The sequence below is a fragment of the Zonotrichia leucophrys genome, unplaced genomic scaffold (genome assembly GCF_028769735.1).
Source record: "Zonotrichia leucophrys gambelii isolate GWCS_2022_RI unplaced genomic scaffold, RI_Zleu_2.0 Scaffold_62_284954, whole genome shotgun sequence".
NCBI lineage: Eukaryota > Metazoa > Chordata > Aves > Passeriformes > Passerellidae > Zonotrichia > Zonotrichia leucophrys.
The window spans coordinates 14,629-158,807 of NW_026992267.1; the positions used below are offsets into that span (position 1 = coordinate 14,629).

Genomic DNA, 144,179 nt, shown 5'->3' on the forward strand with positions numbered 1-144,179 from the left:
AAGGTGCCTGGCGAGACTTGGGGTTGATCACTCGGATTCTGGAGCCAAAATTACAGAGGGTCCAAAGCCAACTACCCTCCAACAGAGAAGGAAATCCTGGCAGCCTTTAAAGAAGTTCAAGCCACCTCAGAGGTGATTGGCACAGAAGCACAACTTCTCCTGGCACCCTGACTACCAGTGCTGGGGTGGATGTTTATAGGAAAGGTTCCCTCTACCCACCACGCCACTGACGCCACATGGAGTAAGTGGATTGCCTTTATCACACAGCGTGCCCGTATTGGAAACCGAATTGCCCACCCTGGGATCTTGGAAGTAATTATAAATTGGCCCAAATGTAAAAATTTTGGTCTGACTGACGGAAGAACAGGAGCAGGTGACCCGTGCCGAGGAAGCTCCACTGTACAATCAATTGCCACAAGAAGGAACACACTATGTTCTCTTCACCAATGGTTCCTGTCGCATTGTAGTTGTTACAAATGGATGTGGGGGTTTAGATAAGCCCTTGCCTTTTGCCCAGGCCTCCAGCAGCAGGCAGTCACTTTATTAAGGTGGCCAGCACCTCAAAACCCACTCTCATTTGCAAGTTCTTCAATAATGTCTGATTTGGTCTAATATAGAATGAATTATTTATTTAATAGACAGAAAACTAACAGACATAAGACTTTAATACTACACAGGAATTTTACTGGAGACTTCAGTATTGTTCGTGCTTAAATAAAACATACTTAAGGACAGCCGGGCCCAGGAAATAAAGACACTGCTTTTTGGAAGCTTAGAGCTGTGCATGAAGGATAAAGAATACCCCTGGACGATCAAGATAATGCCAGCACCCTAGCCCATCTAATGTGTGTCTGAAACTCTCCCAGCACTGTGTGGCATCATAGCTAAGTAACTAGCAAGACTGACTCCAGGGACATTTGAGTCAAGACACAAGCAGCGAGAATATTGCAAAAATATAGTTGCTTTACAAAATTTTACTATGATTTTTAATGGGTAGTATGTGTGTATGTTAGTGATTTGTCAAATTGTGTTGTATCTGAATGTTTGAAAGGTATAAGACCCCTGTGTAAAACCATATTTGGAGTGCTCAAATTTTTCTGGGACACCTCATGTACAGGAAGAAATATTTATCCTTGTAATTCTATACTTTGTGTCCTGTCTTAGTCAGCACGGGCCAGTTGCAAATTTTTGTGATGAGGGCATTTAGGCTCCCATCCCTCCCCACAGGCACAGCAGAGCACTGAAGCCCCCACACCAGCCTCTCACCCTGGCCGTCAGCATGGGTGGGCAGGGAAGGTCTGCCTACAAACTGCAGGCTCTACAGACCTTCACGGCTGCCTCTCCCACAAAATGGAGCATCGAATCCCTCCCCTTTCCAATTCAGCAGTAAACCTGTGACGGTGGTCACAGGGGTTTTCAGGATGAGAGAGAGATGAGAATGTTGACTCCATGATCAGAAGGCTTGATTTATTATTTTATGATACATATACTACATTATAACTATACTAAAAGGAATAGAAAGAAAAGTTCTCAGAAAGCTAGTTAAGAATAGAATACAAAGAATGATCACAAAGGAGCTCTCAGACTCTGAGATAGCTCCGTCTTGATTGGCCATTAACTATAAACATCTAAGAGGGGCCAATCACAGGTGGACCTATTGCATTCCACAGCAGCAGATAATAATTGTTTACATTTGTTGCTGAAACTTCTCAGCTCCAGCAGGAAAAATCCTAAGAAAGGATTTTTCACAAGAGATGTCTGCAACAAAACCGATCTATTTCTGAAGAGGAAACTATAAAAACGAGAGCAAGCTCCCGGTCTAGAGTGATTTCAGCTATTATTACAAGAAAAAGAAAGGCCTAAAGCAAGGGGGGTGGCAGGCCGAGCAGGAGCGTTCCCGTCGAGGGTGCTGCAGCGCCGGCGCTGGGTCTTGTTTTCAGCAGCGATGTAGCAATGTCCCCGATGTCCCAGATGGAGCGGCACAACTTCAGTGGGTCAAAGGCCCCCTTTTTATCCTGTTTTTGTCCCTTTGGATTGGTTTCTTTTTGGATCCTTCATTTGCATTGTGCTGGTTTAGGGCAAATTTGTTAAAGAATCTGCAAAGGAGGGCCCCTCCAGAAAGCAAAACCCACACGGCCCCTCCCCCCAACCAGTTCGGGAAAAAATTCCTCGGAGAGAGGTGGAAAGAACCTGTTTATTTGACTGGACCCGCACCCCCCAGCACACAAAATGAACAATACCCGATGACACCGCTTTGAGAAAGATGGCAAAATCAGAAAGTCTCTTTCGGGGGTGGTTGCTCTGTTCTCAGTCCCTCCGGCGCTGGGCCAGCCGCTGCAGCCGAACCTTCGGTGTTCCCGGGTCCCAGTCCAGAGCAGGTTCGAGATGGTCACAGGAACAGGAGAGGAGAAACAGTCCAGGAAGCAATGTGGACTGTTTAGCTAGAACTAGCTAATAAGCAGAGGCAGAAAGCAGAGCAGAAGCAAGAGCAGAAAAAGAGAGCAAGCAAAAGCAGCAAGCTGAAGTTGGAAGTGAAAAAAACAGTCCTATGTACCGCTTGTCTCTGTCCTGATAAGAGAAACCCAAACAAAACTTCCACTCTTCAGAGCCGGTCTTAAAGGCACAGAACAGATGAATGGGGATATACAAGCATCATAACGTCACCCCAGGACATTCCACCCCTTATCCCCATATCATTCTTACCCCACAATCAGATCTCCCTGAGGTACACATCGTGCTGTTCCATCTCTTTGCATTATCCACCACGTGCAACCTGGTCCCTGAGCAAAGACAACCCCATGAATGGGTTTGTCTGTACTCGAGGCAGAATTGATCCACACAGTCTTCCCTAACAAACCTCTGATATGTACCACTGGGACTTTGTCCCCTTCTATTACATTCAGGGACTCAGACTGGGCAGGACCTGCTCGGTTGGTGGAACCTCGGGTGTTAACTAACCAGGTGGCTTTTGCCAGATGCTGCTCCCAATTCTTGAAAGATCCCCCACCCAAAGCATTCAACTGGGTTTTTAGTAGTCCATTGTACCTCTCCACTTTTCCTGCAGCTGGTGCATGGTAGGGAATATGGTACACCCACTCAATGCCATGTTCCCTAGCCCAGGTGTTGATAAGGCTGTTCTTGAAATGAGTCCCATGGTCTGACTCGATCCTCTCAGGGGTGCCATGTCTCCACAGAACTTGCTTTTCCAGGCCCAGGATGGTGTTCCGGGCTGTAGCATGAGACACAGGGTAGGTTTCCAACCATCCAGTGGTGGCCTCCACCATGGTCAGCACGTAGCGCTTGCCCTGGCGTGTCTGGGGCAGTGTGATGTAGTCAATCTGCCAGGCCTCCCCATACTTGTACTTGGACCACCGCCCACCGTACCAGAGGGGCTTTACTCGCTTGGCCTGCTTGATGGCAGCACACGTCTCACAGTCATGGATAACCTGAGAGATACTGTCCATGCTTAGATCCACCCCTCGGTCTCGTGCCCACTTATAGGTGGCATCTCTGCCCTGGTGGCCTGAGGCATCATGGGCCCATCGAGCTAGGAATAACTCTCCCTTATATTCCCAATCTAGGTCTATTTTGGACACCCCTATCTTTGAAGCTTGGTCTGCCTGCTCATTGTTTTGGTGCTCCTCATTGGCCCTACTCTTGGGTACATGGGCATCTACATGGCGGACTTTCACAGGTAGCCTCCCTACCCTGGTAGCAATGTTTTTCCACTCACCAGCAGCCCAAATTGGTTTCCCTCTACGCTGCCAGTTAGCCTTTTTCCACCTCTCCAGCCATCCCCACAGAGCATTGGCTACCATCCATGAATCAGTGTAGAGGTAGAGCTTTGGCCACTTCTCTCTCTCAGCAATGTCTAGGGCCAGTTGAACAGCTTTGAGTTCAGCAAATTGGCTTGATCCACCTTCTCCTTCGGTAGCTTGTGCAACCTGTCGTGTGGGGCTCCATACGGCTGCTTTCCACTTCCGGTTCATCCCTACCATGCGACAGGAACCATCAGTGAAAAGAGCGTAGCGTGTTTCCTCTGGGGGCAGTTGGTTATAGGGAGGAGCCTCTTCAGCACGTGTCACTGGTTTTTGTTCCTCTTCATCTGTGACACCAAAATTCTCACCTTCGGGCCAATTCGTAATGACCTCCAAAATCCCAGGGCGATTCAGTTTACCTATACGGGCGCGCTGAGTGATGAGAGCAATCCACTTGCTCCATGTAGCACTGGTGGCATGGTGAGTGGAAGGAACCTTGCCTTTGAACATCCACCCCAGCACCGGTAGTCGGGGTGCCAGGAGGAGTTGTGCTTCAGTGCCTATTACCTCCGAAGCAGCCTGGACTCCTTCATAGGCAGCCAGGATTTCTTTCTCTGTTGGAGTATAGTTGGCTTCAGACCCTCTGTAGCTTCGACTCCAAAATCCCAGTGGTCGACCCCGGGTCTCCTCAGGTACCTTCTGCCAAAGGCTCCAGGACAAGCCATGGTTCCCGGCTGCAGAGTAGAGCACATTCTTCACCTCTGGTCCTGTCCTGACTGGGCCAAGGGCTACTGCATGAGCAATCTCCTGCTTGATCTGGACAAAGGCCTGTTGCTGCTCAGGGCCCCACTGGAAATTGTTCTTCTTGCGGGTGACCAGGTAGAGAGGGCTCACGATCTGAGTGTACTCAGGAATATGCATCCTCCAAAAACCTATTGCACCCAAGAAAGCTTGTGTCTCTTTCTTATTGGTGGGTGGAGACATTGCTGTGATCTTGTTGATGACATCTGTAGGAATCTGACGCCGTCCATCTTGCCACTTCACTCCCAGGAATTGAATCTCACAAGCTGGTCCCTTTACTTTGCTCTTTTTAATGGCGAAACCAGCTCCCAGGAGGATCTGGATGATTTCCTTCCCTTTCTCGAACACTTCCGCAGCTGTGTTCCCCCACACAATGATGTCATCAATATAATATACTGCAGATGTTCTGGAGCCTCACCCTTTTCCAGTGCAGTCTGGATCAGTCCATGGCAGATGGTGGGGCTGTGCTTCCACCCCTGGGGCAGTCGGTTCCAGGTGTACTGCACTCCCCTCCATGTGAAGGTAAACTGAGGCCTGCATTCTGCTGCCAGAGGAATGGAGAAAAATGCATTGGCTATGTCTATAGTGGCATACCACCTTGCTGCCTTGGACTCAAGCTCATACTGGAGCTCTAATATGTCTGGCACGGCAGCATTCAGTGGTGGAGTCACTTCATTCAATGCACGATAGTCCACAGTCAATCTCCATTCTCCTTCAGATTTTCGCACAGGCCAAATGGGGCTGTTGAAGGGTGAGTGGGTCTTGCTGACCACCCCTTGGCTCTCCAGCTCTCGGATCATCTTATGGATGGGGATCACAGCATCTCGAGTGGTCCTATACTGCCGTCGATGCACTATGGAAGTGGCAATTGGCACTCGTTGCTCTTCCACCTTCAGGAGTCATACTGCAGATGGGTTTTCTGACAGTCCAGGCAAGCTGTTCAACTGCTTGACACCCTCTGTGTCTGCAGCAGCTATTCCAAATGCCCATCTGAGTCCTTTTGGGTCTTTGAAATACCCACTTCGAAGGTAGTCTATGCCCAAAATACATGGGGCCTCTGGGCCAGTCACAATAGGATGCTTCTTCCACTCATTTCCCGTTAGGCTCACATCAGCTTCCACCAAAGTGAAATCCTGGGATCCCCCTGTCACACCAGCAATAGAAACAGACTCTGTCCCCACATGTCTTGATGGGATTAACGTGCACTGCGCACCAGTATCGACCAAAGCTTTATACTCTTGTGGTTCCGATGGGCCAGGCCAACGAATCCACACAGACCAGAAAACACGATTTTCCCTGGCCTCTACCTGGCTAGAGGCAGGGCCCCTCTAAGCCTGGTTATCATTCTTTCCCTGGGTGTATGTTTTGGATGTTCCTTCGAGGGGATCAGACATGTCATCATCATCATACCTGGCCGTTCGGCTATGGGCAACTGGAGCTGCTTTCCTCCTGGTGGCTTCCTTCAGTTCACGCACCCGTCGTGCCAGAACAGCGGTAGGTTTCCTATCCCACCTTCTCATGTTTTCCCCACAATCACGCAGGTAAAACCACAGCTCAGCTCGTGGGGTGTATCTTCTCTCACCATCTGGGAAACGTCTGCCTTGGATACCGGAACCTCGGATCTGTACTGCTGAATTTTGGAGAAGGTCTTCTTTAATCTCCTCTCTAAGCTTCTTATGGTTCTCCTCTATCTTATCCTCTGAGTTCTGCAGACGTGTTTCTACCGCTGCGATTCTGGCATGTGTCGGGCCATGTACAGCATCTGCATATGCTCGGAGCTTCCTTGCCATGTCAAGCACAGTCTCACCCCTCTCATCCCTCTTCATGATGGCTAAGGCAGAGGCATATTCTTGTGGCCCGAGTCGTACGAGTTTTCGCCACATCAGAGACGTGCATGGTACTAAGTCTGGGTTCCTAGTTGTTACATCATCTGAGAAGATAATCTCAGCCACGGCCATTTCTCTCAGGCGTTGGATCCCTTGCTCTATTGTCTTCCACTGAGTCTGCTGCATATAGAGATCATCTGCACACAGGTATCTTTCTGCTACACTTCTTAGGACCCGTTCCCAGAGGCTGTGAGAGTTAGCCCCCCTCATCATTCCTTGGTCTGTGACAGGATCCTGTGACAGGGATCCCAAATGCCGGGCTTCAGTGCCATCCAAAACGGTAGCCTCGCCTGCAGCATCCCAGAGACGGACCAGCCAACTAATTATGGATTCATCAGACCTTCAAGTGTAATCCTTCTGTAGGCCACGAAGGTCCTTCAGGGAGAAGGACTCATTATTGGCATCTGATCTTGCATCTGCTGCTTTGACTCCTGACTTTACGTCAGGAGGCACTGAGGTTCCTTCTCCTTCATCATCATCATCATCATCATCCACTGGTCGATTGGTCTTGTCTGTGCATTTCCCACTTCTAGTGCTGGTAGCAACAGCCATGGGTTTAGCTGCTGGCTTCGAGCCTGGAGTGTTAGCTGCAGCCTGAGTCACCGGGACAGTTGCTGATTTATCTCCCTGCCCCCCTGCCTCTGTCTGCTGCCCGACACTATCTAGCAGTGTGCGATAAGCATATGCCAGGGCCCAGCTCACTGCAATGACCTTCCTCTCCTTAGGCTCATCCTGGTACTTCTCTTTCAGATATTTGCCCACCTCAGCTGGGTTCTGAATTTGTTCATGGGGAAAATCCCAGACTATAGGGTCAGAGAATTCCTTCAGGATTTGGCCCATATCCTCCCATTTCCCACACCACTTAGGATTTTCCACACCAGGGTTCACTCCTGAGTCAGGGGTCTCATCAGCCCGTCTAGAAATCTCAGCCCTCATTCTAGAGAAGCAGCAGGCTGTATAGAGGAAGGTTACCAGATTGAAAATGTTTTGCGGAGAAAAGAAGAAACTTCACAACTTGTAAAAGTTGTAAAGCCCGGTATGCTTTATTACGACGCGCGCCGGACGCAAGACTCCCAAAAAGGGCATGCGTGCCCCTGAAGATTTCAGACTTCCTTTTATCTCCCTTTCAAATGCATATGCATACAGTTTCACAATAAGTTCATACATATTCATCTTGCATGACACTTAGCACTAATTCTTCTTTATCGGAGGAATTCTTAGGTCGGGGGCAGATTGACCTCGTGGTTTTTCTGTTTTTCTTTCTCTGTCTCCTTGCTGTCTCTGGAACGCGGCCTCTCCTTCAGCTTTAGCTCCACAGACCCTTCACCTCTCCTAGACACTTCACCTAGTTCAGGATGGATACTCTGTCTCATTCCCCCCTTTCCTAGGAAATAAGTAAATTCTTTTACTTAAGGAAAATTTCTACGACAATAAGTGTCTTTTAGCGCTTTACCATGTACATTCGACAAAGAGGTTAGTACAGCTATTCGTTGTAGCATCTTACAGTTCTAAATTAACAATATAATAGACAATCTTAAGCTTATCTCAACTAATATTAGTAAAACTACAATGGGGTGACACAACTTATTAAGGACTCCATTCGCAGTTGGTGACCATCCAAAGATCACATCTCACTAGTGATTATCCGTATTTTATTCTTTGTAGAACTCTGGTTATTTCTTTTGTATCATGTTGGACAGTAATTAAGGTTTTCTTTCTACTTTCTTGGATTTCTTTCAAGACTTCTAATAGGTCTTGGTGCTTAATTAATTGTTTTACCATAGTAAGGTTCGCCCCCATAGGGGTAGGTGGTAGTCTGTGATACATTGTGTAATTGGCTGTAATCAGCTGGTGGGATGTTACTGGTACTAAATAAGAAAAATCACACCCAATAATCTTAACAAAATTACAAATACAAATACAGAGATTAGAATGGTTTCTACTAGACAGAATAACATCATTGCTATCAATTTGTACAGCAGCATAAGCAGTTCTCAAACATACACTCTTTTCTAGTATATACGAGCACAGTTTTCTGGTCAGTGACTGGATGAATTTCAAAGTGACAAATACTCTGTTCAGTGTCTAAACACAACCTGGGCATTAGCAGTATTGCTTTCACAAATGAATCCCATTTGTTCTCTAGTAATGCAGGATTCTAAGTTTACTATCTGCCACTTTTCATTCATCTTTTCGTGCCTACACTCTATGTTCTGAAGGATAGAGTATTGTTTCTTCATGGTTTAATCTTAGGGCAATGATGGGATGGATAACATAAACAGTGGCATTACATATGGTAAGCACAAAGGCAGTGGCCACATTAGAAATAGGATCATAGGTGAAATTCACTATAGTCTACCAGGATTAAAACTTCCTTTTAAAATCAATTGCATTATCTCATTCAATTTTCTGAATTCCAGCTGGAAAATTACTTTCACTCTTTTCTTGTATGATCAGAGCTGCTGTTGCTTGTATCTATAACTGTGCTTGTATACAACTGAAAGCTAAAGACACATTATCTTGAACTATACTAAGTGCTTCTACTATCAATTTGTGGTCTTGGTCTCCGGCCTGTTCATACTTCTTTACTTTGGCAGTACTTTTGAAATCTGTCACTGGTTAGTTCCTAATGCCAGTAGAGATTATATAAAGGCTGCTTCAATTTTGTTAGGCTACCTGCTGCAGCAGCTAGTTTATTCATCAGTATTTCTGAATCAATTCTATTTAAAACTCCTAATCTTGTCTCTAATATGCCAGTTAGATGTTTGTTATGGGGAACAGGAACTGCTTTCTGTCCATGATCATCCCTCCCTGCCAGAGGGATGTGCTGGGCTCATACTTTGATTTCTTCTCTTCAGATTCCTTGAAGTGTTTACAGCTCTTGTTCTTCTTATTCTTATTGCTCACATACTTGATTCTCATGGATTACTACAGTAGATATGTTTAATATAAACCTTCTTTATCTCAAAAGGTTTTCCTATGGATCTAGTATACTGATTAAATGCCAGGGACCAAGGCCATTCAGCATTGCTTTGGGTAGAGGTACTCTCTAGTTCTAAAACTTCAGTTATAATTCCATACAAAACAATTCTGTACACTAAAGTATGAGCTACTCCTGACCGCAATATACTCATTTTGCCCAAGTAAGTTTTAGTCTCAGTTCATTGTCTCCTGGTGTCACTCCTGAAGGGGCTTCTGGGCCTTCTTCACCCGAGAGTGATGGATCCAGCATTCTGCTCCTTGATTTTGATTGCAGTGAAGGTGGTGAGAGGTACTTGCAGTGGTCTCTCCCACTGTGGTTCCGAAGTCTTCTCTGTAAGAGACTTAATATATACATCAACTCCAGGCTATCCAATTCCCTGCTCCGAGTTCCAGCCACAAGTTTCTCAATTACTCTGAGCTGTTTGCTTAATGCCACCACGTAAGTGGACATTCTGGACATTCCCCTTGTATTCTATGGTCTTCTATAAGGCATTCCAAAGGATTCAGCATTCCTTTAGCTCAAAAGGTTTAGTTTGAATTTGCAATAGTGCTAGTGAAAGAGCTTCTTGCCCCAGTCTTATGATTTGCTGCTTAATTAAATGATTCATTCTCTCCCCCTGGCCGCTTGATTGGGGGCGGTATGGGGTGTGAAGTTCTTAATCTATGCCCAGATGGCTACTAATCTGCTGCACTATTTTGGAAATGAAAGGTGATTCTTTATCTGAGGATATTGTGGCTGGAACTCTGAAGCATGGTAATATCTCTTGTAAAAATGATCTGGTCACCTCTTGAGCTTTGACAGTTCTGGTGGGGAATGTTTCTGGCCACCCTGAAAATGTATCTATTAATACCAGTAAATACTGATACCCCCCTTTTTTTGGGAGTTCTGAAAAGTTGATTTGCCACTGCTGTACAGGCTCATGGCCTCTCTCAGTCTGACTAAGTTTTGGCCCGGGGGTATTTTGAGGTTAGTCTGGAGGCAAGGATCACATTATCAGCTCACCTGAGTGATAGTGGCATATAGATTCCTGACAATGATACAACAGTCTTTTCAATCAGATGTGTGTTCTAGAAAACCTGTGGGAATTACTACTTCAAAGTAAACACTTCATTCCAGTGCACTCTGTATCACTCGCAGCTTTGGTCATTTTGAGAAAGGAGCCACACTCTATAAAAGGCTTTATGTAATTAGGCCCTAGTGTGTTTTCTAGTGCCCTTCCTTCACTAGTAACCACGAAAATGGGAAGGGATTACTAGCTCTCTTTCTATGGTAGCCCACCCCTTGCAGTTGTATGTCTCTTTTGATTAGTATTATTGTATTATGGCTTACCTTCGAGGAAAATCTGTACTTCACCCTTTGCTGCTTTCTTTGCCTCTCCATCTGCCAGCTCATTTCTTTCTTCTAATTTTAAGCTCACTCTCTGGTGTGCCTTAATATGCTTTTTCAGGTAGCTGAACTGCTTCCAGCAGCTGGATTGTCTCTTCTTTCCCTGTGAGGTCTGCAGTCCCCTCTCCTTCCAGATGGCTCCATGTGCATGCACAACTCTGAATGCCTTTTGCTGTTTCTAAGGCATGGGTCTATGCATTTATCTCAGCATCTTGTGCAGAGGTACCTGTTGGTAAGGGTCCACACTCTATTACCTCTCTGCAGTTAGTCACTGTGAACTTTGCAATGTCGCTTTCTTGTCAGTGAACCAGGTCTCTGCATCGTCCGGAGGAGTGTCCTTTAAGTCTGGGCGGCTGGAGTAGGTAGCTTCAGTGGTCTCTAGGTAATCATGGTGTACTGCTTCTCTTTGATTCTACTGAGAAAAGAAGCTGGGTTGACAATATTAGTCACCACTATCTCTCTATCATCTTGCTCTACCATGATGGCCTGGTATTTCAGAAACCTCTCTGGTGAAAAGCCAGTGGCTACCCTTTACTTCTAGTACTGCAGATACTGTGTGGGACACTAGCACAGTCATTTTTGTCCCAGGATAAACTTGTGTGCCTCTTGAATGTTCAGCACAACTGCTGCTAAAGCTCTGAGGCAACTTGGCCATCTTTTGGCTGTTGCATCTAGTTGCTTAGAGAGGTAAGCAACTGCCCTCTGGTATGGACTCAAGTCTTGAGCCAATATTCTCAGAGCAATTCCTTGCATGGAAAAATAGAAAGAATGCTTTACTTACATCTGGAAGTTTCAAAGCTTGAGCCGACATGAGGGGACTCTCTAGCTGGCGAAAGGCCTGTGTGGTGTCTCTTGTCCACTGGAGATCTCAGTTCCCATTGGCAATAAGAGCATAGAGGGGTCTGGAGATTACCTTCTGTTTCACTACCTGTGCCTTTTTCTTTGAGACTCTGCGTCCTTGGAGTCCTAGGAAATTCAAAAGGCTTACCTTCCAGGCTTCTCTCGCTTCTCTCGTCTGAGTGGCTACTAGAAGATCATCTATGTACTGCAACAGCCTCCTTTCCTCTTGTGGAGCTTCCTGGGACTCTGGGTCTTTGCAAGCTGTTCTCCACTCGGAGTGGAGAATTTTGAAGCTTCCAGGCACATGGACTATGTGAGCTTGTGTTTGAATGCAAAAATGTTCTGGCTGGCTTCGTGGATAGGGAGGCAAAAGAAGGCATCTCTTAGGCCTAAAACAGTGAACCAGGTTAGCTCAGGTGTTAAACAAGGTTAGTAAGGTCTATGGATTTACTACCACAGGGTACAAATTCTGTGTTATCTTATTGACAGCCTTTAATCCAGTACTACTAGTTATTGGACTGATTCTTTCTTTACCTTCCTTTTGAGGGTACTACTCAGTTCTCACTGGTTGTGTTCTTTCGTTAAGCTTGATGGGGGAGCATCCCATGGGGGAGCATCTTTCACTCTCCCTGGTGCAGCAGAGGCCCATACCCTTGAAAACACTTATTTACTTATTCTAATATCTCCTTACTAATGTCTTTCTTAATTTCAGTGTCTGTTAATATTAAGCCTAACATCTTTATATTATTTGCCTCTAGAGTAAGCTTTCTCATTTGAGAATGTTTAGCAAATTGAGCGAATTGTACAAAAGCTTTTAGGTACACATAGTACACATGTTACTTTAAAGGTTTGCAAAAGTATGCCTTCTCAGACTGGCCAGTTGTTCATTCTTCACACTACAACATAAACATTCTCCACAGGTACTGAAGCTTTATTTAAAACTGAACACATAACCCTTGTGCTGACAAAAATTCTTCCCTTTTTGGAAGGTTACCTTTACCCCTCTTCCCTTACCTTGGGAGGAAGCCTTTACAAATCATATGTACTCATTTTGCGAACTGTGATCGCTTCGCATTTCAGCGTGATAATCCTTGCCTGATTTCATACGTTGCTATCTTATGCTGCATGCTGAACAACATGTTTGATTTGCTTTCTCTTTGCCTTGTTTTCCTTTTCAGGGGCCAAGACCAGAGAGCGGTCTGATCTCACAGTCTCTTTGTCATTCTGGGTGATTTCTTAAAACAAAAGACATTTCAGCATACAAAAACTATCCCATTTATCTTCCTATTATAAAACAGTACTAACAACAATGAAGCACTATAAATCGTTTTATCTTCTGAGCTGCTCTTACTGGCAACCTCCTCTCAGCGAGCCCCTCCCAAAAGGGGCTAATTTAGGAACCTGCTTGCTCTGGTCAGTTCTCATTATTTATTTCTCTTTGCCCTATCTCGCTTCCATTTGAACCTTTTTACAGACCTTCACAGTAGTTTCTCAGTTTTCCTCCTATACACACAGCTCCAGGTGGCAGGTATCAGATGTGATTCCCACACACAAGCTCTAAGACCTTAGGTTCTGAATCCGCTTGACCAGAAACCTTTAATTTACACTCGGGGCGTGTACCCTGACACTTATTGGAACAGCAAAACAGCAATACCAGTGTTTCTCATAAACACCGCACTGCAATAATACCTGCACATCCAGCTTTTGCCCACAGGCCATTCCCGTGTTCCCTGGGGAGACAGGGCAGCCGGAGCTGTCCCTGTGCCCAGGGCACAGCCACTGTCACCTCACACAGCGTGCCAGCCTCTTGATGAACCAAAGGCTCCCCGCAATTGCTCACAAAGGCAGGCTATTCTGTTTGTTACAGAGAACTTTAAATCCCTACAGCAGATTGTTTCCAGTAAAGACTTACTGCAGTACCAACTGAAGTCTCATAAATCTCATAAGTCTCATTAACTAATTCATCTCATTCACCTCTTCTATATAAACTCTGTTTTACAAAATATCAGTCTTTTCTAGTTCTCTTCTTGCACAATCTAATTAAGCACTGTGTCTACTTACACTTGTTTTGCTGCTTTGCAAAAAGGCTGTGCTAGTCACAGCCAAACTCTGATATACCTGCAGACACAGACACACGCACTCCCCCCCCTCCCCCTTATCTCAAATTCACTAGAGCCATGGCTTGAATTACTATGAGGGGGAGAATTCTTGGAATTCCTTTAACCCACTTTATCGAAGTTAAACATAAATCACCGTACTATAGTTCTCCTATGTAAAATGCTACTCTTGTTGCAACAAAATCTTAAAATCTCCACAAACACCACTATACAATCTGAGAATCAAATTACCACAATGCAGCGGAAGAAAATCACCACACAAAATCACCGGGAAAGGGCATATTTCTCAAAGTGCTCACTTTTCTCAACACAGCATACCATAATTTGGTATTTACTTACATCAATTTTTCCTGGACACAATCAAAACAACAGCACACAGTCTAGAGATCAAGTCCAAACATCCAAGGCAAGGGAACTCCCTGAGCTCATACCCACGGTTAAAATGTACCAAATCTACACAAATCACTACATTCAAACACGATAAATACCATCACTGACATTCCTCCACTCGCTTCTCTGCAGGGCACTTCTCTCCCTGCCCCAGCAGCTTGCTGCAGCCGGTGCCTCTGGCTTCACTCGGCTGCTTCAAACACGGGGAGTACTGACCCATCCCCGCACTGTAGGGCACTGTAGATTTACTCTCTTTTATACGCTATACACATATCACCTGCACGATCACAAACACAGTGCACTGGCCACACACATTAACCATACAGCAACACAGTGTCCGGACATCACACACACACACAAACAAAACACACGGGCTCACCAGTTCTGCTCCATCAGAACTATGAATCTTCAATACACACATACACGGGTTCACCTGGCTTACCCCCAAAGCCGCTAGCGGTCTGCTCTATCAGAACGACGAACCCGGCCTCTAATACAGCTGCTCTATCAGCTGAACCCCGTCTCTAATACAGCTGCTCTATCAGCTGAACCCATGAACCCAGACGTCTCTGGGTGGTTTACTCCCTTTCTCTCCTTCCTCCCCCCCCTGGGGCCCCATACATACCGTATTCTCCTCCGCAGGCCAGCGGGTCGTTGTCTGTCCTCGCAGGTGGCAAGTTGAGACAAGCGGAGCCCCACCAGGAAAAAATCCTGGGGCGCGCCATGGAGGTCCGTCTATCCCCCCTGCCCCCGCGGGGACAGAGAACTCCTACCTGGCTCGCCAAAATGTTTTGCAGAGAAAAGAAGAAACTTCACAACTTGTAAAAGTTGTAAAGCCCGGTATGCTTTATTACGACGCGCGCCGGACGCAAGACTCCCCAAAAGGGCATGCGTGCCCCTGAAGATTTCAGACCTCCTTTTATCCCCCTTCCAAATGCATATGCATACAGTTTCACAATAAGTTCATACATATTCATCTTGCATGACACTTAGCACTAGTTCTTCTTTATCGGAGGAATTCCTAGGTCGGGGGCAGATTGACCTCGTGGTTTTTCTGTTTTTCTTTCTCTGTCTCCTTGCTGTCTCTGGAACGTGGCCTCTCCTTCAGCTTTAGCTCCACAGACCCTTCACCTCTCCTAGACACTTCACCTAGTTCAGGATGGATACTCTGTCTCAAATACCAGGAAGATGGTTTCTTCAGCGTTGAGAGGAAACTGAACATCCTTCACTAGTGATACATCTGATTCATAGGAGAAGGAGGAAAGCAGAGGCTGAAAAACCTCATTCCCTCCTGCTCCTCCTGCGACAAACTGGATGCATAACCATAGCCATGAACCATTCATATCTGGAGCAGACCCCAGCATGTTTATAAACTTCTTGCACATTATTGCCACCAAACCCAGCAGGATAGCTATTCTGGTCACAGCCCCTCTGATGTAAAAACTACGTATTAGGGGCAATACTAAAGCTATTTCTGGATAGGAAAATAAGCCTAGGGACCAGAGAGGTATTAAAATCTCAAAAAACCCTAGGGACCAGAAATGCATGCAAACCTTCACCCCAACAGACATTATGAATCCAAAAAGCATGGCTATTAGCTGATTTAAACGAACACAGAGTAATAGCAGCCAAAATGCAGTCAAAACAGGGTTTTTCCACTCTCTCTCTCACCTCACGTTTGGGCGCCAAAGATTTGTACTGGTTTAGGGCAAATTTTTTAAAGAATCTGCAAAGGAGGGCCCCTCCAGAAAGCAAAACCCACACGGCCCCTCCCCCCAACCAATTCGGGAAAAAATTCCTCGGAGAGAGAGGTGGAAAGAACCTGTTTATTTGACAAACACAGCACCCCCCAGCACACAAAATGAACAATACCCGATGACACCGCTTTGAGAAAGATGGCAAAATCAGAAAGTCTCTTTCGGGGGTGGTTGCTCTGTTCTCAGTCCCTCCAGCGCTGGGCCAGCCGCTGCAGCCGAACCTTCGGTGTTCCCGGGTCCCAGTCCAGAGCAGGTTCGAGATGGTCACAGGAACAGGAGAGGAGAAACAGTCCAGGAAACAATGTGGACTGTTTAGCTAGAACTAGCTAATAAGCAGAGGCAGAAAGCAGAGCAGAAGCAAGAGCAGAAAAAGAGAGCAAGCAAAAGCAGCAAGCTGAAGTTGGAAGTGAAGAAAACAGTCCTATGTACCGCTTGTCTCTGTCCTGATAAGAGAAACCCAAACAAAACTTCCACTCTTAAGAGCCGGTCTTAAAGGCACAGAACAGATGAATGGGAATATACAAGCATCATAACGTCACTCCAGGAATATTTAAGGCACTTGATTGGCCCATTACAGTTCCGTCCAGTCTGGCTCATTTCGCTTGGGGGGTGGTGCACTTTACTTAGGTGTATTATGGTACGTTGAGTACCGTATGTCTTATAACTACCCTTTTAACCCCTTTTACAATATAATAACCAAACTAACAGTACATGCGTAACGATCTATTAACTATTTTACAACAGTTTCTAAACTATTTTTAACAGGAAACACACATTTTTCTTTCTCCAGACAGGGCAGGTTTTGCATCCCGCTGCAAGGGATGGGTTTATTGCCCGGAACTGCTGATCAGATCCACACATGGTCAGCTGTGAGGGATTTCCTCCTACAGCCCTGCGGGTTTTTGCTACTCTCCATGGAAGCGCCCCTCTCCAGGTACCGTACGCCCTCGCTGTTCCCTCACCACTCTGACATTCCTCCCCGCCGGTGCACGCTCCGCTCTAGCACTGCCTTGCCTTTTGTTTTATTCTAGAGAAAGGAAAAGAAAACACGGGCTGGGGAAAAACAACTCCCCGTACCTGATCCCCACATACCACAGCTAATCAAAACCTACCTCCTTTCCGCCGCGTTCTGCCAGCCCGCACGCGCTTTAGTGGAGGGCGGTGCGAGGGGCCAGCACCGCCCCCCCCCCAGAGGACAACTACCGCATCACCACCGTCCGCCAGCACCGCCCCATTCTTAAGCGTAGATTGAGCGATGGCGTAGTCCCACCTCCCGCCCTGCTCCGAGTGGCTGGCGGCGCTCAGGCGGGTTTCTCATTGGGCTCAGCGGTGGTTGGGATGTGCTTGGTTGGTTCCTCTGTTTCGGAGTGTAGGGTTGGCGGTAGACGTTCGTCGCTGTGGGGACTGGTCGTTCGTGGAGGAGCTGGATGGAGTGGGGGAGACGGCGGGCGCTTCCGTGTGAAAGTGGCTTAGGTGGGAGAGAGCCGGTGGCATCCTGGGGAGGTAGCCCGCACCCTTGGGTCCTTCCCCGCCTGTTGTGGGCGGCGCGGCGGTGCCACTGCTGCTGCCTCTGCACGCAGGCGGTGGAGGCTGTCCTGTTCCAGCGGTCGTGTGAGGAGCGATTCTGAGGGAACTGGGAAGAGGCTTTTGGGGATTCTAGGGTGGTTTGGGAGGCGGGTGATTGTTTGACTAGAGATAGAAAATAGAGGGGCTATCTGAAGCGAGGCACGGGGTAATCCGGGGCGGGGCGGGGGATAGGGAGGGTTGGGGTGAGAGGCAAATATAGCGTCGTCTTGAAGGAGGAGGTTTGGAGGCGGGGGGTTTTGGGCAGGCCGAGGGTGTTTGTGATGGAAGGGCAAGTTCGGGGTTTCGGTGGTGTCTGATACTAAATCACACGACTGTGGCAAGGACGTGTTTTGTTTTCCCATCAGGCTCTGAAATTGCTCCCTCGCCAGTAGGATGGAGGTAGCACGGGGACGGGTGTGTTTGTGAGCATGGGGCTCCTCAGAGGACCTGAGGGGGTGGGGCTCGTGGTTTTTTACTTAGGCTGTGTTTAAAAGCAGAAGTTGATACAAGTGAATGGTTTGTCATGTTGTGAGGGGAAAGTGTTTTCCTGCAAATGGTATGCATAGCTCACTGCTAGGACCTGGCCTCCTGATCGATATCTTCCTTTAAGAGATACTGTGCAATCCAGGAAGTCCCATGAACGGCAGCTGGATGTTGGTGCACCACAGTCAGTGGTTTGAGTATAGCTGTAGAAAAATGTAATTGCACATACTTGTTTGAGAAGTAGAAGGTAAAAACATCCAGAATTTTTTCTTTTTCAGAGTTATCAAGTGAAGCCTCTGCTTTGTCAGGACCTTGTTCAGCATCTCCATGTTTTCCCATCTGTCTGATCTGAGAAAAAGTTGGGGCTGTGTGTTTCCAATAAGCTTTTGTATGTGACTCTGAAAAGGGCAGGTGTGTATCCTTCAAGAAATAGAGGTACAGATAAATGGATCTAAAGACAGCAGTGTTCATCGCAGCTCGTGATGGCAAGCTGTGTCTCCTTTCCAAGTTACTGGCAAGCAAAACAAGAGAAGAGGTGGCCTTACTAATGTCAGAAAAAACCAACGGTGCCACACCACTTTTGATAGCAGCTCGTTATGGGCACATTGACATTGTGGAATACTTGTTGGATTATTGCTCTGCTTCTATAGAGATTGGTGGTTCGGTTAATTTTGATGGTGAGATCATTGAAGGCGCTCCACCATTATGGGCAGCATCAGCTGCTGGACACTTGAAGGTGGTTCAGTGTCTGTTGGATCATGGTGCATCTGTCAACAACACAACTCTAACAAATTCAACTCCGCTTAGAGCAGCCTGTTTTGATGGTCACTTGGAAATAGTAAAATACCTTGTGGAGCACAAAGCAGACTTGGAAGTATCAAACCGTCATGGGCATACATGCTTGATGATCTCATGTTACAAAGGCCACAAAGAAATTGCTCAGTATTTACTTGAAAAAGGAGCTGATGTTAACAGAAAAAGTGTTAAAGGTAAATTTGTTTTATTTTTTTTGTAGTAAATAGGAGTGAAGTTACTCATATTCTTAAAGAGGATGACATCCAAAAATATTCCTCGAGTCTCACAATGTGAATGTATTTTCCAGTAAGAGATTAAGTGTATTTAGCTGTTTTTACAATTTTTTAGCATACTCATTTAATAGTGGCTATAAAATGTAATTCTAAGTTGATACACTTTAACCTAAAGACTCTGCGTTTATGCAGGTGCAGAGTTAATTGACTTTTGCTGAGAACTATTTCTAGCAGGTTTGTACAGTAATAATAATGTGAGCATATATTGTGTAAAATTTAGGATGTTTTTCATACTGTTTCTTAACAAACCAAATATGCTGTATGTCAAATTTACCTGTGCCACTAAGACTAGAAGAGGGAAAGATGCATAAAGGAGAATAATTATTTTCTACATTGGAAATGAATAATTACTTTGCTCTTTACTCCTCCTCTCCCTCAAACTCCTGAATCCTTTTGGACCTTTTTTCAGTGTTAGTAGACAAAAACGTGGTTTAGGATTAAGGAGATGAAGCTTCCTGTGACTGATTGCAACAGAATGACTTACAGTGGTGCACAGATCACAAAGAATATCTTTGCATTGGTATACAATTATCCTGACACATTGTTCAAAGTGAAGACTTACGTCCTTTTTGCCGTGATTATATTTATGTGGACCTCTTATTCTAATTGCTGGCTTTTGTTACATCTCAAACTTATATGTGACTATGGTATTGGCCTAAAAAGCATGTTGCTTACTGCAGGTTATGGTTAACTTTTTTAGCTCATTGAGCCAGGATTGTGTCTCAGCAGCTTCTTTTTTAACAAATATGTTTATTAATAATATATCTCCTAATAAAATGTTCTGTAGTATATTACTTCAGTTGCCCTCTTCTGGCTAATTACAATTTTAACAGTATCATATACTTCAAGTATATTTTGACAGAAATACCTGTAGGTCCTTGGTTACCGCACAATATTTTAAAATATTAAATACCAAATATTAGAGTAATTGCTTTGAAAAGCTCTTCCATTAACTATGCCTTTTTTCTGCAAGTCATGGAGTTATGTGGGTTTTATATAAAGAAAGCTAAACAAAAAATTTGTCATAGAGGTGGGCAGAGCAAAACAAATTTTCCTTTGGAAGGATTTAAGGCTGCCTATAAATCACGGACTTGTGGTGGGATAAAAATGTCATGTTTTTAGACTGGGCTCTTGGAATAATGAGCTAAATATAAAATGCTGTTATGGGAGATTACTAGAGGTTCTCTTCCAGGTATTTTTGAAACTAGGTGTGGCGGAGTAGTAGAGAGAAGACTCTCGGTCGGGTGCAAGAAGTATGACATTGATTATGTGGCTGATTATGATTAAATTTATTGCTAATACAGTATCTAAATATTGCCAATGCAGTATAAGCAGGTGTAAAGGGTTAAAATCTCAGCAGGTTCGGCTAGAAACATACAGGTTTACAGTCTTTGGCCTTGCAGAATGCACAATAATAAAGCATCTATGGAGCTACTTTAGGATTTTATATACAGATGTGACCAGATCTTAGTGCTTTTACTTACCCATCCAAAAGTGAGTGTTTCCCATCTTTTGGGCTGAATGTACCTTGCAGCTGTCCCTGCCGGGGAGGGGGGAGGGATCCACCCGGAAGCTGCCTGCAATCGCGGGAGACCAGTTGGTCCGTTCTCCAGCAGCATTTTAAACTCTTTTGCAGCCCGATGTGTGCCAAAGTCAGTCACAATCATCACAGCTCCCCCATCTCTGGAATGCATTAATTGTGCAAGCATTCAGACAGTTCCTCCTGCAATTCACACCTGGTGTTCTTAGGACAAATCGCACTGCCAATCAGAGACGGTAGGGGGAGGGTGTGGGGGTGCGGAGAATGCCCAAGAAGACCCAATCATCTTTCGTCGTTGCAGCAGGGAAAGTGAGCAGGTAAAATTACTCGAACTATCCCTTAGGCTTTTCCAGTAGGTTTTCTTATTGTAAGATAGGACTTTATTCACATTTAATAACCAGGGACAATTCTAGAGCTGAGAAAAATGTGAAAATATGTTTTCAAGTGTTGACACTTCTAAGGAAAACTTCAAATACTTGGAGATGACAAGATAGGTAAGTCACAGAGGTCTAAAAGCCAGGATGACAATTGAGACAGGGAGATAAAAGAGTAGTTTAAAAGCATGCAATTAACTCCTGCTTCTACAATACAGGCATAATCCACCTGTGGTTTGGACTACTAATATTCAGAATGCAGATGTTTTGGAAGTAAAGTTGTGAAAGTGCAAAAGTACAGAGATATAAAGAAAATCACTTAACGGCATAACCTGTTAAGAAAGCATTCCTTTATTCAGTACTGGAACGTGCTGGAGGTGTCCTTTTCCATAAACACACCTGCTTGGGCATTGCTCCCTCGGGGTTTTATACATTTTAATAGTCAAAGAATTCCCCAAGCCACGCTCAAAGTCTGTCCCCCTTGGTACGTAATAGGTACGTAATTAAAAATTCCTTGGATTTTTGGTCCTTTATGTTTTCGTGGAGCAAGATTGTCATCTACTGTCTCTTGGTCAGAACTGCATTCTTTATTTTGGGGTGTTTTATATGATTCCAGCGTCTTCCTCATCATGTCCTCTGCTTGAACTTCCATGCTTGTGCATGCGCTGTCCATCTGTACTGACTTGTTTACCTCTTATCTTGGTAACGTGAGACTCGTGCAATTAGCCTCAGCAAGGCAAAACTTATGAGTCTTTCATCTTGACAGGTTTCTACTTATTTAGTGTTCTGAAGGTCTTAGGACACTGTAATCAAGCCACAGCTGGGGAGGTTTGCTCATCTTCTCAGTCCCTTGTTTTCAACGTTCTACTATGAGCTAATAGTCTAAATAGCAATTAAAACAAAGATATGAATTGCAGTTATATGGTAAAACTAAGCTATAGATTGAAAGTTACAAAGTTTAAGCAAAATCAAGGAAGTAAAACTAAATTATAAAATGAAAGTTACAATGTTTAGGCAAACTACAAAAACAAGTAAAAACAAGCTACCAAACTAGGCAAAAATACAAAATTCTTTGTTTAACTCCTTTCAAAAGCTAGGATATATGATTTCTGAGTCTGATTCAGGTAGGATAGCACACTGAGGTAAAATATAGGTTTAGGACCATCTAACAGTACATGATGGTGAAGGAGGAGGTGAGTTGTGGCATAAGGACTTCACAATTAAAAATTGTAAAGCAGGTATGTTTTATTCCAGCTGGGACACACGGGGGATATTTCCACCAAAGACGTGCGTACCTGGCTAAGACAGGTTTCGGGTTTAAATACACATTGATCCTCCAAGCTCACACTTCCCTGCCTGCCTATTGCAGGTAAACCAGGACTCCTGAACAACTGACCAATATGATCAAGCAGAAGCCGTTCATTGTTTGCATTACACACACTTTTATAGATTCTACAAACTGCTAAGATCACACTTCTTGATTGGTGCCTTTGTCTTGTTCTCTCGTTCTCTGCCTCCATTTCTCGGTGTCTGTGATTGATTACCGTGCAGGTGTCCTACAGTACTCTGTTATCTAGTTCTTGCGATCCTGGTATGCCATTTCTCAGCTTCTTCGTTCTTATTTTAGCACAGCTGATGTCTTAGTAACCTTGATGAATTCCACAGTGCCCTGAGAAAATTCTGATAAGAACAGTTACAAGCAGTATGGCTGGTGCACACTGAGGCCTAAGTTGTTCAGATACATTGCTACAATTCCCCCTTCTTCTTCTTGCACCAGCCAGACCCTCTTTACTGTATTCTCTACTAAGCAGGTCACCAACTTAATTATGCATGGAATAACACAAAGCAATAAAATAATGACTACTAATACTAACAAAGTTCCCTTTACCATATCTTTCAACCATCTGGTTATTCCCCATTCCTTAAACCGTTCATCCAAACCCCAGTCATTCACAGTCAATTTCTTCATGTTATCTTGTAGTTGTTTCAGTTTCATGTGAATGGATGCAGAATGGTCAGAGAGGTTCATACAACACATTCCTTCAAACTCCTCACAGATTAAAAAGATAGCTGATGGAAGCTTTTTTACAGTCACATTTGCACCAGCACTGCCAGGATAAGTCCAATTGTGGGAGTATTTGGTCACATTCTTATACCATGGAGAATTGGGATTAAGAATGACGCTATTATTTTTGGGACGTGGGACTAGGACATTGCTCATATTAGTAGATTTTGAGTTTAAAAAGTAGTTAAAAAACAAGTAATAATTTCCAGGTACCGAGCCTAGCAAGTCTAGTTCTTGAGTCTCTTGTCCACTTTCACTCAGTAACTGTGTTGTCATACCTGCTTGGAAGCCCTCGCCATTTGGCTTAATCCCCAGCCTTTTGCACACGTCCAATTTTGTACCACCACTGGTTATGTTACACCATCAATCCTCTGTGTTCGGCCTACTGGCTTCCCGGTATGGTTTTCCTCCAGCTCCTACCCATTTTGCAAACTTAGCAAAGTCACTTATGGGGATACCAATTTAAAAATGTATGGAAAGGATCTCCTGGCATGGTTAAGGATAAAAAAAAGGAAACTACCCCGGTAGCATTGGCCCAAGTAAGCTACATATTCTGTCAATGCCATCCTGGTGGGTTAATTTAGAGAAGCAGCCAGCACTCCGACCCCCACAGCCAACCAGTGTGAAAAGATCAGCCCCAGCAAGGAGGCAAAACCACAAGCTCCTCCACCAAATGAGCCGGAGTCTGAAAAACAAGATGGAAGCCAAAAGAGCACCGACAAACCCAATCCAAAGCTGAGAAGAAGCACAGCACCCCACAACAAGGATAGACAACAACACTCCACGAAGAAAAAGGCCAGAGAGTTCATCCACCATCCAGAACAAGGACCCCTAGAAAACACCAAGAAGCCCAAACAACCCTGCCTCCCACACAGCCTGCATGGCCACAACCCACGGGCACCAGGATGCATGAAAAGGAAACAAGCCCAGCGCTTCTTGAGGTTTATGGGGAATTAACTTTTATTCCTGTTACTTGGAATAACACCACCCAGGTATTGAACTTTTGGGTGTGCCGAGGTCTGCACTCTTCACAACTTGGGAAACTTCCTCCTCTAAACTCACAGCTATCTAATCCATGCTCCACATATTCTAATCTCACCCAAGGATAGCAGAAGTGTCCACAGTTCTGAGGGCAATGGATTTTTTCAGGTGGCGCTGATTGATTAGTTCACTACAATTACCTACTAACCATAGATGATTCATAACATGAACTGCTTTCAGCACTCTGTTCTGTGGGCTCAGCCCATCTGTTGGAGAAGATGAAACAGGAAAGCCTTAAAAATATGATTGCCTGGCAAAAGATTTTGAGAATATGGAAACTATAAGCGAGATTGAAATGAAAGCAAGCTTTGAGATACCAAGCCTTAGTTACTGAACAACTGGAAAACAATGGTATGGCTGGCTGAAGGTAATCTCCTTTTGATTAAACAATACCCTCTGCTTGCAGAGAGGTCCAAGAGTCAGAGCAGACCCTACTAGCTTGGCAGAAGGAGTCCAAAGAGTAGTTTTTAGGGTTTAAAATGTAACACAGTATGGTAATGTAATGATTCTTATAGGCTGTATGTAAATGCTATAGGATTTGTATCTTGTACTAGATTGGTTAGTGAAAATTAGAATATTCAGCACAGAGGAAGATTTATTGTATTGTAACGGGAACTTTGTCCTGTTTTACTCTTCTTCCGTCCTCTCTTTCTCTCTTATTCTTTGCTCTCTCTCTCTCTCTCTCTCTCTCTCTCTCTTTCGGGCTCCTCTTTGGAGCCTGCTCTGAGCTGCGGCTGGCAGCTCCAAGCAGGGCCCCTGCACCCACGCCCTTTGCAATAAACCGCAAGTTCCAAGACGTGGCTTCAGAGCTCTCTCGTCTCTGTCCATCCCAACCGTCCTACCCACCATCGCTCCTACACCCATCCTCCCTCATTTCTTGTTTATCAAGCAATCCTTTCAGTACCTGCTGTGTCCCTTCACCTCAAGGATTTCACTGAGCCATTTGCTTTTGCCCTGCCAAGTAAGGCCTGCTTTAAAAGTTTTATCGACAGGCATCAGTAAAAACCATGAGGCCTTCTACAGGTTGCTTTAATAGCCAAGGCAGTTCTTCCACCCGTTGATGCAAATAAAAAGGCTTATGAGGGGGAAAATGAGTGCTAATATGACCTGGAAAGTTCAACAATGCCCATTGCAAGGTGTCTTACATAGCTTTGATGATCTTTTCTGGTATAGGCCAAATTTCTTCTGGTACACTGCCCAAGCAAGTAGAGAATGGATTTTCTGGAGTAGCAGTAGATAAACACAAAGTATCTAAACCTAAAACATTAACTAAAGTCACCCAAACATTTGTTCTAGGTAGGCTAACCAGTAAAGTTGCACTACTAAGAGCAAATGAGGCCAAAAAGCAGAAGTATAACATTCGATCAAACCCCGTATTTCCCTTAAGCTATCAGCTAACAAAAATTCTACAACCCTACTGATTCTCACACTTATAAAGGCCACAATTTTCTGTGGTTGAAGCACAAGACGTCAGGTGCAAGTCGGAATCTCCATGCAATTCACATCCGTGTGTTCTCCTCTCTGCTTATGGAGTGGTCAGCATTTTCTTGCATTTGATAGGGTCTCATGCTCTTTGTGGAAATTTACCCAGACTCCATACTTGCAGAAACACAAGCAAACTCACACCCCCGCAGGGACTGGAGGATTTTCTTAAAATCTTAGAAGTGAAAAATGGGCTCTAATACAAGAAACAAAATATTGATTAGTTCTGCTTTGCAAAATTATATAGAGATAGATAAGATAACGACATAAGTTGTCACCACTAACACCCTTTGATTATTAGCATGAGGAAACACTAGAGCAAAACAATGCATGTAATGAAGAAGAAACTGACAGCAATTATGAATTAATCAGACAATACACCTAATCAATAACACATGTGAAATTATATAATTAATAAGCATTATAACACTGAACCATTATCCCAGAGTCTGCAGCAGCTGATAAATCTCAAATCAATGGAGAATTGGAAAATCATGTCTGGATAACGATTCCCCAAGCTCACTTTTAAGTAGGTTCAGCTATCATATTAGCAAGGTCAAATTGTCAAGTCAAAGCGACTTAAATCTAGTTTTGATGCAGAAAACACCTGGGTTTGTTGTTAAACATCCCATCCAAGTAGAATTAGGGCCTGGCCACAGCCCAAACTCTAATTGGTGGTTGTCTTTTAACACATTTTAAAACAAGGCTCTTAAGAATAACAGTCAGTCATGAGTAAAGACATTAATTGAATCCCTCTGCAGTTTCCTTCAGGATAAAGATGCTTCAAACACAGCAAACCTCTTCTTCAAAGATCTGAAAGTGGTCACAGACAGGATTGTGAGCCTGGCTCTAGACACCGAGAGTGGGAAGGTGGAGGAAATGCAGATGCATGAGAGACTGATTACCCAGTATGAAACCCAGAAAAAAAAAATTAATGTTGCAGCTGGACTCTATAAAGTGCTTTTGTCGTAACTGAGGAAAGCTACAAGACTAGCACTCTGGAGGAGGCTTTCAATTAAGCTCAAATATCTTTTCTTAGAACTCTGAAAAATACTTAAAATTATGAGACAACATTAGATCAAACCATAAGGTTAGTGTAGGGACCAGCCAGAGAGTTAACCTGGTCTAAGAGATGCATTAACAGCTAGAGAACAACAATAACAAAAAAGGTAGGATCCTGAAACGACACGTGTCTTATAGGTGATCGCGAAAAGAGATGGCAAAGCTGGCTGGTTGATGGAAGCTGGCTGTAAATACTATAACAATACCTTGTAAATAATTCTTATAAAAAAAATCAGTGAATTCACATTATGCAATCAGTATAACAGCAGCAAATGTTTGAAGAAGTTAAGACAACATTTTTTAAACATTCATGTAATATTAATAACAGTTACTATTTATCAAAATCACCTATAAAAGACGAAAACAGCAGAGACTGTAATGAAGAATAGAAATTTCAATGAAATTGATGATGTAACAAACTGCATCTTCTTCCACTCAAACAGGTGTTTGTTAGCATCTCATCTCAGCTGTTTCAATTAGAGCTGTCTTATCTCGCTAGAAAAATAACTACATATCTTACAATTTAGACAAATAACTTTTAACAAAACCTAGGATAAGTTATATTAAACAACACTTAAACTTGGAATGAATGAATTCTGATAGCAAGAAATAATAAACTTAATTTTAACAGAATATCAAAGTGGCAAGATGTAACTTAAGAGTACTTAGACTTAAATGTAGTGAAACTTAACTTTGCTTGATCTTATCAACACTCAACTTATTGAAAGTTATTATCTATAAACATTAAAGTTCCCTAAGTGTTCTGTCTTTGGAGAAATTTCAGATGGTTGTCATTGGAAAATACTTTTCCCAGTAGAAGATTTCCATCTATGTCATATTTAGAACAGCACTGTTTTGCATGGTGTTTTCCCTTTTTGCATCTAAGACATTGATTAGGTTACTTTATATTTTTTGTGGGCTCTGAGCAATATTTGCCAGTCTTCTTCATCTCTGAAGCATGTTTTGATGGCTTCTGTTTGCACTGTGGCAATGGTTTGCGTGAGGTGGTCTATGGATGAAATTAATGACTCAGATATCCCTTGTACTGTTTTTGTATATGTGCCCTCTGGGTTTCCTGCTGGTTGGGTTTGCAGAATTGCTTTTTCTGAATGAGCACTTGATTTAAAATTCGAAAAGTCTCTGGTATCTGGAGGACATAAAATGGTTTCTTTAGATATGGTTGAGCTGCATTCTATAGATTTGTTTCTTCTGTCGGTGCTCCTGTAGAGAACTTTTTGTCGTCCCTTTTTCTTGCAATAATAGAAGCGGCCAGAGGTGGTGCTGTAGTTGGAAGTCGGTAGTCTCGATGGTTATAAAATGGTGTCTACCGCACTGCGCATGCTCGGCACAGGGGGCCGCCCTCTTGTACGTCACTTTTCTGTAGGGGGCCGCCATTTTTTTGTACGGCAACTCCCTATAAGGCGCCGCCATTTTGTCCCAATGGAGCATGCCTGTCATATATGGTCAAATTGTCAAGCCAAAATTACTTGAATACATCTGCTTCACATGCCCAATAGTGATATAAGAGATCTTGGCACAGCCTTTCGGGTTTTGGGACTGGGACACCCGGTTTTTTGCCCGAATTTTCTGCTAAAAGTTCAGGGAGGCTGCTGCCTTTTTCAGGACTCTTATTCCCGACGCTGTTATATTCACGCATAAAGTCGAGGGAGTCATCCTCTATTGGAATAAGAGTCCCAATATAACCAGCCTGGGTCAGTGTGACCCTTGCTGCTGAGCCAAAGGCGGCTTCTGTGGTGCTTTACCCCAGAGATACCTTGGCTGCTGGAGATTGCAGCGGGGCACTGGTGCAAGTCCAGGCTTGTCAGGAACTCCGTTTACCTCAGGAGAGAGAGCTTCTGGCGATGGTGAAGAGAAGAAGGAGAGGATTCTGCTGGAGGGTTGCCAGATGTTTATTCCATGGTTACAGAGGTCTGAACCGGGGCAACTGCTGCCAACAGAATGGAGGCCGCATGGTCTCATTAACCTTTTAAGCTCCAGGACAGGGGAAGGGGAGGGGACAGGTGAGCTACCAACCAGGTGAAAGGGGCAGGGTCTCAAGGGACTAGGGACACCTATCCAATGTCCCCCAGGCCTGAGGGACCAACCACATGATGCCTTGCTGGTATGTTAGCCTGATTGACAGGGCACACTCAGCAAGGGGCGAGGGGGAAGGGAGAAGGCATAGGCACACCTGGGAAGGGACCCGGAAGTTTAAAACAGGACATTGCAACACACCGCAACAATCCTCCCCTCTCAGGGATCCCTCCCTCTCCTCCGGTGTAATATTACAAGCGGCCAAAGGCGGTGTTAGCTAGGTAGTCGGGGTCAAAGATGGCACCTGCTGTTACGCAGGAGAAATTCCAGAGATAGCTTTGCTAGCTTTGCTGTTTAACGAAATCTCATTAATTACAGGGCACATTGAAAACAAAGCAGCTGCAGCCTTATCTTTCTTAGTAAGAATATAAAAAAAGCCGAATATGAACAGAGTCCCAGAGTTCAGAGAAGTTCTTTGTCATGGTTTGAGCCTGGCACAGAGCCAGTGCCCCCCATGAAAATGCCTCACCCTGGTGTCTGCTGTGAGATGTGACCAGGAATAAGCAAAACAGGCTCTAACTTAAACATAAAGACCACTTTATTACTTAAACTACAGGAAAATAGGGAGAGACTATAAGGAAAAAAAAAAAAAAGAATTGAAAACCTTACAAAAAAACCATTTTTCTCCTCCCCCACCACCTGACTTTCCCAATCCAATACATTCTCCCAAAACAACTGCCCAGCCCGGCACGACACTTTAGTATACTCAAACATCAGTTCATGAAGAGGAAAGGAGTCCTTCTCGTTCCATAGGCTTCTCCTGGAAACACACTGAAACCTCGTGTGCTTCTCTGTTACTTCGGCACCGCCCGGAAGAAAAAAAAAGTCCTTCTGCCGCTTGTAACATCGTCCTTCCATGCCCAGTGCTCTCACCACTGACGGCATGGACCAGAGCTGCTTTTAGGGTTGTCTTTCAAGGATGCCTTGTCTCACTCCAAAAAGGCACAGTCTCTGCTTTTGGGACCTCTGTCCCCCCATATTTTTCCAACCCCCTGGGGCCGGGGGGTCCTCACGAAGAACCTTCCTGGTTTTGAGGCACTGCCTCCCCCTAAATGCAGTCTGTGTCACAGGAACAACTGAGTCCATAGCCACGAGAAAAGTCCAGCCAAAAGGCCACTCCAAATCATCTCTCCCCATCCAATCATCTCCACATTCTCCGGGCCAGGTCCTTATCTTATCTCATCTCTTATCTCCCTTCTTATTCAGATTCGAGGAGGATTAGCATTTTTGCAAGGCCCCAATCATGCAAGAAAGGGTTAAAAGTTTTCAGTCTCTGTCTGTCCTGGGACGAGATGATACTCCCACACGTGCTGCTGCTGCGGCCGGCCGGGCTGCGCCCTTCCCCCTTCTCCTCCTGGCTGGCTGCCATCACATTCGGTGCCGCCGGCTCTCTCTCTCTCCTGGGGGAAGGGGGGGGGGGGGGGGGGGGGGGCTGCCCGAGGGCTGACTCTCTGGGACCTTCCACCCTTCCATCCTCGAAGCCCCCTCAACCCCCACCTCTGTCCAGGCCCCAGGCCTACCGCATGGCGGCCCCTCCCCCGCCCAGCAGCAGCGGGCTGGGCGGGGGAAGAGATCTGACCTCTTCGCCCGACGATGTCCAAAAGAGGAAGTGCCAGGGCAGTGCCTTGCTTTTAACCCCTGTGTATTCTCGGAGGTGTGTCCAAACCCCACTGGCTACACCAGGTGTCAGTATGAAACCCAAAACCTTCATTGGTTTGACCACAGCTTCCCAGAATTCCCACTCCTTCCTGGTCAAACCATGACATTCTTAAATGCCCGGAGTAGTAAATCTTCAAATCGAGAATTTAATCTTATCAGAGTCTTTAGCTTAGTATAAACACCCCTTTGTTCTGACACATCTCAAGCCGTGCCCGAGCTAGCCGGGCTGCGGAGCCAGCGCGGGCTGCCTCTCGCTCCCGCCGCACTCTCTCCTTCTCAAAGTGGCACAAGCTTTTGCATTTGTATATCTGCGATTTGCATTCGACAACCCGCCACGGTGGCTGGGCGGCAGTGAGTCAGAGGGCGAAGGGGGTAGCGGGGGAGAGATTCGCCCTCCCATCGCTGTTGTTAACTCTTCAGGGGATACCACGGGACACCCCGTGCGTAAACCCGGTGCCGGAGGAAGGAGCGGCAGATCCACCTCCACCCCCTCCGGTTCCAATGCAGACTGCGGACCCAGTGCGGCATGTAGGACCGCATTGTTATTGTCTGAGACTGCCTGTTGGGCCTGCAGCTCCGGCTCCGCGGGTGCAGAAGGGGGTATTAATGGGTCCTCCCCCGTGAAAAACTCTGGGGCATATGCTGGAAACGTCATCGCGGGGTCGTCTGCCTCTAGGGCTGCTGCTGCTCCGGCTGCAGCTGTCCTCTCCACTTGTAATTGTTTTAAAAATGTTATCATTAATTTCTATGTTGTACTCAATCCCTTAGTGTCTTTGAACCCGTCTCTGATTGCATCCCAAAGGGCCATCCCGAGCTTTTCCCACTCAGAGGTATCAAATATGCTTTCAGGGTTAGTAAAAAACCCTTTCTCCTTGTAATAAGCGAATTCACCAAATTTAAGAATTGTATAATTATCTTTATTATTATGCAAGCGAGAGTAAGCAAGGTTCAGCGCTGGGCGGCCAGGAGTCCCCGCTCCTCTTAGGCGCACGCCTTTCCCCCTTTAAAGTTCGCTTTTTACTGTCTCTTTCTTCCGGATTCCTGGATGACGTGGTCCGTCTCCTGCGCTTGCTCCTCTGGTTGCTAGGGGGTCTTTTTCTGCCTTCTGGTGGTCGTGGGATGAAGGCCCCAAGTCTTCCTCTTTGGCCGCTTTCCTTATAAGGCATATCTATAAGTCTAAATTCTACAAGCTAAGCAATTCTCGCAAGGTTAATAATTGTTACCAGATGTGGCGGTATTTAGTTACAGAGGGTCTCATATACCTATGGGGTGGCATTTGCAAACCAAGCAATTCTAGCGAAGTTAGTAATTGTTACCAGATGTAGCTGTATCCAGTTACAGGGGGGGTTTGTAAACAAAGCAATTCTTACGAAGTTAAAGGTTTTACCATATGTGACTGCACATAGGTATACATTATATCCTGCTAAACAAGACCTGTTTAGCTATTGTTTTATAATTTAAATTATCTAGCTATTAATGAACAAACGTATTGCTACTTATTACAATCCCCCATTTCTCTTTTTACCAATTTTGTTCATTAAATCTTTTTAGCTCCTTCCTAGCAAGCGCTAAATGGTCTATTTCATCAATTAAGCTCTGTGCATTAATTATACATGCTAATTTCTTTAGCCTTTTCATCATATTCCAATTCATAACAAATTGAACTGCTGACAAAATAAATCCTAGTATAATCAGAATTAAAAAAACGACAATGGGATGGCACATACTGTTTAGGACACCTGTGGCAGTAGGTGACCATTTGAACAGCGTATCCCACCACCTATGATTGCCATCTTGCTTCACCCTTTCTACTACCTGGTGTATTTTCTCTACGTCATGTTGAACAGTTACTAGGGTCTTCTGTCTGCTTTTCTTGATTTTCTCAAGAATTTTGATCAGGTCCTGATGGAACAATAGTTGTCTCACTAGGGTGAAGTTCATCCCAATCGGGGTGGGCATTAGCTTGTGAATCAGTGTGTAGTTAGATTGTAATAGGTGGTGAGAGGTAACTGTAGCTTCATAAGTGGTGTCACACCCTGTAATCTTAGAGAAGTGACAAGCACAGAAGTTTGAGTGATTCTTTGTATCCACCATAATATTATCTACTAGCACAGAATCACAAAGAGTTCTAAAACGTGCACCCATTGCCTATGTATATAAGAACTGTTTTAGAAGCCTTGTTAGGGCGAATCTCAAAATGGCAAATGTTTTGCTCTGTGTCCAAACAGATATCTTGAGCTATAATTACATTGCCCTCACAGATGAACCCCAATTGTTCTCGTACAATACAAGATTCCAAGTCAACAGTTTGCCATTTGTCATCAAACTGACGGGCCCATCCTCTATGTTCTGTAGGATAGAGGACAGCTCCGTCATGGTTTATTCCTAATGCAATGACAGGAAAAATTAGATGTACAGAGGCATTTTGTATGGTCAAGACAAAGGCAGTGACTGTATTAGAAATAGGGTTGTAAGCAAAATTCACCAGTTTCCACAAGAATTGGAATTCCCTTTCAAATTCAGTGGCATTGTCCCAGATTATTTTCCGAATTTCTGTGGGGAAAGTGCCTTCCTCGCCCTCTCTTATAATTGCAGCAGAGACTGACTGCATCCATAATTGTGCCTGGATACAGCTGAGGGCTAAGGAGACATTATTTTGTGTGGCACCAAGTGCATCAATCACCAATTTGTGATTGTTCACATTTACTCTGTCCCAATTTGGCAAAATGTTTGACAACATCCACTGGTGTGTCCCCAAAGCCAACAGAGATTACCTCAGTGGTTGCTGTAATTTGGACAGATCTCTGGCTGTAGCAGCCATTTTGTTCATTAGTACCTCCGAATCGATGCTGTTCAGAATTCCCAGTCCTGTGCCTAGAACACCAGTCACATCTCTAAGTTTCCTTGTTTTAAAAGAGCTGCGTTTCCTGAGCCAAGTAGTCCAGCCTTCAAAGGATGTTTGCAAAAACGGAGAAAAAGCTGGCTGGATTTCTGAAACATTGGTCTGCATCAGCAGTTCGACCTGTTTGAGAGACCATGCTGGATTGAATAATATTTGTTGCTGACCAGTTTTTCTGATTATATTAGGTCCTATTTTGAAAATTTTTGGCGTAAGTATGACCGGTGGTGTAGGTGAAACGGTGATAATGTGAGGTTTAGTAGTGGTAGATTGTGTTTTAGTATCTATTATGAATTTAAAAGAAAGGCCCTGTGTATCTTTTGCCCAGAGGCAGACTACCTCTGCCATGTGAGTTAATGTGAAGTTTTGCCAGCAGTCTCGTGCTGGGTATTCACAATTTATTTGTTTATCCTCCTGACCCATGGAAACACTGATTGAGATTGAGTTTGTATAGTCTGATCCATTAACCATTCGACATCCAATATTAATTTGTTCTCCCACTACTCCTTGAAGCTGCCAAGTTTTCTGCCTCTTCCATTCGTGTTTGGCGTACAGCAGACCGTCATGCAGAACTAATGTTAGTAAACTTAACCCTATGGTATTTCCCATAGACCCGGTAGATTGCAAAAAGGCCTGAGACCAGTCAGTGATCAGGGTCCGTTTGACTAGGATCTTGTTCCCTTTATAAGGCTGATGGGGGTTTCCCCAGGCAGTCGGGAAGCTCAGGATTATAATGATAAAAATAGCGCGCCAAGCAGGGCAGGGTCCTAGCAACAAATTTTGTTCACCTTTTATAACCATATCTCTTTTACCTGGAGCATTCCTGTGCTCCGTTCCTGTTCCTGTGGCCCGTTGCTCTCCCCCACTACTCCTTACCTCTCTGCCTCGCCTGCCAGCCTGGGTGCATCGGTCTGCAGGGATCATTATCTTCTCAGCAGCAGGGGTAGTCTTCAGGGGGTGCATTATTTGGGCTATCTCCTTAACTCCTGCCCCCACTCCTAAGGGCAGGCTGCCAGGCCTCCAGGCAAAGGATCTCTCTGATTTTATGGCGGACTCTTTGCCGTTCCTAGCGAGCTTTACAGGGCCTGAGTCTCACTGTCTGGTTTTTCCTCCGAGCCTTACGGGCCCGTTTCTTATATATTCAGAAGTAGCGACGTACGGTACTATCCCAATTTCGGGGCTCAACTTGCCACTCTATGGGGACATGAATCTTTTTCCCTTTACACACCTGGTCTAATATCACACTCTGATTTTGGCAGATGAGCCTATATGATTGGTGATGCATTGCCCAGGCCAGGGCCCAATGTCTCCTCTGCTCTATATTTTCAATTAATGCTATTGCTTCCCTATAAGGGATTTCTCTTTGTCCTGGGGCTGTTGCAAATTTCCTTAGGGCCGTGTGAGTGTTTTCCCTCCTCCAATCCCAATCACAAGTATGGCACCAGATACCCCCACCTAATTGTGATTGGAAAACCCACCATTTGAGCCTACATGCCCCGCAAAATATTTTTATCCATGCCCTACAGTTGGGATCACCACATTTAATGCACCCAGGTCTGTTAGACAAGTGGCCGCCTTATCTCAGCGAGGACCTCAGCCACTGATATCAGATCATCCCACGTGTGCCAAATAAGAGGACACTTCAGTTCCTTTTCCACCCTTTGAATATTGTCTCTGACCAGTAGCTGCAGTCGGCGTTTCTCCCTCTCAGTCATTCATATTACCAGTTGATATGCGTTCTTATGTTTTCCGAAGAGTCAATCGTAGATCTCCAGGGTGACTGGTCACCTCCCAAGGGGTGTCTGCAGTGATGGGTCCTTTCACTCGACTGGCATGTGTCCAGCCTTTTTCAGCAGTTCGGACGGCTGTTTCTGTGGTAAACAGAACAACATAGGGACCTTCCCATTGGGGTGTTAGGGAGGTCTCTTTCCAAGTTTTAATTAGGACTCTATCTCCAGGTTTAAGCTTATGCATTGCTATATCCAAAGGGGGTCTTTGTACCAATAGCCCTTTTCGTTTTAATTCCTCCCTTTGTTTCATTAGCTGCTGTATGTAACTCTGAATTTGACTATCTTGGATACAGGGATGGTTTCCTGGTAGCTCTAAGTCGTAAGGCATTCCATAGAGCATTTCAAAGGGAGAGATACCCACATCCGTCCTAGGTTGGGTTCTAATGTTTAGCAGCGCCATGGGTAAACATCTGACCCACAACATTTTAGTTTCCACCATAAGTTTAGTAAGTTGCTTCTTGATTTCTCCATTTGCCCTTTCTACCCTCCCTGAGCTTTGAGGGTGCCAAGGGGTGTGATATTTCCATTTAGTACCTAAGGCCATGGTTACCTCTTTCAGTACTTTATTTGCGAAATGGGGGCCTCTATCAGAGTCAAATATTTCTACTAGTCCATACCTAGGGATTATTTCTTCCAGCAAGGTTTTAATCACCACGTTTGCAGTAGCCCGTGATGTAGGATATGCTTCTACAAAGTGGGTTAGATGATCTATCAGTACCAATAAGTACTTGTACCTCCCTACTTCCAGTAGCTCGGCGAAATCTATTTGTACATGTGAAAAAGGTCGGTGTGCTAATTCCCTTCCTCCTGGAATCCTTTCTCGAGCTTGATGCCTATTAACCCTCTGGCATGTTATACATCCCCTAACTACTTGTTTTGCTATATCGTAAATTCCTATACGCATATACTTAATAGTAAACTGATCTACTAAGGCTTGGGTTCCCCAATGAGTCTGTTCATGCAACTGCTGCACTATCCTCTGAGCCATAGATTTTGGCAGCGCTTCCCTATCGTCTGGCAATTTTCGAATACCCTCATTCTCTTTTATTCCCATTTTGTCTAATTTTTCCTTTTCCTGGGCTGTGAAGCTCAGGACACAAATTCTCTCATCATCTTGCGTTCTCCTTATTCCCTGCTCCTGGAATTTTCTGAGGGCAGCTTTCTTTGCTTCTCTGTCTGCTATGTTGTTTCCTCTGATCAGATGGGAGGGACCCTTTTGATGTCCTTTAACATGTACTATTGCTATTCTCTTTGGGCCTCTTAACGCTTGTAATACCTGAGTAATTAGTTCCTGATGTATTAATTCTTTTCCTCGGGAATTTATTAACCCTCTTTCTTCCCAAATTTTTCCAAAAGTATGTATCACTCCAAAGGCATACTTTGAGTCCGTATAGATGGTCCCAACCTTAGCTTCCAAGAATTTCAGAGCCCGCAATACCGCATAAAGCTCACAGGCCTGGGCTGACCAACTAGGACTCAGAGGGCCGGATTCTATTATTTCTAAATTTTCACCTCCCACAATCACATATCCAGAGATTCGCTTTCCCTCAACAACCCTAGAGGAACCATCCACAAATAACTTTTCTCCCTCTTCCAGCTCTTCTTCTTCGAGATCCGGTCTAATTTTTGTTTGTTCCTCTATGCTGTGTAGGCAATCATGAGTTAAATTCTCCTGTGGATCTCCAAACAAGAATTCAGCAGGGTTTTTCAGGGAGGTGGTTTCAAGTATCAACCGAGGGGATGACAGTAAAATGCCCTCGTATTTCAAAAGTCTGGAGTCTGTTATCCATTTTTCTGCCTTTTGTTGCAATACTGCCCGTATATTATGGGGGGTAAAGACTCTCAGTTCTCCTCCATAGGTAATTTTGAGAGCTTCCTCCACTAAGAGGGCTGTGGCTACTATAATCTGCAAGCATGTTGGCCATCCCCTACTTACTGGGTCCAGTAATTTAGAAATATATGCTACTGGTTTTCGACTGCTAGCCCAGTCCTGAGCCAGTACCCCAAATGCTACTCCCGCCTCAGTATTAACGAACAAATAAAAAGGTCTCCTAACATGAGGGAGGCTTAGCACCGGGGCATTAACCAATTCCTCTTTTAGTTGTTCTAATGATTCATCATCCTTTTCAGTCCATTTAATCAAACCTTCAATAGTTAGTTTTTCATACAAAAATTGTACCTTGACACTAAAGTTTTCAATCCATTGTCTGCAGTATCCTACGAGACCCAATAGCTGTCTGATTTGCCTCTTATTTCTTGGGGTAGGAAGGGAGAGGATTCCCTTAACCCTCTCTGGATCTAGTGTTTTAGTTCCTTTACTGAGTCGGTGTCCCAGGTACCTCACTTCTTTTTCTACGAATTGCAATTTATTTTTGGACACCTTCAGCCCCTGAACGCTCAAAAAGTTTAAAAGCTTAATGCTTTCTTCCCTAACTGATTCCTCACTCTTTCCAGCTATTAACAGATCATCTACATATTGAACAAGGGTTATTCCTGGATTTGGGGTATAGGTTTTCATTATCTGTTCTAATGCATGCCCAAATAAATTCAGGGACTCGGTGTATCCCTGTGGGAGCACGGTCCACCTTAGTTGTTGCTTTCGGTGGGTATCGGGATCATCCCATTCGAATGCAAAATAGTCTCTACATTCTTCCTTCAAGGGGCATGCCCAAAAGGCGTCTTTTTAATCTATAACACTATACCATTGGTCATCAGGTTTCAATTGACTGAGCAATGTATGGGGGTTAGCTACTACAGGGAACCGGGCAATAGTCCTTTTATTTATTTCCCTTAAATCATGTACTAGTAGGTATTTTCCATCTGGTTTTTTTACGGGTAAGATGGGGGTGTTGAAGGGAGACATACAAGGTTCCAAGAGCCCTTGTTGTATTAACCGTTCTATCTCTGGTTTTAGTCCCCTTCGCCCATCATCTGACATGGGATATTGTTTTATCCTCACCGGGATTTCTGGGTTTTGGATGATAACCGTGAAAGGCTCTATATTCAGTATTCCTGCTGTGTCAGGGGTATACCAAACCTCTGGGTTTATCTTCTCCTCGTCAGTGGCCCGTAGGGGGCACAGTCTGGCTTTCAACTGTTTTTCTTCAATATTTATATTTATTCCTAATTCCACCATTAAATCTTTACCTAATAAACTGTAATCGGCTTCAGGAATTAGTAGCAGGGATCCTACCCCTATTTTCTTCTCTGATTCTATTAAGATGTCTTTAATTACAGGAACCTTGAAGGGTTCCCCTTTTGCCCCAATAACCTGTACTGTTGAAGGCGAAATCTTACATCCCGGGGGCAAAGATTGAACTGTTGATCTCTCGGCCCCTGTATCTACAAGGAAGGTTCTGGGGGTTTGCTGGGGACCCACTTTAAGTTTTACCAAGGGCTCTGATGACATTTGAGTCCCCAATAAATAGAGCCTTTGACCCCCCTAATCCTCTTTGAACATTTTCTCATCCCTAAGCCTCTTTCGACATTCCCTCTTCATGTGTCCTTTCCCACCACAGTAGTAGCACACCGTTCCTTCTCTCCCCCCAGCTGGGGGCCCTCCTAAATCCCGGGGACCCCTCCTCATGTCATTTCTTTCCCGTGGCGGAGGGTTGTTTCGCTGTCCCTCCCTGACTGCTGCCACCATCATCCGAACTTGCCTTTTATGTGCCTCTTCCTCCCATCTAACATATACTTTCTGAGCCTCCCTAAGCAATTCATCAAGTCCTCTGTCCTGCCAATCCTCTAACTTTTCTAGTTTCTTTTGAACATCCTTCCACGATTTAGCTACAAACTGTGTTTTCAGGAGTGCTTGCCCCATAGGCGTCTCTGGATCCACCCCTGAGTATAACTGAAAACTCTTCCTTAATCTTTCCAACCATTCAGTGGGGGTCTCATCCTTTCCTTGGCACTCTCTGAATGCCTTGCTTATATTTTGTCCCCGGGGCACAGCCTCTGGTATGCCCTGGATTATGATGGTTCTTAAGTCCTGCATATGACCACGATGGTTGGGGTCCTGATTATTCCAATTGGGATTTTGCAAGGGCCATTTGACATCAGCCGCAGGACCTTGAACATGCTGGGTATCCCAAATCCTCATTCTTGCCCTTCTAATCATCCCTCTCTCCTCTGTTGTAAATAGTATGCCTAGAATGGACTGTATCTCTACCCAAGTATATATATTTGGTCCCAGGAACTGATCTACCCTTTCTGCTACTCCTATAGGGTCTTCTAATAATTTTCCCATCTCTTTCTTAAACTCACGGACATCTCCTGAGTTTAAGGGGACAGTGACAAACCCCATCCCAGCTTGAGATCCCCCTAATGCTATCTCCCTAAGAGGGAACAACCCACTGTTCTCTCCTTCCTCAATTACCGTCCTCATCTGACTCCGAGTACGCCTCCTGTAATCCGGGGAGTCCGTGACCTGCTGTTTATCAGGGGCTGATGCTGGAGGAATGTTTGGAAGGGATACAGGGGGGGCTCGTGGTGGTATATATGGGGGAGGATAAATAGGAATCTCTTCCTCCACTCGGGACTTTTTCTTTCTGTCTTCCTCCCCTTGGCTTCCCTTAAGGGGGAGCAATCTAGTTATTTGCTCATTACTTCCTGCCAACCACAATTTAGCATAAGCACTCTCTTCCAGGTTTTCCGGCTCTTTGGAATTCACATAGATGTTCAGGGCTTGACAGACCCAGTCCTCGGAGGATCCGAAAACGGGCCAGTATATATTTCCTGAGTCCAGTTTCTTACCTCCCCATACTACCACGCAATAATTTATCATTTTTGCTTTATCCTTCCCCTTTCTGGAGGGAAAATCATCCCAATACTTAATCATTAATCCTAACGGACTATCCTTAGGTATTGGGGGTAACCGGGGGCCCTCCCCCATAGGGTCAGAAGGCTTGCTTTCCTTCTGCCCCATCTTCCAAGGCACCTCCACACACACACACACACACACACACACACACCCCCCCCTCGGTCGTGGCTCGCTCCCTCGCGGGCTACGAGAAACGCACTACTAGAGGGTCCCTCTCACGTCGTCTGCAGTTGGATGTCTCATTCACTGTGCCCTGGGATTCCAACCCCAACCGAGCGGTTCACCCGTATACTCACGCGTCCTGCGTCGTCGCTCGGATCTTCGTGCACAAAGTTTACAGAGTTACCGGTGTTTTCCTTGCTTATTCTTGAATTTAGGTTCGTTGGTCCAGAGGGGGGGGGTCGATTGAGAAGACCAGGGCCACCAAAGGGGTGCCCTACCCCCCCCCCCGAATTCTCAGACAAACCCTCTTTCTAGATCTGAGTCACGGCACCAAATTCTAATAAGTGAATTCACCAAATTTAAGAATTGTATAATTATCTTTATTATTATGCAAGCGAGAGTAAGCAAGGTTCAGCGCTGGGCGGCCAGGAGTCCCCGCTCCTCTTAGGCGCACGCCTTTCCCCCTTTAAAGTTCTCTTTTTACTGTCTCTTTCTTCCGGATTCCTGGATGACGTGGTCCGTCTCCTGCGCTTGCTCCTCTGGTTGCTAGGGGGTCTTTTTCTGCCTTCTGGTGGTCGTGGGATGAAGGCCCCAAGTCTTCCTCTTTGGCCGCTTTCCTTATAAGGCATATCTATAAGTCTAAATTCTACAAGCTAAGCAATTCTCGCAAGGTTAATAATTGTTACCAGATGTGGCGGTATTTAGTTACAGAGGGTCTCATATACCTATGGGGTGGCATTTGCAAACCAAGCAATTCTAGCAAAGTTAGTAATTGTTACCAGATGTAGCTGTATCCAGTTACAGGGGGGGTTTGTAAACAAAGCAATTCTTACGAAGTTAAAGGTTTTACCATATGTGACTGCACATAGGTATACATTATATCCTGCTAAACCAGACCTGTTTAGCTATTGTTTTATAATTTAAATTATCTAGCTATTAATGAACAAACGTATTGCTACTTATTACACTCCTGACTCTATTTTAGCAATTTTTCCAAAACTTCAGGGTCATGTTTATCTCTCTCCTAGAGAGAATATGCTGGAAGACTGTTAGAGCAGCCTGCTCTTTCTTTGACAGCGCCTTTCTCATCCTCCAGCCCCCAGTCGCTCACCTGTGCTGGTGTAACTGCTGCAGCTTAAACAAATTCTTTCCGGAGCTGTTTTCCTGGCGCATTCTCCTTGCTCTGTTGGAGTCGTCCTCCGATTCCCCCCGCCCCTGAAGTCCAGCCACGGTGGTCTCTGAACAGGGCCCCTGCCTTTTCACTCAGTAGGATCGCCTTCAGTGTCCAAAGGGTCTAAGAACTCCTCTTTTAGAGTCTAAAATTTCGATCTACTTCATTAACAATGTTCACTATCACATCATGCGTCACCACTATATTGCAGGTAAACCAGGACTCCTGAACAACTGACCAATATGATCAAGCAGAAGCCGTTCATTGTTTACATTACACACACTTTTATAGATTCTACAAACTACTAAGATCACACTTCTTGATTGGTGCCTTTGTTGAAATAAACAGGGCAGGAGACTTTTTCTCCTTTTAATGCCTTTATTAAAAGTGATCAGCTCAGGATTGGGCAGCTCAGACGGGTCTGCAGTGTCCTGTCGTCTCTCCCAGGGCGATGAGGAAAAGGAGGAGGATATGTGCAGCTTTGTCCACTAGGGGCAGAGCTGGGGGTCCGGTCCTTGTGGGAGCCTTTAAAGCGTGGTGACCCCTTCAGATGTTACACCTGCCGCCTCTCTTGGCCCGCTCCCAGTCGTCGGGACGACTCCCGTGCTCAGGGTGAGAGGGACTACGAAGGTGTTCCGCATCTCTGCAGGCTCAGCACTCCATTCCTGACGTCCAGACATCACTCCAATCTCTCAACTCTTAGGTGGCTCGTTGTTTTGGGGTCTTTTTTAGCAAGCTAGTGAGACAGAGTAGAGATCCATTCTGAATTAGGTGAAGTGTCTAGCTCTAGCAACGGTGAAAAGTCTGTGAGGCCAAAGCTGAAGGAAAAACTCTCATGCCGAGACAGCAAGGAGACAGAGAAAGAAAAACAGAAAAGACCACGAGGTCAATTTGCCCCCGACCTAGGAATTCCTTTGATAAAGAAGAACTGGCGATAAATGTCACGCGGAATGAATATGTATGAACCTGTTGTGAAACTGTATGCATATGCATTTGGAAGGGGGATAAAAGGAGGCCTGAGATCTTCAGGGGTACGCATGACTTTTGAGGAGAATTTTCTCCGTATGCGTCCGGCGCCGTAAATAAACATACCGGGCTTTACAACTTTTATAAAGTTGTGAGGTTTCTTCTTTTCCCTGCAAAACATTATGGCGAGCCAGGCAGGAGTTCTCTGTCCCCGTAGGGGCAGGGGGGATAGACGGACCTCCAAGGCGCGCCCTAGGATTTTTTTTCCTGGTGGGGCTCAGCTTGTCTCAACTTGCCACCTGCAAGGACAGACAACAACCAGCTGGCCTGCGGAGGAACATACGGTATGTACTGTGGGGCCCCTGAGAGAGGGAAAGGAGAGAAAGGGAGTAAACCACCCAGAGACGTCTGGGTTCAGCTGATAGAGCAGCTGTATTAGAGACGGGGTTCATCATTCTGATAGAGCGGAACCGCTAGTGGCTCTGGGGGTGAGCCGGGTGAACCCGCGTATATGTGTATTGGGGGTTCATTGTTCTGATAGAGCAGAACTGCTGAGCCCGTGTGTGTTTTGTTTGTGTGTGTGTGTGTGATGTCCGGACACTGTGTTGCTGTATGGTTAATGTGTGCATTGTGTGGTCAGTGCAGTGTTTGTAATCGTGCAAGTGATAAGTGTATGGTGTATAAAAGAGAGTAAATCTACAGTGCCCTACAGTGCGGGGGGGTCAGTACTACCCGTGTTTGAAGCAGCCGAGTGAGGCCAGAGGCGCTGGCTGCAGTAGGCTGCGGGGGCAGGGAGAGAAGTGCCCCGCAGAGAAGCGAGTGGAGGAATGTCAGTGATGGTATTTATCGTGTTTAAATGTAGTGATTTGTGTAGCTTTGGTACATTTTAACCGTGAGTATGAGCTCAGAGAGTTCCTTTGCCTTGGATGTTTGGACTTGATCTCTAGACTGTGTGCTGTTGTTTTGATTGTGTCCAGGAAAAATTGATGTAAGTAAATACCAAATTATGGTATGCTGTGTTGAGAAAAGTGAGCACTTTGAGAAATATGCCCTTTCCTAGTGATTTTGTGTGGTGATTTTCTTCCGCTGCATTGTGGTAGTTTGATTCTCAGATTGTATAGTGGTGTTTGTGGAGATTTTAAGATTTTGTTGCAACAAGAGTAGCATTTTACACAGGAGAACTATAGTACGGTGATTTATGCTTAACTACAATAAAGCGAGTTAAAGGAATTCCAAGAATTCTCCCCCTCACAGCAATTCAAGCCTTGGCTCTAGTGAATTTGAGATTAAGGGGGGGGGGTGCATGTGTCTGTGTCTGCGGGCATATCAGAGTTTCGGCTGTGACTAGCACAGCCTTTTTGCAAAGCAGTAAAACAAGTGTAAGTAGACACAGTGCTTAATTAGATTGCACAAGAAGAGAACTAGAAAAGACTGATATTTTGTAAAACAGTTTATATAGAAGAGATGAATGAGATGAATTAGTTAATGAGACTTATGAGATTTAGGAGACTTCAGTTGGTACTGCAGTAAGTCTGGACTGGAAACAATCTGCTGTAGGGATTTAAAGTTCTCTGTAACAAACAGAATAGCCTGCCTTTGTGGGCAATTTCCGGGAGCCTTTAGTGCATCAAGAGGCTAGCTTGCTGTGTGAGGTGACAGTGGCTGTGCCCTGGGCACAGGGACAGCTCCGGCTGCCCCGTCTCCACAGGGAACACGGGAATGGCCTGTGGGCAAAAGCTGGATGTGCAGGTATTATTGCAGTGCGGTGTTTATGAGAAACACTGGTATTGCTGTTTTGCTGTTCTAATAAGTGTCAGGGCACATGCCCCGAGTGTAAATTAGAGGTTTCTGGTCAAGCGGATTCAGAACCTAAGGTCTTAGAGCTTGTGTGTGGGAATCACATCTGATACCTGCCACCTGGAGCTGTGTGTATAGGAGGAAAACTGAGAAACTACTGTGAAGGTCTGTAAAAAGGTTTGATTGGAAGCGAGATAGAGCAAGGAGAAATAAATAATGAGAACTGACCAGAGCAAACAGGTTCCTAAATTAGCCCCTTTTGGGAGGGGCTCACTGGGAGGAGGTTGCCAGTAAAAGCAGCTCAGAAAAGAAAAAGATTTATAATACTTCATTGCTGTTAGTACTGTTTTATAATAGGAAGATAAATGGGATAGAGTTTTTGTATGCTGATATGTCTTTTTGTTTTAAGAAATCACCCAGAATGGCAAAGAGACTGTGAGATCAGACCGCCCTCTGCTCTTGGCCCTTGAAAAGGAAAACAAGGCAAAGAGAAAGGAAATCAAACATGTTCAGCATACAGCATAAAATAGCAACGTATGAAATCAGGCAAGGATTATCATGCTGAAATGCAAAGCAATCACAGTTCGCAAAATCAGTACATATGATTTGCTAAAGGCTTCCTCCCAAGGTAAGGGAGGGAGGGTAAAGATGACTTCCCCAAAAGGGAAAAATTTTTGTCAGCACAAGGGTCATATATTCAGTTTTAAATAAAGCTTTAGTACCTGTGGAGAATGTTTATGTTGTAGTGTGCGGAATGAACAACTGGCCAGTCTGAGAAGGCATACTTTTGCAAACCTTTAAAGTAACATGTGTACTATGTGTACCTAAAAGCTTTTGTACAATTTGCTCAATTTGCTAAACATTCTCAAATGAGAAAGGTTACTCTGGAGGCAAAAGATATAAAGATGTTAGGCTTAACATTAAAAGACACCGAAATTAAGAAAGTCATTAGTAAGGAGATATTAGAATAAGTAAATAAGTGTTTTCAAGGGTATGGGCCTCTGCTGTACCAGGGAGAGTGAAAGATGCTCCCCCATGGTAATCAAGCTTAATGAAAGAACACAACTAGTGAGAACTGAGTAGTACCCTCAAAAGGAAGATAAGGAAGGAATCAGCCCAATAACTGATAGTACTGGATTAAGGGCTGTCAATAAGATAACACAGAATTTATACCCTGTGGTAGCAAATCCATAGACTTTACCAACTTGTTTAACACCTGAGCTAACCTGGTTCACTGTTTTAGGCCTAAGAGATGCCTTCTTTTGCCTCCCTATCCACGAAGCCAGCCAGAAAATTTTTGCATTCAAACACAAGCTCACATAGTCCATGTGCCTGAAGGCTTCAAAATTCCCCACGCCAGTTAGAGAACAGCTTGCAAAGACCCAGAGTCCAGGGAAGCTCCACAAGAGGAAAGGAGGCTGTTGCAGTACATGGACGAGCTTCTAGTAGCCACTTGGACGAGGGAAGCAAGACAAGCCTGGACGGTAAGCCTTTTGAATTTCCTAGGACTCCAAGGACACAGAGTATCAAAGAAAAAGGCACAGGTAGTGAAACAGAAGGTAATTTACCTGGGGTAAGAAGTGAGTGCTGAGCAGCAGACTTTAAGGCAGGGAAGCCCTATGCCAAACCCTGAAACCCCAGACAACGAAAGAACTCCGAACATTCTTAGGCATGGCAGGGTAGTGCCAGCTGTGGATTTATAATTATGGACTGTTCGCCAGTCCCCTCTATGCTCTTATTGCCAATGGAAACAGAGATCTCTAGTGGACAAGAGACGCCACACAGGCCTTTCACCAGCTAGAGAGTGCCCTCATGTTGGCTCCAGCTTAGAAACTTCCAGATGTAAGTAAAGCATTCTTTCTATTTTTCCACGCAAGGAATTGCCCTGGGAATATTGGCTCAAGACTTGGGTCCATACCAGAGGGTAGTTGCTTACTTCTCCAAGCAACTAGATGCAACAGCCAAGGATGGCCAGGTTGCCTCAGAGCTGTAGCAGCAGTTGTGCTGAATATTCAATAGGCACGCAAGTTTACCCTGGGACAAAAATGACTGTGCTAGTGTCCCACACAGTGTCTACAGTACTGGAAGTAAAGGGTGGCCACTGGCTTTCACCGCAGAGGTTTCTGAAATACCAGGCCATCATGGTAGAGCAAGATGATGTAGAGATAGTGGTGACTAATATTGTCAACCCAGCTTCTTTTCTCAGTAGAATCAAGGAGAAGCAGTACACCATGATTGCCTAGAGACCATTGAAGCTACCTATTCCAGCCGCCCAGACTTAAAAGACACTCCTCCAGACAATGCAGAGACCTGGTTCACTGACGGAGCAGCTACATTGCCAGTAGAAAGCGACATTGCAAAGTACACAGTGACTACCTGCAGAGAAGTAATAAAGTCTAGACCCTTACCAACAGGTACGTCTGCACAAAAAGCTGACATAAATGCATTGACCCATGCCTTACAAACAGCAAAAGGCATTCAGAATTGAGCATGCACATAGAGCCATCTGGAAGGAGAGGGGACTGCTGACCTCACAGGGAAAGAAGAGACAATCCAGCTGCTGGAAGCAGTTCAGCTACCTGAAAAAACATATTAAGGCACATCAGAGAGTGAGCTTAAAATTGGAGGAAAGAAATGAGCCGGCGGATGGAGAGGCAAAAAAAACAGCAAAGGGTGAAGTACAGATTTTCCTCGAAGGTAAGCCATAATACAATACTACTAATCAAAAGAGACGTACAACTGCAAGGGGTGGGCTGCCATTGAAAGAGAGCTAGTATTCCCATCCCATTTTCGTGCTCACTAGTGTAGGAAAGGCACTAGAAAACACACTAGGGCCTAACTACTTAAAAGCCTTTTATAGAGTGTGGCTCCTTTCTCGAAATGACCAAGGCTGCGAGTGATACAGAGTGCACTGAAATGAAGTGTTGACTTTGAAGTAGTAATTTCCACAGGCTTTCTAGAACACACATCTGATTGAAAGAATCGTTGTCAAGAATTTACATGCCACTATCATCAGCTAAGCCGACAATGTGATCCTTGCCTCCAGATTAACCCCAAAATACCCCCTGGCCAAAACTCAGTCAGACTGGGAGAGGCCATGGGCCTGCCCAGCAGTGGCAAATTAACTTTTCAGAACTCCCAAGGAAAGGGGGGTATCAGTATTTACTGGTATTGATAGATACATTTTCAGGGTGGCCAGAAACATTCCCCACCAGAACTGTCAAAGCTCAAGAGGTGACCAGATCATGTTTACAAGAGATAATACCACGCTTCAGAGTTCCAGCCATGATGTCCTCAGATAAAGAATCACATTTCATTTCCAAAATAGTGCAACAGATTAGTAGCCATCTGGGCATAGATTAGGAACTTCACACCCCATACCGCCCCCAATCAAGCGGCCAGGTGGAGAGAATGAATCATTTGATTAAGCAGCAAATCATAAGACTGGGGCAAGAAGTTAATCTACCCTAGCCAGAGCTCTTCCACTAGCACTACTGCAGGTTTGAACTAAACCTTTTGAGCTAAAGGAATGCTGAATCCTTTTGGAATGCCTTATAGAAGACCATATAGAATACAAGGGCAATGTCCAGAATGTCCACCTACATGGTGGCATTAAGCAAACAGCTCAGAGTAATTGAGAAACATGTGGCTGGAACTCGGAGCAGGGAGTTAGATAGCCTGGGGATGATGTATATGTTAAGTCTCTTACAGAGAAGACTTCGGAACCACAGTGGGAGAGACCACTGCAAGTACTTCTCACCACCTTCACTGCAATCAAAATCAAGGAGCAGAATGCCTGGATCCATCACTCTCGGGTGAAGAAAGCCCAGAAGCCCCTTCAGGAGTGACACCAAGAGACAATGAACTGAGACTAAAACTTACTCGGGCAAAATGAGTATATTGCGGTCGGGAGTAGTTCATACTTTAGTTTACAGGATTGTTTTGTATGGAATTATAACTGAAGTTTTAGAACTAGACAGTACCTCTACCCAAAGCAATGCTGAATGGCCTTAGTCCCTGGCATTTAATCAGTATACTGGATCCATGGGAAAACCTTCTGAGATAAAAGATTTTAACATATCTACTGGAGTAATCCATGAGAATCAGGTATGTGAGGAGTAAGAATAGCAAGAACAGGAACTGTGAACACTTCAAGGAATCTGAGGAGAAGAAATGAAAGTAAAGTGCTGGATCATCAATAGGATGGCTTATGAGAGACCAGATGTAATTAGTGTCTGAACCTCCCCTGGTGTATACTGTTATCTTCTGTAGACACTTCAAAGAATCAGAAGAGAAGAAATCAAAGTAGAGTGCCAGGTCATCAATAGGGTGCCAAATCATCAATAAGACAGCTTATGAGAGACCAGATGTAATTAGTCTCTGAACCTCCCCTCGTGTATATGAACACCAAGAAGTCTGTGATAACCTAAGTGAATCAAACTGTCAGTGCAATTTCACCTTGATACAGCCTGTAGAAGTGACCTGCCTTTGAGATCGAGTTGCTATCAGAAAAGAAGTAGAGAGACCCCCCCTCAGAGCTCAGCAGCAAGCTGTAAGATTTTGAGCATCACTTTTGTGCTGAGTGTTTCAAGTAGCAGAAACCTGATCCCAATTTCTTCTGAAGCACTGCAATGAATTTAGGCTCTTCTCTCAGATTTCCCCTTCATTATTTACTTGAGGCTTAGACCTGAAATCTTTCTACCCAAATCCCATTTGTTCCAGCCAGTTTTATTCTCATCTGTTTGACAAATACTCTTATCTTCTGCCCTGAACACAGTCCACAGCTTGAACTTAGCTAGAGGCAAAGTGAGTGAAGTTTTGTAGACCAAGAGAGACATTCCTGCTTGCCACACATCTGAGAAATCAAGTGCTTTAGAAGGAGAAAGAGAAGTTAGATTCCTTGAAGTCTCTACATTTCAGAACAAACATCTGCTTCAAGTATGACCTAAACCTCTGTCAGATACACTTGTGAAGTGTGTCTGAATTTGCAGTGTGAGCCCAGCACATCCCTCTGGCAGGGCGGGATAGTCATAGACAGAAAGCAGTTCCTGTTCCCCATAACAAACATCTAACTGGCATATTAAGGACAAAATTAAGAATTTTAGATAGAATTGATTCAGAAATACTAATAAATAAACTGGCCATTGCAGCAGGTAGCCTAACAAAATTGAAGCAGCCTTTATAGTAATCTCTATTAGCAATAAGAACTAGCCAGTGGCAGATTTCAAAAGTACTGCCAAAGTAAAAAAGTATGAAGAGGCCGGAGACCAAGACCACAAGTTGATAGTGGAAGCACTTAGTACAGTTCAAGATAACGTGTCTTTAGCTTTCAGTTGTATACAAGCACAGTTATAGATGCAAGCAACAGCAGCTCTGATCATGCAAGAAAAGAGTGAAAGTAATTTTCCAGCTGAAATTCAGAAAATTGTGTGAGATAATGCAATTGATATTGAAAAGAAGTTTCAATCCTAGTAGGCTATAGTGAATTTAACCTATGATCCTGTTTCTAATGTAGACACTGCCTTTGTGCTTACCATACGTAATGCCACTGTTTATGTTATCCATCCCATCATTGCCCTAAGATTAAACCATGAAGAAACAATACTCTATCCTTCAGAACATAGAGTGTGGGCACGAAAGATGAATGAAAAGTGGCAGACAGTAAGCTTAGAATCCTGCATTACTAAAGAACAGATAAGATTAATTTGTGAAAGCAATACTATTAATGCTCCAGATGTGTGTTTAGACACTGAACAGAGTATTTGCCACTTTAAAATTCATCCAGTCACTGACCAGAAAACTGTGCTCGTGTATACTAGAAAGAAGTGTATGCTTGAGAACTGCTTGTGCTGCTGTACAAATTGATAGCAATAATGTTATTCTGTCTAGTAGAAATCATTCTAATTTCTGTATTTGTAATTTTGTTAAGATTATCGGGTGTGATTTTTCGTATTCAGTACCAGTCACATCCCACCAGCTGATTAAAGCCAATTACACAATGTATCACAGACTACCACCTACCCCTATTAGGATGAACCTTACATTAGTAAAACAATTAATTAAGCACCAAGACCTATTAGAAATCTTGAAAGAAATCCAAGAAAGTAGAAAGAAAACCTTAATTACTGTCCAACATGATACAAAAGAGATAACCAGAGTTCTACAAAGAATAAAACAAAATATGGATCATCACTGGTGGGATGTGATCTTTGAGTAGTCACCAACTGCAAATAGAATCTTTAATAAGTTGTGCCACCCCATTGTAATTTTGCTAATATTAGTTGAGATAAGCTTAAGATTATCTATTATATTGTTAATTTAGAACTAGAGAATACTACAACAAATAGCTATACTAACCTCTTTATCAAACGTACATCGTGAAGCATTAACAGACACTTATTGTCGTGAAGGTTTTCGTTAAGTAAAAGAATTTACTTATTTCCTAAGAAAGAGAAAAATGAGACAGAGTAGAGATCCATTCTGAATTAAGTGAAGTGTCTAAGAGAAGTAAAAAGTCTGTGAGGCCAGAGCTGAAGGAAAAACTCTCATGCCGGAGACAGCAAGGAGACAGAGAAAGAAAAACAGAAAAGACCACAAGGTCAATCTGCCCCCGACCTAAGAATTCCTTTGATAAAGAAGAACTGGTGATAAATGTTACACGGAATGAATATGTATGAACCTATTGTGAAACTGTATGCATATGCATTTGGAAGGGGGATAAAAGGAGACCTGAGATCTTCAGGGGTACGCATGCCTTTTGAGGTGAATTTTCTCCGTATGCGTCCGGTGCCGTAAATAAACATACCGAGCTTTACAACTTTTATCAAGTTGTGAGGTTTCTTCTTTTCTCCGCAAAACACTTCAAAGGCATACAAAAGGATTATTCACTCTATGCATTACACTTAACAAAATAAGAATAAGGCACAAAAACATTTTTGTCATGCTCAAAAATAATTATGAGTGATTTTTTACAATAAACCAAAAGAATAACATATGCACAAATTTCATCAGTATTAACTGCCCACCAAGCCTGTTCTCCATGCTCAAACAATTGGTATATGTTTTGAACAGGGCTAGGCTCTAATGGAAATTTCTTTGATGTTCATGTTAACATTTTGTACGCAAATTATAAAATAAGCTTCTAGCATAAATTTCTCTAACGTCACTTAAACTTAATAACACTTAAACTTAAAACACCTAATTTTAAAATATTTGAGCTTAACAGAACTTAATATCCCTAAAACTTATCTTTACTTAAACTTAACAGAAATTAAACTCAACATAATTTTAACTTAGTAGAACTTAGTCTAACAGACCTTAACTTTAACAAAACTTAACAGAACTTAACAGATTTTCAAATCAACAGAACTTACATGTAAACTCACTTAAATTTAACAGAACTTAACTTTAACAAAACTCAACCGACTTTAAATTCTACATAACTTAAACTTAAGAACACTAACTTAACAGAAATGAAACTTTAAACACTTAACTTTAACAGTATTTAACCCTTAATGACACTTAATAGATAATTTAACTTTCCACCAACGGAGTTCTCTGGGCTTGTGATGTTTAAAATCTATGTTAATACAGGTGATTTTTAAGGCAGTATAATGGATGCTAAGCCAAATCGGCCGAATTTTGGCCCAACGCATTCACCATGCTGATTTCTCTTTTACTATTAGGAAAACACTCTGATCTTGTTCAAAATATTAGAGCCATCTATAAACCAGCTAGGCTATTAAATGTTAAACAAAGTTGTCAAATATTTACCCAGACTTTAGCAATTACATAATGTTCTTAAAATTTATATCTACATTGGAGGATTTAATTTTCCAGGAGATTTCAGTGAAACTCCTCTCTTTTATAAACTTTCAAACATAATGTCTACAATTAGTAGCTTGCAAAAAAAATTGTAGTGGACATAAACTATACCTTTTAGTCAGCCTTTGGTATACATTGCGCATTTTCCCTCTGCTATAACACAATTACTTTGACAAACAAAACAAATAACACCTATCAAACACTCACACACCTAGTTTGGCCAAACTACATAAAACATACATTCCTTACTATAAAATCTTTTACCCCAAATTATTTGCTTTCATCACTTCAAATTCTTGACGCTGGGAACCTATTTTAAGTCTTACTAAGGGCTCTTGATATTTATTATATGTTCCCAGCAGATAGAGCCCCTGACACCCCTAATCCTCCTGCGAAATTCTCTCATCCCTCTTCCACTTACGGCATTCCCTCTTAAAGTGTCCTTTATTCCCACAATAAAAACAAACACTCTCCTTCCTCTGCTCAATCCTCGGAGTTCCAACTCCTTCCCTTTTCTCTCCTTGTGACATTCGTCCCTTTTCATTATCCCTTCTTGCATACACCTTCTGAGCTTCCCTTAGGAGCTCGTTCAATCCTCTGTCCTCCCAGTTGTCTAGTTTTTCAAGTTTCCTTCTGATATCCTCCCATGATTTAACCACAAAATGCATCTTTAGAAAAGATTGTCCTGCTGGACTATCTGGGTCCAGTCCTGAATACATCTGTATGTTTCGCCTAAGTCTTTTTAACCAGTCTGTAGGTGTTTCATATTTTTTCTGTCTGTTATTGATTACTTTGTAAATATTTTTCTTCTGTTTCTTATTAATTACTTTGTCGATATTTTGTCCCTTAAGGGGAACTGAAATAAACTCAGTCTCGGCTTGAGCACCCACATCGGCATTTCCCTCAGGGGATAGAGGTGTAGCTTTTTTGATTGTACTTGGAGTCAGTGGTCCCCAATAGTCTGGATAACCATCCGAGAAGGGGAGGGGATCTCCCTCCTGACTCCCAGTTTGAACAGGGGGTGCATTTGGTGGGGGAGGAGTATATGATGGTGATATTAAGGGAACCTCCTCCTTCTTCTTATTTTTATAATTTACGCAGTCATCCCTCTCCCTTAGGGGGTACATTTGCTCATTGTTAATTTCTGAAGGACATAATTTTACACTTAATTTGCCTTTAGATACCTCTATTCCTATTCCGAATTCAATCATAAGATCCCGCCCTAAAAGATTACAATTGGCTTCTGGGACCAGTAATAGAGACCCTATTCCCATTTTGGAGGGTGCTTTAATTATTACATCTTTTATTATAGGTACCCCGAAGGGTTCCCCTTTAGATCCCTTCAGCTGCACCATTTCTGTGGAAAGGGTGCATCCTTTGGGGAGGGTTTGAATCGTAGATCGCTCGATCCCCGAGTCCACAAGGAACTCGTGTATCTGTTGCTGGGGACCTATCTTAAGTTTTATCAGGGGCTTCTCTTGTTTTCTTGTCCCCAGCAAATAGAAACCCAGGTCTTGAAATCGTTCCTCATCCTTTTCCCTTTTTCGACGTGTTTGTTCCAGGTGTCCTCCCTTCCTGCAATAATAGCAAACAACCACTAGAGGTCGTTCCATGCTAAATGATTCCCTTAAAGTAACGTAATATATTTCGTCTGGACACCCTGATACCTATAGGGAGTGTTCTCGAAGGGCTTGCTCTTCTCCTGTCCCCCAATAGACCTCCCGGAGTGCCTCCTCTCACACACAGTAGCTCCCTCCGTTCGTGGCCCAGTCCCTCGCGGGTACGTGGGAACCGCACTATAAGAGGTCCGCAATTGCCCCGTGCAGAGGACGTCTCATACACCACACTTCTGGGAACACACTCTCCAACATCCCTACCGGACCGCCCTATGTTCCCCCTTGTTACTCACGTATACGCTCACCTGCGTCTTGGTCCGGACTTCGTGCACAATGATTATGGGGTTGTTGCCGGCTTCGCTTTGCCTATTACCTGAATTTGGGTTCGCCGGTTCGGGGACCCTAGAGAATAGCAACCCTGGGGCCACTTGGGAAGTGGAGCGCCTCCCCAACAAGTTCTCTTCTCCAGGAATTAGCCCGAATCCGAGTCACGGCACCAATTTGTTATAGGTTAGTTGCGGTGGGGAATTAATCACCGACTAATAAGTCCAAATAAAATGAAATCTATTACTTGATACAGCAAGCGATAATAGGCAAAGTCAGGGCCCCGGGCGCGCTGGGCGACAGGAGAGTCTCTGCTCTGCCACTGCCGCACTCTTCTGATATTCCATGGAGTTCTTATACAGTCCCGTTTCCGGGTTGATGTGTAGTACTCTGCGTATTCATCTTTTGTGTTTAGGTGGTCATAGTCCACCCCCCGGAGGTCTGAAGATGAAGATTGGTATTTTCCTTTGTCTGATTCCTGGAATTTTAGGCTCAATCTGCTGAGTTCCTGGAATCCTAGGTTTACTGAGCGGATAGGCTGATACTGTGCTATCAATCATAGCAAACCCCCCCACCCATATTAACAGTTTACTAAACAGATAAACAAATGTTTGTGAAACCTATTGTCTTTGGTTTCACCTTCCTTATCCTTTTAAGTCTGGAAATTTACTTAAGCAAACAACTAGAGGTGGTGCAACAGTCTTACTGGAATAACTTTGTCAGCTCTGATGAACAAACCTAAAGTTTTAACCGATTACAGTAGACTGGTTCCTTAAACATGTGACAAGTGGTAACTGTTGCTGAAGCTGCAAAAAGGGGTAACCGCTGCTGCAGCCACAGAATGATGCAACTCCTGCTACTGCTGCAGCCGCCGAGAGCCCTGCCACAAGACACAGTGCCCACCAGGGCTGCCGCCAGGACCACCACCACCCTGGGGGGAGGGAGCCCCCTGCATCCGGACAACTGCTGCAACCGAGAGAGCCACTGTTTTGGCAGCATAGCTCCTCTTTGGACTAACTAGGTTTCCAGGTACTGTGTAAGCCACTGCGGGGGGGGGCAGGCGCCATGGTTGTCTTTTGTTTTTGCCCGCGAGGCGTTGGTCGGTGATCGCCTTTTAGTATGTTAATCATCCTCTTTTTTAGTGTACTTGTCTATTAATCTTTTTACTGTTACTGTGCAGGACATCAGGACTCCTGGACAACTAACCAATGTGATTAAGCAGAAGCCACTTTACTTTTTACATTATATTCTAGTTATACATTCTAACACTACTGCACACGTCTATCACGCATTCTTTGATTGGTGCCTCTATCTTGTCCACGCGCTCTGCATGCACTTTTCAGGATATGTGATTGGTTACAGTCTAGGTGCTTCACCGCCCTCCTTTATCTAGTTCTTGTGGTCTTGGCATTTTTTTTCTCAGCCTCTTCTTTCTTATTTTAGCACAATTTATGTCTTAGTAACCTTGTCGAATTCTAGAGGGTGCTGATAAGAATAACTAAAAGCGGTTTGGCTGGAGCACACTGTGGCCTAAGCTGCGCAATTACATTGCTACAATTCCCTCTTCTTCTTCTTCTTCTTGAACCTGCCAAACCTTTTATACTATATTTTCTGTCAAGCAAGTCGACAATTTTATTATGCATAGAATAATACAAAGCAGTATAATAATGACTAATAGTAATAATAAAGCTCCCTTTACGATATCTTTCAACCATCCAGTTATTCCCCATCCCTCAAACCACTCATCCAAACCCCAGTAATTCCGAGTCAGTTTCTTCATGTTATCTTGTAGTTGTTTGAGTTTCCTGTGAATGGATGCAGAATGGTCAGAGAGTTTCATACAACACGTTCCTTCAATATCATCACTCCCGCACCCATGTGTTGATAGCAAAAAATCAATAACGGCTCTATTTTGCAGTGTGCCGTGTCAAATACTATCTACATCAGTGAGCATCTGATTTTAAATAGCTGAAGTTATGTTTAATTGTTTGGCTGTCCAGCATTCCCGCTTGTTAGGCGTAGCCAAAGCTTGAGCATCAGCAACACCCGGAGTAAGGAATGAAGCTATTATTCATCCTGAAGCGCCCCAAAACACAATGTGATTTTCACAATCAGGTCCCAAAGTAGTGATTGCTCTTTTAGTTCTCTTGTTATGTCCCGCTCTCCAAATAGTCTGATTCAGCATTTTGCGCATGCTGGGGGCAAACATGGCGTCCTGGTTTAGGGCAAATTTGTTAAAGACTCTGCAAAGGAGGGCCCCTCCAGAAAGCGAAACCCACACGGCCCCTCCCCACCAACCGGTTCGGGACAAAATTCCTCGGAGAGAGAGGTGGAAAGAACCTGTTTATTTGACAGACACAGCACCCCCCAGCACACAAATTGAACAATACCAGATGACACCGCTTTGAGAAAGATGACAAAATCAGAAAGTCTCTTTCGGGGGTCGTTGCTCTGTTCTCAGTCCCTCCGGCGCTGGGGCAACTGCTGCAGCCAAACCTTCGGTGTTCCCGGGTCCCAGTCCGGAGCAGGTTCGAGATGGTCACAGAAACAGGAGAGGAGAAACCGTCCAGGAAGGAATGTGGACTGTTTAGCTAAACTAGCTAAGAAGCAGAGGCAAAAGCAGAGCAGAAGCAGAAGCAAGAGCAGAAAAGCGAGCCAGCAAAGCAGCAAGCTAAGCAAGAAGAGAAAAAACAGCCCGATATACGCTCGTCTCTGTGTCCCTGGTAAGAGAAACCCAAACAAAACTTCCACTCTTCAGAGCCGGTCTTAAAGGCACAGAACAGATGAATGGGGATATACAAGCATCATAACGTCACCCCAGGACATTCCACCCCTTATCCCCATATCATTCTTACCCCACAATCAGATCTCCCTGAGGTACACACCGTGTTGTTCCATCTCTTTGCATTATCCACCACGTGCAACCTGGTCCCTGAGCAAAGACAACCCCACGAATGGGTTTGTCTGTACTCGAGGCAGAATTGATCCACACAGTCTTCCCCAACAAACCTCTGATATGTAGCACTGGGACTTTGTCTCCTTCTATTACATTCAGGGACTCAGACTGGGCAGGACCTGCTCGGTTGGTGGAACCTCGGGTGTTAACTAACCAGGTGGCCTTCGCTAAATGCTGCTCCCAATTTTTGAAAGATCCCCCACCCAAAGCTTTCAACTGGGTTTTTAGTAGTCCATTGTACTTCTCCACTTTTTCAGCAGCTGGTGCATGGTAGGGGATATGGTACACCCACTCAATGCCATGTTCCCTAGCCCAGGTGTTGATAAGGCTGTTCTTGAAATGAGTCCCATGGTCTGACTCGATCCTCTCAGGGGTGCCATGTCTCCACAGAACTTGCTTTTCCAGGCCCAGGATGGTGTTCCAGGCTGTAGCATGAGACACAGGGTAGGTTTCCAACCATCCGGTGGTGGCTTCCACCATGGTCAGCACGTAGCGTTTGCCCTGGCGTGTCTGGGGCAGTGTGATGTAGTCAATCTGCCAGGCCTCCCCATACTTGTACTTGGACCACCGCCCACCGTACCACAGGGGCTTCACTCGCTTGGCCTGCTTGATGGCAGCACATGTCTCACAGTCATGGATAAGCTGAGAAATACAGCCCATGGTTAGATCCACCCCTCGGTCTCGTGCCCATTTATAGGTGGCATCTCTGCCCTGGTGGCCTGAGGCATCATGGGCCCATCAAGCTAGGAATAACTCTCCCTTATGTTCCCAATCTAGGTCTATTTTGGACACTCCTATCTTTGCAGCTTGGTCTACCTGCTCATTGTTTTGGTGCTCCTCATTGACCCTACTCTTGGGTACATGGGCATCTACATGGCGGACCTTCACAGGTAGCCTCCCTACCCTGGTAGCAATGTCTTTCCACTCACCAACAGCCCAAATTGGTTTCCCTCTACATTGCCAGTTAGCCTTTTTCCACCTCTCCAGCCATCCCCACAGAGCATTGGCTACCATCCATGAATCAGTGTAGAGTTAGAGCCTTGGCCACTTCTCTCTCTCAGCAATGTCTAGGGCCAGTTGAACAGCTTTGAGTTCCGCAAGTTGGCTTGATCCACCTTCTCCTTGGGTAGCTTGTGCAGCCTGTCATGTGGGGCTCCATACAGCTGCTTTCCACTTCCAGTTCATCCCTACGATGCTACAGGAACTGTCAGTGAAAAGAGCGTAGCGTGTTTCCTCTGGGGGCAGTTGGTTATAGGGAGGAGCCTCTTCAGCACGTGTCACTGGTTTTTGTTCCTCTTCATCTGTGACACCAAAATTCTCACCTTCAGGCCAATTTGTAATGACCTCCAAAATCCCAGGGCGATTCAGTTTACCTATACGGGCTCGCTGAGTGATGAGAGCAATCCACTTGCTCCATGTAGCACTGGTGGCATGGTGAGTGGAAGGAACCTTGCCTTTGAACATCCACCCCAGCACGGGTAGTTGGGGTGCCAGGAGGAGTTGTGCTTCAGTGCCTATTACCTCCGAAGCAGCCTGGACTCCTTCATAGGCAGCCAGGATTTCTTTCTCTGCTGGAGTATAGTTGGCTTCAGACCGTCTGTAGCTTCGACTCCAAAATCCCAGTGGTCGACCCCGAGTCTCCTCAGGCAGCTTCTGCCAAAGGCTCCAGGACAAGCCATGGTTCCCGGCTGCAGAGTAAAGCACATTCTTCACCTCTGGTCCTGTCCTGACTGGGCCAAGGGCTACTGCATGAGCAATCTCCTGCTTGATCTGGACAAAGGCCTGTTGCTGCTCAGGGCCCCACTGGAAATTGTTCTTCTTGCAGGTGACCAGGTAGAGAGGGCTCACAATCTGACTGTACTCAGGAATATGCATCCTCCAAAAACCTATTGCACCCAAGAAAGCTTGTGTCTCTTTCTTATTGGTGGGTGGAGACATTGCTGTGATCTTGTTGATGACATCTGTAGGAATCTGACGCCGTCCATCTTGCCACTTCACTCCCAGGAATTGAATCTCACAAGCTGGTCCCTTTACTTTGCTCTTTTTAATGGCGAAACCAGCTCCCAGGAGGATCTGGATGATTTCCTTCCCTTTCTTGAACACTTCCGCAGCTGTGTTCCCCCACACAATGATGTCATCAATATAATATACTGCAGATGTTCTGGAGCCTCACCCTTTTCCAGTGCAGTCTGGATCAGTCCATGGTAGATGGTGGGGCTGTGCTTCCACCCCTGGGGCAGTCGGTTCCAGGTGTACTGCACTCCCCTCCACGTGAAGTCAAACTGAGGCCTGCATTCTGCTGCCAGAGGAATGGAGAAAAATGCATTGGCTATGTCTATAGTGGCGTACCACCTTGCTGCCTTGGACTCAAGCTCATACTGGAGCTCTAATATGTCTGGCACGGCAGCACTCAGTGGTGGAGTCACTTCATTCAATGCACGATAGTCCACAGTCAATCTCCATTCTCCTTCAGATTTTCGCACAGGCCAAATGGGGCTGTTGAAGGGTGAGTGGGTCTTGCTGACCACCCCTTGGCTCTCCAGCTCTCGGATCATCTTATGGATGGGGATCACAGCATCTCGAGTGGTCCTATACTGCCGTCGATGCACTATGGAAGTGGCAATTGGCACCTGTTGCTCTTCTCCCTTCAGAAGTCCTACTGCCCATGGGTTTTCTGACAGTCCAGGCAAGCTGTTCAACTGCTTGACACCCTCTGTGTCTGCAGCAGCTATTCCAAATGCCCATCTGAGTCCTTTTGGGTCTTTGAAATACCCACTTCGAAGGTAGTCTATGCCCAAAATACATGGGGCCTCTGGGCCAGTCACAATAGGATGCTTCTTCCACTCATTTCCCGTTAGGCTCACATCAGCTTCCACCAAAGTGAAATCCTGGGATCCCCCTGTCACACCAGCAATAGAAACAGACTCTGTCCCCACATGTCTTGATGGGATTAACCTGCACTGCGCACCAGTATCGACCAAAGCTTTATACTCTTGTGGTTCCGATGGGCCAGGCCAACGAATCCACACAGACCAGAAAACACGATTTTCCCTGGCCTCTACCTGGCTAGAGGCAGGGCCCCTCTAAGCCTGGTTATCATTCTTTCCCTGGGTGTATGTTTTGGATGTTCCTTCGAGGGGATCAGACATGTCATCATCATCATACCTGGCCGTTCTGCTACGGGCAACTGGAGCTGCTTTCCTCCTGGTGGCTTCCTTCAGTTCACGCACCCGTAGTGCCAGAACAGCGGTAGGTTTCCTATCCCACCTTCTCATGTTTTCCCCACAATCATGCAGGTAAAACCACAGCTCAGCTCGTGGGGTGTATCTTCCCTCACCATCTGGGAAACGTCTGCCTTGGATACCGGAACCTCAGATCTGTACTGCTGAAATTTGGAGCAGGTCTTCTTTAATCTCCTCTCTAAGCTTCTTATGGTTCTCCTCTATCTTATCCTCTGAGTTCTGCAGACGTGTTTCTACCTCTGCGATTCTGGCATGTGTCGGGCCATGTTCAGCATCTGCATATGCTCGGAGCTTCCTTGCCATGTCAAGCACAGTCTCACCCCTCTCATCCCTCTTCATGATGGCTTAGGCAGAAGCATATTCATGTGGCCCGAGTCGTACGAGTTTTCGCCACATCACAGACGTGCATGGTACTAAGTCTGGGTTCCTAGTTGTTACATCATCTGAGAAGATAATCTCTGCCAAGGTCAATTCTCTCAGGCATTGGATCCCTTGCTCTATTGTCTTCCATTGCGTTGTCTGCATATAGAGATCATCTGCACACAGGTATCTTTCTGCTACACTTCTTAGGACCCGTTCCCAGAGGCCGTGAGAGTTAGCCCCCTCATCATTCCTTGGTCTATGACAGGATCCTGTGACAGGGATCCCAAATGCCTGGCTTCAGTGCCATCCAAAACTGTAGCCTTGCCTGCAGCATCCCAGAGACGGACCAGCCAACTAATTATGGATTCATCAGACCTTCAAGTGTAATCCTTCCGTAGGCCATGAAGGTCCTTCAGGGAGAAGGACTCAATATTGGCATCTGATCTTGCACCTGCTGCTTTGACGCCTGATTTTACGTCAGGAGGCACTGAGGTTCCTTCTCCTTCATCATCATCATCATCATCATCGTCCACTGGTCGATTGGTCTTGTCTGTGCATTTCCCACTTCTAGTGCTGGTAGCAACAGCCATGGGTTGAGATGCTGGCTTCGAGCCTGGAGTGTTAGCTGCAGCCTGAGTCACCGGGACAGTTGCTGATTTATCTCCCTGCCCCCCTGCCTCTGTCTGCTGCCCGACACTATCTAGCAGTGTGCGATAAGCATATGCCAGGGCCCAGCTCACTGCAATGACCTTCCTCTCCTTAGGCTCATCCTGGTACTTCTCTTTCAGATATTTGCCCACCTCAGCTGGGTTCTGAATTTGTTCATGGGGAAAATCCCAGACTATAGGGTCAGAGAATTCCTTCAGGATTTGGCCCATATCCTCCCATTTCCCACACCACTTAGGATTTTCCACACCAGGGTTTACTCCTGAGTCAGGGGTCTCATCAGCCCGTCTAGAAATCTCAGCCCTCATTCTAGAGAAGCAGCAGGCTGTATAGAGGAAGGTTACCAGATTGAATACCAGGAAGATGGTTTCTTCAGCGTTGAGAGGAAACTGAACATCCTTCACTAGTGATGCAACTGATTCATAGGAGAAGGAGGAAAGCAGAGGCTGAAAAACCTCATTCCCTCCTGCTCCTCCTGCGACAAACTGGATGCATAACCATAGCCATGAACCATTCATACCTGGAGCAGACCCCAGCATGTTTATAAACTTCTTGCACACTATTGCCACCAAGCCCAGCAGGATAGCTATTCTGGTCACAGCCCCTCTGATGTAAAAACTACGTATTAGGGGCAATACTAAAGCTATTTCTGGATAAGAAAATAAACCTAGGGACCAGAGAGGTATTAAAATCTCAAAAAACCCGAGGGTTGAGAAATGCATGCAAACCTTCACCCCAATAGACATTATGAATCCAAAAAGCATGGCTATTAGCTGATTTAAACGAACACAGAGTAATAGCAGCCAAAATGCAGTCAAAACAGGGTTTTTCCACTCTCTCTCTCGAGCCCCACGTTTGGACGCCAAATATTGTGTCCTGGTTTAGGGCAAATTTGTTAAGGAATCTGCAAAGGAGGGCCCCTCCAGAAAGCAAAACCCACACGGCCCCTCCCCACCAACCGGTTCGGGACAAAATTCCTCGGAGAGAGAGGTGGAAAGAACCTGTTTATTTGACAGACACAGCACCCCCCAGCACACAAATTGAACAATACCAGATGACACCGCTTTGAGAAAGATGACAAAATCAGAAAGTCTCTTTCGGGGGTCGTTGCTCTGTTCTCAGTCCCTCCGGCGCTGGGGCAACTGCTGCAGCCAAACCTTCGGTGTTCCCGGGTCCCAGTCCGGAGCAGGTTCGAGATGGTCGCAGAAACAGGAGAGGAGAAACCGTCCAGGAAGGAATGTGGACTGTTTAGCTAAACTAGCTAAGAAGCAGAGGCGAAAGCAGAGCAGAAGCAGAAGCAAGAGCAGAAAAGCGAGCCAGCAAAGCAGCAAGCTAAGCAAGAAGAGAAAAAACAGCATGATGTACGCTCGTCTCTGTGTCCCTGATAAGAGAAACCCAAACAAAACTTCCACTCTTCAGAGCCGGTCTTAAAGGCACAGAACAGATGAATGGGGATACAAGCATCATAATGTCACCCCAGGACACATGGTTAGCTTTCCTGAGTAACAAAGACCACCAAACTAATTACTCGGAATTGCGGGCCATGTCCTTGTCCCACAGATTAAAAAGACACCTGATGGAAGCTTTCTTACAGTCACATTTGCACCAGCACTTCCAGGATTAGTCCAATTGTGGCAATATTTGATCATGTTCTGATGCCATGGAGAATTGGGATTAAGGATGGCACTATTATTTTTGGGTCATGGGACTAGGACATTGCTCATATCAGTTGATTTTGGGTTTAAAAAGTAGGTAAAAAACAAGCAATAATTCCCAGGTACTGATCCTAACAGGTCTAGTTCGTGAGGCTCTAGTCCACTTTCATTCAGTGATTGTGTCATCATACCTGCTTGGAAGCCATCGCCATTTGGCCGAATCCCCAACCTTTTGCACATGTCCAATTTTGTACCACCTCTGGTTGTCTTACACCAGCGATTCTCCACACTTGATCTATTTTCTCCCACATATGGCTTTCCTCCGGCTCCTACCCATTTTGTAAAACCAGTAAAAGTACTTATTGGGATGACGCTGTTGAGTCAGGGATGGAATGAATGGCTCCAGTCATCGGAAGGCGAAATAGAATTTGTTTATTAGGAAGAAGTTGCAACTTTTATAGTCTGACTCGGTAAGCTGATACCTGATTGGTCTCAAAGTGAAAACCTCTCACACTATTGGTGAACTATGAACAGCACACTCTGGAGAACCATATCTATGAATAATGGTTACAGACAGAGAGATAATAATTTTAAAAATTCTTTCCTCTAAATTTCCCACAGCTTCTACACAATTTCCCAGTATTTTCCTGGGAGAACCATGTCTGTCTCTGTTCAGAGGATGTAGCAGCCACAAGGCCTGCAAGGCCTCCCTAGCAGTCAGTTGCCTAAGATAAGAAATGCCTAGTCACGATGACTGGACCAAAGAAGTCCCTCTTCCGCCTTCAGACCCTCGTAATATCTCTGTAAGATGATAGGTCATATTCGCCTCGACCCTTACTATAGGACTGTTTCCCAAAACCCCTATACCCTATATAAACATCCACTTCTGCCCAGTTCTGCCCTTCGCAGAAGCTGCCAATAAAGACACCTCTGTGGAACCTCATACAGCATTCTCCTCTCTCTCCCTGCGTCTGCTGAGACACTTAGCAAGCAAAGAGCGGAAATCACTAAAGAGCTGAATTCACCAAAGAGCTGATCTCACTTAAGAGCTGAGCTGCTTGCTAAGATTGCCTGCGGCTGGGAGCCTGCCTGAGGGACCTGGACAGGTTGTGCTTAGCAAGACTTAGCTATCTGGGCACCTATGTCAGTCGGGGTCAGAGAGACCCCAAAAACCCCCGCCATAATAAGAGGATCTGTAATTACTACAATTGGGATACCAATTAAACGTGCAGAAAGGATCTCCTGGCATGGCTAAGGATAAACAAAAGGAGTCCACTGTCACAGGGCTTGCAAGGGTTGCAGGATGAAGAGAGAGGCAAGAATGTTGAATCCATGTTCAGAAGGCTTGATTTATTATTTTATGATATATATACTACATTATAACTATACTAAAAAGAATAGAAGGAAAGTTCTCAGAAACTAGCTAAGCTAAGAATAGAAAAGGAATGAATAACAAAGGGCTGTGTCTTAGCAGAGAGTGAGACCCAGCTCTGCCGTGAGTGGTCAGTAAATCCAAACATCCACCCAAGACCAATCACGGATCCACCTGTTGCATTCCACAGCAGCAGATAACCATTGTTTATATTTTGTTCCTGAAACTTCTCAGCTTCAGCAGGAAAAATCCTAACGAAAGGATTTTAATGAAAAGATGTCTGTGACAGCCCACCCTAGTAGCATTGGCCCAAGTAAGCCACGTATTCTGTTGATGCCATCCTGGTGGGTTAATTTCTTCTGTACTACAGATGTTGCCACATATTACAAGTAACAGAGGGAGACCCCCAAAACCCCGCACATCTAATTTAAGACTATTTTTCATCCTGATCACTGGTAAAAAACCCTTCCCCTATGAGATCAGGGATAAAATCCAAACTGACAGTGCTTCTTGCTCTTTGCACCCTTCTCCTATTCTGTCTTCTCTGTTTCTTCTCTTCCCACCTCTGCTTTGTTTGTTCCCACTGATCCGGTCTAACTCCCCAAGTCCCAGGGATAAGTATTCCTTTCCCACATTCAATAGCCTTGATCTTATTCTCTCTCTCTTTTTGCTCGGGCTTTTGGCGTTAGTTATGAAACCACCAAATAGCCTGCCCCAATTGCTCCTGAAACTCAAATAAATGCAGCCCTTCTCAACAGGTTTCAGGGGAATTAACCATTGTTCCTGTTGTTTGGGATAACACCACTCAGGTATTGAATTCTTGGGAGTGCCAATATCTGCACTCAATACACCTCTGGAAGCTTCCTCCTCTGTAGTGACACCACCTATCGAATCCACACCCCACACATTCTAATCTCACCCAAGGATAGCAAAAGCGTTCGCAGTTCTGAGGGCAATTGATGTTTTCAGGTAACGCTGGTTGTTGGTTCATTGGTGGTACTAGGGATCAGTGTCCTTCTCAAGCCTGGGGCGAACCCATTTCATTGGTATCCTTCAGGGTCCTTTGCCTGTAATGACACAAGCATAACCCTTACCCCACATTAATAAATCTGCAGGTCCTTCCCATAACCCTGTCATAGGATTTTTAAAACGAATTTTCGGTCGGTGCTGTATCAATTCAGAATCTTGCTGCAAACCTGAGTAATGTGTTAATGCTGGTGGGTTACTGTGAATACCTAGTAACCATAGATGATTCATAACATAAACTGCTTTCAGCACTTTGTCCTGCGGTGTCAGCCCATCGTCCCCTGTTTTTTGTTTATCAAGCAGCCCTTTCAGTACCTGATGTGTCCTTTCAATGATAGCTTGTCCTGCGGAGTTACCTGGAATACCTGTGCTATGCTTGACTCCCCAACGAGCTGAGAAATCTTGGGTCCATTGGGCTATATATCCTGGTCCATTGTCCATCTTGATTTCCTGCGGCAAGTCCATTATGGCAAAGCAGCCTCACAGGCGTCGAATGACAAAACGAGATCCTTTGCTTGTCATAGGAGTGGCCCAAACCATGGCAGAAAAGGTGTCTATGGTTACATGAATGCATTTAAAGTGACCAGTCGGGGTGTAGATAGTTACATCAGTCTGCCATAACTGCAAGGGCCCCAGGCCACGAGGGCTGACCCCAGGAACCAATCTGCCAATCATGCCCTGGCATTGTGGACCAGTTGTGACAATTCCTTGAGCATCCTGTAGTGATATACCAAGTTGTTCGTGTAAAACTTTTGTGCTTTGGTGAAAAAACTCGTGAGCCCTTCTGGCCTGGCCAAACTTATCAATGTTAGGAGAAGCAGAGGCCCAGAGTGGTGCCACCAATTGGTCAGCCTTCTCGTTTCCTAAGGCCAGGCCTCCCGTCAATCCAGAGTGACTCCATATATGGGTAATAAAATAATCCTGCTTGCGAAAATTAAGAAACTGCCACAGTTGCAAAAAGACTTGCCACAGCCACTGGTTCTGAATTTCCTTCAGTAATGCTCGCTCCATGCGCTCAACAACACCTACTAGGTAGAGAGAATCAGAAACAATGTTAACGGGATCATTTGGCCATTTTTTAAGCACCCTGATAGCTGATAGCAGCACGTAACTCAAGAACCTGTAAAGAGTCTCCTGGTCCTTCAAGGATTTCACTGAGCCATTTGCCTTTGTACTGCCAAGTAAGAACTGCTTTAGAAGTCTTTCGACTGGCGTCAGTAAAAACCGTGAGGCCTTCTACAGGTTGCCTTGATAGCCAAGGTAGTTCTTCCACTTGTTGATGCAAAGAAAAAAGCTTATAAGGGGGAAAATGAGTGCTAATGAGACCTGGAAAGATTAACAATGCCCATTGCAAGGTATCTAAATTCTGTAATGACCATTGCAAATAGTCCTTTGTTAATGGGAGAAGAATATTTTGGGGTTCCATTCCTGCAATTTCCAATGTCCACTTCTGTGCCTTGATCACAATTTTTGCTCTAGCCTCCATTTGCGCGGTCAAGGACTTTTTCAAATTAAATGGTAAAAACACCCATTCCAAGATTTGTAGTGGCTGTTTAGCCTGGCCATCCCACTGCATTAGTATAGCCATTGCGTGTTTTTCTTTATTCAGCACAGCCACGGACAATGGCAAAGTAGAGGACCAACGATCTGAAAAGGAATTACCCAATTTTGTGGCAATTTGAGTCAGAGCCTTCTGTTGTTTTTCAGTCAGTTCGTGCAGCACATTGGCCTGATGTCCCCCCTTTAATAATGGCATTAGGGGCTCAAGGTCTTCATTAGATATGCCACAAGAACTATGAATCCACTGTATGTCCCCAATTAATTTTTGAACATCTGATAAAGTCCGAATTTATGGACAAATAGTTAATTTTTGGGGCCGAATTTGGGCTTCGGTGATACACATACCCAAATATTTCCATGGGACCTGTTGTTGGACTTTTTCAAGGGCAATTTGAAGGCCTGCCTCTTGTAATTGTTGCTGTATCTTGCTGTTCTCCTGCTATAAGAATATCATCCATGTAATGATAGATAAGATACTGTGGGTATTGTTTTCTCAGTGGGGCTTGCACCCAGGCAACATACAGTTGGCCCATCATGGGAGAATTTTGCATCCCTTGTAGCAATACAACCTATTGATACCTCTTTGCTGCTTCTGTTTTGCGGAGAAAAGAAGAAAACCCCACAACTTTGTAAAAGTTGTAAAGTTGATATGTTTATTACAGGTCTGGACACATGGGGAGATTGCTCTCCTCAAAAAAGGCATGCGTACCTTTGAGAACTTCAGGGCTCTTTTTATCTCTCTCTCTCAAATACATATGCAGACAGTTTCACAATAGGTTCATACATATTAATTTTTATGGGTTTCATGTGACATTTACCACTAGTTCCTTTTTATCAGAAAAAATTCCGAGGTCAGGTTGACTTGCCCTTACAGCAGTCCCTGCCTCTCTCTACCATCTTCTGTCTCCCCCCCTTTATCTTTGTCCTTCACTGAAGTAACTTCACTTAGCTTAGGCCTTGCAGTCTGGCTAAATAACTATGGTTTCTAAACACAGACTCAACTCAAAAATGTACATTTCACCTAAATTAAAATGGATTTCTATCCTGGAAAATTTTCACTTTGCCTCACTTCTGCCTTGTTAATGGATGGCACTGAGAAGACAAACTTCTCACTGTCATCCTCATGCTGGGGGATTGTGAAAAAGCAATCTTTGACGTTGATAATTAACAGTTGCCAATTGGCAGGTAATGTTGATAGCGAGGGTAGGCGGGGCTGCAGGGGTCCCATATCCTGCATTATGGAATTAATGGCTCAAAGGTCATGTAATAACCTCCATGTTCCTGATTTTTTAGGGATTGTAAAGATGGGTGTGTTCCAGGGGCTCATGGAGGGTATGACATTCCTCCCTTTTTCAATTGCTCATCAACCAATTCATTAGCATGGACAAGCTTTTCCTTAAACAGTGGTCATTTGATCAACCCAGACTGGTGTCTCTGTTAACCATTTTAATTTTAGGATTGGCTGCCCTTCAATGGCCACCGCTAAAAACCCTCATTGGTGAGACAGAAACCCATCTGGCTCAATGCGTCCCATCCCAGCAGCCAGATTGTTGTATTCATCACATCACATAAGGTCTCACCTGAACACAGATGTGCATCTTCATCAACCCACAGTTAAGAATGTTTTACTAATTCGAGTCATTTGCATGCATCCCACCCCCTTAACTGGTGTTCCCAGGGTGTTCAGAGGCCATGTTGCAGGCCATGCAAACAAGGGAACAATGGTGACATCTGAACCCATGTCCAGCAATGTGGCTTTTGTCATGAGAGTTCCTCCATTGGGATGCTGAAAAGTAATAGGTATAACTGGTTTTGCTCCAGATAATGGTAACATAAACATCACCTGAGGGGTTCCCGTTAACCCAAAACCTCCATTCCCCCTCAGCATGACCTCTTGTCTAGGAACCTTGGCCTTAAAAGGAACTAACTGTGCCAATCCTGTGCCTTTTGGAATGTGGATGGGTGGCTTCAACATTTGCACCATTATCCCAATATTGCCAAAATAATCGGCATCAATTAGTCCAGGCCAAACAAAAATGCCTTGCTTTGATGTGGATGATCTCCCTATCAGCAGGGCACTAAGTCTATGCCCTAAGGGTCCGTTCGCTATTGATGGGATTACCTGTGCATCAGTGTTTTCCACGGTTGCTTCTATTGCTGTATCCAAGTCCACTCCTGCAGATCCTGCTGTTGCTGAGTGGAGGATGTCCAGGCAGCTGCCTGGTTGTGGGGGAGCATTTGTGTCATTGCACGTCCCCCCTTCACGCTCTGTTTCCCGGTTTCCCTACGGTGTTCCATCTTTCTTGCATTTCAACTGAAATTCTGGTTCGATGACCAAATTTATCATGTCTATTGCAGTTTCCCGTGAAACCAGTAGATGTCGATGTTGCCTTACTTTTCTTCACAGCTTTAGCTCGGCACTGGGCTTTATAGTGTCCAGGTCTACCACAGCTGAAACATTTCAGGCTAGAGTCGCCTTTTCCTTGCTGTACCAGTGGTTTAAGGGCAACTGCCATCACTTCTGCTAGGTAAGTGACTTTTTCCTCTGGAGTTCCCACCCTAGAACAAGCTTCTATCATGTCCACCAATGTGGCGGTTCGAGGCAAGTTCTGCAAGATCCTCTTACAGGTAGAGTTTGCATTATCCACTGCCAGTTGCATCCCCAGCGTGTCTTTTACATCTGAAGACTATTCCTGGAACTCGATCAATTGCATCTCTAAGGCGATCTAGGAAACTCATAAAAGTCTCTTTTGCCTCTTGCTTAATGGTTGTATAGGATGGTGGTGGAAGTCCCATGTCTGGGACCGCATGGAATGCTTCCCTTGCCAGCTTCTGAGACTGTTGCAAAATTGCTGTATGTAAACGTGCCTGAGTTTGTGGGTCAGCAAAAGGCCCTTTCTCCAACATCGTGTCTGGGGTGGCAAACTGCCTAGGGTCCCCCTGAGGGAGCCTGAGATTTTCAACCACAGCAGCGTCTACCCGCCTTTCCCAGTCCGCTTGTCACAGCAGTCTCTGTGTGGGTTTTAAAAAGGTTTCTGCCAGCTTTTTACAATCAAGCGGGGCCATTAAACTGCTAGTAAAAATGTGGTCCAGCAAGGTCTGCACATATGTATTGAAGTCGGAGGGAGAGATCCACCCTTATTGATCAGCATCAACTCCACTTTATTCATCAATCAGGCACCTTTTATAACAGTGTTAATTCACTTCATGCATATTGCAAAATCTGAGCTCCTGATAGGCTGTAGAGAAAACTTCAGCTCCTCCTTTTGTTTACAATACCTGAAGTTAGTTTACTGAAACCAAGATCAGTGGTCTCACCCTGATATGGAAGGTTCCCAAAACCTTCATATCTATTCCCAGACTGACTGTCTGCTCCCAGTAGCAGCCAAGGACAGAACGGTCTGAGAATCTTGGTGTTTATATAAAAGGTGGCTGAGAACCTTAATTATTTACAGAATCAGGCCTGGGAAAGGCTGCTTTTTTCCTTTAGCTGAATCCTTTCATGGCCTCTTTCTTTAAGCCATGCTTGAACCAGGCTCTCCACACTTCCCCCGTTTCTTTCTTTTTGAGAAAGAATGTTAGTTTGCCAAGTTTTCTCTATCATCCTACCAACCATATTTTGAATACAACCACAAAGACAAGGCAAAATAAGTAAAAGTACTGAAAGCATACCTAATATCCCTATAGCATACATCACAAAGTTTCTTAACCATGGACCCAATCCTAAACCTTTAAGCCATTCATCAATTCCCAACCCTTCTTCTTCCTTAAGACTGTGAAGACCTTGCTGTAGCTCTTTTATCTTAGTATGAATTGACACAGAATGATCAGATAAATTCATGCAACACATCCCTTCAAACTCTTCACACCCATGGCCTTGTGCTAGAAGCAGAAAATCTACAGCGGCTCTATTTTGTAAAACAGTGTGATTAACACTTTGCACATCTGCAGTTAGCATATCTAATATCTGTGAAGTTTTATTTAATTCACCCTTAGCCCAGCACCCCAGTTGTTTTGCTAAATTCATCGCTTTGTTTGCAGCACCTCCTGGTAGGATAGTTGAAACCACCACTTGCTTCAGTTTACTCCAGAACCATGGGTCTCCTATTTGACTACAGTCTAGGTCATGCAAGCTACGCTTTTGTCTGCTTGTATTATGGCTTAGTTGCATTAACACAGATATGTTGGGATGAAATAATGATAATTTACCCAAGTAACAAGGTCCACCCTGTGGCTGGGCTGGTACACCATTCCAGGCTCTATCACCGCAAATTAAAAATATCCCGGTGGGTAATTTCTTAGGTGTCATGATATTAGAGCCTTTGCATTGGTTATAAAGTTGTTTGGTTACCATGTCCAGCCCAGAGATGAATCCAGAGTGGCCCAGGTTCCTCTATGCTGATTCACCTTTGGAGGGTTTAAAGAATTAAAACTGAACCATCCGCCGTTTGAAGTGCTAGTCATGCTGGCATTTGCACTTCCAAAAAGATCCAGCTCCTCAGGAGGGGAGTGTAAAGGAGTGTTAAGTGATTGAATTAATAAACATTGGCGGTAGCCGTCACTCTGACTGGCAGTGTACCCTCCTTGTAGGGGCAATTTAATGTTTGTCATATTACGCAGGCATAGAGTTCGGTTATCAATAAGACTGCAAAATTCTTGAGGAGACCATACTGGAAGTCCTACCAAGCATGTTCGAAATGGGTTGGTAACTCCTCCAAGACTGAGACAAAGCGATGACTGATTAATCTGTCTAGCCAGTGTTATCCATATATTATCTCTAGGTTGATTAGAATGTGTTACCCTTACTTCTTCAGCTACCACTATGCTAAACAGTATGATAAACACGAACCTCATTTCTCTATTCTTCCTTTTGCCTTCTTTTTCCTGTCAGTTTTTAAACTTGCTGTTCCTAACACCTGCAGTCCACACCTCTGTAATTTTTCAATGCAATGATCTAACGCCTTATCGGGATCTCCACTTATGGGCCCTACAACAGAGTGTTGTGTTAGGGGCACCAGTTTTCTGCACCTCGCAGAAGCTATATATGACCCACTTTGAGCTTTAACCCTTTTCAAAATGCACTGTGCCTCCCACCGATAGTAGGCTAAGATTTTCTGGTTTTGGGATTCATAAAGGCTTAAAGCTGAAGCGGTGTTTAGCCCTGTCTGACTCTGTAGTGCCCGTTCCCAATTATGTTCCCATCTATATTTATAATCACAGGGGTTGCACCACAAACGAAAGAGTAATGACTGTTCCACCCAAAAAGTCTTATCACACCCCCCACAACACAGTGCAACCCAAGAAGCACAATTCGGGCTATGGCATTCAAGGCAGTTCTCCCTTGCTGGTCCTCTTATGTGGAAAGATGACAATGATTCGATGATGTCAATCAGCTCCTGGGCTGTCCGGCAACGGCGTGTTATCGCTCTGTCGATCACTTTCGAGTGTCCCTTCAGTTGTAGCAGTAGGGGTCGCAGGGTCAGGGGCAGCTTCTTCTCCAGATGCTCCTTGTCCTCTTCCGTGAGGTGGTCCACCAGCCGCTGCATCAAGAACAGGTTTAGTCCACTTGGCAGGTACCCACAATGCTCCTGCAGGAGTGGAAACACAAAGATATCCTCTTCCCCAGTACAGGTCCTTAGCAGGATCCTTCCATAACCCTGTCTTAGGATCTCGATATTTTACCCATATTTCCTTTTTCTGCTCAACAGTTTCCTGTGGCTTATAGTGTAATTCTGCTGAGGGTTGCCCTGCTTCTCCAAATACACATAAGTGATTAATCACAAATAGACTTTTTAGTAATCTCGCCTGGGGGTCAGTTACTCCCTCATGCTTGGCTAAGTACCTTTTCAATGTACCATTGGCTCTTTCGATGATAGCCTGCCCAGTTGGGGAATTTGGGATACCTGTAACATGTTCAATTCCCCAATCTCTCAAGAATCTCCCTATCCTTTGACTGATATAGGCAGGACCATTATCTGTTTTAATTCTTTTTGGTGTACCCATTACTGCAAAGCAACTGTACAAATGCCTTTCCACGTGTATAGCTCTTTCTCCCGTCTGAGCTGTTGCCCATATATATTTGCTATAAGTATCAATAGATACATGCACGTATTTTAGCCTACCGAAACTAGGGACGTGTGTGATATCCATCTGCCATAACTCATTTGTTTGCAGGCCTCATGGGTTTACACCTATGCCTAAACCAGTTCCCCCATTGTGATGACTACAAGTTGGGCAAGCCCTCACAATGGCTTTTGCTTCTGTCAGTGTTATCTTAAATTCCCTACTTAAGCCTTTTGCGTTTTGATGAAACATCGAGTGGGCTTCTCGTGCCAATTGGTGACTTGATAGAGGTGTGGTTTGTGTGATGGTAACCAATCTGTCTGCCCTATCATTCCCTTCTCCTAAACCAACATCCCATTTGTGACTTCTAATATGAATTACAGCATAAGCGTGCTCCCTAAATCTTGTAGCTTTTTTCAATTGCATTAATAGTTCATATAGTCTTTGGTTTTGCACCTCTTTTATAGAAGCGTCCTCAATTCTTGCTACAACTCCCGCAACATACAAGGAGTCTGTAACAACATTCAAAGGGTCCTTAAGCTGTGCCATTGCCCATACCACTGCTAACAGTTCCATGGTTTGTAAGCTGTCCACTGCCTCTGCTTGCAGAATGTGATGTTTCCATACTCCCTTTTCCTGCCAGGTTATTGCAGCAGTTCTTGACTTCCTGCCAGCATCTGTAAATGCAGTAATGGCACCTGGTATAGGGGAATTCTCTCGCTTTGGGCGAGTTATCCAGTCCCAGACCCCTATCCACTGAATCAAAGCTGGCCGAAGCTGATCTGTTTCAACAGGGCAGCATGCACCTGAAAGGGCTTCCTGTAGTTCTTCTGAATTAGTCAAATACCAGTCCAAGGTATCCTTTTTCATTGGTATTTTGATGGCAGCTGGTTCTGCTCCAGTCACCTGCAGCATCCTTTCTCTGCACTTTTTTATTAAATCTGCTAACACTTCAATTTTTTGAAGAAGAGTCTTAGTTTGCTGCAGCGGGGGGGAGATCCATTCTAGTATCCGGGTTTCCCCCGTTTCTTGTTTATATTGTGTAAGTGCTCCCAAAAGATATTGTGGGCCATTCCAAATGGTCAGATTTATGGGTAAGTCTGGATCCCTCCAGTAAACATGGCCATGTGTAACACAGTCGACGATTTGCTGAATAGCCCGGTGTTGTTTGTCGGTGATACACACTGAACGAGTTGGGTCAGTTCCTTTTAACAGTGGGCGCAGCTCATTGAGTAGTTCATTGGGTATTCCCACCATTGGTTTTAGCCACTGTAAATCACCCAAAAATTTTTGAGCATCATTTAAGGTGGTTATTTTTGTTTTCAGTTGCAATTTCTGAGGTTTGATGGTTTGTTCTGTCAAGGACCATCCCAGGTATTTCCAAGGAGCAGTGGTTTGGATCTTCTCAGGAGCTACTACTAAAGAATATTGTGCCAGTGTGGCCCTTATTTTCTGGACTTGTTGTGGTGAGAAAGGTATAGGCTGAGCAAATAATACATCATCCATGTAATGATATATCACTGTATCAGGCCATTGTTTTCTAAGTGGCTGTAAGGCTGCATTGACATAAAGCTGACACAAGGTGGGGCTGTTGTGCATCCCCTGTGGAAGAACAGTCCATTCAAACCTATGATCAGGTGCTTCTTTGTTGATCGCAGGTAATGTGAAAGCAAACCGTCGCATATCCCGTGGATGGAGGGCGATAGTAAAAAAGCAATCTTTTAAATCAATAATCAGTAGAGGCCAATCCATTGGAATCATGGCTGGGTTAGGTAATCCAGGCTGTAATGAGCCCATAGGTTCCATTTGCTCATTAACAGCACGCAGATCGTGGAGCAACCTGTATTTTCCGGACTTCTTTTTTATTACAAAGATTGGAGTATTCCAGGGGCTAGTGGATAAGCGCAGGTGTCCCTGTTGAAACTGTTCTGAGACAAGCTGATGTGCATGTTGCAGACTTTCCCTTTTCAAAGGCCATTGCTTAACCCAAACCGGGGTGTCAATAATCCAGGTAATGGGAATTGGGAAAGTCCAAGCAATGGCTTCTACTCCAAAGGGTGTTCATTAGTCAAGACCACCCCTAGCTGGGCCATAATGTCCCGCCCTATAAGGCATTGCACTGTAGGTGGCAGCTGGACCACTGAAAAAACTGCTGTGAGCTGTTTTCCATCTATGTAAACTCGGAGAGGAGGGGAACGGCTAGCCAGGGTAAGTCCTCCGACCCTGGTTACTGCAGTAGTTGCTGGCTGCAGAGGCCAGTGTTGGGGCCAACAGCTAGGACTAATAATGCTGGAATCTGCCCCAGTATCCAGGAGGCCAGAAAGTGACCATTTTTGTCCTTTGAACTCCACTTCGACTCTTTTCTTGGGTCTTTCAGAAAGATTTAAAGTTAACAAAGTGAGGCCTCCTGTAGAGCCAAAACCACTGTCTCCCCTCTCCTGATCTTTTATAGGTTGTATTCCCTTAGTCATTTGTTCAAGTGGCACCAGCTGAGCAATCCGTTGTCCCTTATTGACTTGAAGAGGGGGAAAAGGGGTGTATGCCATCACCATAATCTCTCCCGTGTAATCCACATCGATAACGCCAGGCAAAACAAATAGTCCCAACATAGAGGCAGATGATCTGCCGAAAAGCAAAGCACCCACTGCTTTATTTTGTATGATAATAGGTCCTTGGATCCCTGTCGGGATTTTTTGCGGGTGCGGAGTCATCAAAGTAACATTTACTGCGGCTGCCAGGTCCATGGCGAGGCTCCCTGCTGTGGCAGGTTGGAGGCAGGGGGAGGTGCGACTCCCTGCTGCGGCGGGCTGAAGGCCGGGGGGGGTGCTGTTACTGCAGCGGCGATTTGTGTCGGGGCGCGGCCACTGCAGGGAATCGCGCTCCTGGAAAAGTTTCCCGACTTCCGTCTACACGGGCCCGTATTGTGAGAATCTGTGAGGCATTTTATTGGAATATGAATCCCAATATAACCAGTTAGATTGTGCCTGGGTCAGTGTGACCCTCGCTGCTGAGCCAAAGGCGGCTTCTGTGGTGCTTTACCCCAGAGATACCTTGGCTGCTGGAGATTGCACCAGGGCACTGGTGCAAGTCCAGGCTTGTCAGGAACTCCGTTTACCTCAGGAGAGAGAGCTTCTGGCGGTGGTGAAGAGAAGAAGGAGAGGATTCTGCTGGAGGGTTATATCCAGATGTTTATTCCATGGTTACAGAGGTCTGAAGCGGGGCAACTCCTCCAACAGAATGGCGGCCGCATGGTCTGATTAACCTTTTAAGCTCGGGGACAGGGGAAGGGGAGGGGACAGGTGAGCTACCAACCAGGTGAAAGGGGCAGGGTCTAAAACAGGACATTGCAACACACCGCAACATCTCCCCCTAGTTTTGTTTAAAAAGAAGAGGACTGTGTTTATGGTGCAGAATGATTGCCAAACTATGGTTGGTAAATCGGTTCTTCTTCTACAGGACGGTCAGTGTTTTCCACTGAGGCCTCCAGGTCATCCACTGGAGCACTGAGGGCTTCCAAATGGTAGATCTCAGGAGGGGGAGATGAGCTTGAGATTAACTTGAGAACCATGCATTTGATTAGTCCAAAACCAATGCTAACAACTACAATAACTATAACTAAAATAAACAGCACTAAAAACACAGTTTTCAGAATAGATCCCAACCAGCCCGCGAGTCCCCAGCCTTTGAACAGTCCATTCAGCCAGTTGTCAGTTTCTCGGTTGATGTCCGAGAACCTTTGTCAAGGTAGTCCATATGTGGTTTGGGCTGCAGTACTGTTTAGGAGATCGCAGGTGGGATGATCACGAGTAGGACGAGAAGCAGGCTCGGTCTCATGGCGTCTCAAGGCTACACACGAACAGTGGGATCTAAACTGGTACAAGGAACTTGAGACAAACATATATATCAAACTATTCCAGATAGGAGGCTTAAATGGAATTTCCTCCAGAGAACGCGTGTGACGTTTTCTTCTCCAGGCAGCGTGAGCAACCTGGGGTGCTTCTGCAGATTTCTCTGAGACTTTGGGAACATAGGGCTTTACCCATTTGGAAGGAACCCACCTTAAACCAGAGGGGGTGGACACACAGGCGTATCCACGTCCCCAAGTAACCAATTTGTAAGGTCCCACAATTTTCCAAGTCTCAGGGTCCTTTACTAAAACTGGAGGTTTTTCTTTCATCAGCCTATGACTGCTCCCCCCAAAGTGGCGTAGGATGGGTGGGTTCAGGCTGTCGAAAGAACAATTCAGAAAATTGATTGTGAATAGTGCCCTGGATAACCGGATGTGGGGAGGTTCTACCTTCAGAACCTGTTGTTGCTGGTCCAGGACCCTTTTAATATCACGGTGAGTTCTTTCTACAATGGCTTGACCTGTAGGGGAGTAGGGGATGCCAGTTTTGTGCTCTACTCCCCATTGCTGCAGGAAGCTCCCAAATTCCTTGGATTTATAAGCAGGCCCATTATCAGTTTTCAGCTCCTTGGGGATGCCCATAAAAGAAGAAGCCTGTAAGAGGTGCCTAATAGCATCAATAGATGATTCTCCTGTGTGGGCAGAAGCATAGACCGCTCCAGAAAAGGTATCTACACTAACATGAACATATTTCTGCCGTCCAAAAGCCTGTATGTGTGTTACATCTGTTTGCCACAGTTCACAACTGTTCAGTCCTCTTGGGTTTGCTCCCGTACTCACTGTAGGGAGTGCATGTTGTTGGCAATTTGGGCACGTGGCCACAATCGCTTTGGCCTGTTCTCGAGTGATGTTAAACTGCTGAACCAGGCCAGGTGCATTTTGGTGGAAAAGCTGGTGGCTGATTTTTGCCTGTTCAAAAACATTTGGGAGAGTGGCCATCACTGCAGGTGCAGCAAGAGCATCTGCTCTTCTGTTGCCTTCAGCGATAAACCCTTGCAAGTCAGTGTGTGACCTGACATGCATCACATAAAATGGTTGCTCTCGGTGAGTGACTAACTTTACCAGTTTTGAGAGCAATTTAAAAAGTGCGATGTTAGCTACATCTTGCAGTATTGCTTGATCTGCTCTGGATACTACTCCTGCCACATGTGCAGAGTCTGTAATCAGATTAAATGGTTCTGAGAACCTTTCAAAAGCCCTAACAACCGCAGCCAATTCAGCAACCTGAGGTGAACCTTCCACCTCAGCAATGTCCGTCTCCCACTGCTGGGTTTGAGGATCCTTCCAAGTCATAACGGACTTGTGGGACCTCCCGGACGCATCTGTAAAGACAGTTAGAGCCCTTTTTAAAGGTCTCCTACTTAGAGCACTTCTCAATTTTAAAGTAAATTGAACATCTTGTTCAAACAATTTGTGAGCGGGCCGCGCTGACGAAATTTGTCCTGAGTAGGAATCCAGAGCCAACTGCAACACTTCATTTTCTTGAAACAATTGTTCCAGTATTTTCATAGTATTTTGACCTGATTTTAACTCAACTGGAATGTGAATGCACTTAAAATCACATCCTGCTAACTCCCTGATCCGGGTCCTTGCTTTCCGGATCAGTTCCGCTAACAGCTCCTGAGGCTTTGTCAGTCTCTTGGACCTTTTGTGACTGAGGAAAACCCATTCTATGATCAAGAGAGAGTCCCTCTGGTCCCGATCCTTTTTTGGTGTGTCCTTTGCCTTAGGTGTTTGTTTTTCCTCCCACTGGAAAATAATTCCATGGGGGTGTGGCAACTTACCTAGGATGATAAATTTGAATGGCAGGTCAGGCCGGCATCGGTGGGCCTGTCTTGTGGACATTGCAATCTGAACCTTTTCTAGAGCTTTCCGTGCCTCTGGGGTAATAGACCTAGGAGCACCTGGGTCCTCTCCCCCTTTTAATAAATTGAAAAGAGGGGCAAGGTCTTCATTAGTCAGACCAAGCCATGGTCTTACCCAATTCAAAGACCCACACAACTTGTGGACATCCGCAAGGGTCTTGATCCTTGGATTGATTTCTAGTTTTTGAGGAACAATGGTCCTATTTCCAATTTCTAAGCCCAAATACTTCCAAGGTGGCATCTTTTGAATTTTCTTTTCCTGGAGCTTGAACCCTGCAACAATCAATGCATCGATCGTTAGGTCAAGCGCATGTGTGAGTAAATCATCATTGGGGGCACACACAAGGATATCATCCATATAATGATAGATGATGGCCTTCTTTGCGGCTGCACGCACTGGGGAAAGCAGGGAAGAGACATACCACTGGCAGATAGCTGGAGATACCTTTAATCCCTGAGGAAGAACGGTCCAATGGTACCTTTTCATAGGAGCTTCTAAATTGATAGAAGGGACTGAGAATGCAAAACGCAGTGCATCATCAGGGTGCAAGGGGATTTGGAAAAAACAATCTTTAATATCAATAACAGCTAATTTCCAATCTTGGGGAAGCATTGTTGGGGATGGCATACCAGGTTGGGGAGAACCCATATCTTCAATTACATTATTAATTTGTCGGAGGTCACAGAGGAGTCGCCACCTCTTTTTGTCAGCTTTTTGGATGACAAACACTGAAGAGTTCCATGGGGACATGGTCTCCACAATGTGGCCTTTTTTTAGTACCTCTTCTACTAGTTCCTCAAGCACCTTTATTTTTTGTTTACTGAGTGGCCACTGTTTCACATCAACTGGTTTGTCTGTTTTCCACTTCAGTTTTTGGGTGGGGCTCTGTTGTTCAATGACTGCTGCACAAAAATTCTGTGGAGAGTCTGGAATATCAATTGTGACACCCCACTGGGCCATTAAATCTCTCCCTAACAAAGGTTCTGAATAATCTAACACAAATGGACGGATATTTGCCAATTGTCCGTTTGGACCCTCGAATTGAATAATGCTTTTGGATTGCCTTGCCAATTGCAGACCTCCTACACCTCGAAGGTGACCAGCAACATTTTGTAAAGGCCAATGTGCTGGCCAGTCTTTATTGGAATCACTGTGCAGTCTGCACCTGTGTCTACAAGCATCTCAATGCGTTTAGACTCCCCACCCCAACTGACATTGCACCACAATTTGGGTTTATCTGTCCCAATAACTTGGACCCGGGCGACTGTGGGCTCTTGTTTTTCGATATTTTCAGGCAAAGATGGCACAGGGATAGCTTGAGCAACAATTTGTCTCTTGGGAAGAAACAGGGGTGGGTGGAAACAGTGCAGGCCGAGAACAAATTGCTTGGGATCTGATGTTGTAATTCCCGGAGCAATTTCGATCTCTTGTGGTGTGTGTTTGGTGTCCCCAATGACGATGTACGTACAACGAATTTGGTTCCAAGTACCCTTCTGTTCAGGATTTACAGAGACAAAATGCCAGTCAGTGTCCTTCAGGTGGAGTGACTCTGTCAGCTGCAACCTGTAAGGCTCATTGACAGAAGATGCGGTTAATGCAGGATCACTTAAATCATAACAAAGGTTATTTTGTTTCACCTTCAACAGTGGACCAGCAGACTTGGTCTTTGAAGCACCTGCTTCACTTACACAAATGTTAATATTATCGCGCGCTTGGTTTGTTTTGCTACCCTTATTCTCTTGGCCTGCTCCTTTTATGTCTGCACACCTGGCAGGCTGGCGCTTTATTCTCAGATTTTTGTTGTTGACCCCCAGGGAGGGCTTGTAGTTCTCCTCCCCTGCCATGTCTAAATTCATCAAATTCCCTTTTCAGGGGGCACTGGTTACTCCGGTGTCCAAGGTTATTACAAAGCAGGCATGGTTTAGTGGGCTCAACCATTACTGGTCTCCGCTGCTGCCCAGGGTACTGCTGTGCTGAGGGAAAAGTTGCAGGGCTGGCAACAGTGACACGCTGAGGTGGTCTTGGCAGCAGCCTTGGTCTGGTGTCTTCAGCCACAGTCATCAGAGGCACTTTCCTGTTACAGACTAAAAGCATAACTTTTAGTGTAAGGGGAGGTTCCATAGGAAGGCTCAGGATTGCTGCTCGACACTGTTCATTTGCATTTGTAAACGCTATTTCCTCTAAAATTGCTTCCCTAGCATTTTCCTTTTTAACCTGTATTTCAATGGCTCCAGTTAGCCTTTCTACAAATTTCAAAAAGGGCTCTGATGGTAGCTGTTTAATTTTACTATAGGGCTCCAAAGGCCCCTCAGGTTGTAGGGAAAAGAATGCTTTTTCAGCTGCTTCTTTTACCTTCTCGAGTGTTTCTGCAGGAATTGCAGTAGCTTGGACTAAGGGAGAAGAGCACTGGCCCTCACCGCAGAGGTGCTCAATGGTGATAGGGTTACCACTGTTGTCTTTCGCTGTGTTTGGATCAGCCTGTAAGCCTGGGAGAGCATCTTTTAGCAGTTGTTTCAATGCTGATTCCCATAATTTGAATTCTGTGGAGGTCATGAGGCAGGAAAAAAGCTGTTTTAAATCATGTGGGGTTACCACAGTCCTACTCAATTCAGAATTTAAAAGGCCACGGAATTATGGACTGTGTGGACCATATTCCTTATGAGATTTACAGATCTCTTTAATCAATTGTCGTCCAAAAGAGCTCCAATTAGCAGTTGGAGCTGCTCCTCCCTGAGCTGCAGGCTGAAACGTAACAGGAGCTAGTGACAACATGTGACTATGCATGTGGTCTGCCATCCCCTGCTCTGTATCCCTGGAATCAGAAGCATTGGGATCACAGCTACAGGTTTGGGGACAGGCAGTGGGTGTGTCCCCACCGTGGGAACTCGGGGAGGGGGCGGGGACAGGGAGCTGGCAAGGGGCAGGGCAACCGTAGAAACAAGGGGCGGGGTTAAGGGGCTGGCAGGGGGCAGGGCAACCGTGGGAAAAAGGGGCGGGGACGCCTGGTGACATCACGTCAGCAGACGCCCCCTGGGAGGAGTAGAGGGGCGGAGCTGAGGGTACTGCAGGAAAGGGGGGGGAAGGGGGGAAGGGGTCACGAGGAACAGAAGGAGAGGGGGATGGGGCAGGAATTTTGGGATGCTTAAGAGAATTTTGGGAAGAAGAAGACCAGGTTTGGGAAGATGCCACGTGGCATCCACCATTTTGCGGACCCCCTAGGGACTGGGGGCCATTTTGGACATCACTGCTCTCCAGAAAGCTAACACGTGCTCTGGGCTTTAGAGGAGGGGACATAGGGGATTGGGAAAGCCACGCAGCCTGGCCAGGGGTTTGTGAGCAAAACAACTCAGGTATTCTTGCACACTCTGGGAGTCGACTTCCTAATGAGTGTGCTCTCTTTAAAATACCAAGTTTTGGGGAAAGAGGTTTAGGGGTTTTAGAGCTAGGAGAGGGAGAAACAGGGAGAGCAGAGGTACATGGCTTTACATTTGGCTTTTTCTCCATTTCCTTTTGTTTTAGCAATGCTGTTCGAATTTGTAAACTCCAGAACACAAATTCAGCTGAGGGTGATTTGCCAGATTGTCCTAAGGTTATCAATTCATTCCTAACTTTATCCCAGAATTGAATATTGTGGATTTCTTCAGGGGAAATGTTTGGGAACTGCAGAGAAAGCCATCTTATAAACTGTTTCAATTTTCCTTTAGAGAATTTCACATTACCATTGACTAAAATGCTAACAATATTATAATACACTCCTTTATGTACAATGCTAAGTTTGTAACCCATGTTAGATGTAAAAAGCAAAGTACTTAATCCCGCCTGACCAAAAACAAAGCTAAAATCAGCTACCAATTTCTAAAAAAAAACCACCGATAGAAAGCGATAACGAGCAGACAAAAGCTTCACAATGCAGCTGTATATACTGCTTTTAAAATTCCCGGGCAGCAGCAGCAGGGCACGCCCTGCCGAACCGAGGCAGACACAAAGCCTTCCCCGCCGTGGAATGCAGCCCCCCCCCCGCGGAGCAGAGAGAGCAGCCACTCCACGTGGCAAGCCGAAACCGGGGCTCTCCCGCCGCCCCGCGTGTGCCAAGAGAACTCCCGACCCCGCACCGAGAGAGATCCCCCGGCCACGTAGAAAGAGAGCCCCCCCCCCCCCGCCCCGCACAGAGAGAGAAAGAGAGTGCTCCGCGGAGCAGGGAGCCGAGAGCCCCCCCCTCCCCCGCACAGAGAAAGAGAGACAGTCTCCCGACCACGTGTAGAGAGCCAAGCACGCTGCCGAGCTGGGGGGGAAGGGCAGAGAGTGATCCCGCTCCGATGCGAATTCTAAAAGACAGTGAAACACGCGGCAGAAAGCTAAAAGCCTAGAACGCAATGAATTCCCGTCTGTGGGGCTGCGCAGCCAAAAATGCAAAGGCAAAAAGGAACAGAACTCACGGCAGAGTCTGTTTTTGAGCTTCTGCTCTACCGAAAGCAGAGATACTCACGTGAAATGGAAGCTGTAGGTGGCTGGGTACAGGCAGGTTTCTTCACCGGAAAAGGGCCTCTCTCTGGGCAAGAGAGGCTCCCCTGTTCTTCCTCTGTAAAATCTGCTCACCAAACAGAAGCTGGGCTTTCCAGAGGCGCCGAACAGTCCACAAAACTTTTTCTGGGAATATTCCCAAAGTCTCTAGCTGAGGGCGATGCAACCAAAGCCCTTCTAGCTGGATGCACGGCTGCCAGAAGCTTTTCTGAGGTACTGCGAGTCCGTTCTTGGGCTGCGGAGTCGCTTTGCCCTCCCAGGGACGCCAACATATTGGAATATGAATCCCAATATTACCAGTTAGATGGTGCCTGGGCCAGTTCTGACCCTCGCTGCTGGGCCAAGGGCGGCACTGTGGTGTAATTCACCCCAGAGATACCTTGGCTGCTGGAGATTGCAGCAGGGCACTGGTGCAAGTCCAGGCTTGTCAGGAACTCCGTTTACCTCAGGAGAGAGAGCTTCTGGCGATGGTGAAGAGAAATAGGAGAGGATTCCGCTGGAGTGTTGAATGTCCAGATGTTTATTCCATGGTTACAGAGGTCTGAAGCGGGGCAACTGCTCCAACAGAATCCCGGCCGCATGGTCTGATTAACCTTTTAAGCTCGGGGACAGGGGAAGGGGAGGGGACAGGTGAGCTACCAACCAGGTGAAAAGGGCAGGGTAAAACAGGACATTGCAACACACCGCAACACTGCAGTGATTGATAGGATGTTTATTACTTTTTACTGTATATTAAGCTCTTTCACAAAGGGGTTGAATATCATAAACTCTGAAGGGGAATGCTAGGTGGTACCATTTCATAACCACACTTATATGTGATGTTTGAATTGACTATGCGGGTGCTGAAATTTTCACTTAATCAGTGTTTTACAAGGGACATTAGTATCCTTTTAATTACTGTATGTTTCTGGAGTTCACTTAATGTTTGAAGCTGTTTCTCATTCTGGCTTTCTGTTTGCAATTCAAGAATGTAGGGAAGAGTTGATTAGCACTCGTAAGCTATTGCATGAGATAAGGAAGTACAAGTAGCCTGCAATAAAAGAGTAAAACCAACCTCACTGAAAGTGAGATGGTGTGCATAATCTGAAAGATGGGGTTTTTTCATTAAATAAAATTTGTTTCCTTAGATTTGAACTTGTATGGACATAAGAAGCTTAAAAAAAAAAGAGGCACACAACATCAGTGTGCCAGAATCATGTTTGGAAATGAGCTGTTTTCACTTCCCATTTAGGCTTTCAGATGAGCATTCTATTTTTGAATTTAAAAATTGCAGCCGTAAGTTTAGCAATTCACTTTCTATTTCTGAAGCTCAAGGAAGCATATTTCATATGCAAAACAATGGTTTCTGTTGAAAGTCAATGATTTGCAACATTTTATACCTTACTTCCACTTTGTATTATTAACCTTGGTAATATGAGTTATCATTAAGTACTTTTGTGACAGAGAGAATGGTTATTCTATTACAGAACATAGAACAACTTGTTGAGGTTAATAGCTCTTTGCAATTTTTACTTTTTAAAAAGAAAGACATCTTTAATTTTCCTTTGTCAAGTATACTGAGTATAGACATGTAAACCAGTTTTCTTTTGCATTGCCTATGTTTGTATGCATGTAAGTATCAATAATTTTTTCTTCAAAAGTCAAAGTTACTAGAGGACTTATTTCCTTCAAGTGGTCTGCTTAAAAAAATGAAAAAATTGTTTTATGAACAATTTCATTTTTTGAAGGTGATTAATTTCATCTATGAGGTTGCAAAAATATACATTCAGTTCCTTTTAAACATATGAAGAAAAAATTATTTAATTTGAAAGATCGACCAGTGTGTAAAGTTCAGCAGCTGAGTGTGTATTTTCAGTAAGAGATCTTTAGTTTGGTACCACATTGCTATCATACTTTAAAAAAAAGTATTTTTATTTTAAAAGTTTTGTTTACCAGAATTTTGATTAAGAATTTTGCAAACTTTAGTAGATGTAGTTAATATTGGTTGCAAATCAAGCCAAATCAGTTTCCTTCCCATGTCACAAGCTATCAGCCTATTTTGAGAATAATTAGCTTCTGACACAATCTCATTAGACACACCTCCCTTGATGAGATGAGCTTCCTGTTGGGGGGTTTTTGGTGGGGTTTTTTTTTTTTTGGACTGTTTTGGTTTGGGTTGTTTGTTTGTTTTTTTTTGTTGCAAGACTGGATAGTTGGGGAATTAGTTCTGTGATACACCAAGCATTTGTGTAAAGTTCATATTATCCCTGTTAAAGTAGGGCTAGAAAGAAACATGAAACTATTTGCTCTTTCATACAGCAATAGATATAATGTTGATTTAAAATTTTTACTAAAGAAATTGGTATGAAAATTGGATTGCCTTAACTGCAGAATTGCATAGATATGTTCAGGCACTGTTTATTCCTGTCACTATAGATGATGCAATATTTTTGAAATGGGTAAATTGCGGAACATAGACCTTGACTTAGATATCAAGGCTAACTGCCATGTCCTCACAAATGTAACACTTCATAATTACTATGTAGATGTCTGGAATTATTGTTAATTCTTAAGGCTGAGGGGCGTGTGTCTGTGTGTGTTTGTTTAACTTGGCAATTCTATACCCATCTATCTGCCCATGTCCGCTTTTGGTTTATTGAAGCTTGTATTCTTATATTTCCTTCCTGCTGCCGTTGCATCCAGTCAAACTGAAGTGCAACCGCTAAAAATTAGTGGTGATCACTTTCATTAATTGTTCTGGTTTAGGGCAAATTTGGGAGAAACCCTCCAAAGGGGGCCCCTCCAGAAAGCAAACCTACACGGCCCCTCCCCCCAACCAGTTTGGGAAGGATTCCTCGGAGAGAAGTGGAAAGAACCTGTTATTTAACTGGCAAAGCACCCCCCTCAGCACACAAAATGAACAATACCAGATGACAGCACTCTTTCACTGCTCTGAAAAAGATGACAAATTCAGAAAGTCTCTCCTGGGAGTGGTCGCTCTGTTATCGGTCCCTCCGGCACTGGGGGTAGCTGCTGCAGGCCACAAGGTGCAAACTCTCAGTGTTTCCCAGGTCCCAGCCCGGAGCAGGCTCGAGTGGTTCCAAAAAAGGGAAAGAAAAACAGTCCAGGGAAAATTCGGAATGCCTAGCTAAACTAATTAACAAGCAGAAGCAAAAGCAAGAGCAAAGCAGGAGCGAAGCAGAAGCAGGAGCAAAGCGAAAGCAAGCGCAAAATAAAGCAAAAGTTGCATTATGTACTGCCCCGTCTCTGTGTCCTGCCGGTTGTGGGGGAGCAGGCTGATAACAAAACAAAACAAAACAAAACTTTGCTCTTCAGAGCCAGTCTTGAAGGCACAGAACACAATATCCAGCATAAACAGAACACACGAATGGGGATACAAGCATCATAATGTCACCCTAGGACATTTATTAATTTGTGCATTGCTTGAAGTAATTGTGGTCTCCAAGGCCTACTACATTATAAGTAACTAGAAATTACCCTATTCCTGATATGTTTTCAGTAACCACTCTTTGAGTAAATAACTATGACAGTAAGAAAAAAGCAAGTCTTTTAATAAAGGAAATCCAGATGAGGAGAATACTGAAAATCCTTGGTGATGTGGGAATATTTCCATGTGTTATGCATAGCTTCATTGTAAATTAATGCCGTATAAATTGTTGGTGTGTTCTTGGATTATGGAGGCACTGGCTAAGCCTAATTTGTATTACTTTTTTGCACTATTAGTGTGTCATGGCATATATTTATGGTAACTGATAAAAGAGCATAAAGGTCATAGGTATGTGGTGATGGATCTACAATGTGTAATATGAATAGTTGCCATTGATCCTATTGTCAAATATAGCAATATGTATATCAATAGTTGTAAAATAATTGTAAGAACTTTGGTGGTACTGGTGCATTTTGATATGTTTGTCTGTAATATGCATTTGTTATGACTTTTAATATTGTAAAAATATTGACTTGAAGGTGGAAATAAAGGAATGTGAATGATAATATGTAAAGATGAAATAGTTGTGACTTAAGGATGACTATAATATTTCAACAAGTACAATATGGTCTGCAATAAAACATTTTTGTGAGGTTGAATTTTTTTGCAAATCAACTGGCACCTCAAATACAACTTAAAATATGTATATGAATATTTTGAAATTTAAATGTTTAATTTGCCCAGCTAACACAGCATTCTGACATGTATTGGTAAAAACATTTGTAGTTCTGAATCTTTTTAACCCCAGGCCATGTCTAGAGTGGCATTGGAATTGGCAGCCCCCAAAAGACCTTTCTAGTGTTTCATAGCTCTGCTGTGAGTGAGGTAGCATGGACTTGAATACACCCTAAACTGGCTACAGTAACTCGTGGCTTGGCCACACCCAGATGGATATGGTTTTGGCTTTATCAGTAAGTGTTTTAGAAGTGTAGATGGCCGGAGGAGCCAGTCAGTATTTGCTTCTGGGTTGACAGCTATAGAAAAGTTTTTACTAGGCTTTTTCCAGCACAGCAAGATTACTTTTGTAATGTGTCTGTATATTGGTAAGCTAGTTATGTCTATTTGTCTGCTTTTGCTCTCTTTTCATCTTAGGAATTTAAAGATCTCATGCTTGTCAGTCTGGAGGTATGAACAGTTTTGCGTAATCAAAAATAAAAAAAAAAGGAATTTTAGTTAATAAACTGCAGTTGACAAACCAAACTTTTAATACACCTAAATTTGGGAAAAAATATCCGTTCCTGTGATTGGAGAATTTGTTGGTCTCTGTAGAAACTGTAGTGTGACCAGACCCATGTGTTGATCAAGCTCCTGTCACTGATTTAATTCTCCATTAGTGACAAAGATTGCCTAGGGTATTTGAGACTGAAAATCACTTCCTATTAAGACCTGATTTTAGTTTCATGAGTATTGATCTAACAGATAATTTTGGATGCTGCTTTGTGTGGAGTGTCTTCCTCAGTTTTTCAGTTTATTTTGATGCCCTGTTTAGCTTTTAAGTCAAATCACAGGCACGCTTTAGGGACCAAATTAAGTTTTACTGGCTAAACACTCTAATGTAAAAGGTAAACTGCACATTCTACACATAACAGCCTGGGGGAGGAGGGGAGTACATTAAGGTAAATGTACTAAGGTAAGTCTAAGCTAAGTTGCTGAAATTAGGAGACTGTATACCCACAAAATGCACTTTTCCCAAACATCAGCTGAAGATTTCAGCCCTATTGATTTCTTTCCCTACCTACTTCAGTTTTGTTTTACATCTAAAAAGCCAAAGAAAAGGCTACTGCAATTCAGTGTCTTGGTGTCTGTCATGGTTTGACGCTGGCGCAATGCCAGTGTCCCCATGAGAATACCCTCTCCCTGGTGTCTGCTGTGAGATGTGACCAGGAATAAGCAAAGCAGGCTCTCACTTAGAAATAAAGAAAAGAAAACTTTATTAACTAAACTGCAACTATAAGTAAAAAGAAACAGACGGGGAAAATGAAAACCTTCCAAAAACATTTCCTCCTCCTCACACCAAATTTCCAATGCATACATCCCTCAGATCACCAACTCTCAGTCCATCACCACCTTTAGATAATCAATTGTCAGTTCATCAAGGAGTGAGGAGTCCCTCTTGCACCATAGGCTTCCCCCGGAAACATCGTTGAGACCTCTTGTGTTTCCTGTCACACGTGGCACCGCCCGGAGAACATGTGCCATCGTGACATCTTCCTTCCATGCCCAGTGCTCTCACCACTGTGCATGGACCAGGGCTGCTTCTAGGGTTTTCCTTTTAAGGATGCTTTGTCCAGTTCCAAAAAAGAGCACAGTCTATCACTTTCAGGACACCTGTCCCCCCCAAATTTCACCCCCTGAGGCCGAAGGGTCTCAAAAACAGAGATCTTCTTTTCCACTGAAGAGCGAGGGCACCAACCACCCTCCTCACCTGTTGTCTCTGTTCATGCACTCTTACACATAACATCACTGCACTCCCTTGGCTCCGAGCCATTGCCTTCCCCTAAATGCAGTCTCTGTGTCACAGGGAAAAAAAAATGGTTCTGTCCATGGCTATACAAGAAAAGTCCAGCCAAAAGGCCACTCCATCATCTCCACCCACGTAAGAGTCTTCTCCACTTCCCTCGCGGCCCATTTCCTCTTATCTCATCTCTTATCTCTGTTCTCATTCAGCTCCAGGAGGATTAGCATTTCTAAGGTTTCCATCATGCAAGAAAAGGGTTAAAAATCTCAGTCTCTGCCTGTTCAGAGCTCCCACACTGCCCTGGGGGCACCTTCTCGCTGCACCCCCCCCCCCCCCCCCTCCTTCTCAGCCGGCTGCTACCAAATTCAGACACCCTCTCTCTCTCCTGGGAGGAGGGGGGGGGGGACAGGACTGCCCGATGCCTCTTGGTGCTCCTCCACCCTTCCACCCTTCCATCCTCAAGGGCCTCTTCACCTCCCATCTCTGTCCAAGCCCCAGGCCTACCTCACCCAGCCGCATGGCTGCCCCTCCCCCGCCCAGCAGCAGCAGCTGGACGGGGGAGAGATCTGCTTTTTAACCCCTGTGTTCTCAGAGGCGTATCCAAGGTCCTCAGTGGCCACTTCAGGTGCCAATATTCAAATCTGAACCCCATTGGTGTGACCACAGCAAATCCCAGAAAACTTACTTCCTCTCAAACCACGTCAGCGTCATAGAAAAAAGCCTGCCAAAAATGCAAATGAGAAAGTTTATGAAAATCTGTCTCTGAGATTTTTTTAAAAGCCAAATCAGATGACTGTGAATGTACAGAATCCTTGGAAAAGGGTTCTCTGATTTGAGGATGTGGAAACTTGCTGATGATATAACAGATAATGATGATCTGGAAGCCAGTTAACCAGAATTTGCAAGGCTGGTGGCACAAGATATTCTAATTGGGGAGTGGGAGGGTGGGATTCTTACTGAAGCCCCAAACTGCCCATCCGATCAGCATTTTACTACTGCACAAGAACATAACTTTGTTATCAAAATGGTTAGGCAGAGCCACAGACTGAAAATCAACCCTGAGCAGTCCTATCCCATTCCCATCCTATTAGCTACTCACGCGACCCCTAACACTAGAGCCATATCCCATATCACCGGCGGGTGGTCTCATGTTAGGTACAAGGGGATTCGCCCCCATCCACATTCAGGAATTGCTGATGGTGCTGTATGATAGGTTATTCATTAATCCGGAAGCAGTCCTGGAATTATTGATAATACTGTATGACAGATTATTCATTAATCCGGAAGCAATCCTGGTGGATCCTTCTGTTTGAAGTTTGGTAAGCAGGGCAAACAATAAAGAGAGATAGGGATAAGGGAATTGACGAGCTAAGCATGATCAGAGCTAACAATGTCAAACTGACCCTAAGAGCCGTGCCAATGTCAAACTGACCCTAGGAGCCGTGCCAAGCCATGGGAACCAAGCCAAGTACACCGGGAATTGACCATATTAGGATAGGAGTTCAAAAGTTTAAAGAGGAAGACTCATCAGAAGACCCTTGCCCGCGATGAAGGCACCGGAAGGACCACCAAGAATAATCCTCAAAATAGATGTCTCCGCCCACGCTCCGCCCACACCACGCCTCTTATGAATATGCATGATTATGTATATGATATGATGTAACCCTGCACCCAAGACTGTATAAAAGCCTGCTTCTGTCATGAGATAGCTAGAAATCCCTTTTGTGATTTCTCCGACGCGTCGTAATAAAATACCTCCTGTCTATGCTGACTTACTTGAGTCTCTTAGGCAGTTATTCTCGCCTTTTGGGGCAAAATTCGGCATCATATCTGGCGACCCAGATGGGACCAGACGGGAGAGCGGAGCCTTTGAGGTCCTCCGGAGCCGGGTCCGGGGCCGGGACCCTCGGGCGCCCCTGACAGATTTTTGTCAGAAGAGACTCCCCCCCCGGACCAGCGCTCTTCGGTGGACGAAGGGTTTCCTGCATCTCCTGCTCCAATTAAGAGGTATTTTAATTGTTTATTGCATCTTGATTTTGGAACAAAGCGCTTTAATTGGGAAACGGGGACTAGACGTAGTCGCCCGACGGGAGCCATAGGGACGCCTTGGCATAATCCCATTTGGTATTGGGGTTTGAGTCCCCATTTGGTATTGAATTTGGAATCGGGGTTTGAGTCCCCATTTGGTATTGGGGTTTGAGTCCCCATTTGGTATTGGATTTGGAATCGGGGTTTGAGTCCCCATTTGGAATCGGAGTATTTGTTAAAAGGGTGTATGTTTTTCCTTAATGTTGTTGTCTTGTCTGAATTTTTAAAAGCGTTGTTGCTTTGTTTGAATGTTGTTGCTTTGTTTGAATTTCTAAACTACGCCTGGGAACGTATCCAGCCAGGTCCGGGACCTTGTCCAATTTTTCCCTTTTCCCTGATAAGGTTTTTGAGGAAATACATTCGTGTTATACTCTTGTCTAACATTGTTATGTTGTTTGCAAGTATTTTGTAATTTGCTAAGACGTGAGTTCGAATTGCGGGACAAGGACTCGGTATTTTGTGTTAATTGTAATTTTTGTGTGTGTAAGAATTTATTGTGATATTATCTGCAAACCGTACCTTGGTTTACAGCTGTTTTTACGGGTGTATGTGACAGCCTGAAGTTGACCAGTATTGGTACTATACGGTTTGCCAGCGACATCTCGGGGTAAAGCGGTGTACTTTGATAGACCGGAAAAGTAGGACGGTTTGGATTAAAGTGTGTGGGTGTGGATGAGAGTGGATGAGACGCGATTGGAAATTGTGTGTATGAAGTGTTAAAATAAATTGACATACAGTGTTTGCGAGAAAGAGATTAAACCGAAAACGCAGACACAGAAAATAGCCATGGGAGGTCAACAGAGCAAGGACGTAAATATGAAAACCCCCTTAGGATGTATCTTAAAGCACTGGAAAGACTTGGGAAGAATTCGGGGGGGTACCCCATTAAAATCAGGGATCGATGAGAAGATAAGCAGCCCTCAGGGACTAGATAGTCCACAGGGGTCGAGAAGCTACATGGATGCTGACAGCCCACCCAGACTAGAAGTCGAAGGGGAGGAAGGCAGTCCGTCAGGAGCGGAGAGCCGAAGGGAGACACGTAGCCTGCCCGAACTCAGTCCATATGAAGATAACCACACACCCAGAAGTGGAGGCATCTGTAGAATGGAAACCAGCACACCAAGGACTGGGGACAAAAGTAACTCACTGGGAAGTGACGTCTATAAATTGAGGGGCGACGTCTCTGAATTGAGATATAGTGAGAAGAATGATGAGACGTGAAAGGGAGGCAGAGAACAGCTCACAGAAACTGAATATAGTAATTCAGATAGAGGATAGGAGAAGTTGAGGAGAAGAAAAAGGAAGACGGGAAGATAGCTCGAGTAGTGGCTGTAGCAGTGGCAGCTCAGAAGACAGGTTACTCGGAACCTGGAACTAGGGGAAGAGGTAGAGGCAACCCAATAGGAGGGAGGGGGAGGTTCCAACCCCACCCAACTAGAGTAGGGCCAAATCAGTGTGCTTACTGCCTAGAAATGGGACACTGGAAGCAAGAATGCCCCCGACTAAGGGAAAGGCTGATGGCCACCACTACTACCACACATCAGGATAGTGAATGAGGGGACCGGTGGGCCGTACCCTAGCAGACCCACTGGTTAAAATGGAGCTAGGGGAAGGTAAAAAGGAATTGAACTTTTTGTTTGACACGGGAGCAACCTTTTCGGTTTTAAATCAGGAATTGGTACCTAAAAGTGATGAATTTGTACAAGTTGTGGGAGCAACAGGCCAACCAGAAAAGACTTACTTTTTGAAACCTATTAAATACAAAATTGGGAAACAAATGGGAATTCACCAGTTCCTGTATTTACCAAATTCGCCAAAACCCTTATTGGGAAGAGACCTATTGGAAAACTTGGGAGCCGTAATAAAGTTCAACAAAGACAAATTGGAATTTCAAGTAAATGAGGAACAACTGATTACAGCTTTAAGCCTAAAAATCAGTTGTGTGGAACCCAAACCTGAGAATCACAATTTCGAGCGAATCCTGAGCAAGGCATACCCATTAGTTTGGGCTACTGATATACCGGGAAGGTCAAAACAAGCAGCACCGATTGTTGTTGAACTTAAAGTTGGGGCAAAACCGGTGAATAGAAAACAATACCCTTTAAAGATAGAAGACAGGAAGGGGATTGAGCCCATAATCAAAAGGTTTTTGGAATTAGGGTTACTGGTAGAATGCGAATCGGATTTTAATACACCAATCCTGCCGGTAAAGAAACCTAATGGGGCTTACAGACTAGTTCAGGATCTGAGAGCAGTAAACGAAATAACCAAGACATTACATCCGGTGGTTGCTAACCCATACACACTTCTAACTAGACTAAAGGATCATTTGGCCTGGTTCACCGTATTAGATTTGAAAGACGCATTTTTCTGCCTTCCCCTAGCCCCTGAGAGTCAAAAGATCTTTGCTTTTGAGTGGGAGTCTGTAGATAGAGGGAGAAAGACCCAACTCACCTGGACGGTATTACCCCAAGGATGGACCAATTCCCCCACGATTTTTGGGAACCAGTTAGCCAAAGAATTAGAACAGTGGGAAAGGCCGCTGGGAGATGGTACCCTTTTGCAGTACGTAGACGACCTCCTAATAGCAACGGTGACAGAGGAAGAATGCATTGAATGGACTATTTCCTTGCTGAATTTCCTGGGTTTAAGCGGATATCGAGTCTCTCAACAGAAAGCACAACTGGTGCAAAAGGAAGTGGTGTACCTGGGATACGAAGTCTTCAGAGGACAGCGATCCCTGGGAGCAGCTAGGAAAGAGGCCATCTGCCAGATGCCTAAACCAGAGACGGTGAGAGATCTGCGAGCCTTTCTGGGGATGACAGGTTGGTGTCGGCTATGGATCTACCAGTACGGAATACTCGCTAAACCATTGTACGACTTGTTGAAGGGATCCAAGAATGTCCTAGTGTGGACTCCCGAAGCAGAAGGGGCCTTCAAGAAGTTAAAGCTGGAACTAATGAGAGCACCAGCCTTAGGTCTCCCAGATGTATCAAAACCATTCTGGCTGTTCTCCCATGAGCGACAAGGGATGGCCCTAGGAGTCCTAGCACAGCAGTTGGGACCACATAAGAGAGCTGTGGCCTACTTCTCCAAGCAGTTAGATGAAGTAAGTAAAGGATGGCCAGGCTGTCTGAGGGCAGTGGCCGCAGTGATAATTAACATAGAAGAGGCCAGGAAGCTCACGTTGGGTCAAAAGGTGACTGTGCTAGTATCTCACACTGTGTCGGCTGTGCTGGAACAGAAAGGCAATCATTGGTTGTCGCCCTCCAGATTCCTAAAATACCAGGCCATCCTGGCTGCATCAGATGACGTAACTATTCGGGTAACTAACATTGTGAACCCAGCTTCATTTCTAGAAGGGAGAGCCCCAGCAGAATCAATCGAACACGACTGCCTGGAAACAATTGAAGCCGTCTACTCCAGTCGTCCAGATCTCAAAGAGGAGCCATTCGAAGATGCAGACAACTGGTTCTCGGATGGCAGCAGCTTCGTGAAGCAGGGAGTAAGACTGGCTGGCTATGCAATTACTACCACAGAAGAAGTAATTGAGTCAAACCCTTTGTCTGCGGGGACTTCAGCCCAAAAGGCAGAGCTGATAGCTCTGACTCGAGCTCTGGAATTGGCAGAGAACATGCAAATTAATATATGGACAGACTCTAAATATGCCTTTTCTGTCGTACATGCCCATGGAGCCATCTGGAAAGAAAGAGGACTGTTGACTACGCAAGGGAAAACAGTTAAGCATGCAGAGGAGGTTCTACGATTGCTAAAGGCGGTCCAACTCCCTGCACAAGTGGCCATAATGCATTGTAAGGGACACCTGAAAGGTAATACTATTCCAGAAATAGGGAACAGGAAGGCAGATACAGAAGCTAAATTGGCTGCCACAAGGGCTAGGGAAGTGAAAGTAATGGCCCTAATACCAGGAGAACTGGATACGAACATCCAGCCAGATTACCAGGAATCAGATCATAGATGGATTCAAAGGAATAAGGGCAAAATACTAGAAAATGGTTGGGGTAGATTGGAAACGGGACAGCTAGTAATACCAGGAAACGTGATGTGGCAGTTTGTAAAAGCAGAACATGAAAAAGCCCACTGGGGCTTGGATCCGCTCTATCAGTACCTGCAAGCTAGGATAGCAGGGCCAAAATTATTTACCACCATAAAACATGTCACATCCCAGTGTGAGCGATGCCTGAAGAACAACCCGAACACAGGGTATACAGGATACACCAGGGAGCAATAAATCGAGGTAAATTCCCAGGTGAAGTATGGCAAATTGATTTTTCTGAACTCCCAAGAAAAGGGGGGTTTCGGTACTTGTTGGTATTAACTGATACATTTTCTGGGTGGCCTGAAGCATTCCCTTGCAGGACAAATAAGGAAAGAGAAGTAACTAAAGTGTTATTGAATGAAATTATTCCACGATTTCGAGTACCGAAGAGCATTTCTTTGGATAGGGGTACACATTTCTGTGCAAAAGTAGTAAGAGCAATAAGCAAAGCATTACAAATCAAATGGCAATTACACACGCCTTACCGTCCACAGGCCAGTGGGCAAGTAGAAAAGATGAATCATCTTATCAAACAGCAGATTGCCAAAATATGCCAGAAGACTAATTTGCAGTGGTATCAAGCTTTGCCTATTGCTCTGCTGAGGCTAAGAGTCAAACCAAGGTCAAAAGAAAGGTTAAGCCCATTTGAAATTCTGTATGGTAGACCTTTTGCTATGCAAGTTGTAAATGGGGACGCTATAGACCAAATTGGTAATCAGTACATTTACGATTATGTAATTACGGTGGGGAAACAGTTTGATAAGAATGCTACTGTACCAACCTAAACAACCTGATTGCAAATTGCATCCGTTTAATCCCGGTGATTGGGTGTATGTTAAGAATCTTTTAGGAAAACCCCTACAAGAGAAGTGGGAGGGATCCTTCCAAGTGCTGCTGTCTACCTTCACCGCGGTTCGGATCAAGGAGCGACCTGCGTGGATCCACTACTCACAGGTCAAGAAAGCTCCGGAGAACAAACAGGAGCAGACATCATGATCCTGACTCCACCTCAAACCTTTACAACTTTGATCATTGGACTCTCGATAAGTAAAATTATTATTAGACCCCACTTATTCTCTGAAGAAGGTGCAGATGAACATTCATGCCGATGTTACGCATTTGCAGAAGGATAGCCGACCATTTATACAGCAAAGCCTCAAGGGATGGAATGCATGGCTAGTGACAAGGTCTTATCACAGGAGGGCACAAAGAGATCTTAGTGGGTGGGTCGGCACCGGATTTGGTATATTAAACACGATAGATCAAGAGGTATTAGTGAACAAATTAAGCACCGTCACGACGAACCTGGGAAAGCTTAAGATGCCCCTCAGTTCATCCATGCTTACATTAGCAGAAACACAATCGCTAGTAGTAAAATTACTAACCATGGTAGCAAACCATACTGCAGAGGATTTTGTGAAGCTTGTTAATTATACAGGGGAATTTAGCAAAGATATTGCGCTCGCTATCCAATGCCCTCAGACGCAACAATGGGTACAATCAGTAGCGGCAGGAATAATAAGAGAAGGAATGTCAGGTATATTACCTCAAGAAATAAGGGAAACAATATTAAAGGACAATCACACCACACAATTCGAGAAAGACCACCAAGCCTGGTGGCAATTAGTAAATTTCAATTGTGAACCCCAACAAGAACACATTGAAGCCTATGTCCTCACCATTAGTGCGGCAGAGGAAAGAGCTATCTTTCCCATCCTCACTCTAGGGACAATACATCAGGGTGTCATTGTCAAGCCAATAGACCATAATGTCTGGGCCAGTTATGATTATACCAAAAAGAGGTGGCAATCGATTAGCGCAGAAGCATGTATTCCTAGGGGACAATTAGGCTATGTTTGCAAAAACGCCGTGGTAGAAGCAGAAGATTTATGCTTAGATGCCAAGAAGAGTGTATGTACCTTTGAAATGCTTCCGCATAATAGAACACAATCACAAGTCTACTATATAGGGAATGGGTGTGCTTGCGTGAGGACAGCTTGTGACAACGTCATTATAGATGGTTGCCAAGAAGAGACTAACAATACTAACTTTTGTGTATGCAATTTTACCAAGATAATAGGTTGTGATTTTCATTATACTGTCCCAATAACTACCCAACAGCTAATTAACGCAGATTTTAACCTATATCAAGAGATACCGAAATTACAAATAGGGATGGACGTTGAAATTCTTAAAGCAATGCTCGCACATCCTAAAGTGAAGGAATTGGTGCAAAAGGTGAATCAAACAACTAAACGAATGATATGGCAGGTGGAACATAATTCAGAGAAAATAAAGGATGTCCTGACCAAAGTAGAACAAGTAGGTCAGCATCATTGGTGGGATATCTTTACAGGATATTCCCCAACAGCTACACAGGTCTTCAACTACCTGGTGCACCCAATGCTAATAGTAATTGTAGCTCTGTTACTGTTAACTTTCACAAATATTTGCATGTGGTGGAGACTAAGGATTATAATGAAAAGAACTCAAATGGTTTGGGCTATGGTACGAGCATATCAGCGCCCTATAGGAATAGAATTAGACGAAAGAATTCGTATGTTATAAGAAAAGGGGGGAAATGAAGCCCCAAACTGCCCATCCGATCAGCATTTTACTACTGCACAAGAACATAACTTTGTTATCAAAATGCTTAGGCAGAGCCACAGACTGAAAATCAACCCTGAGCAGTCCTATCCCATTCCCATCCTATTAGCTACTCACGCGACCCCTAACACTAGAGCCATATCCCATATCACCGGCGGGTGGTCTCATGTTAGGTACAAGGGGATTCGCCCCCATCCACATTCAGGAATTGCTGATGATGCTGTATGATAGGTTATTCATTAATCCGGAAGCAATCCTGGAATTATTGATAATGCTGTATGACAGGTTATTCATTAATCCGGAAGCAATCCTGGTGGATCCTTCTGTTTGAAGTTTGGTAAGCAGGGCAAACAATAAAGAGAGATAGGGATAAGGGAATTGACGAGCTAAGCATGATCAGAGCTAACAATGTCAAACTGACCCTAAGAGCCGTGCCAATGTCAAACTGACCCTAGGAGCTGTGCCAAGACATGGGAACCAAGCCAAGTACACCGGGAATTGACCATATTAGGATAGGAGTTCAAAAGTTTAAAGAGGAAGACTCATCAGAAGACCCTTGCCCGCGATGAAGGCACCGGAAGGACCACCAAGAATAATCCTCAAAATAGATGTCTCCGCCCACGCTCCGCCCACACCACGCCTCTTATGAATATGCCTGATTATGTATATGATATGATGTAACCCTGCACCCAAGACTGTATAAAAGCCTGCTTCTGTCATGAGATAGCTAGAAATCCCTTTTGTGATTTCTCCGACGCGTCGTAATAAAATACCTCCTGTCTATGCTGACTTACTTGAGTCTCTTAGGCAGTTATTCTCGCCTTTTGGGGCAAAATTCAGCATCATTACATGGGTGTGCTGTTAATTATTTTCATGTTAATGTAGTGGGAGTTGGTATGCCTGAATCTGTAGCATATATGAAAAAGAATCTAGGTTTAAATTGTGTCATTTTAAAAGCAATAAAACCCCCAAGAAGCTCTATTATGGTGGTGAGGACGGAGACAGTTCTTGTTTGTCCATCTTCCTGTCTCCCCCAGTGAACTACTCATGTATGGTCTTAAGCAAAACTTTCTCCTGCTTAAAGCATAGTAATTTGATATTTAATTGTGGTGTTCAGTGATTTCTTTTTAGTTCGCTACTTATGTTTTGCAGTCAGTTGCCATTACTGCTTGCTGGAAATTTCACCACATAGTATGAGTGCCACCTGAATGCCTTTAGCATGATATTGCATGTTCTCTTCATAAGAAATAATCTTATTGTAAATGATAAGACTTATAAGACAAATGGCTGGATGCTGTGTGTTCAAGGCACTGTTTGGGTTTGGGGTCTTGGGTTTTTTTTTTTTAACTTTTGGGAATCCTAAGCAGAGGGGGGGTTTATGTGGGACTTCAGAATAAAGACCTAATAAAGTAATAGAAATAGTTTGTCTGTGTGTATACATAGGCTTGACAAAATAAGTTGGTCCCTCAGAATATTCTGACAGTCTCTGAGGCCCCAGCTGATATGAAGGGCCTGTTGTGATGAGCTGTATTTGCCTTTATGTACAATTATTACCTTGGAACACTTTTTAATTAAAGGCTTTGGATGAAAGAGAGAGGAAGAGGTACAGTATAGCAGTGAGCAAGGCCAGTGTTGAGTTAGCACAGCTTTAATTTTTATGCAGATCTTATTATTTTTTTTAAATTATGAATAGAGATAGGGATGAAGGAAATTTGACAAGGGAAGAAGGGAAAATATAACCACGTAAGGTGGCAAGCTTAGGTTTCTGCTTTATACTTGAAAGCAGATATAAAATTTCTCATGTGGTAGAGAATTCTAGTTTAAGTTTTGAAAAATGAAACATGTCCTTAAAATCTGTTTAATTCTTTTGGGTAACAATGCCAAGCATTTTGGTTTATATAACTGTGTGGTAGCCGTGATGTTTTAATCAGATCTTGAATGTTTTTTAACTTGTCATTTAAGCCTTTCATAGTTTGTAGATGTCAAATTTTATTTTTTTTTTACCTATTAATGGAGTGATATCTGGACTATAATTTAATTATAATTTATGTAATTGTTTTTCCTCTTTTGCTAGGAAACACTGCATTACATGACTGTGCAGAATCTGGAAGTTTAGAGATCATGAAGATGCTTCTCAAGTATTGTGCAAAGATGGAAAAGGATGGCTATGGAATGACTCCTCTTCTGTCAGCCAGTGTGACAGGCCACACAAATATTGTGGACTTCCTGACCCAACATGAACAGACTAGTAAGATAGAATGCATAAATGCTCTGGAACTTCTAGGAGCAACATTTGTGGACAAAAAGAGAGATCTGCTTGGTGCTTTGAAATACTGGAAGCAAGCTATGGAAATGCGATACAATGATAGGATTAGTATCCTGAACAGACCTGTACCACAAACACTAATTATGGCCTATGATTACGCTAAAGAAGTAAACAGCTTAGAAGAGCTAGAAAATCTTATTGCAGATCCTGATGAGATGAGAATGCAAGCACTATTAATTAGAGAACGTATTCTTGGTCCTTCTCACCCAGATACATCCTACTATATTAGGTACAGAGGTGCTGTCTATGCAGACTCTGGAAACTTTAAACGATGCATCAACTTATGGAAATATGCTTTGGACATGCAGCAGAGCAATCTAGATCCACTGAGCCCTATGACAGCCAGCAGTTTACTATCATTTGCTGAACTCTTCTCCTTCATGCTGCAGGACAAGGCAAAAGGCCTGCTAGGCGCTACTGTCACATTTGATGATCTAATGGGTATACTATGCAAAAGTGTTCTCGAAATAGAGCGGGCCGTGAAACAAATCCAGTGTCCTCCTGATCCAATACAGCTAAACAAAGCACTTTCGATCATTTTGCATTTAATTTGCTTGTTGGAAAAAGTACCTTGCGCCTCAGAACAGGAGCATTTTAAGAAACAGACTATATATAAGTTTCTTAAGCTTCAGCCTAGAGGGAAGAATAACTTCAGTCCACTTCACCTTGCTGTTGACAAGAATACTACATGTGTGGGTCGCTACCCAGTTTGTAAATTCCCCTCTCTACAAGTTACTGTTATCTTGGTGGAATGTGGTGCTAATATAAATGTCAGAGACTCTGATAACAACAGTCCTTTACATATTGCTGCACTGAACAACCATCCAGGCATCATGAATTTTCTTATCCAGTCAGGTTCACACTTTGATGCCACAAACTTGCATAAACAAACTGGATCCCCTCCCTTGACCAGCTGATGACAAACCCAGGAATGCAAAAGCACAAAAGTATCTGAAATTAGTAATCAGGATCCAAGACTGAAAAGAAATCTTCAAGAAAAGCCAGAGGGTAAAAAGGATGAGGTAAAAGAAAAGAGGAGTAATACAGAGAAAAAAAAAAAAAAGCCAAATAGGAACATAAAATATGCATTGGTGCCTGTGATTGTTCTTTCCTAGGTGTAGGACTTGGCACTTCCCCTTGTTGAACTGCATGAGGTCCCTGTCAGCCCATGGTTACTGCCTGGTGCGGTCTCTCTGGATGCCAGCTTGACCCTCTGGCATATTGACCACTCCTCCCAGTTTTGTGTCATCAGCAAACTTGATGAGGGTACATTCTGGCCCACCATCTAGATCGTTAATGAACATGTTAAATAGGATTTGACACAGTATTGACCCCTGGGGCACACCACTATTGAGACAGAGTAGAAATTCTCCAGAATAGAAATCCATTTTGATTTAGGTGAAATGTACATCTTTGAGTTAAGTCTGTAGTTTGAAAACATAGCTATTTAGTCTGACTGCCTGTTCTCGTAAAAAGCCTAGGCTCAGAGAAACTGCTTCAGTGAAGGACAGATAAGGGGAGGGGGAGACAGAGAGAGAGAGAGAGACTGCTGTGAGAGCAGGTCAACCTGACCTAAGAATTCTTTCTGATAAAGAAGAAGTAGTGGCAAATGTCACACAAAATTTGTAAAAATGAATATGCATGAACCTATTGTGAAATTGCATGCATATGTATTTGAGAGGGGGATAAAAAGGGACCTGGAGTTCCCAGAGGTGCGCATGTCTTTTAAGGAGAGTAATCTCCACATGCGTCCAGCGCTGTAATCAACATACCGGCTTTACAATTTTCACAAAGTTGTGGAGTTTTGTTTATCTCTGCAAAACACTAGTTACTGGCCTCCAACTAGACTTCCATGGTTTCCAGAATTAGCTACTCCATCATCTTCCCAGGGACTGATTTAAGGTGACTGACCTGTAGTTACTTAGGTAGCCGTTCTTTCCCTTTTTGAAGATAGAAGGGACATTTTCTTTCCTCCAGTCTTTTGGCACTTTTCTCAGTCACCACGATTGATCAAAGATTATCAAGAGTGGCCTTGTGATGACATCAGACAGCTCCCTTAGCGCTCATAGGTACGTCCCACCAGGGCCCCCTTTTGTCTCCTATGTACTTATATGTCCTAGATTGCAAGATAATGTGTGTATTCTATTTGCCATCTGTTAGAGGTGTGCAGTTATCTTCTGTTAATTAGGCAGTTTTCTTTATCTCTTCCACAAACCAATCCTCCTTCCGGGAGACATCTGCTGTTAATGGGCTATTGAGTGTCACTGCATGGCTGATAAAATTACATCATCCCATTGTGAGATGCCCCACCCAGGAGGAGGAGCCAAGCATTCTGTCCTGAATATAATCTGAGATTTTGGGACACCAGGGCAGCCTTTTTCCCACTGGATTCCCAGAGGAGTAGCTGTCTTCTCCACTGGATTCCCAGAGAAAGAACAGGTCCATCTACACCACTACCAGACCTTTAGAGGAAAACTCCACCCTTCTACAGGATCACTGCTCCAGCAGGGCTTAGGCATGCTCAACAGTTCCTCCAAAAGGCAAACATTGAAAACTCACGAATGTGGCTGCAGCTCTCTTCACAGAGAGCAACAGGCACAACTTTCCCAGGATTTTCCTGGGGAAGGCTGTGAGGAAGCTCAGAGAAAGAAGAAAAACAATTCTTATCTTCACTTGCTGCAGCTGTTGTTTGGCACATGTGGAATGTGTTATGGAGATTGTTTACCAAAAGGGATTCCTTAATTGGATTCTGGTGATGGTGGTTTTGATTGATTGACCAATTAGGTCAAAGCTGTATCGTGACTGTAAGGGTCACGGGTTTTTCTTTAGTATAGTAGTAGTACAGTTTTTAGTTTAGTATAGTATAGTATAGCTTAATAAAGCATTTGTTCAGCCTTCTGTAATCATGGAGTCAGTGGAGATCAGTCCCTGCTCAGGGGGCTTGCTGCCACAATACACAAATGCCCACCCCTTCCTCCTCTCTTTCTTAGCTTATATATCTGAGCTGATGTCATATAGTATAGAATATCCCTTTGGTTAATTTGGGTCAGCTGGCCTGGTTGTGTCCCCTGCCAGGATCTTGCCCACTGTCCTGGGGTGACGTTATGATGCTTGTATATCCCCATTCATCTGTTCTGTGCCTTTAAGACCGGCTCTGAAGAGTGGAAGTTTTGTTTGGGTTTCTCTTATCAGGGACACAGAGAAAAGCGGTACATAAGGCTGTTTTTTCACTTCCAGCTTCAGCTTGCTGCTTTTGCTTGCTCTCTTTTTCTGCTCTTGCTTCTGCTCTGCTTTCTGCCTCTGCTTATTAGCTAGTTCTAGCTAAACAGTCCACATTGCTTCCTGGACTGTTTCTCCTCTCCTGTTCCTGTGACCACCTGGAACCTGCTCTGGACTGGGACCCGAAAACACCGAAGGAGCTGGCCCAGCACCGGAGGGACTGAGAACAGAGCAACCACCCCCCAAAAGAGAATTTCTGATTTTGCCATCTTTCTCAGAGCGGTGTCATCGGGTATTGTTCATTTTGTGTGCTGGGGGGTGCGGGGCCAGTCAAATAAACAGGTTCCTTCCACCTCTCTCCAAGGAATTTTTTCCCGAACCGGTTGGGGGGAGGGGTCGTGTGGGTTTCGCTTTCTGGAGGGGCCCTCCTTTGCAGATTCTTTAACAAATTTACCCTAAACCAGGACACCCACTCCCATCCCCTTTGGTGGGGGAGGGAATGCCAGAGGGACAGTTCTGCCTGGCAGTAGCCAAAACACTGGTCTGTTATCAACACCCTTCCAGCTACCAATGCAAAGCACAGCACTGTAAGGGCTGTGAACTTTACTTCAGTCAGACCCAATACAGATGCCCGGAGGCCACACTTTGGGCTGTCTAAGGGATTGGTTGAGAGAGTCCCTTGGGAGGCAGTCCTGAAGGACAAAGGAGTCCAGGATGGCTTGATATGCTCCATCAAGGAAATCTTAAAGGTACAGAAGCAAGCCGTCAGGGAAGAAGACTGGTGTGGATAAACAGAAATTTGACTGGAACTCAGAGAAAAAGTTTATGGCATCTGGAAGAAGGGTCAGGCAACTCAGGAGGACTACAACGATGTTGTGAGGTTATGCAGGGAGAAAGTTTGAAGGACCAAAGTCCAGCTAGAAGTAAATATGGCTATTGCCAAAAAAGTAAATGAAAAATATTTCTATAAATACAGTAGCAACAAAAGGAGGGCTAAGGAGAATCTCCATCCTTTATTGGAAACAGTGACAAAGGATTAGGAAAAGGCTCAGGTACTTATTGCTGCCTTTGCCTCAGTCTTTAACAGAAAGACCAGTTGTTCTCCAGGTGCCCAGCCCCCTGAGCTGGAAGACAGGGATGGGGAAAAGAATGAAGCCCCCTTAATTCAAGGGGAAATGGTCAGTAACCTGCTACACCACTTAGACACATACAAGTCTATGGGGCTGGATGGAATCCAGCCAAGGGTACTGAGGAAGCTGACGGAAGAGCTCACCAAGACACTCGCCATTATTTGTCATCAGTCCTGGTTGTCTGAGGAGGTCCCAGCTGACTGGAGGTGGGCCAATGTAATGCCTATCAATAAGAAGGGTCAGAAGGAGCATCCAGGGAACTGCAGGCCTCTCAGTCTGACTTCAGTGTTGGGGAAGGTTATGGAGCAGTTCTTCTTGAGTGCCATTACATAGTGTGTACATGTATTTGTTTTGCATGGCCTGGTTTTTGGGAGCAAGGGGGCCAGAATGATGGCTCCTGTGGGAAGCTGCTAGAAGTTTCCACCATGTCCAGCAGATACAATCCCTGATGGCTCTGAAGATGGATATGCTGCTGACCAAACTGGGCCAACTAGAGAAGTTGGTAACACCAATGTGAAAACATATTTAAGAAGGAAATCAAACCAAAGTGGGGACACAGTTTTTCTTCTAGTCAGAGAAGAGAAGGAGGTGAGGACATGTGAGGGAAAACAACATGGTAACACCAAGGTCAGTGAAGGAGTAGGGAGAGGAGGTGTTCCAGATGCCAGAGCTAAGATTCCTCTGCAGGCCGTGGTGAAGACCATGGTGAATCAGCTGTCCCCCTGCAGCCCATGAAGATCCATGGGGGATGCAGAGATCCATCTGCAGCCTGTGGGGGAGGTGCTCACTCGGGAGCAGGTGGATGCCTGGAGGAGGCTGTGATCCAGTGGGAGCCCCGGTGGAGAGAGAGGGCCCCTGCTTCCAGGTTGGAGCAGCCTGTCCTTGGAGGACTGCACCCCATGGAAGAGTGACCAATGCTGCAGCAGTTTTGGGAAGACTGCTGCTCATGAGAGTGGACCCACGCTGGAGAAGTTCACAGAGAACTGTATCCCATGGGAAGGACCCCACGGTCTAACAGGGGAACGACTCCTCTCCCAGAGCAGCGGAAGAAAACCTCCGGCGATGAACCGACCAAAGCCCCATGTCCTGTCTCCCTGAGCTGTCAGTGGGAAGGAGGGAGGGGCTGGGGTGAAAAAAGGTGTATTAAGGGCTTATTTTACTTTGCATTATCCTCCTCTGATTCTGTTAGTAATACATTCACTTTGCAATTTTAGGTTGAACTTGTTTTTCCCTTGAAGTGTTTTTCTCCTGGTCCTTAACTCATGAATCATTTGTTAATTTTTTTTCTCTCCTCTGCCCAACTGTGACAGGGGAGGGTGAGTGAGTGGCTTTCATGGGTGCCTGGTATTTGGCCAGTGTCCAACCACAACAGTACAGAACAAGCAGATGACCAGATGCAGCCAGAATGATTTTAGGAAAGGCAGGTCGTACTTGACCAACCTGATCTCCTTCTATGGCCAGGTGACCCACCTAGTGGATGAGGGAAAGGCTGTGGATGTATCTACCTGGACTTCAATAGAGCCTTTGATACTATCTCCCACAGCATTCTCCTGGAGAAGCTGCAGCCCATGGCTTGGACAGGTGTACTGTTCACTGGGTAAAAAACTGGTTGGATTGCTGGGCCCAGAGAGTGGTGGTGAATGGAGTTATATCTAGCTCGTGGCCAGTCACTAGTGGGGTTCTCCAGGGCTCAGTATTGGGGCCTGCCCTTTTTAATATCTTTGTCAATGATCTGGACTGGGGGATCGAGTGCACCCTTTAGCAAGTTTGCAGACAACACCAAATTGGGTGGGAATGTTGATGTGATGGAGGGCAGGAAGGCTCTGCAGAGGGATCTGGACAGGTTGGATCGATGGGTCGAGGCCAAGGGTATGAGGTTCAATAAGGCAAAGCGCTGTGTCCTGCACTTGGGTCACAACAACCCCCTGCCAAGCTACAAGCTGGGGGACAGAGTAGCTGGAAAGCTGTCCATTGGGAAAGGACCTGGAGGTGTGTCATGGTTTGGGCCTGGCACAGAGCCAGCGCCCCCATGAGAATACCCTCTCCCTGGTGTCTGCTGTGAAATGTGACGAGGAATAAGCAAAGCAGGCTCCAGCTTAAACATAAAGAAAACTTTATTACCTAAACTACAAGAAAAGAAGGAAAAACCTATAAGGGGAAAAAAATTGAAAACCTTACAAAATAGCATTTTCCTCCTCCCCACCACCAAAAATTTCCCAATCCGATACATTCCCCCAAATCACCAACTGCCCAGTCTGGCACCACCCTTTAGAATACTCAAACTTCAGTCCATGAAGAGGAGAGGAGTCCTTCTTGCACCATAGGCTTCCCCTGGAAACACGCTGAAACCTCGTGTGCTTCCATGTCACTCAGCACCGCTCGGAAAGTCCTTTTGCCATGGTGACATCTTCCTTCCATGCCCAGTGCTCTCACCACTGTGCATGGACCAGAGTTGCTTTTAGGGTTGTCTTTTAAGGATGCCTTGTCTCACTCCAAAAAGGCACAGTCTCTGCTTTGGGACATCTGTCCCCCCCATTTTTTTCCAACCCCCTGGGGCCGAGGGGTCCTCACAATGAACCCTCCTGGTTCTGAGGCACTGCCTCCCCCTAAGTGCAGTCTCTGTGTCACAGGAATAAAACTGAGTCTATGGCTACACAAGAAAAGTCCAGCCAAAAGGCCACTCCAATCATCTCTCCCCCCACTCAGTCAGTCTTCTCCACATCCCTCGGGCCTCGTTCTTGGTTATCTCATCTCTTATCTCTCTTCTTATTCAGCTCTGAGGAGGATCAGCATTTTTGCAAGGTCCCAATCATGTAAGAAAAAGGGCTAAAAATTTCAGTCTCTGTCTGTCCCAGAGCTCCGGCACTCCCACACTCGCTGCTGCTCCAGCCGGCACCTCCTCACTGCATTCCCCCCCTTTTCCTCCTGGGCCGGCCACTAGCAAATTCAGACGCCGGCTCTCCTCTCTCTCCCTGCTGGGGGGAAGATGGCTGCCCGATGGCTGTCTCTTGGGGCTCTTCCACCCTTCCATCCTCAAGGGCCTCCTCACCCCCCATCTCTGTCCAGGCCCAGGCAGCAGCGGCTGGACGAGGGAGGGCGATCTGACCTCTTTCCCTCGAAGTCCCAAGAGAGCATCCCAGGGCCGAAGCTCTGCTTTTAACCCCTGTGTGTTCTCAGAGGTGTGTCCAAACCCCACTGGCTACACCAGGTGCCAATATCAAAATCCGAGCACCCATTGGTTTGACCACAGCATCCCAGAATTCCCACTTCTTCCTGGTCAAACCACCACAAGGTGTTGGACAACAGCTGTCTAAATGTGAGCTAGCAGTGTATCCAGGTGGGCAAGAAGGCAAATGGCAATCTGGCTTCTATTAGAAATAGTATGGCCAGCAGGACTAGGGCAGTAATTGTCTCCCTGTAGTCAGCACTGGTGAGGTCACATCTCTAATAGAGTGTTGAGTTTTGGGCCCTTCACTACAAGAAGGACAGTGAAGTGCTGGAGCGAGTCCAGAGAAAGGCAAAAAAGCTGGTGAAGAGTCTGGAGCACAAGTCCTATGAGGAGCAGCTGAGGGAATGGGGGGTATTTTTCCTGGGGAAAAGGAGGCTCAGGGGAGACCTTATTGTTCTCTATCCTTTTCATAATGATAACAAGCTGAGGTTGGGAAGATACTGAAAGGACATATGCAAATGCTGGCAATGCTGCAAATTGTGTTAAACTAAGAGATAATTATTTTGACTGGAGAATTATGGTTTATAATGAATGTTTCAGCAAAACTAATTAGTTGATGCTTTTTTTTTCTTCCTTTTCCAGGCTCAAATTTGGATTGATGTGGCTTCAGAGGCTCTTCATATTTAGGGATGCCGTTCAATCCATCCAAGGTTAGTTAAGTGTGGGGGAAAAGATTTTCAATTAGGCAGTAAATGATTGTGTGTCTTTTTCATAATATTAGCTACAGAATTGTGGAAAATCTGGGAAATGGGGTTTTTTTTTTCACTGTTAGTGTAATGAAACAATTGGAGATACTTTTTAAAATGTGCAGTATTCTTAAAATTGTACTATTTTTGTTTCCAGGGGCAGTGACATACAAATTGTGGCTCTTTTCAGTGCACTTCTCTGATCTATAACTAGGGAGGGGAAACTTCTCCAGGTCCACAACTGTCTGTGGACCTGGAAGTGAAGAGCAAAACAGCTTTGTATGAGGTAGTACAGCACATGCTGTTCTTCAGTGTTCCTCTTCCCTTGATGAAATGCAGAGTTTTTGATTGTACCTGGTATCCATTCAAACATAAGCAAGGCTCTACTCATCTCAGCCTGTGGTGGAAGACCCTAAGAGAGGATACTTTTAAAGTCCATGGAACTGAGGTTCAACAGAATTAAGTCTGTATAGGAAAAGAAATTGCCCTTAATACCAGGGAGAAATGAAGGGAACAGACTGCTAAAGATGATACAGAAGTCTTGATAGGGTTGTAAGACAGAAATAGGGTCCAGTGTTCAGGAAGGATTGTGAAAAAGGTACAGTAGTTCTGTGCTGTGTTTGAGAAGGAAAAGGCAGATCTCACTAAAGAATGGATGAAACATCTGAAAGAGCCCTAAATTATGACCAAGTATTTGATTTTTCTAGAGGACAGATAACAAGAAAATTTTTGATATGAGTTTATGAATGCTGGTATACAAAATTGAAAGCAAGGATGGACATTTGATATGGTTATGACTGTAGATAAATAGAAAAATGCTTGAACTAGTTTGAGCATGAAGGTAGCACACCATTTTGTTATGACTTCATTTTTAATTACTTTAACAGCACAGCTTTACATTTCTGGGTAGCTTGTGGGAATGTTAATCTACACTAGAGTGATAACTGTTTAATGCCTCTTCTTGTCAGCCAAGTATTCACAGTATGTCCTGGTTTGCAGAGAGGGCATGGATTTTAATGCCATGAGGGCTGGCTAAGTTATTTTTCTATACCATTCACATAATTGCTGGGGAGAATGGTTTCAGGAAGAAAACGAGCACACTCCTGGAAGTGGGTGCCATTTTGGCCTTGCTTGCTCCAGTGGAAAGCTGTAAGGATCAGTCCCTGCAGACCCAGGCCCTCTGCCACCCTGCCACTTCCCCTCCCATTCCTTTTGAGACATGATCCCAAGGCGTGGTGCTGAAAGGACAGCAGCAACACGTAGTCAACACCCCAGCAGGGCCGATTTCTCCCCGCGCCACTTCCCCCAGCACAGTGGAGCGGTTCAAAGAGGCATTGGAGTCACTTGCATGGAACTGAGCCCAGCAGAGTGGCAGCGCGGTATGACGCAGAAAATCTATCTTTTCGGGGTTTGCCCTTCATTGTTTTTTCATTGTCTCCGGCTGGGAGTTGGGGAACACTATCTACAAGGGCTCCTCGCCATCTTGCCTTTGCAGCTATGTGGCACAGCATGCGGGAGAAGCCACCATATTGCATTTGTTCACGATGGCCATGTGGCACAGAACATCGGAATGGTTGCCATATTGCAGTGGCCATGTGCAAGTAAGTCGAGGGGGTGAACAACTTTTTGTGGGTAAAATACCATTTCTTTTTTGTATACTTATGTTATTAATATTGCTGCTGTTACTGTGTGTGTCTTATTCCATTGCTTTTTCCTTTCAGTAAATTGTTATCTCAACCCATAGTCTCTGCTTTTGTCCCTCCATTACGGGAAGGGGTGGGGAGAAGGGGAGTGGTTTATTTGGAGATTAATTTCCTGCTGGTGTTAAACCACCACACAATTGTACTTACAACTGAACTTGACGGAAAGAAGAAAAATTTCTGCTTAAAACAAAACTTAAAGCAATTTCCTGAATGCTACCAGTATAGCTCATTTGTTCTCTTTTTTTTTTTTTTACCAATATCCTTTTAGTGTTCGACTAATGTCTACATGTAGGAAAGACATTCTGTGCTGTTCTTGTGAGCCAGCAAAGGCTTCCTGAAGATAAAGGAAAGCCCCGTATCTCTCCTGAGGAAGACACCAAGGTTGTCACCATGGCGATGTGATGAAGGAGAGAAAGTTAAAAGATACGGACTCTAGCTGGCTCACAGAATGATGTGGCTCCTTGGTCACCCACTGAGAACTTTGTTTCTTTCCTATAACCAATGGGCAGTGAATGTGTATGTTGAGTAAATGTAAATATCTTGAAAGAGTATAAAAGCAACATGTTGCTGTAATAAATCTCTCTCGCACCCTTCTGATGGAGTCGTGGTACTTTGTGCTGTGTCGTGCTCTATAACGACATCTACGCAGCTCTTTGGGATTGTCAGGAAAATTTATCCACAAAGACCAGAGGTTTCTGTCCAAAAAGGAGACAGAGGAGTCCTGTAACTTTTTTTAAACAAAGGGAGAGGCCATGGGGCATTTCCCCTGAGGTCGTTCAAATTGTTAGGGGATGCAGCCTGCTTATTATCCTAATTTCCCGAAAACATTTCCCTCTCTCTTTTCCCATTGGCTGAGGTACTTGAGAGGTACAGACTTCCCAAATTGCCTGATACTGTCCCCTTTCTAATGTGTACCCCACTCCCACTTTTTCCTTGTGTCTGCTCCCTTTCTCTAAATCCAGGGATTCAACACAGTCTTGAGTGAGTGTCTTAGGTTACAGTGTAAGATGTACCCAAAAGTATGTACGCTATCACAGTCTTCATAAGCCATTAACACCAGGTGGGCAGTGTTCCTCATCTCCTTCATGACTCATCCCTGCTAACTCTGGGGGATATCTTCTGTAAATGCGCCATTGAGTCTTACTGCATGACTGATGCTCCGCCCAGGGGAGGAACAAAGAATTCCTACCTGAATATAATCTGAGGCTTGGAACACCAAAAGCAACCTTATCTCCTGAATTCCCAGAGGACAAGAGTTCCATAACCACCATTGAACTTTCAGAGGAAGATCAAACACTTCTAGAGGATCACTGCTTCAACAGAACCACATCTATCACTTCAAGAGGAAGCAGCCACTATTTAATCAGACTGCAACCAACACCCTGGCCAACATGGTTGAATTCTGACTCTGTCAGTGTTTCTGCATTATTGCATTTATCTCAATTTTCCTTTTAAATTGTATCTCTGACTTGGGATCTCCCCCTGGTTTGCTTTCAAACTAGTACAGTGAGTAACAGTTTGTGTCAATTAGTGGAATTGCTGTGGAATTTATGGTTCCATCCATTACTTCTTTCACCTCTCAGTATCTGGCTTTATCTACCAGCAAGCGCACAGTTTGCTTGCAAAGGCACCTCCTTCTCATTCTGATAGTGGAGCCCTGGAAAAATTAAAGATAGAATCTAAAATGTTAAGCTTTGTGTTTTCCCAGATCAACTGCACCTGCGTAAGCAGTATGATAAATTATATAATTGTTAGATGTGATAATTTTTTAGTAATTAAATATAATTATTATATAACCATAAGAAGAATAATGAGAAACTATGTTGGAAATTCAGAGGGGGGCTAAATCTATGTATATAATAGAACAATATAAGTTTAATAATTAACATGAAAGTTATGTAACGATAGAGTATAAAAACATGATCATTTCGGATGTATGGTCGGAGTCAGATTTGGTTTGAATATACCCCTGACACCCAGAGCTCTTAATAAAAAGCACCACATGTAATCCCTCCGTGATTATGTGTTTTTGAACGCTAACAATTCCTTTCAATTCCTCCTCTTCTTATTTTCTTGTCACTATAGAGTGCGACACGGCGCAAGCACCAAGACTCAGATCAGAAGGCTGTATAGGAGAGGTTTATTAAAGCAACATGTTGCCTTTATAGTTTTACAAGATATTTACATTTACTTAACAAACACATATACTGCCCATTGGTCATGAAAAAGAAACAAAGTTCTCAGTAGGTGAAAAAGGAGCCACGTCGCCCTGTGAGCCAACTAAAGTCCACATCTTTTAACTTTCTTTCTTCACGTTTTCATGGTGATAGCCTTGGTACCTTCCTTGAGAATAATACGAGGTTTTCCTTATCTTCAGGAAGCCTTTGCTGGCTCACAAGAACAGCATAAAAATGTCTTTCCTACAATTCCCCCTTTTTGTATTTGACCCACAAACACAACTGCTAAGGACTAGGACTTCTGCAGGGCCCTTGCAAAAATCCCAGCAGACAGAGGATCCATTCTTCATTCACTTACAGATAACCAACTTCTACCAACTCCACAGTATACACCCTCACAATCTTAACGTTCATATACAAACAAAGCACATAAAAAATAGATCTTCAAATACCGTTATAGACCTCGCAATTTCCATATGACACATTTGTAGCAGAATGACACCTTCACCTCTAATCAAATAACTTTCTCCCACACAGAATCAGAGACCAAGTCATCTGCCTAGTCACCACTCAGAACCAAGTAGCATCCACTTGACTTTACAACTGGTTGCTGCTATCACACTGGGCAACCAACCTAGTTGGTCAAAGTGTGGACTTCAGCTACTAATTCAACACCTATGCAAAGGCAACATTTCTCCCTTAGGTACAACAAATTCCCCTATTTTTTGGGACTGTTGGGGCCCTGCAAAAGGAAATGGTACAAGACACATTTCTCAGTACTACCAACCTCTCCGTAAGAGAATTCAAGGAAAAGAAGAAAAAGTAACACCTGCTAACTTAAATTTAGGATTTTCAGCATAGGCCTGTAACTCCCTTTACTCTGTCTTGAATTACCATCCTTACCACACATTCCTTGAGGGTCCATGTGGGATCTCAGGATCTGAGTCCTGGGATGCCGGGCCTCCGAGACCACCCTTGGGGTCCCGGGAGTCCTGGAATGTTGCCAGAAGTGTCTGGTGGCAGGACTTTGACCCTACACGGGAGACGACACCTTTATGAAGATAAGAGGACTTCACCGGGGTGAATGGCGAAAAGATTAGCTAATTAGAGGGTGAGACACAGGGTTTAGGATTTATGTACAGGGGGGTTTAGAGGAGTAAGATGGAGGAATTGGGGTGTGTCCTGCCCTCCTTCTTCTTCCTCTTCTCCTCCATCTTCTTTGGCCACGGTGGCACCTTTGGATTGGTTATTACTGAGAGTGCACCCAGCAATGAGAATAAATGGTATTGGGGAAAAATGATAAATATTGTACACGTAACAATGGGTATAAAGATACGTGGCGGTCCGGAGGACGGCACAGTGTGCTCATGGCTGACTGCTGAGCAGATCTCTGTTCGGTTGAAAGAACATCTTTTAGATAAACAATTAATAAACATAAAAACCGAAAGAAGAACTGAAGCCTCTTCTCGTCCTTCGATACGCGGGCTGCCCCAAGGCCACCTCGGGCCTTTCCAGGCCCCTCAAACAGCCGAGATAACCGGACAGGTCCATGCTTCCATCCACCTAATAACCAATGCAATTACCTACTTATTTTGCTTCTGCTGTAGAACCACCCATTCTGGCCTTTCCTGCGTGCTCCAAATAAGGTTTAACACAATGGGCAGAGCCCCGATAGGGCCATTTTCTGTTAAAACATATGTGTATCTTCTTCCCCATGTTACTAATTCTACTAGACCAGTCCATTTTCCTGTGATTAAATTTTTTACCCATACCTTAATACCTTTCTTAAAGTTTGGCTGTTTTGAATTCAAAGACGAAAAATGATAGAATGTAGGAGACACTTGTAAGTCAGGTAAAGAACACAAAAAATTTAACACATAAACGGCTTTGTCTAATCTTACTTGAGGCGATTCCCTCTGCACTTCCCCCTTTTTGTTTTTGTACTTGACACTTCAACACACTGAGACAGAGTAGAAATTCTTCAGAGTATGTAGTAAACCCCTCAGGTTTAGCCAGGGCCCCTTGGAGAATAGAATGCTGACACAGCGGCCAAGAAGTTTCCTGTCTCCAGGAACATCCGCCTTGTACCTTATCTCTATAGCCATGTAAGGAAATATTGTGTTAACCCTACTATTGGTCACTTATGGTCACTCTAACACCTTTGCCATTGGTCAGGATTGGATCCGGGCCAAGGGTATAAAAGTAGCATACTGTACCCCTACTAACTCGGAAGAAGAAGAGCTGAGACCCTTCACGGACCCTCCAATAAAGCCATACTCGTGGAACAGCCAGCGTCTTCTGCTTCTCCTCTCTCTACCGTCTGCTGGAGCCTTAGGCCAAGGGAAAGCTACCTAGCAAGCAAAGCTGAAATCACAAGAGCTGCCTAATCACTAAGAGCTGAATACTCCCTGCTTGCTAGGGCTGTCCTGCAGCCTTGGTCTGAGAGCGAGCTGGCTTCTAGCACCCAGTCCCCTTGGGGACTGAGCTCTGGAGCTGTAACAGCTTGCATAGGATAAGACCAAGCTAGGCTCATTTAAGTGGCGCCCAAACGTGTCATCGGACCCTGGCCCCCATGACCGAATCGTTACCAGAGCATCGGAGCCTTTCAGGGCCTCCTGTTATTGCCGGTTGGGAAGCCTCTCCTTCTGTGAAAGGACTTTTCGTTTTAGAAAATCCTCTCTGCGGAAGGCTCAATTCGACCCTCAACAATACATCTGGACGAGATAAAGTCTGAAGAGAATTGAGGAGCAGACTCCCTTCCACAGACCCCTGACCCCAAAGGACATAAGTATTAAGATTGCGCGCATACCTTTGGGTGCTCTAAAAACCTTTTTCGTTTATTTTTCTTTTTTTCTCGTTTTTCTGTGGAAAGGGCTTGAAAATCATGGGTACTTGTTTAAGCACTCTAAGACGAACAACACGTGAGAGAGAGTTATATTTAACCATTGTAGAAACCTTATGTGTTTACAACTTCACTTTTTCTAAAGGTAGTCTGTCAAAAAAGACTCTTAAAAAAATTGTATCTTGGATTGTGCTGAATTTCCCTGAAACTGATAAGACCACAATTACTGAAAATTCCTTTTGGGATACAGTTGGAAACACCATTTATATGTCTCAAACAAAACAGGACTTTTCTGTTACTAACCTCTTACCTTTATTTCATATAATACAAAAAAGATTGAAAAATCGAACTCTGAAAAAAGTTCCAAACTAACAGATCTTTCCTCTTCATATGCTAATTGTGCTGATAAGATAATAGAGGAATGTGCCTTCCAGGCCAGAGAGCCGCTGGGCTCTGCAGTGCTTCCTTCAGAAACCACCTCGGAGGCAGAAGCCAAGCAGCCCCCCCCCACATTCCCCCCCCCTCGCGGGACCCTCGCTGCCCAACTCCCCGTTTCCTGCAGCCCCCCATCTCCCCGGCCCCGCTTCCTCCCCGCGTCCGGCCTCGCGGGCCCCGTTCCCTGTCCTTGCCGCTGTATCCTCCACTGCGACCACCCCTCCCCCTGCGCCGCTCTATCCTCTCCTCCCTCCCCCCACGCCCGTGCTGCCGTTTCCGCCTCCCGTCGCCGCGATTCCGGTCCCCCCTACCCCCGCGCCGCCGTTCCCCGCCTCCGCTTGCTCCTTCGCGGTACCCCCCACTCCCGCTGCTGTCCCTGCCCTGCCCCCCGCCCCCCCAGCCGCGCCCGCCGCGTTCCCCGGTCCCGTTATCGCCGCCGCACCCCCCAACCCTGCGCTGCTATCCCCCACCCCCGCGACCGCCCTCCCCGCCGTCACCGCCCCCGCTCCCACCCCCTCCCGAGACCGCCCTGGCCCTCCCGGCCCCTCCCACCACATTCCCGAGCCATGCCCACACCCTGTCCTCCTGCGCCGAGCCGCACACATGTGCAGTAACACCAGCTCACCCTACACCTGTCGTATCCCAAACCAGTGGGATTGCTTACGTACCCCCAAACCCCCCAGGCGTGCATCCACAGCCCCCATACCCCCCCTGCCCCCACCCATCCCTCCAACCCCTGACCCAACCCTCCTGCCACCCGAACTGATCAGAGACCACCTGTGGTGTCCCGCCCCAACCCAATCCGGTCCCTGCTGCTCCAGGGCTACCCCTCATCCAATAGTGTTAACTTCGGGCCAGTCATTGAACACCATGAAAAATGCTTCTAAATGAAAGAAAAGGAATTCACGGGTAGCATATCCCTCACAGTGTTCCTCAGACAATGAGAGCTCTTCTGATGAATCTGATTTTGATGCGATTAACATAGACCCATGGGCTCTTATTAAGATAGAAGCTACAAAGTCTGGGAACTGGGACCTAGCACAGAAAATCACAGCGTTTCCGGTCGAGTACAGGCAAGGAAGGAATGGTGGGGAATCTAATATCAAGGCATGGAAACCAATTTCTAATAAGGAACTGGTACAATTGAGAAACATAGCCAAGGAACATGGACGTAGTTCACATATCTTTAGAAATTTCCTAGAAGCCATGTTCTCTGCACATGTCTTGCTTCCTCACGATGTAAAAAATATTTCACAATGCCTTCTGTCACCGGCAGAATATTTGTTATGGGATAGGCATTGGAAGAAACACTTAAAAACGTTATCAGATTCATATACTGCCGATGCTACTAAGACCAACTTCACAGTAGAACAATTGGCAGGTGAAGGAGACTTTCAAAAGCCAGCAGAACAAATGGAAACTCTGAATAAAGAAGCGCTGCAGGATGTAGCAATCGCAGCAAAAGCCTCCTTGCTTCTTATGCAGGATGAGTCAATGCCAACAATGCATTTTTCTACTATAAAACAAGGCATTGAAGAAAGCTTTATAAAATTTGTGGACAGACTTAGAGATGCTTTGGAGAAACAAATAGAGAGTACTGAGGCAAGAAAGGAACTCTTATGTAAGCTTGCTTTCAGCAACTCAAATGAGAAATGTAAGGCCATTTTGAGGTCTTTACCTGTGGATACAGACCCTACTATAGAGCAAATGCTAGAATGCTGTACACGTCACATGTCCACTGAAAATACATTGGCCCAAGCAGTTGCTAAGGGTATTGCTGAAGGAGTTTCTGGTGCATATGCAGTGATAACCTCTAAAGAACAAGCTAAATGCTATCACTGTGGAGAGCCAGGACATTATACAAAGGACTGCCCGGAAAGAACACCCCCCCGGTACCATCGGAATTATTATCAAAGACCCCAACATCAGCAACGCTATCAATCGCGTCCTTTAAACTCCTTGAGGCGCCCGTTTGACCTTCAGGCGCAGAATACAAATCAAAGGCCACCAAGACCCAATCACGCACAAACCCAGGCTGCTCCAGACCCAAAGGAGAAGCCCCAACCCACGGGACAACCCAGAGGGGTACCCGCCGACAACTGATAACTGCTTTGTCCATTGACTTTAATGATAAGAATGTTCACCGTGTTCCTACAGGAAAATATGGACCTAAAGGGAGTCCTTCAGACATTTTAATTACAGGTGATTCTGTTAATACTCCGAAGGAAATCTTCGTTGTTCCGGAAGTGCTGACAGTGCAGCCGGGACAAGAGATCCTCGTGCAGATATACTGCATAGACTTACCATTTTTTCTTTCTAAGGGAACTCCAATAGCACAGGCATTTTTACTCCCAAAGAATTACAGGGAACAGATTCCTCTCAACCCTACAGCTATGTGGGCACAAGTCATGGGACCATCCAAGCCTACCATCGAGTGCGGCCTCTCCCACAAAGGAGAGAAGACCCACCTGCCAGGAATGCTGGACACCGGTGCAGACGTGACCATCATTGCCCATTCAGATTGGCCAGCACACTGGGATCTACAACCTGTTGCAGGCATGATTTCCGGGATTGGTGGAACTACAGTATCCATGAGGAGCAAGAACAACATCCTGGTTGAAGGGCCAGAAGGCAAGCTGGCAACCATCCGTCCATTTGTGGTAAGGGCCCCCATCACCCTTAGGGGCAGAGATGTTTTATCCCAGTGGGGTGCTTCCCTACGTATTCCCATTCAGGATTTCTGACTGGGGCCACTGAGTTGAGCACGCTGCCAGAAATTCCCCGTCTCACCTGGAAAAGCCACAAGCCAATCTGGACTGAGCAGTGGCCCTTAAAGAAAGCCAAGTTGTGCGCCCTAAATGCCCTCGTGGAAGAACGGCTCAAAAAAGGCCACAAAGTGGAGTTCGACAGCCCTTGGAACTCTCCAGTCTTCGTTCTACCAAAGCCTGGTACTAACAAGTGGAGGCTTCTCCACGACCTTCGCAGAATCAACGAAGTCATCGAGGACATGGGCCCTCTTCAGCCTGGCCTGCCCTCCCCATCAATGCTGCCGAGAGACTGGACACTTGCTATCATAGACATTAAGGACTGTTTCTTCAGCATACCACTACATCGTGAGGATACTCCACGGTTTGCTTTTTCCGTTCCCTCTATTAAAAAGGAAGCTCCGCTCAAAAGATATCATTGGCGTTATCTTCCTCAGGGACTAAAAAACAGCCAAATTATCTGCCAGTGGTACGTGTCTCACATCCTGTCTCCCATTCGGAAATCATTTCCAGACGCCATCATCTATCACTATATGGATGACATTCTGGTGTGTGCTTCAGACAAAGCTTACTTGGACAAAACAATCAAAAAGAGTATGGAAGCCATTGAAAAGGCAGGAATGGAAATTCGTGAGGACAAAATTCAGTACACCGAGCCATGGACTTACCTTGGAGTCCAGATCCGGGAAAGAACTATCCTACCTCTGCAGATTGTCATCAACGACGACCCAAAAACCCTCAGGGACTTACACAGCCTGTGTGGATCCATCAACTGGGTACGTCCACTGCTAGGAATTACATCAGAGGACCTTGCTCCCTTGTTCAATCTTCTTCGTGGACCTAAGGAACTGGACTCTCCCTGCACTCTCACAGAGGAAGCCAGAGGTGCCATCATCAAAGTCCAGGAAGCCCTGTCCTCACGCAAAGCCCATCGCTACGAGCCCAGTCTGCCTTTCCAGTTCATCATCCTGGGAAAAGCACCCAGATTCCATGGACTGATCTTCCAATGGGACCCTCAGCTACGAGATCCTTTGTTGATACTGGAATGGGTTTTTACAAGTAGCCAGCCCACAAAGACACTTACCACCTACCAGGAGATTATAGCACACTTAATAAAAAAGGCTAGGAGTCGCCTTTGCTCCCTTTCAGGGTGTGATTTTGAATGCATATATTTGCCAATAACCCTTAAAGACTTTGAGGATTTGATCAATACCAATGCGAGTCTACAGTTTGCTCTGGACAGTTATACGGGTCAAACTTCATCAGACATCCCAGAACACAAGTTTTTCAACCAGAATGAAACTTTCCATTTGATTTCAAAACGAATCCAAAGTAGAAATCCTCTCAAGGCTCTAACTCTATTTACAGATGGCTCAGGGTCATCCCACAAGTCGGTGATTACTTGGAGAGACCCCCAAACACAAGAATGGCAATCTGACGTACAGACAGTAGAAGGATCGCCACAGATTGCAGAATTAGCAGCTGTCATCAGAGCCTTTGAAAAATTTAAAAACGAGCCTTTCAATCTGGTCACAGATTCAGCTTATGTTGCGGGAATAGCTATGAGAGCAGAACATGCTCTTCTCAAAGAGGTCTCTAACACAAAGTTATACCAATTGCTCTCTAAATTAATACAATTGATATCCCACAGAAAACAACCTTATCACATAATGCATGTGAGGTCTCACACGGACCTCCCAGGTGTTGTTGCAGAAGGCAACAGGAAAGCAGATGCATTAGCTATGGCAGCAGAAACTGCTAATGTTCCTAACATCTTTGCTCAGGCAAAGCTGTCACAAGCGTTCTTTCATCAAAATGTACCTGCCCTTATGAGAATGTTTAAGCTCTCAAAGGATCAGACAAAAGCTATCGTGGCTACCTGTCCGAACTGTCAAAACTACCAGATACCATCAATGGGTACGGGAGTCAATCCCGGAGGTCTGAATAGCTGTCAGCTGTGGCAGACAGATGTAACTCACTATGCACCTTTTGGAAGGTCAAAGTACGTGCATGTTTCGGTCGACACGTTCTCAGGAGCAGTGTTTGCATCATCACATGCAGGAGAAAAGACCATGCACACAATAAAACGCTTTCTCCTCGCTTTTGCCACCCTGGGTGTACCAAAGGAGATTAAAACAGATAATGGGCCAGCCTATACCTCCCACAAGTTGAAGGAGTTCTTCAATGAATGGGGCATAGCACACAAGACGGGCATACCTGTAAACCCCACAGGACAATCCATCGTGGAAAGGACACATCAAACCCTCAAAAGAGTCCTCAAGCAACAGAACAGGAACACGAAAATCACATCTCCAGTGGAGAGACTTTGCAAGGCTCTCTATGTCATCAGCTTCCTGAACTGCACAGCGTCAGAGCCTGACCCACCAATACTTTGCCACTTTGCGAATACCACACAAGCAAAGCTCACGGAGAAACCACCTGTGCTCCTGAAAGACCCTGAAACACACCAAATGTCAGGGCCTCATCAGTTGATTACCTGGGGAAGAGGTTATGCATGCGTGCTACTACCATCAGGTCCAAGGTAGTACCCAGGAAAATACGTAAAACCATACTTAGGCACAGCGAACACTACTACAGACGAGGACAAGAACTCTCCTGAGGCAAACACAAGACCACCTCAAAACCAAACCAGCTCAGCCTGGAGATGAAGGCGTCGCCGAACCCCCACAAACACAAGAACAGACCGCCCCATTACAAGGCAGCAGACAAAACAGAAAGTTAAATAACAGTCTGCTGTAATAGGCCACAGATAGCCTTAATACAAAAGTGTTCTCTGAATTATGTGTTATTACACTGTGTGTTGTATTGTAAAAAGTATTATTCCCTTTCCCTAACCTTAAAACCTCATAACCTTCTACCCGCTCCTCCTCCTGTAGTGCAACTTAGAAATTAAAAGAAAAAGGGGGGGAGGAGGGGAACACAGAAAAGAACAAGGCAGAAATCCCTCTCATCATAATGATAAGAAATTGTGCTTATATTCCCTATCAGAAGCCCTAATCCTGCCCAAAGATGAAAAATATCTCCGTCGGTGCTGTCCTCACTGCTGCCTGGATGCTCTACACCGTACCGCGTGCCTTCGGCTGGATTAGCCCTCAGCCTAGCCATAATGTTTGGGTAACCTTAGCAAAAACATTAAAACAAGACAACATGTGCTTGTCTATGGGAAGCATAGATAATCCACTTTCTACATGTCTAGTAGGAATTCCCTTTGTAGCAGATGATTGGCCTGTCCAGAACTCAGAGCTTCTCCAAACCACAGGTAAGAGACCCAATGGGGCTGATACTTGGGACGAATGGAAAAAAATTCTGCCAGATGCTCGAGAGGAACCCCAAGAATTGGATCTATTGGGATCCTCCAAGGCCACATATTGTGTCAAATTTTACTTTAGGCGTCCGACAAATGATTGGCCAGAATTTGACCAACACAAAAACACATATCGAAAAGATGTATCACCAGTGAACAAAGCCTATAACCCTCATGATTGGTGCAATTACACAGCTCATGTAATTTCTGTGTCCTCTCTCCATCCCAAAGTATTACCCAAGGGAATGTTTCTCATCTGTGGTGATAGAGTATGGGCAGGGATCCCCTCCTGACTCCAGGGAGGTCCCTGTACTCTGGGAAAACTTTCTACCCTTACTCCAAACATCACCCTGTTACATAATTGGAAAAAAGAAAGAGAATCAAAACGTGAAAAAAGGTCCTACACTGAATTCGATGAAAATTGTGATCCGAGATTATACGATTGGAACAGACCAAAAAAGATTGCAGTCTCTCTGTTTTTACCCTGGGTAGCTGCAGCTAAAGCCCTCGGTGAAATCAATCACCTTGGATGCTGGCTCAGTAAACAAGCTAACGCCACATCAGCAGCCCTGTGTGATCTCTTAAAGGAAGAAGAAACCACAAGACAAGCTTCACTCCAAAACCGAGCAGCAATCGACTTCCTGCTGCTTGCCCACAGACATGGATGTGAGGACTTCGAAGGAATGTGCTGCTTCAACCTCTCTTCGCGTTCGGAATCCATCCATGCGAACATCCAGAAACTGAAAGATCTCGTGAAGGACTTGAAAGTAGAAAGAATCCCAGATTGGGTCAATGAAATTTTCGGTCAATGGGGACTAACAGGATAGGTTGCATCTTTATTTAAGGGATTGTTGTTGATTCTCCTTGTAATTTTTACGGTGTTAGCTATGTTCTTGTGTCTTGTTCACTGTTTCAAAAGAACTCTCGTGAATGCATTTTTTGTAAAAACAGAAAGTGGAGTTGTAGTAAACCCCTCAGGTTTAGCCAGGGCCCCTTGGAGAATAGAATGCTGACATAGCAGCAAAGAAGTTTCCTGTCTCCAGGGACATCCGCCTTGTACCTTATCTCTATAGCCATGTAAGGAAATATTGTGTTAACCCTACTATTGGTCACTTATGGTCACTCTAACACCTTTGCCATTGGTCAGGATTGGATCCAGGCCAAGGGTATAAAAGTAGCATACTGTACCCCTACTAACTCGGAAGAAGAAGAGCTGAGACCCTTCATGGACCCTCCAATAAAGCCATACTCGTGGAACAGCCAGCGTCTTCTGCTTCTCCTCTCTCTACCGTCTGCTGGAGCCTTAGGCCAAGGGAAAAGCGACCTAGCAAGCAAAGCTGAAATCACAAGAGCTGCCTAATCACTAAGAGCTGAATACTCCCTGCTTGCTAGGGCTGTCCCGCAGCCTTGGTCTGAGAGCGAGCTGGCTTCTAGCACCTAGTCACCTTGGGAACTGAGCTCTGGATCTGTAACAGCTTGCATAGGATAAGACCAAACAAGGCTCATTTATGGGAGGAAAAACAAACACCTAAGGCAAAGAACACACCAAAAAAGGACCGGGACCAGAGGGACTCTCTCTTGATCATAGAATGGGTTTTCCTCAGTCACAAAAGGTCCAAGAGACTGACAGAGCCTCAGGAGCTGTTAGCGGAACTGATCCGGAAAGCAAGGACCCGGATCAGGGAGTTAGCAGGATGTGATTTTAAGTGCATTCACATTCCAGTTGAGTTAAAATCAGGTCAAAATACTATGAAAATACTGGAACAATTGTTTCAAGAAAATGAAGTGTTGCAGTTTGCTCTGGATTCCTACTCAGGACAAATTTCGGTAGCGCGGCCCGCTCACAAATTGTTTGAACAAGATGTTCAATTTACTTTAAAATTGAGAAGTGCTCTAAGTAGGAGACCTTTAAAAAGGGCTCTGACTGTCTTTACAGATGCGTCCGGGAGGTCCCACAAGTCCGTTATGACTTGGAAGGATCCTCAAACCCAGCAGTGGGAGACGGACATTGCTGAGGTGGAAGGTTCACCTCAGGTTGCTGAATTGGCTGCGGTTGTTAGGGCTTTTGAAAGGTTCTCAGAACCATTTAATCTGATTACAGACTCTGCATACGTGGCAGGAGTAGTATCCAGGGCAGATCAAGCAATACTGCAAGAAGTGTCTAACATCTCACTTTGCGAATTGCTCTCAAAACTGGTAAAGTTAGTCACTCACCGAGAGCAACCATTTTATGAGATGCATGTCAGGTCACACACTGACTTGCCAGGGTTTATCGCTGAAGGCAACAGAAGGGCAGATGCTCTTGCTGCACCTGCAGTGATGGCCACTCTCCCAAATGTTTTTGAACAGGCAAAAATCAGCCACCAGCTTTTCCACCAAAATGCACCTGGCCTGGTTCGTCAGTTTAACATCACTCGAGAACAGGCCAAAGCGATTGTGGCCACGTGCCCAAATTGCCAACAACATGCACTCCCTACAGTGAGTACGGGAGCAAACCCAAGAGGACTGAACAGTTGTGAACTGTGGCAAACAGATGTAACACACATACAGGCTTTTGGACGGCAGAAATATGTTCACGTTAGTGTAGATACCTTGTCTGGAGGGGTCTATGCTTCTGCCCACACAGGAGAATCATCTATCGATGCTATTAAGCACCTCTTAAAGGCTTTTTGTTTCATGGGCATCCCCAAGGAGCTGAAAACTGATAATGGGCCTGCTTATAAATCCAAGGAATTCGGGAGCTTCCTGCAGCAATGGGGAGTAGAGCACAAAACTGGCATCCCCTACTCCCCTACAGGTCAAGCCATTGTAGAAAGAACTCACCGGGATATTAAAAGGGTCCTGGACCAGCAACAACAGGTTCTGAAGGTGGAACCTCCCCACATCCGGTTATCCAGGGCGCTGTTCACAATCAATTTTCTGAATTGTTCTTTTGACAGCCTGAACCCACCCATCCTACGCCACTTTGGGGGGAGCAGTCATAGGCTGATGAAAGAAAAACCTCCAGTTTTAGTAAAGGACCCTGAGACTTGGAAAATGGTGGGACCTTACAAATTGGTTACTTGGGGACGTGGATACGCCTGTGTGTCCACCCCCTCTGGTTTAAGGTGGGTTCCTTCCAAATGGGTAAAGCCCTATGTTCCCAAAGTCTCAGAGAAATCTACAGAAACTCCCCAGGTTGCTCACGCTGCCTGGAGAAGAAAACGCCCCACGCGTTCTCTGGAGGAAATTCCATTTAAGCCTCCTATCTGGAATAGTTTGTAATATATGTTTGTTTCAAGTTCTTGTACCAGTTTAGATCCCACTGTTCGTGTGTAGCCTCGAGACGCCATTAGACCGAGCCTGCTTCTCATCCTACTCGTGATCATCCCACCTGTGATCTCCTGCATAGTCCCTCAGTCCAATTTTCTTCCTCTTTAGATAAATTTTGTCCCATTATTACTAGTTGGCGCCTCACCTACTTCCAGGTGTCTTGATTGGAGGGAATCAGGTCCGGACCTCCCTGTGGCTTCCACCAGCCACTCTCAGCTGCACCAGCACCGCCTCCCCCACTATGTCCCAGTGGGTCACGGTTGCCAGTTGCTAGGACCCTGTATGGGCCCCCACCGACTATGTTCATATCACGTCAGCAGTTAACAAAATGTCGCAGTCGAGGTGGTCACAACACAAAGCAGAGACCACAAGCAGTCTCAGTTGGCAACAGTTGGCAACCCTTTATTAGTGAAAATGGCTGATCTTTTATACACTTTCCAGTTGTTTACCCTTCTTCTACCTTAACTATTGGCCACAATAATTCAATACCATGCTATTGGTGAAAAGTTACTCTGACTCCATCTAACTTTCTAAAAATGCTTCTTCCACCCTCAGAATGCTCTTATCTTTCTTCTCTCGATCTCCTTGGTTATGGACTTGAAAGAAAGCTCCTTATCAGCTTCTTCTTCTTACTTCTTGCTCCTTTAGCTAACAGGCCCACTGCTAGCCCCTTCCACAACCGACCTGCCGGGGTTCATCGCAGAGGGCAATTGGAGAGCTGATGCCCTAGCTGCTCCTGCCCAAATGGCCCCGCTCCCAGATCTCTTAGGTCAAGCTAAGATCAGCCACCAGCAGTTCCATCAGAACACTCCTGGCCTGGTTCGGCAGTTCCGGCTTTCGCATGAACAGGCCAAGGCAATCGTGGTGACATGTCCCCAATGCCAGTCCCACCAGCTCCCATCCATCAGTTCTGGAGCTAACCCCAGAGGCCTTTCCAGCTGTGAGGTGTGGCAAATGGACGCGACGCACATCCCTTCTTTTGGCCGACTGTCTTATGTGCATGTGTCAGTGGACACTTTCTCCAGCGCAGTCTTTGCTTTTGCCCACACAGGGAAAAGGGCTGCGGATGTGGAGAAACATATTTTTCAGGCTTTCGCAGTCCTGGGCATCCCCAAGGTCATCAAAACAGACAATGGTCCAGCGTACAAATCCAGGGAGCTGAAGAGCTTCCTGCAGCAATGGGGAATAGAACATAAAACTGGCATCCCCTATTCCCCGACAGGCCAAGCCATTGTTGAGAGGGCCCACCAGAGCCTCAGGAGAGTTCTAGAACAACAACGTTTGGCAGTGAAGGTGGAGTCCCCTCACGTCCGGGTGTCCAAGGCACTGTTTGCAATTAACTTCTTGAACTGTTCCTTCGAGAATCTAAACCCCCCAATCGTGCGGCACTTTGGTCACCACGAGCAGCTGCAGCTGAAGGCCAGGCCTCCGGTCCTTATAAAGGATCTGGAGACCTGGAAAATGGAAGGACCCCACTATCTCGTCACCTCGGGGAAAGGGGCACGCCTGCATATCCACCCCCTCAGGCCTGAGATGGGTACCATCTAAATGGGTCCGACCGTTCATCCCCAAGAAATCCAAATCGATGTGAGTGGCGACGCAGGTCGAGGAGGCATGCTGGCTGAGGAAGCGGAAACCCGATCCCTTCTCTTTAGATACCTTTTCTGAAGCTCCCCTATGGGCAGAACCAAAAAAAAATCCTAAACTTATCATTTTACTGTTTCCTTTCAGTGACACCCATCCACATGGCCCTTGCTCCATCCACCACCCTGCTCCTGACTGCAATTCTCTGGTCCTTCATACCACCTGCTGATCCTTGGATCGTTCCCCAGCCAAAAGCCAATGTCTGGCGCACTCTCGCAAAGGTCCTCACTCAAGACCACATCTGCCTCAACACCGCATCAGCAGAGCACCCGATGTCGTCTTGCCTTGTAGGGATTCCTCTCCCTCCCAATGAGTTACCCTCTCCTTTTAATACCTCCTTTGCTCCCATAATGCCCCAAAGAGTTGCTGCCTCCCCTGGTTTTGACCCAAGAATGGGTTGGGAAAACGGAATCAAAGGACTGGCACCTTTGGATTCCAAACCCCTCGAATTTGAGTTGCTCGGCTCCTCCAATGCCTCCCTTTGTTTTCAATTTGTGCTTAGCCCGGTCCCTGGGGACAAGCGCTTCCTAATGATGTGCCAGTTCAAGAAAGAATACACCACTAGTTACTGGTGCGAAATAGTCGCACAAATATATACGGCGTCCACCACTGGAGGCAAACCCTTGTCCCTACCCAGTGGCATATTTTTGATTTGCGGAGACCAAGCATGGGCAGGCATCCCCTCTCACCTTATCGGAGGCCCCTGTACCCTCGGACGGCTGTCGCTGTTTACCCCCAACAAAACACAAATTAATAATTGGAAATCTAAGAATGTCACACTGAATTCGGCTCGCTTCAAAAGAGATATCAAAGATCTTGACCCAGAGTGTGACTCCGAAATTATTCATTGGTCGAAACCAAAAGGAGGTTCAATCACTGTGTTTTTGCCCTGGGTGTCCGCAGCTAAGGCTCTAGGTGAATTGGCCCACCTAGAGTGGTGGGTGGCTAAGCAAGCCAATTTTACATCAGCCGCTCTATCGGACCTCCTATCAGACGAAGAGATTACAAGGAAAGCGACTTTGCAAAATCAGGCAGTCCTCGACTTCCTCCTGTTGCTGCATAATCATCAATGTGAGGAGTTCGAGGGACTCTGCTGTCTCAATTTATCTTCAAAGGTCGAGGACGCGCGCAGTTCCATCAGGAAAATGAAGGACATGATTCATGATATAAAAAGGGAGACGTCAGACTGGCTGGGGGACCTCTTTTCAGGATGGGGACTTTCGGGCTGGATGGAGTCAGTGTTGAAAACTGTTTTGTTAGTCTTACTGGTCCTTTTCATTGTTTTAGTTGCTTGTTCCATTGTTTGGGGTTTGGTGAAAAGACTGTTGAACAAGATTGCTTCACCCCCAAGTGTCAACCAGGTGGTATCTTTGGAGAACTTATCCAGCGAAGCTGAAGCTTCCGATCTGTCAGAGGCATCTGATGACGATCCGTGGACCTCAGCCCCTCCAAGATACCCCTGGTTTGAAGATGCTGACCGAGTCCCTGAATGGGACAAGCACACTCCTATCTAGGTTTCATTTCCTTTTTTAAACAAAAAAGGATGAGATGTTGTGTTGTGTTTGTTTTACTCTCCCTTTGCTTGAGTTGTTATCCCTTTGTTTGAAGTTGGAATGCTCTGTTTCCCCCCATGTTGTAATGGTTCTCCCCAGGTTCTCCCTCCTCTCCCAGTTAAGTGTCAATCTCTCTGGTCCCCATAGCACCCAATGTATCCACTTGTACTCCTCCCCAGTTACCCTGACAACAAAATGTATCCTTTCCCCTACTCCTCCCCAGGGCCCTGCCAGTCACTCCCTGCTCACTCCCTTTTCTCCAGAAGCTTCTCTCCAGGGTTTGGAGTGATTGGGTCAGGGACTGGGGCCCCTCCTTTAAGCTCTACCCATTTGCCTCCTGTGTATGTCAATCTCTTGTACCCCCCTCCCCCCTGGATTCCCATTGGTTTCTGTGCTGGTTCCACCCCTACCACCCACTCCCTTTATAACCACATGTATCAACCGTCAAACTCTCTTCGTTTTGTTGGCTTTCCTGGATACCATTAAAGCCGGACTTTGCCCCAAAACGGAGAGCGCTCTTTATTTCTGTTCATCGCAGCGATTCCGGGTCTTCTCCGCACCTGGCAGCACCTACAGCCATAGCGCTGGGTGACTGCTTGAGGCGCTCTCCCGAAGCCCAGCTATTAGGACAAGTGCCCCCTGTGCTGCTAGAGGTTGCTGGCCGGCTAGCCTGGGCGATTGACACTAACACCACCGCCGCACCGCTGCATAAAAGCACTTTGGGAGTTAAGTTAGCTAACAAAAATACAACTCCCTGCAAAATACAGAGTAGGCAAGTGTTGATGAGAAAAAATGCAAGCTATAGAAAAAGAGAAATTAACCAATAACATTAAACAGAGAAACTGAATCTTGATAGAATCATAAAATAGCAGACCATTAATGCCTCTATTTGAAAGCGCATTTCAGGTACTCTTCATTACTAATTCGACTGTGCAGACCAAAAGAAAAAGGTTGGACCCACATCACTCTTACCCCCTGTCATTGGACCAGGATTCAACATCAGTTTTTTCCCTCTGGCATTCTGACATTGGACCAGAATCCACATCACTCTCACCTCAGGGCACTGGACAAGATTCATCTACTTCACAAGTTAATTCACCCAAGTATACTGTGAGAAAAGGACCAAAAGACTTAAAGCTGACTCTCAGAAGGAAGAGTCAAAAACACTGAACTGTTATGAACAAAAATTTGGTAAATATTTTTTTGTGAGAAAGAGTTACAGGGACGCAGCCAGATCTCTGTCTCTGCCAGGGTTCTTAGTGCTTTGTTATTGTAATCACGGGTCATTGTAGCTTATCTCCTCGATTGTATTAGTAAAAGCCCTGGCTCGGTGGGGTGATGGCCCTTCCCCGAGGCTGTGCTCTCTTCCAGCATAGGGAAGACACCTGAGAGGGTGGGGGGGGTTATGCAAAGTGACTCCAAGACCAGCATGCTTTGGGACCTCGACTGCAAAATGCAACGAGAAAACCCCCAAAAAAATGAGCCAAATAAGAACTGAGAGACTAAAGCGATGTCTAGACATGAGGAGCCGATTGCTGAGCCTGCAGAGATGCGGAGTCCCTCTCGCCCTCACCATGGGAGTCGTCCCTGGCGGCGAGACTGGGCTGACGAGGCTGAGAGGACCAAGATCTGACGGGGAGATCATGCCCCAAAAGGCTCCCACGAGGACCGGAACCCCCGGCTCTGCCCCTAGTGGACAGAGCTGCGCATATCCTCCTCCTCTGAGTCGCCCTGGGAGACGCGACCGGGACTGCAGCCCTGCCAAGCCACCCAATCCTGAGCTGATCACTTTTAATAAAGGCATTAAAAAGGAAAAGAACTCTCCTGGCCCTGTTTATTTCAGCTGGGGGCGCTCGTCCGGAATAGCCACGCCGCAAGAAGACTCAAGACTGGCCATCTTGGACTTCAGGACAGCTGGCTATCAGGACCAGAGGGATCGGCTCAGGAGCAACGACGCAGAGGAGCACCGGAGCACCGGATTGGTGAGAAAGCTGGTGGCAGGGGTGGGAGATGTGCGCATGTGTGTGTGAATGAGACAGAGGCCGGCAGCCGGACCTTCGAAGTGAGAGCGGGCTCCTCAGTAACGCGGTTCCGGACTCCTGCGAAGGGGCTGGCCGGGAACAGGGGGCGGTGCTTGGAATTAGCGTGAGTGAGCCGTCTCCCAAGGGAGAATAAAGGGCGCCCCCCCTCCGGGTGTGCGGAGGGAATACTTGTATGAGTGGCACGCACCCAAAATAGGCCCTAACAGAGGGAAGTCAGGCAGATTTGTCAGTCCCGAGAAGGATTTGGGTAGCATTTGTAAGTCTCAAGAAGGATTCGCGTAAGATTTTGTCAGTCCCGAGAAGGATTCAGGTAGCTCACAAGCCCTGCAGGCAAAAGTAAGTCCTGGCACAGGAGCCAGGCACAAACCCCAGCGAAGGAGGCTGTGGTTTGCTTTTAAGTCCTGATACAGTGAAGCCTAAAAATTGGCGGGTTAGGCAAACTAAAAATCAGGCAGTTGTTTTTCCTGACTGAGGGAGTAAGGCACGACCCGGATTCTTAAGGTCGAGGCTTCGTGTGTTCAAGTCCCGATAGATGTAAGACCTGACGTTGGGAAAGTTGGGCAATCAAGAGATCGGGCAGTTGTTTCAGTATAAAGTCCTGATCATCAGGCAGAAATTTTGAAGTTCAGTGGAGGAGACTGAAGCTCCTCAAAGAAGGTTCTTTTTTGAAATTACCGGTCAGTAGAGGCACCTTTGGGATTTTTTTTACTGTTAAGACCTGTAAAATGGGAGGGTGTAATAGTAAAAAGACCGGCAAGAGACTGAGGGATATACATCGCAATAGTCCCTTAGGAGAACTGTTAGTAAAATGGGATTCTATACAGGCCACGGAGGGATTAGATAAAGTGAAAATGATCCATTATTGTACGGAAGTGTGGCCAGAATTAGACATACAAGGAGGATGGCCTTGGTGTGGGACAAAGGATAAGTAGATGTGCCAGCAATTAAATAATTATCTGACAGCTCGAGGGGATACTGATCCTGAGCAATTATTGTATGTAGCCTGCTAGTGAAAGAGCGCTATTGGGGATGAAGGGGTGCGAATTTGTAAGGTACAGAGGAAGAAAGAGGGGAATGAAGGAGGGGATGATAGGAGTAGTAAAAGATGGGATCCCCTGGATTATTTGCCTCCTTCTGCCCCTCCACCTTATAATCCTCTTCTTCAAGCACCTCAAATGGCAGGTCCGGTTCTTCCCCCGGCTGCCATCTCATTACCACCTGCTCAGACTCCTCCTTCTACCTCTTCAGCTTCAGCTGTGATAAACCCAGTATCCCCTCCAGTTCCTTCTGCACCACCACAAGTGCCTACTCCACCTGCTGCATTCTCCACCCCCTCTCCAGCTGCACTTAATATCCACTCAGGCTCTTCTCCCCCTCCTATTGCTGTCCCTTTACCTCCTCATAGTTGGGACACAAATGCCTCCTCGCCTAGTAAACAGCCATCAGCAAATACACCTGCTGATGGGCAGAAAGTTCAAGGTAACCCAGATATCCCTCAAAGCAGTTGGGCGTCTGAAGATGGGCCGTACTGTAGCACCAGATCCAAGACCTCCAAGGCAGAGAGACTCTTTCCTCTCAGAGAGGTTCCTATGGGAGGAATAGCGGGAGGTGTTGTCTTTGTGAATGCTCCCCTAACTGCTTCTGAGGTGAGAGGATTCAAGAAAGAGTTGGGGCATTTAGTTGAGGACCCAGTGGGCATAGCTAACCAAGTGGATCAATTTCTAGGTCCAAATATCTACACTTGGGGGGAGATGAATTCCATCCTGAGTATATTATTTTCTCCAGAAGAGGTCCAGATGATTAGGGTGGCTGGCATAAGAATTTGGGAGAAAGATAACCATCCAGGACCCCAGGTGCCATCAGGTGAACAGAAATTGCCACTAATGGATCCCAGCTGGAACCCTAACCAGGAGGAGGGGAGGAAGGCCATGATGGAATATAGGTCTTTGATAATATGGGGGATCAAAGAGCCAATTAAGAACTGAGTGACTAAAGCGATGTCTGGACGTGCGGAGCCGAGTGCTGAGCCTGCAGAGATGCAGAGTCCCTCTCGCCCTGACCATGGCAGTCGTCCCTGGCGGCGAGACTGGGCTGACGAGGCTGAGAGGACCAAGATCTGACGGGGAGATCACGCCCTAAAGGCTCCCACGAGGACCGGATCCCCCGGCTCTGCCCCTAGTGGACAGAGCTGCGCATATCCTCCTCCTCTGAGTCGCCCTGGGAGACGCGACCGGGACTGCAGCCCTGCCAAGCCGCCCAATCCTGAGCTGATCACTTTTAATAAAGGCATTAAAAAGGAAAAGAACTCTCCTGGCCCTGTTTATTTCAGAACTATATGGGAAAAGAATTGGAATCAGAGCTCTAACATTGCTTAAAATATTTCAAGACAGTTCTGTGTGAACCGTGTTGGTAAAAAGTTTAAGACTGTAAATAATAATTCTGGTTAAGTTCCCCAATTTAGTTCTAAAGACTCCAGGTTAATCCTCTACAGAGCACTCCGCTAGGAGAAACCAAAATTGGAAGGGAACAGACCAAGAGAGGTTTAACCAGAGAAGCGGGTAGAAGAGACTCTAAAGAGCTTGGAAGTTTCTTCTCAGTAAAATTCCCCAAGAGGCAAGGCCGGGTGGGCAGGCTCTGCAAGATGACCCATACCGGACTCTTGGGAAGGGTAGTAATGATGGCTCTTATTGCTGGTGGTGCTCTGGGGAGCCCAGGAGAGCCAAGCAGTGAGTGCTACTGTTTTGCGGAGAAAAGAAGAAACCTCACAACTTTATAGAAGTTGTAAAGCTCGGTATGTTTATTTACGGCGCCGGATGCATACGGAGAAAAATTCTCCTCAAAAGGCATGCGTACCCCTGAAGATTTCAGACCTCCTTTTATCCCCCTTCCAAATGCATATGCATACAGTTTCACAATAGGTTCATACATATTCATCCTACATGACACTTAGCACCAGTTCTTCTTTATCAAAGGAATTTCTAGGTCGGGGCAAATTGACATCGTGGTCTTTTCTGTTTTTCTTTCTCCGTCTCCTTGCTGTCTCGGCATGCGAGTTTTTCCTTCAGCTTTGGCCGTTTGACTTTTCACCATTGTTAGACACTTCACCTAATTCAGGACGGATCCCTACTCTGTCTCATTCCCCCCTTTCCTAGGAAATAAGTAAATTCTTTTACTTAATGAAAACTCTCATGACAACAAGTGTCTTTTAATGCTTCACTATGTACGTTTGATAAAGAGGTTAGTACAGCCATTCGTTGTAGTATTCTCTAGTTCCAAATTAACAATACAATAGATAAGCTTATCTCAACTAATATTAGTAAAACTACAATAGGGTAGCACAATTTATTAAAGATTCCATTTGCAGTTGGTGACCACCCAAAGATCACATCTCACCAGTGATCATCTATATTTTATTTTATTCTTTGTAGAACTCTGGTTATCTCCTTTGTATCATGTTGGACAGTAATTAAGGTTTTCTTTCCACTTTCTTGGATTTATTTCAAGACTTCTAATAGGTCTTGGTGTTTAATTAATTGTTTTACCAATGTAAGGTTCGCCCCAATAGGGGTAGGTGGTAGTCTGTGATACACTGTGTAATTGGCTGTAATCAGCTGGTGGGATGATACTGGTACTAAATACGAAAAATCACACCCAATAATCTTAACAAAATTACAAATACAGAGATTAGAATGGTTTCTACTAAACAGAATAACATCATTGCTATCAATTTGTACAGCAGCACAAGCAGTTCTCAAACATACGCCCTTTTCCAGTATATACGAGCACAGTTTTCTGGTCAGTGACTGGATGAATTTTGAAGTGGCAAATACCCTGTTCAGTGTCCAAACACAGCTTGGGCATTAGCAGTATTGCTTTCACAAATGAATCTCATTTGTTCTCTGGTAATGCAGGATTCTAAGTTTACTGTCTGCCACTTTTCATTCATCTTTTCGTGCCCACACTCTATGTTCTGAAGGATAGAGTATTGTTTCTTCATGGTTTAATCTTAGGGCAATGATGGGATGGATAACATAAACAGTGGCATTACATACGGTAAGCACAAAGGCAGTGGCCACATTAGAAACCGGATCATAGGTGAAATTCACCATAGTCTACCAGGATTGAAACTTCTTTTCAATATCAATTGCATTATCTCACTCAATTTTCTGAATTTCAGCTGGAAAATTACCTTCACCCCTTTCCTATATGATCAGAGCTGCTGTTGCTTGTATCCATAACTGTGCTTGTATCCAACTGAAAGCTAAAGACACATTATCTTGAACTATACTAAGTGCTTCTACTATCAACTTGTGGTCTTGGTCCCCGGCCTCTTCATACTTCTTTACTTTGGCAGTACTTTTGAAATCTGCCACTGACTAGTTCTTAATGCTAATAGAGATTACTATAAAGGCTGCTTCAATTTTGTTAGGCTACCTGCTGCAGCAGCCAGTTTATTCATCAGTATATCTGAATCAATTCCATTTAAAACTCCTAATCTTGTCCCTAATATGCCAGTAAGATGGTTGTTATGGGGAACAGGAACTGCTTTCTGTCCATGACCATCCCTCCCTGCCAGAGGGATGAGCTGGGCTCACACTGCAAATTCAGACACACTTCACAAGTGTATCTGACAGAGGTGTAGGTCATACCTGAGGCAGATGTTTGTTCTGAAATGTAGCGACCTCAGGGAATCTAACCTCTCCCTCTCCCTCCAAAGCACCTGATTTCTCAGACGTGTGGCAAGCATGAGTGTCTCTCCTGGTCTACAAAACCTCACCCACCTTGCCCCTAGCTAGGATCAAACTGTGGACTGTGTTCAGGGCAGAAGATAATGGAGGGGAAATCTTGAGAGAAGAGCCTAAATTCATTGCAGTGCCTCAGAAGAAACTGGGATCAGGTTTCTGCCACTTGAAACACTCAGCACAAAAGTGATGCTCAAAATCTTACAGCCTGCTGCTGTGCTCTGAGGGGGTCTCTCTCTACCTCTTTTAAGCAGAATCCAACCGCCTCAGACTGGGACAATCACTGATCCAAATCTCAGTAGGAAAAGGGATAGCTATAAATAAGGAAAATCACCTTCCTTGCTTGGGTTAATTTACCACCGGCAGTTCAGCACCCTTTACCAGCCATTGCCTGGGGGTTCAGCCAACCAGCTTGGAAAATGACTTAAGGAAACTGATTTCTTGGTGTTCCTGGTTTTAGGCACCAGGAGAGCTGGCTCCTTCCTTTCTTGTCTGCTCCTGAGATATGCCTGTTTTTGCGACCATGTTGTCCAGCCCTCAAAGGAAGTTTCAGTCTCAGTACACTGTCTCCTGGTTTCACTCCTGAAGGGGCTTCTGGGCCTTCTTCACCCGAGAGTGATGGATCCAGGCATTCTGCTCCTTGATTTTGATTGCAGTGAAGGTGGTGAGAGGTACTTGCTGTGGTCTCTCTCACTGTGGTTCCAAAGTTTTCTCTGTAAGAGACTTAACATATACATCATCACACATCATCCCCAGGCTATCTAACTCCCTGCTCCGAGTTCCAGACACATGTTTCTCAATTACTCTGAGCTGTTTGCTTAATGCCACCATGTAAGTGGACATTCTGGACATTGCCCTTGTATTCTATATGGTCTTCTATAAGGCATTCCAAAAGGATTCAGCATTCCTTTAGCTCAAGGTTTAGTTTGAATTTGCAATAGTGCTAGTGGAAGAGCTTCTTGCCCCAGTCTTATGATTTGCTGCTTAATCAAATGATTCATTCTCTCCACCTGGCCGCTTGATTGGGGGCGGTATGGGGTGTGAAGTTCCTAATCTGTGCCCAGATGGCTTCTAATCTGTTGCACTATTTTGGAAATGAAAGGTGATTTTTTATCCAAGGATATTGTGGCTGGAACTCTGAAGCGTGGTATTATCTCTTGTAAAAATGATCTGGTCACTTCTTGAGCTTTGACAGTTCTGGTGGGGAATGTTTCTGGCCACCCTGAAAATGTATCTATTAATACCAGTAAATACTGATACCCCCCTTTCCTTGGGAGTTCTGAAAAGTTGATTTGCCGCTGCTGTACAGGCCCGTGGCCTCTCCCAGTCTGACCGAGTTTTGGCCCGGGGGGGGGTATTTTGAGGTTAGTCTGGAGGCAAGGATCACATTATCGGCTCACCTGAGTGATAGTGGCATATAGATTCCTGACAACGATACAACAATCCTTTCAATCAGATGTGTGTTCTAGAAAGCCTGTGCAAATTACTACTTCAAAGTCAACACTTCACTCCAATGCACTCTGTATCACTCGCAGCCTTGGTCATTTCGAGAAAGGAGCCACACTCTATAAAAGGCTTTAAGTAGTTAGGAAGTAGTTAGGCCCTAGTGTGTTTTCTAGTGCCCTTTCTTCACTAGTAACCACGAAAATGGGAAGGGATTGCTAGCTCTCTTTCAATGGCAGCCCACCACTTGCAGTTGTACATCTCTTTTGATTAGTATTATTGTATTCTGGCTTACCTTCGAGGAAAATCTTTACCTCACCCTTTGCTGCTTTCTTTGCCTCTCCATCCGCCAGCTCATTTCTTTCCTCCAATTTTAAGCTCACTCTCTGGTGTGCCTTAATATGCCTTTTCAGGTAGCTGAACTGCTTCCAGCAGCCGGATTGTCTCTTCTTTCCCTGTGAGGTCTGCAGTCCCCTCTCCTTCCAGATGGCTCCAGGTGCATGCACAACTCTGAATGCCTTTTGCTGTTTCTAAGGCATGGGTCCATGCATTTATCTCAGCATCCTGTGCAGAGGTACCTGTTGGTAAGGGTCCAGACTCTATTACCTCTCTGCAGGTAGTCACTGTGAACTTTGCAATGTCGCTTTCTTGTCAGTGAACCAGGTCTCTGCATCGTCCGGAGGAGTGTCCTTTAAGTCTGGGCGGCTGGAGTAGGTAGCTTCAGTGGTCTCCAGGCAATCGTGGTGTACTGCTTCTCCTTGATTCCACTGAGAAAAGAAGCTGGGTTGACAATATTAGTCACCACTATCTCTACATCATCTTGCTCTACCATGATGGCCTGGTATTTCAGAAACCTCTCTGGTGAGAAGCCAGTGGCCACCCTTTACTTCCAGTACTGCGGATACTGTATGGGACACTAGCACAGTCATTTTTGTGCCAGGGTAAACTTGTGTGCCTCTTGAATGTTCAGCACAACTGCTGCTACATCTCTGAGGCAACCTGGCCATCCTTCGGCTGTTGCATCTAGTGGCTTAGAGAAGTAAGCAACTACCCTCTGGTATGGACCCAAGTCTTGAGCCAATATTCCCAGGGCAATTCCTTGCATGTAAAAATAGAAAGAATGCTTTACTTACATCTGGAAGTTTCAAAGCTGGAGCCGACATGAGGGCACTCTCTAGCTGGTGAAAGGCCTGTGTGGCGTCTCTTGTCCACTAGAGATTTCGGTTCCCATTGGCAATAAGAGCATAGAGGGGGTCTGGCGAACAGTCCATAATTATGAACCCACAGCTGGCACTACCCTGCCATGCCTAAGAAGGTCTGGAGTTCTTTCGTTGTCTGGGGTTCAGGGTTTGGCATAGGGCTTCCCTGCCTTAAAGTCTGCTGCTCAGCACTCACTTCTTACCCCAGGTAGATTACCTTCTGTTTCACTACCTGTGCCTTTTTCTTTGAGACTCTGCATCCTTGGAGTCCTAGGAAATTCAAAAGGCTTACCGTCCAGGCTTCTCTCGCTTCCCTCGTCCGAGTGGCTACTAGAAGATCGTCCATGTACTGCAACAGCCTCCTTTCCTCTTGTGGAGCTTCCTGGGATTCTGGGTCTTTGCAAGCTGTTCTCCAATCAGAGTGGGGAATTTTGAAGCCTTCAGGCACATGGACTATGTGAGCTTGTGTTTGAATGCAAAAATTTTCTGGCTGGCTTCGTGGATAGGGAGGCAAAAGAAGGCATCTCTTAGGCCTAAAACAGTAAACCAGGTTAGCTCAGGTGTTAAACAAGTTAGTAAGGTCTATGGATTTGCTACCACAGGGTACAAATTCTGTGTTATCTTATTGACAGCCCTTAATCCAGTACTATCAGTTATTGGAGTGATTCCTTCCTTACCTTCCCTTTGAGGGTACTACTCAGTTCTCACTGGTTGTGTTCTTTCATTAAGCTTGATGGGAGAGCATCCCACGGGGGAGCATCTTTCACTCTCCCTGGTACAGCAGAGGCCCATATCCTTGAAAACACTTATTTACTTATTCTAATATCTCCTTACTAATGTCTTTCTTAATTTCAGTGTCTGTTAATATTAAGCCTAACATCTTTATATCTTTTGCCTCCAGAGTAACCTTTCTCATTTGAGAATGTTTAGCAAATTGAGCGAATTGTACAAAAGCTTTTAGTTACACATAGTACACGTTACCTTAACGGTTTGCAAAAGTATGCCTTCTCAGACTGGCCAGTTGTTCATTCCGCACACTACAACATAAACATTCTCCACAGGTACTAAAGCTTTATTTAAAACTCAACATATGACCCTTGTGCCGACAAAAATTCTTCCATTTTGGAGAGGTCACCTTTACCCCTCCTGCCTTACCTTGGGAGGAAGCCTTTAGCAGGTCATATGTACTCGTTTTGCGAACAGTGATTGCTTTGCATTTCAGCATGATAATCCTTGCCTGATTTCATACGTTGCTATCTTATGCTGCATGCTGAAAAACATGTTTGATTTGCTTTCTCTTTGCCTTGTTTTCCTTTTCAAGGGCCAAGACCAGAGGGCGGTCTGATCTCACAGTCTCTTTGTCATTCTGGGTGATTTCTTAAAACAAAAGACATTTCAGCATACAAAAACTATCCCATTTATCTTCCTATTATAAAACAGTACTAACAGCAATGAAGCACTATAAATCTTTTTATTTTCTGAGCTGCTCTTACTGGCAACCTCCTCCCAGTGAGCCCCTCCCAAAAGGGGCTAATTTAGGAACCTGTTTGCCCTGGTCAGTTCTCATGATTTATTTCTCCTTGCCCTATCTCGCTTCCATTCAAACCTTTTTACAGACCTTCACAGTAGTTTCTCAGTTTTCCTCCTATACACACAGCTCCAGGTGTCAGGTATCAGATGTGATTCCCACACACAAGCTCTAAGACCTTAGGTTCTGAATCCGCTTGACCAGAAACCTCTAATTTACACTTGGGGCGTGTACCCTGACTCTTATTGGAACAAGACAGCAATACCAGTGTTTCTCATAAACACCGCACTGCAATAATACCTGCACATCCAGCTTTTGCCCACAGGCCATTCCCATGTTCCCTGGGGAGACAGGGCAGCCAGAGCTGTCCCTGTGCCCAGGGCACAGCCACTGTCACCTCACACAGCCTGCTAGCCTCTTGATGTACCAAAGGCTCCCCGAAATGGCTCACAAAGGTAGGCTATTCTGTTTGTTACAGAGAACTTTAAATCCTTTCAGCAGATTGTTTCCAGTAAAGACTTACTGCAGTATCAACTGAAGTCTCATAAATCTCATAAGTCTCATTAACTAATTCATCTCACTCATCTCTTCTATCCCTTCTATATAAACTCTGTTTTACAAAATATCAGTCTTTTCTAGTTCTCTTCTTGCACAATCTAATTAAGCACTGTGTCTACTTACACTTGTTTTGCTGCTTTGCAAAAAGGCTGTGCTAGTCACAGCCGAAACTCTGATATGCCCACAGACACAGACACAGACACACGCACTCTCCCCCCCCCTTATCTCAAATTTGCTAGAGCCAAGGCTTGAATTACTATGAGGAGGAGAATTCTTGGAATTCCTTTAACTCGTTTTATCGAAGTTAAACATAAATCACCGTACTATAGTTCTCCTATGTAAAATGCTACTCTTGTTGCAACAAAATCTTAAAATCTCCACAAACACCACTTTACAATCTGAGAATCAAATTACCACAATGCAGCGGAAGAAAATCACCACATAAAATCACTGGGAAAGGGCATATTTCTCAAAGTGCTCACTTTTCTCAACACAACACAGCATACCATAATTCGGCATTTACTCAAATCAATTTTTCCTGGACACAATCAAACACACAGTCTAGAGATCAAGTCCAAACATCCAAGACAAAGGAACTCTCTGAGCTCATACTCATGGTTATAATGTACCAAATCTACACAAATCACTGCATTCAAACACGATAAATACCATCACTGACATTCCTCCACTCGCTTCTCCGCGGGGCACTTCTCTCCCTGCCCCCACAGCCTGCTGCAGCCAGCGCCTCTGGCCTCACTCGGCTGCTTCAAACACGGGGAGTACTGACCCCCCCCCCCCCCCGCACTGTAGGGCACTGTAGATTTACTCTCTTTTATACACCATACACTTATCACCTGCACGATCACAAACACAGTGCACTTGCCACACACTTTAACCATACAGCAACACAGTGTCCGGACATCACTCACATACGCACAAACAAAAGAAACATATGCGAGTTCAGCTCTGCCCTATCAGAACCTGAATTCTAATACATGCATACACGGGTTCACCCAGCTTACCCCGGAGCCGCTGGCAGTCCTGCTCTATCAGGACGACGAAACGACGAACCCCGTCTCTAATACAGCTGCTCTATCAGCTGCACCCCTGAACCCAGACGTCTCTGGGTGGTTTACTCCCTTTCTCTCCTTCCTCCCCCCTGGGGCTCCTTAGTACATACCATATCTTCCTCTGCAGGCCAGCGGGTCGTTGTCTGTCCTCGCAGGTGGCAAGTAGAGACAAGCTGAGCCCCACCAGGAAAAAATCCTGGGGCGCGCCTTGGAGGTCCGTCTATCTCCCCTGCCCCCGCGGGGACAGAGAACTCCTGGCTTGGCTCGCCAAAATGTTTTGCGGAGAAAAGAAGAAACCTCACAACTTTATAGAAGTTGTAAAGCTCGGTATGTTTATTTACGGCGCCGGACGCACACGGAGAAAAATTCTCCTCAAAAGGCATGCGTACCCCTGAAGATTTCAGACCTCCTTTTATCCCCCTTCCAAATGCATATGCATCCAGTTTCACAATAAGTTCATACATATTCATCCTGCATGACACTTAGCACCAGTTCTTCTTTATCAAAGGAATTTCTAGGTCGGGGCAAATTGACCTCGTGGTCTTTTCTGTTTTTCTTTCTCTGTCTCCTTGCTGTCTCGGCATGCGAGTTTTTCCTTCAGCTTTGGCCGTTTGACTTTTCACCGTTGTTAGACACTTCACCTAATTCAGGATGGATCCCTACTCTGTCTCACTACCAACCCCTCTATGAGGACGAAGAAGTGAGCTCCTGGTCTAGAGTCCTCATCAGTTCTAACCCAAATTGTCTTAACCTCTCTCAATTGGTCCTTTATCAGAAAAATATGAGAATGCATTGGATAGCACACAATACTGCCACTTTCTGGCAGCCACTCCTGGGAGAGTGCCCTATAGGAGAAGCCTCGTTGTGCTTTGAATGTGAAGCTGCTGAAACAAGCTCAGTAGATCTAGTAAAAAGAAAAGAAATGTTAAAAACAGTAAGAAAGATGGTTTGTAACAAGTATTTAGCAGTAAAGTATTCAGCTACTCAGTGGATCCAAAGAGATCCAAACAAATTAGTCTGTTGAGAAAAGAGAAAGAGACGAGTGTACCAACTATGAAGTATATGAATGTTATGAATGTACTGAAAAAGGGATAAACCCCTCGTGGAAAATGAAAGAACTGTGTAAATATAAGGAATACCCAACAGAAACTGATAACACATTTCAGGAGAGCTCTAAACACCTGGTTTTGATCTGTAGTACTACAGCATACACTAAATTGTCACGAGACTGATCTGGCAGCTGCACAGCTAGAATAATAAACCCAGCTTTCTTCTTATTACCCAAAGTAACTGGATCAAGTTTAGGAGTTCCTATATACAATGATTTAGGAGAAACCAAACAGAAGAAGCAAAGTGTAATAGAAATTGAGAAAATCCAAAACTGTAAAAGCCAAGTTCAGACTCCAATATCTATGTTAAACAGAATCATCAGGCTCCAGGGAATATAAAAAAAATAAAGAATGCAATTATCAGAAACATTTCAAAAGAAATAAAATAATTAACATGTGTAAATAACCAAGAACAAACTCCTACACTTGATTCCACTTGGTGGGATAACCTATGGATTTTCAATAAGTGTATGGGAAAAAGTTTTTCTCACTGTGTGTATACTTGGAGGATTGCTCTTTTTACTATGCTTGTTTCCCTGTTTCATTAAAGTAGTATTGGCCATGCAGACCAACCTAAAGAAACCAAGAAAGGTAAAGAAGTTTATTAACCATGATTACCAGAGTGCTCAAGAAATTTATAATCAATACAAAAAATTAAATATGAAGCTCATGAGTAAAAAAATTATAAGTTGATGCAGGCCTAAATTTAAGCTCAATCAAAGAAAAAGAGGGGGGACTGTTATAAACAAATATCTGCCAATTTTTTTGTGAGAAAAAGGTTACCACTGTTGCTGCTGGGGTGCTGCTTGTGTGTTATGGTAATTACGGGTAGTTGTTGTTAATAGTTTTTTTTGTATCAGTAAAAGCCCTGGCTGGGGCTGAGTTAATGGCTCTTCTCTGGGACAGTGAAGGGTGGGGACCTCCCCAAACAGTGAGGAGAAGAGACTTAGGAGGGGGGGAGACATGCAAAATAACCCCAAGACCAGCGTGTCATGAGAAGCTACTGCTTCTAGCTTGCTAAAAAAGACCCCAAAACAACGAGCCAACATAGAGTTGAGAGATTGGAGTGATGTCTGGACGTGAGGAATGGAGTGCTGAGCCTGCAGAGATGCTGAACACCTTCGTAGTCCCTCTCACCCTGAGCGCTGGACTTGTCCCGACGCCGGGACTGGGAAGAGGGGGGAGGCTGCGGAGTGAAGACCAGGGGTCACCATGCCCTAAAGACTCTCATGAGGACTGGACCCCCAGCTATCCCCCTAGTGGACAAAGCTGCGAATATCCTCCTCCTCGTCGCCCTGGGAGAGACGACGGAGACTGCAGAACTGTCGAGCTGTCCAATCCTGAGCTGATCACTTTTAATAAAGGCATTAAAAGGAGAAAAAGTCTCCTGCCCTGTTTATTTCAGCCATCCCATCCTCAGTTGCCTTGCCCGTGCCGGCTGCGCTGGACACGGCTGCTGCTTCCAGGGTCACCCTCCTGCTTTGTCTCTGCCGGGAGCTTCTGGATCAGCCGCCATTAGCCATGTGGGGGCTACCCACCCTTCAGCTCGGTGTTCACCGGAAGATCCCTCTCTGGCGATTCTGGCAGCAGATCCTGGCCATGCTCCACTTTTGGAGGACCAACCTTTGACGGGATATCTTTCCCTCACCTCCCATCCTGCCTGCTCCGTTCCCTTGGTAACTACAGCTCCAGCTCGGGGGAACTCTCTGGAGGAGGCACCTTCCCAATACATTAAAAGTTCAGTTAAAAGACAGTCCTCTCCTGATTCTTCCTCAAAACACAGGAAAAAGGCTATAGAGGATAAAATACAAAAAGAATGGGATAAAGAGATTGGTTTATTTCCACTAAGAGAGTGTAGTAGAACAATCAGCTTTAGCCAGGGCCCCTTGGAGAATCTGAAATGCTGACACAGCAGCAAAGAAGCTTCCTGACTCCAGGGACATCCGCCCTATAACCTATCCCTATAGCCATGTAAGGCAATATCTTGTTAACCCTACTATTGGTCACTTATGGTCACTCTAACACCTTTGCCATTGGTCAGGATTGGATCCGGGCCAAGGGTATAAAAGTAGCATACTGTACCCCTACTAACTCGGAAGAAGAAGTGCCGAGACCCTTCATGGACCCCTCCAATAAAGCCATACTTGTGGAACAGCTGGCGTCTTCTGCTTCTCCTCTCTCTACCGTCTGCTGGAGCCTTAAGCCAAGGGAAGCGACCTAGCAAGCAAAGCTGAAATCATAAGAGCTGCCTAATCACTAAAAGAGCTGAATATTCCCTGCTTGCTAGGGGCTGACCCGTGGCCTTGGTCTGAGCGAGCTGGCTTCTGGCACTCAGTCCCCTTCGGGGCTGAGCTCTGGAGCTGTAATAGCTTGCCCTAGGATAAGACCAATCAAGGCTCATTTAAAAGAGGTCCCAATGGGAGGGGGTGGAACAGCATTTGTAAATGCCCCTTTGACTTCTTCTGAGACTAGAAATTAAAAAAAAAAAAAAAAAAAACAAGAAAA

At 45.1% G+C, this 144,179-nt stretch overlaps 1 protein-coding gene across 1 annotated transcript; it reads left to right on the forward strand.

The window, feature by feature from the left end:
- Positions 1-18,412: 18,412 nt before the first annotated feature.
- Positions 18,413-100,880, forward strand: LOC135460590 (protein fem-1 homolog C-like). The gene is made up of 2 exons (XM_064737479.1): positions 18,413-18,956; positions 99,712-100,880. The coding sequence occupies exons 1-2, from the start codon at positions 18,413-18,415 to the stop codon at positions 100,878-100,880; spliced, it is 1,713 nt and encodes a 570-aa protein (XP_064593549.1).
- Positions 100,881-144,179: the final 43,299 nt, after the last annotated feature.

Excerpts from the sequence above, each read along its gene's own strand:
- LOC135460590 (XM_064737479.1), top strand. The coding sequence starts at position 18,413 with ATGGATCTAAAGACAGCAGTGTTCATCGCAGCTCGTGATGGCAAGCTG. Across the intron at positions 18,957-99,711 it reads TAACAGAAAAAGTGTTAAAG|GAAACACTGCATTACATGAC; the intron begins GTAAATTTGTTT and ends CTCTTTTGCTAG.